Below are 105365 nucleotides of genomic sequence, written 5' to 3'. Positions count from 1 at the left end.
TCTGTGCATCAGTCCTTGAAGAGCAGCTTCGATGGATAACGTCTAGCTCGGGCGCTCTTGAGCTTAGAGGGGGCCGGGGTGCGATCAAAGGAAGGCCAGACTGGGGAGAGGGACCCGCTTTGAAGACGACTCCCTTAGGTGGCTGTTGGGAGCCATGTGGGCCGCTCCCTGGGCTTGGATGTCCCTCCCAGAGGGCATCCGGCTGCCCAGCGGAGAGAGGGCAAAGGAAGCCACGTGCCGCCTCTGACCTAGTCCACAGGAGCGCGCGGTTGCCTCAGCACCCTCGGCATTAAACGCCCTTCACGAAATCCAGCCCACGCTCCAGAGATGGGAAGTTCTGTTCCACGTCTTGAAGGGATCGTATTTTATTTATTTTGAAGATGTTATTTATTTATTTGGGATTGAGAAAGAGAGGGTGAGAGACGGAGAGAGAAAGAGTGAGACGAGCTGGGGAGCAGCGTAGAGGTGGAGGGACAGAGAGAATCCCAAGCCGACTCCAGGCCTAGTGCAGGACCCTGAGATCCTGACCTGAGCCCAGATGAAGAGTTAGATGCTTAACCGACTGAGTCACCCGGGGGGTGCCCTGAGGGGAGGATACTTTAAACTTTTAAAACTGTTTTTTTTTTTTTTTTTTTAAGTAGGCTTCAGGCTCAATGTGGGGTTTGAACGCGCGATCCTGAGATCTAGAGTTGCATGCTCTACCAACTGAGTCAGCCCGGTGCTCCCCAAGGGAGCGTATTTTAACATCACCATACTTATGTTCTCATCTGTAAAATGAGGTAAAGTCACCCACGTGCAGAAATTGCATTTTATGAAGAGGCATCATCCACATACAGCATTTTAATAGAGCACTTGGCACATAGTAAAGTATGTCCCTTAATAAGTTGAAGCTGAAAAATAAATAAATAAATAAATAAATAAATAAATAAATAAATAAATAAATAAATAAATTGAAGCTGCTATTATTGACTTAAGTATGTGTTTCATTAAACTCTAAGTTCCTGGCAGGTGTCATACCTAATTCGTCTTGGTAATTCAAGCTCTGATGGCAGCGTGGGGCATATAGGGGATCCAATGAATAAATGAACACATAACATATATTTTTTAAAGAGTTTATTTATTTATTCATGAGAGACCCAGAGAGAGAGAGGCAGAGACACAGGCAGAGGGAGAAGCAGGCTCCATGCAGGGAACTCGATGCAGGACTCGATCCTGGGACCCTGGGGTCATGACCTGGGCTGAAGGCAGATGCTCAACCGCTGAGCCACCTGGGTGCCCCCAAATAACATGTTTTTTGATAAGGCCAGTGTAAATGGAATGAGTCGAAAGAAAACCAATGCAATAGTCATAGGAATAAATTTATGTTTTATTTGTGTTAAAAACCAGATTTACATAGCTCTTTATATAATAGGGCACGTAAGGGTGGATGCCGGTGTATACTAAGTTCTGTAACTTCAGTAACATTCACTGATATAGGATTCTATGATCGCATTATACAGTATCATACTTTAATAGTATTACATGGGTATGATAATATCACTTTCTTATGTTCTTGATATCAAAATTTCTCCTGAAGCACCTGGAGCCCGACGTGGGATTCGATCCCGGGTCTCCAGGATCGCGCCCTGGGCCAAAGGCAGGCGCCAAACCGCTGCGCCACCCTGGGATCCCTCTTATGTTCTTGATATCAAAATTTCTCCCTAAAACTCGTGTTTTGTAGACATATGCCTAGCTATGCCTTTTCGATATATGGAATTTATTTTTACTTACTAAAAAAATTTCGATGATCCTAGGGTGACATATCACTAAATAACAGTAAGACCAAAGCGTGTATCTAAGGAGAAGAATTCCAGGAACTATACACCCAGAATATACATACACAGTCTAAAAATGGTGTGCTTTGTCATTAATGACATTTTCTTGCCATTTTTTTCCAAGGAAAAAATAAATACAAGCCCAAGTGTGTAGACTGTAGTTCTTAAAGGTCTTCTGATTATGACTGTTTATATTTATCATCCATCTGAGGGGAAAAAGAATTAGAAGTTTTGAGTTATAATCTCCAGTCAAGGCAAGGCTACATTTACGCAAAATGATTAGTAGGAGGAAAGTATTAGCAATCATTTATCAGGTGCCAGAGACATTTAAAATTGTACCATGATTCCTTTTATGACTCATGATATAAATAAAGCAGAGTGTTCTTTTGAAACTGTGTTTTTTCGGTGTATTATCTTTAGAAATGTGTCTGCTAATTCTGAACATATCACAGACACTCTGCTTTCTATAGCTAAGCCTCCAATTTGACTTTTCAGCGATAGAAGAGTAATTTAGACAGCATTACCCTTATTCCAAACATGGATTTTTTTTGTACGACAAGGGCTTTACTGAGAAATGTGGCCTGTCCCTCAGCACACATCAACACCTCAAGCCTCTAAAACAAGCGAAATCCTCTTCGGTGGTTATAATGTAAAAGGACACTGTAATCTTTTTTTTTTTTTTTTTTAGGACACTGTAATCTTTAATTTAAATAAAATAACACACACAGCTTTCCTTCTACATTTTTACAACACGTTGACTATTTGAAGGGAAATTCTGAAAGCCACCAGAAGTAGAGAATGCCGAGGGGCGCTTGGTTGGCTCAGTTATAAGAGCGAGAGACTCTTGCTCTTGGGGTGGTGAGTGTGAGTCCCCATTGGGTATAGAGAGTATTTAAATAAATGAACTAAAAAAAAATGCCTATCTTGAGGGCGCAGTAGTTCTTCACAACGAGATGCCGAGAACTCCAGCAACGCAGAGGACATTTCTCGTCATCCGTGATTAATTTTTATCTCCTTCATAAGCCCCAAATCCTAATCCCAAAATGCAACCGGGAATGAAAAGCAGCTACGAATCTCAGAAACACAATTCTAGATAAAGTCAAAATCCTTTTAAAATCCTTTTCTTTCCCTAGCCATGCAATGACCGTACCAGATATTCTTGGGCTTTTCTACTCGTTGAAAAGCGCACGCGTTCATTCACTTACGCAAGAATACTTACCCACTTATTACCTTCACGTGTTCAGTTTGTCAAGGCGACCGTGGCCTTTTTGCTCTCACCCTCATTTATCTCTCCTTCAGTAAATACTTCTTGGTTTCTTGCAGCTCAGTAGGAATCTGCTGGGCTCTGAACAGTTAGGGGTGCAGGTAGGATCAGCAAGCTCCCTACAGGTTTGTGGGGCATGCCTCAGTAAGGCTGAGGGGGCAGCACGCTGCGTCCCCCGCGGGATTGTACAGACAGTTCTTCAGCAAGGATCTTAGTGGTTTCTTTGAAATGCCAACATTATGGGAGGTTATATAAATTAAGAAGGCACAGCTCTTATTTTTAAGGAACTGACCATTTCACTGAGAAAAAAAATAGAGATGCCTGAAAACATCAAGAATTAATATTCAATAGGATTTCTTTCGAATGCTGTCAGAAACACCAGGAAATAAGTACAAGAATAATTAAATGTTAAGTTGTGAGTGGATTAGATTTGGAAGTACAAGTTATTTTAAAAAGAAAGTGGGGGGGGGATCGCTGGGTGGCTCAGTGGTTGAGCACCTGCCTTGGGCCCAGGGAGTGACCCCAGGGTCCCGGGTTCGAGTCCCACGTCGGGCTCCCTGCGTGGAGCCTGCTTCAACCTCTGCCTGGGTCTCTGCCTCCCTCTCTGGGTCTCTCATGAATAAATAAGTAAAATCTTTTAAAAAATAATAAATAAAAAGAAAGGAGGAACTGAAGCGATGTAAGACTTCCCAGAAGGATGAGCCTTGAGGTGAACGCAGAGGTCTGGGTGGAACTGGGGTGGGAGAGAAGGTGAAAGAAGGTATTCCAGACTGAAAAAAAAAAAAAAACAAAAATAAAAATAAAAATAAAAACCACCCCAGAACCTGAGGCACAGAGGAATGGGTGTGCATGGTGCATCCGAGGAGACCTGCCGGGTCCTTACCTTACCCAAGCTTCCTGCCCCCCAAGCTCTGCTCCCTCCGGACACAGAATTCCAAAGGGCTTGTTTTTCTGTTTCCAAGGTTTAAAGTTAACTTTGTGTGTTGGGACTTCTGATTTGGTGTTTTGAGTCTCAGTTTTCTTTCTTTTTTTTTTTTAAGATTTTATTTATCTATTTATTCATGAGAGACATAGAGAGAGAGAGAGAGGCAGAGACACAGGCAGAGGGAGAAGCAGGCTCCATGCGGGGAGCCCGATGGGGGACTCGATCCGGGGTCTCCAGGATCACGCCCTGGGCCTAAGGTGACGCTAAACCGCTGAGCCACCCGGGCTGCCCATGGCTGGATATTTATAATGTAAGTTTGACTCTAGTGGAAACAATATATTTTATGCATAATTTGTTAATCCACTTACTTTCTCTTTACATTTGAGGTTATGCAGTGATATCATTAGTAATTTTTAATATGGGTGCTTATACATATTACATTCTTAGGATTTTTAAACAAAAGCAATCAATATGGTTATTTCAGTTTTACTATTGGTAAAAGTAAACCATGGTATTAAAAGGAAGAGATGAACATATCAGGACCAGGTTAAGTGGGAAAACTAAAAGCACGTTGGAGAGAAAAGAGATAGTGAAATGTTTTCTATTCATTAAGCTAGAGACGAGACAGTGAGTATTTTCAGTCTTCAGGGGATAAAAAAATCAAAAGAAGCTTCTTGGATAGCAAATATTTCTGTTAAGCAATAAGCTATAAAGGTTAAACCATTTATTTACTTATTTATTTATTTTTTTCAAGTTAAACCATTTAAAGACAAAACCAAACACAAGACAGGAGGAGAGTCGCGTATTTGTTTTTGACACCTCGAAAGATTCGTCACCTTTGTCTTGCTCTTTCAACAGGAGAACTAAGATATTTCCACATTTTCCCCACCATTTATCTGAACCCGAAGTTTGTGGCTAACTTTTGCTAGTATAGGGAAGGGAGGTCTGATCTGAAGGCAACAGATGATTGATTCCTGCTGATATGAAAATGTTATGGGGAGGATTAGACCCGTAAATGAGGACCGGGACCATTTTCCCCTTTTCATTTCCAATGTTCATGGATATGAGCCAGTGCATCCTCAGGGGGCATCTTCATTCTGCCTCGCAGCGGGAAAGATACCTGAATGAGGCCCAGGTGACTTCATTTCCTGGGGCTATGAACTCCCACGCCAGGTGGCCTGAGGAGGTCCCAGACGCCCCAGGTTCTCAAGCACGGGGAAGGCCTTGGCGACCATCACTAATTCCCTTCCTTGTCCACAAGGATTCGTGATGTTGAAAAAATCATTCCATCTCCTAGAGAATCAGTTTCTTTGTCTTTCCACTTGGGCTACTACTAATAGAACCTATCTGATAGGATTTTATGACTAAGGAGTGATTTAGTACGTATCAAAATGCTTAGCACAGTGTCCAGCATATGAGTAAACTTGATGCAATTGTTAAGTCTCTGGACAGTAGGATTAATGCCATTAAGTCCAGGGTTGAATGCTAAGGATACAAAAACAGCAAAGCATGGTTCTTAATGGGCTTCCTGGGGGACCTGAGGACACCTGACACACATCTAGAAAGAAAAGTAGGAAATAGCTCGATGGAGGACCTGGTGTAGGTTTGCATGTGGCGGTCGGAAGAAGGCTGGGGAAGTGGTCCAAGAGGAGGGCCAGTGTTTTCTAGGAAGCTAGAGCGCTGTGAACAAGATGTCAATCTCGGGGAAACTTCCAGTTTCCCCGCAGCTGGCTGGGAATCTTTTCTTATCTTTTCAGATAGGATAATGCAGCACACGGGGTGGGCGGGGGAGTGGGGATGGAAGCCGGAGAAGCCAAGTAAATGTCCCTCATTAATAGCTGGGGGAGGAGAGGCAGGAGAGAGTCAGCCAACAAAGGCAGGGGGGACCCTCCCCAGTTGAGTTCAGTGGGTTCGAGCCTCTGGGGAGATGGAGAGTAGGAAGCCGGGATTGCAGACGGGCTTCCCGAGTCATGAACCGAGTCCCCCTTGGTGCTGGGAGATAAACATTTGAAATTCCTCTTAACATTATTTTGGAGTAACGGGAGTGTGCTTTGGGGTGCACAGAGACAAAGCCCCGGGGGGGCCAGCTGGGCTGTGGTTGGTGAAGGAACTGCTGGGTAGGTCCTAGGCCTCCAAGAGCAAGAATACAGGCCTAGTGTCCTGCACATTCACTATCACGGCCCTACTAAGTCCTAGGGGTATGGATGGCAACGAGTAGCCGAGTAGCGCTCAATCCCAGGGGTAGGTGCCATCATCCGTCCCATTTTAGAGACAAGGCCACCGAGGCTCACAGAGCTAGTACTGAACGAACCCAGGAATTGAATTCAGGCATTTGCATTTACAGAAACGAAGGGAATCGAGCTTCTAAGTAAAGGACGGCATTGGTAGGGGGTAAAACCCCAAGTCAGGATCCTTTTCTACTGATATTTTATTGGGTCTGTAAGAAAGTGATTACACTGAAGGTAGCAGATGTATTGTTATCCGGGTCTGGTAAGTGGGGAAAGTGTGACAAAGCAGTTAAGGGGTGTCACCGGATGGAGGGAGAGGCCCAGCTCCACCCCCATGGAATGCAACCCGGGTTTCCCTGTCTCGGGCACATCCCCGCTGCCTGGGCCCACGCGGACCAGAGAAATCCCTGGTGCGAGGCCTGCCTGCCGGGGCGGTGAGGCCCCTCCTGCGCGGGCCGACTTCCAAGGGCGCTGACCCGGCTCTCAAGGACCAGAAGCCCCGCGGGGTGGTGCGTCCCGGTGCACCTGCAACGCGGTGGCGGGAAGGGGCGTCCCCATTCCCGGGTATGGGGCAGGGTCAGGGTCAGGGCGCCACGCGGCCACTCCTTTAGGGACCTGCCTGCCGGGCCCTGCTCTGTGACACGCGGCCCAGGGTTTCGCGGCACAGCTTTCAGTCGAATTCAAGGCAGTTGAATTTAATAGATCCAGTCAAATTTAATGCAATTAAGTAGTAGGAGTTCGGATTGGGCATTTCATTTCCCTTTTGGTCCTGTTCCTTCGGGGAGGAAACGAGAGCTGGGAGCGCACCGCAAGGAGCGAGCTGCACGCCCCGGCCGGGCCCTGGCCGCACCCCTGGGTGCAGGTGCCCCCCCTCGTGGAAACCCCGACGCGTACTGGGCGGCGCACACGTGGGCTCGTGCACTGGGGACTGGGGACCGGGCGGGGCGGGGCGGGGCTGCCGCCGGAGACCCCTGCTGCCACCCTATTCCTGCCACCCCTCCGGCCTCGGGGAGCTCGGGGCGGAGTGCGCGGGTGGGGGGGAGGAGAGTGCAGGGGGCGGGGGGAGTGGGGGGGGCGGGGGAGTGGAGGGGAGGGGAGCGCGGGCGGGGGCGCGGGGTCGGGCGGGAGGAGTGCTGGGGGCCCCCTCCGCCCCCTCCGCCCCCTCCGCCCCCTCCGCCCCCTCCGCCCCCTCCGCCCCCGGACCTGGCTCGGGGCCCGTCCGACCGCGCGGCCGCCGCCGGGGCTCCGGGCGCTGGGCCTTGGGCAGCCGCAGCTCCGCGCCGCCCCGACCGCCGGGCTCCCACGGGCGCCCCGCCCCCTGCACTTCCTCCCGGCCCCCTCCCCCTCCCCCTGCCCCTCCCCCTCCCGCGCTCAGGCCCCGCCCACCGCCCCCCCTCCGCCCGGGGGCCGGAGCGCTTTCCTCCTCCGCTTCCTCCCGACGGCCCTCCCCTCCCCTCCCCTCCCCTCCCCGCTCAGGCCCCGCCCCCCTCCCTGCGCCCCGGGGCCGGAGCGCCCCGTCCTTCGCGTCCTCCGCGCCGGCCCTCCCCTCCCCCCTCCCCCTGTCCCCCGCCCTCCTCCCCTCCCCCTGCCCCCCGCCCCCCTCCCCTCCCGTCCCCAGCCCTCCCCGCCCGCCGCGCTCAGGCCCCGCCCCGCCTCCCGGCGCCTCCTGGCCCGAGGGCCCGCCCCCCGCGCCGGCCCTCCCCTCCCCTCCCCTCCCCTCCCCCCAGCCCTCCCCCCCGGCCGCGCTCAGGCCCCGCCCTCCCCCCGCCCCCTCCCTGCGCCCCGTCCTTCGCGTCGCCCGGGCCGGCCCTCCCCTGCCCTCCCGGCCCGCCCCGCCCCGGCCCTCCCCGGCCCTCCCCGGCCCTCCCCGCCCGCGCCCCGAGGCCCGCCCGGCGCCCCCCGCCCCGCGCAGTCGGGAGCCGGAGCCCAGACGCCGAGCGGCCGAGCGGGAGGCCGGCGGGCCCGACGCCGCAGTCCCCGCCCGCCCCGCCGCCCGCCCCGCCGCCTGCCCCGCGCCCCGGGAGGGCGTCCGGCCCCGCGCCCCGCGCGCTCCCCTGGGGCCATGTCCCGGCCGCCGCGCCCCCGCCCGCCGCTGCCGCTGCCGCTGCCGCTGCTGCTGCTGCTGCCGCTCGGCCTCCTGCCGCGCCCGGGCCGCGCCTTCAACCTGGACGCGGACGGCGCCGCCGAGTTCGCCGGGCCCCGCGGCAGCTACTTCGGCTTCGCCGTCGACTTCTTCGTGCCCAGCGCGTCCTCGTGAGTGGCCGCCGGGGCCCGCGGTCCGTCCGTCCGTCCGTCCGTCCGCCCCCCCTCCGGCCGCGCCCCTCCGCGCCCCTCCGCGCCCACGGCTGCAGCCACCCGGGCCCGGGCCCGCGGGACCCCGCGCCGCCTCCGCTGCGGCCCGACCTGGGGTGCGGGTGCGGATCCGGGTGCGGGTGCGGGTCCAGGTGCGGGTGCGGGTGCGGGTCCAGGTGCGGCCCGGCCCGCCTCCCTCCGCCCCGCCGCTCGGGGCGCCCCGCGGCTGCACCCCTGTGCCCGCGAACGGGCCCCGCCTCCAGCCCCTTCCCGTCCCGTCCGAGCCCCCCACCTCCACTCCCGCTCCGTTCCTCCACCTCCTCCCCCTACCTCCAGCCCCTGCCCCTCCCCTCCCGTCCCAGCCCCCCACCTCCTCCCCCCCACCTCTACTCCCCTCCCGTACCCCACCTCCTCCCCTCCACCCCCCACCCCCACTCCCCTCCCGTCCCCCAGCCCCTCCCCCACCTCCATCCCCCTACGCCCTCCCATTCCCCCACCTCCCCCCACCTCCAGCCCCTACCCCCTCCCGTCCCCCCACCTCCGAGCCCCCACCCCCACTCCCCTCCCGTCCAACCCCCCACCTGGCGTAGTACCTTCTCTGCCCCGGGACCTGGGACCTTTGCACACCTGGGGGGGGGGGGGGGCTGAGCGGACGAAGGGAATGTGCCAGGTGTTCTTTATAGTGATTCGTGGTTGGGGTCGTCGCGGGGGGTCGCCCCAGGTCGCCCCAGGTCGCCGGGACCCTGCGGGGCTGAGACTTCAGCTCCGTCCTGGAGCCGCGCTGGCCCCCACCTGGCCCCCACCTGGCCCCCACCTGGCCCCCACCTGGCGGGCGCTGACGTCACGCCCCCCCCCCCCCCCCGGAGCCCGGGGAACACCGGTCCCTGCCCGTGGCCGCCCCGCGAGGTCTGCACCTCCACCCGCAAAGCTGCTGCGGCCTCGCTGGTGCCGAGTCCCGCCTCCTTCCCCGCGCCCGGTGGAGGCGGCGCTTTTCCGGGGAGGAGGGCGGATGCCTGGATGCTCAGCGCGCGCCGGGCCGACCGGCCCCCGACCCGTTCCTGCCCGATTTGAGGAGGATCTAAGCACTTTGTCGGGCCTGTTGTTGTGCATCGTCCTTCGGTTTCGGTGCCGACCCCCGCACCAGGGAGGAGGCTGGAAGCGGTTACTGGAAACCAGACCTTGTTTTCTGTAGCGAGCTCAGTTTTTTTGTTTGTTTGTCCCCATTCTCAGGGCTTTCCGTTGAGCGCACATGTTCCAGAACGGGGGGGAAAAAACAATCAACTTGGGCAGCATTTTTGAGCCTTCTCGTTCGATTTGATCATTTTTGTCAGCCTTACCTGGTACCTGAAAGCCTGTGTGTTTCCAGCTGTTTTTAGGTGTGTGCCCGCGTGGTACAGGCCCCCTTACGTGTACTTTGTGCAGGAATTCTACAGGTTTGAAAATACGCTTTGTGCTTCATCAAGAGTCGGTACTTAAATTAGCAAGAGTTAGCACTTACATGCTCTAGTGGATGGAATGTTTTGCAAATGGTGGGAGTGATCCTGGGCAGCCCTCTGGGCTCAGCAGGGTAAAGATAAGGACACGATAAAGGTCAAGTGTGGTCGCTAAGGAAAACGCAGTAGTGTTGCACTGTTGGTGAGATGTGTGCTGTTTTTTTTTGTTTTTTTTTACTTATTTATTCATGAGTGACACAGAGAGAGAGAGAGAGGCAGAGACACAGGCAGAGGGAGAAGTAGGCTCCATGCAGGGAGCCCGACGTGGGACTCGATCCTGGGTCTCTAGGAGCAGGCCCTGGGCCAAAGGCAGGCGCCAAACCGTTGAGCCACCCAGGCTGCCCTGTGCTGTTTTTGATTACAAGGCTGGATGCCTGATCTTTGACTAGTCGCTCTGGTCCTTGAATATATTAGGAACCCACAGGTTTCATGACCTCCGGGTGGCCTTCAGGGGTAAGGTGATCTTGAACTTGGTTTGATCCCATATAATATTTTGAAACGTTTACCCATGACTTTGTAACTGATGGGCAGCTGAGCTCTAGATGTAGCCTACCTTAAAAAAATACACATCAATCTTGAAGATTTTTTTTTTACATTTAAACAAAGACTTCTGCTTACTGAGCTTTTCAGATTTTAGCAAAGATTCATGTAAAATTATGCTTAATTTTGTAAAAGATACTTTTAAACTTAAGCACTGAGGATGCATCCATTTATATTAGCAGCTGCGTTTATTGTTGCTGTTATTTGGTGTGATGATAAACTTCTAAAAGAAAAAAATATCCACATCATAAAAAAAGTATTTGCTAATTAAAGGTTTTTTTCTTGGGCAGCCCGAGTGGCTCAGCGGTTTAGCGCCTGCCTTCGGCCCAGGGCGTGACCCCGGGGTCCTGGGATCGAGTCCTGCGTCGGGCTCCCTGCGCAGGGCCTGCTTCTCTCTCTGCCTGTGTCTCTGCCTCGCTCTCTCTCTGTTTCATGAATAAATAAATAAAATCTTAAGAAAAAAAAAAGATTCTTCCGAAGGAAGAATTCCTGGATTAATGAGGAGCAACAGTAACGAAGACTTCTATGGCCTCTCATTTTCCTTGGTGCCCGTTGGGGCACCTGTGTCCCGAGCGCCCTGGCTCTGGCTTCCTGCTCCTGCCGTCATCTCCGGGTTGTGAAATCCAGCTCTCTGTCGGGCCGCGTGCTCGGTGCGGGACTCTGCTTGGGATTCGCTCTCTCCCTTTCCTTTTCCCCTCCCCCTGCTTGCTTGCATGCCAACTTTTTCTAAGATAAGATAAAATCTTTAAAAAATTTAAGTTCCCACAGGTATTATTTTAGGTTCATTTTTGTTCAAAAAAATCGATATTATTTCCATATTGTTGTGAAAAGTAAAGAATCACTGTTTCTTTTTGTGTGTGTTTCTCTAAAAAATTATTTATTTATTTATTCCTGAGAGACCCAGAAAGAGAGGCAGAGACACAGGCAGAGGGAGAAGTAGGCTCCCTGCAGGGAGCCCGATGCGGGACTCGATCCCGGGACCCCAGGATCACGCCTGGGCGGGAGGCAGGTGCTGAACCACCGAGCCCCCCCCCCCCCAGGCGCCCCTGAATCACTGCTTATTAAAGAAAACAGAAAGTGAATTACTAAGGAAAAACATCAAGGGGATTCCTCAAGGAAATTCCTCCAGTAAGGAGTCCTAGGTTTAAAATGAAAAGTCACAAAAATTGCGATTTAAAAATTCTGAAAAATAAGCGTTCCATAATTTTTTTTTCTTGTATACATTGATTTCCGATGACTAGATTGCCAAACTTACATAGAATTTAAAGATCACATATAGGCCATGAAGTGAAGTCAACGTTTTTCTTATGGGGAATAATTGGAGAAATTAAAAATTGCGCCCTCGCTTTAATTGCGAGCGCCGTCTCCTTGGCGTGCCGCGCCGCGCTCTCCCGAAACTCACGGTCCCTTTTACTCACACACTTGGCTCTGGAGCGCAAAGCCCTGGGGGGAGCAGGGACGGATCAGCTCTGTATTAGGATTAAGGTCACTGAGGCCACAGGGATTTTCAGGCCTTGTTTGTTAGGGTGGATTGGTGTGGGGTGGGAGGCAGGGCGGGATCCAAGACAGGGCATGGAATTCAAGTTCCATTTAATTTTCCTATTCGAGTTTTAAATTTTTAGGAAGAAAGTACTGGGGCGATTTTCTTGTTCGTTCTTCACACGCGAGTTCTCGCGGTCTCGTTTTACATCTGCATCTTCTCCCCCCTGACCAGCAGCGCCCGGTTGGGATTCTTGCCCCCCCCGCCCCCGTCTCCCCCCCCACGGGGTTAGGTAACCCCCGGGCGCGTCCCTGGAGCACCCACTCCTGGTTCCTGCTTGGGTGGGGTCTTGGGGGCTGCAGCCCGGAGGCCAGGCGGCGGCTCTCGTCCCTCTGCCCCCCCCCCGCCCCCGCTCTCCTGCTCTAATAAATAGATGAAACTTTTATTTTTTAATTTAATTTTATTTTTTTTAAAATGAATTCTTTAGAAAAACAGGTGCTAGTGGAGCTTTATTTGCAGTTTATTTGTGCTCCCTTGAGCGGGGACAAGGGGGTGGGTGCGGCCTGGCCGCCGGGGGCCTGGCAGGACAGTCGGGGACCCCCCCCCCCCCCCCCGCTCGGCACCCGCGGGGCTCTCCATGACCCATGCCCAGCCGCCCTGGCAGCGGCTCCGCCGGAAGCTAGCGCTGCGCCTCAGGCCCGCGGCCCGCTCCTGCCCGCCCGGCCGACTGCCCGCCGCGGCTCCGGCTCCGGCACCGGCTGGGGCCCTGCGCCGCTAGCGCCTGCTCTCGGTCGCCCGGGGAGTAGTTGCGCCGTCCTCCCTCTCGTCTTCTGTTTCTCTGGGCCTCTGCTGTGCTCCCCCGATCCTCGTCAGCGATTAGTCACAGGACAGAAGGTCCCAGAAGTTTCCCTCGTCCCCGGGCCTTGCGTTCCCCTCTGCGCCCCACTTCGCCGTGGGCCCCCTTCCTTCCGCGGGGCCTCATCGGGCCTCCGAGCTGCGGGCCCTGCGGCTGCATCTCTCTGGAGCATCTCGTGGGTCTCGTCTTCTCTGATGCCTCCTGACACTGCCCGCGGCCTCCCGGGCCCACCGAGGCCCGCCGTGTCCGCCGATGCCCACTGAGGCCCACTGATGCCCACTGAGGCCCGCCGATGCCCACCGAGGCCCGCCGGGCCTGCCGATGCCCACCGAGGCCTGCCGTGTCCGCCGATGCCCACTGAGGCCCGCTGATGCCCACCGAGGCCCACTGAGGCCCACTGAGGCCCGCGAGCTCCCGGCCATTGTGCGCTGTTTCCGCCCCGGCCACCTCCAGGTCAGTGACTCCAGCTCATTCCCACGCCCCGGGGCCCTGGCCCTGTGGCCCTTGGCTCTTACCGTGAGTGACCGGCAGGTGCACGCTACGGCCTTCTCGTCCACGTGGCTTACGCCTGATGACGTCCGAGCTTTATAAGACGTTCGAAAAGAGAGAACGTGCAGAGGTCACGGTTACCGTGCCTGTTCTATATCATAGAACTGTTGACTTTGTGGCATTCATTTTTTTTTTTTTTTTTTTAATGAAAAGCGAACCTGAGACTGGAATTAGAGCCAAGGAAACCCGCTGGTGCTGCGTAAACACGCTGTGTTCTACAGATGTATGTGATAGTTTTTCAAAGGTTGACGTTGCTGGAGGCTCATTCATTGCTCAGCCCACGGTCCGCCAACTGCACAAAACCTGCTTTATGTTGGAGGAGTCGGTGCCCAAAGCAGCCAAATAACTTGGTTCATTTGGACGGTTTTAAAAAACGCCCTGGCCGTTGTTTGGTTGCGTCCCCTTGGCCGTGAGGTCACGCTCCGAAGCACCTGCCCTTCCAGAAAGCACACCTTGCTGGGACGGGCCCGCGGGCGCCCTCCGGGTCGTCTCGGTCCGTCCTCTTCCTTCCCCCATCCCCGTCTCCCCTTTCTGTCCTCTCTCCCCTCCTGCTTTTCCACCCTCCGCCCCCTCCCTCTACCTCTTTCTGCTACACCCCTCCGCCCCCAGCCCTTTAGCTTTTAGAGTTTATTGGCGTGATGTCCCTCAACAGTGCGCTCGTGTGCGTAGACCATCAGGTCGAGGGCAGGTAATGGAAATGTCTCATTTGAGGAGGATGGTGAGGATGGGGATCCTGATGCCGTTCTCGGGTCGACGGTTTGGAGGGAGAGGGACTGAGTCCGGAGAAGGCTGCAGGCTTGCGGGCCCGAGTTGCCCAGCGTCACGTGTTCACCGCTCGGCAGTGAAATAAATCTCTGCAAGTCTCCACTCCCCCCCGTACCTTCTGCAGCTCCTCACTGGTGTCAGCAAATGTTGCAAGTTCCCTGTTTGGTGCTCTTCTTCCTTTTTTTTTTTTTTTGGTCTGTTGAGATCTTGCATTTTAGTTAATTAGTGGTCTTTTGAGGAAGCGGGAAAAAGAAGGCCCTCCCCCTTTTTAAAAGATTTTATTTATTTATTCATGAAAACACAGAGAGGCAGAGACACAGGCAGAAGGAGAAGCAGGCTCCATGCAGGGAGCCCGACGTGGGACTTGATCCCGGGACCCCAGGATTACACACTGGGCTGAAGGCGGCGCTAAACCGCTGAGCCACCCGGGCTGCCCTTTACCTGTCAATTTTTATTTATTTTTTAATTTTTATTTATTTTTATTTTTTTGTCTTTTTTTTTGTCCTTTTTTTAAATTTTTTTTTAATTTTTTTTTTTTAATTTATTTATGATAGTCACAGAGAGAGAGAGAGAGAGAGGCAGAGACATAGGCAGAGGGAGAAGCAGGCTCCATGCACCGGGAGCCCGACGTGGGATTCGATCCCGGGTCTCCAGGATCGCGCCCTGGGCCAAAGGCAGGCGCCAAACCGCTGTGCCACCCAGGGATCCCATCTTTTTTTTTTTTTTTTTTTTTTTTACCTGTCAACTTAAGTGACTTTCCTTGAACGCTGCTTATGTCGGCGAAGATGAATCGAGTCGCCCTGCTTTGAAGGAAGCTGTTGGCCGCCGCGCAGGAGGGCGGGCTCCGAAAGCCCCTGCAAGCGGTCCCGTGGGGTTGCTGCGAGCCACGGCCCCAGAGGCGACCCGTCCTCACCGGGACCCCAGCTGTGATCCACAGCGCGGGGATCCCGTGTGGACCTGGGCTCCTGTTGCGCGTCTTAGGACTGTTGCAGGAACGGATCCGGGGCCTTTTCAGGTGTAGACCTTGGAGGGTGCGCCTCGGAGTCCGAGATCCTCTCTTCTCTGTCGTGCACGCAAAAATCACTTCATCCGGATGGAGGGGGAAGCGGTGTGATTTCGGGGGCCAAAGTTTTGACTTGAAGTGGAAAATTGTGTATATACACGTATGTGCCTACACACGTGCGTATGTACCTGAGGAACGCGGTGGCCGCTGCCCCGGAGGAGCTGCCAGGAGCTTCGTGCCCCTGTCCGTGGGTTGGGGCCCTCCTGCTCAGAGCCGGGGGGTTCGTCCCCCTGAAGGAAAACGAGTCGGCCTCGAGCTCGAGCAGAGGGCGCCGGCCCGGGTGTCGCGCTGATGCCGAATAGGGCCGCGGGCCGCTGGCGCAGCAGGCGGTGCTCTGCCTGGGAGCCTTGCCCGCGAGCCGGGGTCTGCCTGGGACACTTGCCCGCGAGCCGGGGTCTGCCTGGGAGCCTTGCCCGCGAGCCGGGGTCTGCCTGGGACACTTGCCCGCGAGCCGGGGTCTGCCTGGGACACTTGCCCGCGAGCCAGGGTCTTGCGATCAACCCCGGGAAGCGGGACCCGGTCAGGCGGCCGTCCGGGCGGCCGGCTCTGGAGCGACTCGGCAGGTGCCACGCAGGACGCGTGCAGCGCAGACGGGGTGCAGGAGCTCAGGGGAGCCTTCCACGCTCCAGAGCGGGGCCGCTCACGACTGTGCAGACCCGTGAAAGGCACCGAAGACTGTCCTTTGCGAGGACGTAAGCGACCAGGTGTTTAACAGGGAAACGAAATAACGGGCCGGCGTTTGCTGCAGGCCTCGTGCCTCCGACTGCGCCGGCGCCCTCAGACCTCGGTGTTTCCCTCGCTCCCGCCTGTGTTTCACGCGCCCTGTCCGACCCGAGTGCCCTGGCTCCTCGGGGCTCGCTCCTGGGCCCTCCTCTCTCCGAGGCCCCTCGGCGCCCCTCTGGACCCACCTGGGCTCAGCACCGACCTCCAGGACACCCGGGGAGCCGCGCAGGTGTCCCGGGCCAGCGTGCAGCCCCTGCTCGTCCCGTGAGCACCGCCGCCGCCTGCCTCCCCGCTCCCGGGCCCCCTCAGGTGCAGTGGCCGCTCCTCCCGCCCCGTGCGCCCCTGAATGAAAGGCCGCTGGCGTTTCTCGGTCTTCTCCCCCGCCTGTGGCGACCCGTGGTGACCTGCGGTGACCCGCCGCCCTCCCAGCCGCCCACCGTCTCTCGCTCTCCTTGTTCCACTTTGCTCCCCTCCCTCCTTGATCTGATCCCCCAAAGGCACCACATCTACTTTTCTTTATTGGATTGTGTCATTCTTCTGCTTAAAAAAAAAAAAAAAAAAAAAACTCCAAGGCTTCCCACGGACCTTATTACCGTGGCCCAGGGCCCCCCGTGGAGCGCCGCGAGCTCCCACGTTCGTCCCGTCGCGCTCAGCGGGCTTCCTGGCCTCCGCTGAGCCTCCTTCCTGGAGGCTCCTGGGGGCCGAGCTCCTGCACCTGCTCCCCCGCCCCCGGCACGCCAACCCCCGAGGTCCCCCTCCAGCCCCGTGTGTCCCTCCGTTTCCTGAGATGGAGGTGCCCGTGCTACTGTATGTAACCGAGACCGCTGCGCATTCTTTACAGGGCAAACCTCCTGCGATTTCCCCTGACCCGGGGAGGCCTTTCCCCTCCGTTCCTCACAGCTCGCTTCCTTGTGCAAAGAGGACTTCCCGTCCCTATTTCCCAACACCCTCTGCCAGCGGTCGTGGTTTCCTCCGCGGCCCGGGAAGCGAGCCTGATTTTCCGGGTCAGCAGGCGACCCCTCCGAGGCAGGAACCAGGCTGCGCTGCTCGCCTTGGGTCTCCGGTGCCCAGCGCTGCGCTCTGCGCCTCTGTGCGGGACACACTCGAGCCGCTTCTTTCTTCTGAATGAACAGGAAAAACAAAGCCTGAGGGAAAAAGTCTCTTTTGCTTAAAAACTTGATTATTTTGTCTTCTGCTCGTTTTATTCTGATGAGAGGTCGAAGACCGATGCTGGGGGTTGGGCTGGGGGTTGATGACATTAGCCCTCTGAAGAGAGAAATCTGTTAGTCGCTTAAAATGGGACGTAATAGTTCTGAAACAAGACAAGTTGCCCCAAAGGAGAAACGTTCAGGTTTAGCATCCCCGTACTTTAGAACCAGGTACGTGTGCATCTTTTGGGTTGGCATGCGAGATCTAGGAAGTCCACAGCAGGCGACAGACACAGACCAGCGAACAAAAACCTCCGCAAAACGCAAAATACGAAACCGAGCGTCACAGCGCCAGGCCCCGGACCCTGGGCAGCGTAGTTTTTACAGCCTTTTTGAGATGTGATTGACACGCGGCGAACGGTTCATATTCGGAGTGTGGCCTCTGACCCGCGCCTCAAACATCGCCGCGGATAAAGCGAGAGAGTGATGACCCGCCGCAGGTCATACGTCGTCGTTTATGCTTTTGCATCATTTAGTTTTCTTATTTTTTATGTTTTTGCTTTTGCGTCATTTTAAAGTCTCCTCTTCCGTCTTGTCTTTTAGCAGGATGTTTCTCCTGGTGGGAGCGCCCAAAGCGAACACCACCCAGCCTGGGATTGTGGAAGGAGGACAAGTCCTCAAGTGTGACTGGTCTGCTCACCGCGGGTGCCAGCCAATTGAATTTGACGCAACAGGTAAAGGTCGGAGCGCCGGTCCCGTTCCTCAATTTATATTAGTTGATATTTTCCCCCTTCTTCCCTTCTGTCCTGTTGGTCGCGGGGGTGTGGGGAGCAAGAATGCTTGTCTCCTCCGAAGATCCTTCTGGCTGGTAAGAATCAAACTGATCTGAGACCGATTAACAAGAGAGCATCAGGTTTTTTTTTTTTTAAAGATTTATTTATTTTTATTTATTTATGATAGACATAGAGAGAGAGAGAGAGAGAGAGAGAGGCAGAGACACAGGCAGAGGGAGAAGCAGGCTCCATGCACCGGGAGCCCGACGTGGGATTCGATCCCGGGTCTCCAGGATCGCGCCCTGGGCCAAAGGCAGGCGCCAAACCGCCGAGCCCCCCAGGGATCCCCCGAGCATCAGGTTTAATAGGTGTAGACACCGGGAAACCACGGAGACGTGGAGATTCCAAAGATGCTCCGTGTGAGCCAAGGAGAAAGGGGCTGAGGGTCTGGGGTTTCAGGGAAAAGGAACGCGCTTCATGGGGTCATATGACAAGCAGATGTTTGAGGTGCCGGGTGGCTCAGTCAGCTGAGGTCGTGACCCAGGGTCCTGGGGTCCGGCCCAGAGCTGGGGACTCTGCTTCTCCCTCTCTCTCTGCCCCTCCCCGCTCCTCATGCTCATGCTCTCTGTCTCTCTCAAACAAATCACACCCTAAAAAAAAAAAAAAAAAAAAAGAGCAGATGTTAGATAATTAGATGTTTGCCCTACCCTAGAGATGGGTCACTCAGCTAAAACTTATTTCTGTTAATAACTGTTATTCTGGGAAAGACCCTCAATTTAGCTGCCTCGGTGTGGTTAAGGGAAGAATAAACGTTTTTCTTCGGCCTGCAGGATCTCAAAATAATCCATATGCCAAAGTGGTAATTTGGTGGGTGGGGGGGGGCTGTCCTGAATCCCTTCATTCCCCCCATTTGATATTTTTTTGATACCATGTAATTTTTTAAAAAGATTTTATTTATTCATGAGAAACAGAGAGAGAGAGAGAGAGAGAGAGAGACACAGGCAGAGGGAGAAGCAGGCTCCATGCAGGGAGCCCGATGCGGGACTCAATCCCCTGACCCGGGGTCACGCCCTGGGCCGACCCCATGGCGGATGCTCCACCGCTGAGCCCCCCCCAGGTGCCCCGTGATCCTGTAATTTTTGAAACAACTTTTAACTCAAACAGAACTACTTAATAAACACAATGTATATGAGCAGCTCAGATCCCCGGGGAAAGTTCCATGAGAACAAAAGGCTCCTGTTCCTTTCTCCCCGCAGCTTTGTGCTGCATAAAAGCCTCAGCAGTCCATTGTGCTCTCCGTTTGGGACGGCTTCCATTTCCGCCTCCTCGTGCCAGTCCGTAGAAATCCGGGGAAAATCCGGGGAAAATCTGCCGCGGTGTTTTTGTGGTAGATCACGTCCCCGGTGGTGAATTAATCTAAGCCTTGGGCCGCGCTGCCAGCGCCTGTCGAGGGGTCTGTCCTGCCCCGGGGGCGGGGGAGGGCTGAAGGGAGGAAGCTTCTAGGCCTAGGTTTATCGAGTGAGCCCTGCGTTGTGGCTTGGGTGACCGTCGGGCCTTACCTGCGGGGAATGTTGTGTGGGTCCGAGTTGTGGGGCGCAGAGGGCTCCCGTGAGCCGGATCAGAAGACCTAAGGGGCTTGACTTTGAGTCCACGAGGGGACGCGCGTGTGGCCCCGTCCGCGGCTGCATGCGTGTCTGCCCACGTTTGTGAGAACTTAGGAGAATTCCCGAAAGAAAGAACGCAGCATTGTTCTGGCGAAAGAGTCTTTCCAAATTTTTGTGACGGATTTGGGTTCACGGGGCTTTGACGGACTATTTAGGGCAAGCCTGGAGGTCACCGGTTCCCCCCGGATCGTCGTGTCCCGCCAGCTCCCAGCGGCGTCGGTTCTGCGAGGGGTGGCCGCGGCCCAGGAGTCGCGGCGTGGACCGTGCCCGGCGTCCTGACCTGTGCCCGCCCGGCGGTCCGGCACTAACCTGACTCGTGGTAGAAAGTCGGGTCGTGCTTGGCCTTTGCCATCCGAAGCCAGCCGTGCGCAGCCCGTCACCACCGTCCCCGTGTGGCTGGTGCTCGGGAGGTGCCCAGGGCGCGCAGGCTGGCTCCGTCCCCGCACCGAGGAGGCCCGGGGCCTCGCCACGCTGACCACCGTCAGGACTTTTAGGTTTTTCTCACAAACTAGAAACGACAGTGACGTGGAACCGTAGGTCAGTGTTGGTGGGTCGTCCCGCTCAGGAACGTTCCCGGGCTCGGCGCCCAGGTCTGCATGCAGCATGAGGTGGTCCGCTGCTGTCCTTGAGCTCGACCTTCAGGTGCTATTTTGTTTGTTGAGGAGATACCACGTGTGCTTGGTCGGAAAGTCTCCAGCGGTCCACAGAGGGTCTGTACGCACATCAGGAGTCTGTGACCTCAGGCTGCGCAGAGGCACTCGCTGCGAGCAGTTGTGCAGATGTTTCTAGAATTTTCTTATCCCTACACACGTGTATATCCTTTTTTTTTTTTTTAAGATTTTATTTATTTATTCATGATAGACATAGAGAGGCAGAGACACAGGCAGGGGGAGAAGCAGGCTCCACGCAGGGAGCCCGACGGGGGCCTCGACCCCGGGTCTCCAGGATCACACCCCGGGCTGAAGGCAGGCGCTAACCGCTGAGCCACCTGGGGATCCCCTCGCGTGTTATTTTAAATATCATGTGTCATATATGTCGCATCGTGGTATGTGGTCGTATTAATTTGCGTTCCTTTAACGGTAAGAGCCTGCACCTTTGCCTGTGTTTGCAAGCCACGGTATCCCTTTCCTTGCGTGCCACTTTTAATGCATTTGTGCACATTTTCCGTTGATTTGTGATTTTTTAAGAAATCAGTCTTCCTTGATGGCCTCCCACCCCTTGGGTTCTTGGGCCCACATCTGGATTTATGCCTGAGCTCGTATCTGTCAGCAAATGGACACCTGACTGCTGCTTGTCGCCCTGGTCCACGCCACCGTTGCTCCCCCTGGACTGTTGCCTGGACTCCTGGGCTCGCAGGGCGCTGCCAGGGAACAGGTGACACAGCTTACATCGGGGCAGCGCCAGGGGCTTTTAGGAAAGGGACCGTTCACGAAGAGATGTGTGCGAGGCCTCGTGGGGCCTGAGGGGGTTGGAGAGGGAGCGCTTAGTGGGGCCGGGTGGAGGGCTCGGTGGGGAGAGCCGCAGGCCAGGAGCCGTCGCCCCGCCGGGGACAGCTGGCCCGGGAGGGCACCACAGCCCCAGGGCGCCCCGCGCGGAGGGCAGGGCCGCGGGAGGCTGGGGTGCTGGAAGGCCACGCATGGACCCCGGTGGCCGCTGGGACCCTGCTCCCGGCCCGCTGGTAGCTTCTGTCTCCCGCGCTGTGGCCTCACGTTGGGGCGCCCGCGGGGCACATGCTTCGCCGCCGCCTGGCCAGTCTCTTATCTCCTCCTGCCCGTCTGGCTGGTGGTCGCCGTTGCCGTTTGCCCTGTGCCCTGTCCCCTCGTTGCTTTACTGCTCCCCCAGAGTAGGCGCGTCGCCGCGTGGGGTCCCCTGTGCGGTCAACGCCTGCCCGTGAGGGTGCGCGCTCCGTGCAGTGCGGTGAGCGGGCCCCTGCCGAGCCCAGGCCTGGAGCAGGCCCGCAGCCGGCCACCGAGGGGACCGGGGCCTGGAGCAGCCCGTTCCAGTTAGGGACCAAGGTCTTCGGGGACGTGTCCACAGGGACGTGTTCTCGGTCCGATTCCTTTGTCTCGCTGTGATATTTCTGTGATCGTTCATGAAAGTTCCAAGACTTGTAGTGCCAAGAGCACAGGAACGAAGACGTCAGTGTAGAGTCCCGTCCACGCAGGAGGGAGGCCGGGGTCATCTGCAGAGCCCGTCAAGGTGCCGCGTGTCCAGGAGGAGCACGTGAGGCCGCGTGTTGACCGAGGAAGCGATGCCTGTGATGGAGGCCCCTCCCTCCCGGCCTACACGGCTTCCCCGAGGCCGCCCCGCTGTCCCGGCCTCGCCGAGGCCTCCCTGCCCCACAGGCGTCTGTATCTTTCCTGGCCTCTCAAGGGACACGGTGGCCTTTCTGGCCGCCCTGTGCCGTCTGGGGACCTGCCCACGGAGACCGTAGCCCTGGGGGTGAGGGCGTCCTCAGGAGGCCCCGGCTGGGCTCGGCATTTGCGCAGGTTCCTGCCTTGTCCCTGGGGCCGCGTCCCCTCAAACCTGAGTGTGTGTCACACGGGGGGAGTTCAGACATGGGAGGTGCTGGGTGCTGGGTGCCTGCTGCTGGGTGCTCGGTCCTGGGTGCTCTTTGCTGGGTGCTGGGTACTTAGTGCTGGGTGCCTGCTGCTGGGTGCTCGGTGCTGGGTGCTTGGTGCTGAGTACTGAGTGCTGGGTTCCCGCTGCTGGGTGCTTGGTGCTGGGTACAGGGCAGCGGCTCCGGACATAAGAGCTGCTTTGCATCAGCACCTGCTCCCTCCACTTCCCCTGACCCTCCTGTCTCTCTGGCTCTGCTTTACATTTGTCCCCCGCCCTTTTTTTTTCACTTTCAAACAAATTTGACTTGTTTCTACCTGAGAAACGAACCAGAGCAGCCTCCCCTTGGACACGATCTCCTCTTGGTCATTATCATTCCCTTTGCCTTCGCATCCAGGGCCTCGTGCCCGGGTCCAGCCACCTCGTCTGGCGGTGGCTGCTGCTCGGTGGATCCTGTGGGCCCCTCGCATCACTGGACCTTCCACGCTTCGCCCCAGTGACCGTTCCTCCCTGGTTTTAAAGTCTCTGCCTTGGGGACGCCTGGGGGGCTCAGCGGTTTAGCGCCTGCCCTCGGCCCAGGGTGTTACCCCGGGGTCCCAGGATCGAGTCCCGCATCGGGCTCCCTGCATGGAGCCTGCTTCTCTCTCTGCCTTTTTGCGTCTCTCATGAATAAATAAAATCTTTAGAATAAACAGTGTCAGCCCCCTGAGCCGTCACATTTGCTCCTCTCCCTGACCTTCCTGATGCTCCCGTGGCTCTTTTCTCATCCTTTATATTTGCTGTGATGGTCCTGAGAGGAGGACGGGCCCTCGGGCGCTGCTGGGGGAGTCCCCTGCGCCCTCGCCCTCCTGGGGTGCGTTCCCGGGAGGGCCTCAAGCACCGCAGTCAGGCGGCCGGTGGGCTACTTTGTTGTTTGTGGCTGCACAAGAGACTTCGGGCGTGAAAGGGCTCTCGCCTTGTGCTTTTAATAACATTATCCCTAAAGTCATTTTATTTGACTTAGTGCTGGTTCATGCGAGGCCGTAGACATTACAGTTCTTCAGTGTCCCGTTTCTAGAACTGGGAAACCTTCAAAGGTAGGTCCGCTCCTGTGCCTTCTGTGCCGGTAACACGCGAGAGGAAGGCTGGGGTGGGTGGCACCGCCCGCTCCGTACCGGGGCCATGCGCGAGGTGACGGCCTCCACGAGCCCGGGCCCCCGAGCCAGGACAGAGCGTGGACGCTGACCTGCGGGAGACGGACAGACCAGCTCTTGGTTTGTCCTGAGCAATCCATTTAGGACGTTGTTCCATCCCTCCCTCCCTCCTTCCTCCATCCCTCCTTCCTCCCTCCCCCCTCACTCCTTCCATCCTCCCTCTCCCCTCCCTCCCTTCTTCCCTCCCTCCATCCCTCCTCCCTCCATCCCCCCTCCCCTCCCTCCCTCCTCCCTCCCCCCTCCTCCCTCCCTCTCCCCTCCCTCCCCCCTCCCTCCCTCCTCCATCCCTCCCCCCCTCCCTCCATCCCTCCATCCTCCATCCCTCCTCCCTCCCTCCATCCTCCATCCCTCCTTCCTCCCTCCTCCCTCCCTTCTGGTGTCATGATAGGCTTGTTTTCCAGCTAACCCAGCTCTCCAAGCCGGGGGCTGAATGTGTTCCTGCTTCCCGTTGCCTGCTAGTGCGTGGACAGGCACCTGCCATAGGCGTGTATTTTCCACGTAGGTGTTGGGTTCTTTGTGAAAAGTGATAAAAACGGACTTCGGCTAACGTTAGCTGAACAGGAATTTACTAGGAGGGTATCGGCGACTCCCTGGTGTTCTGAGAACTGGGCCAGAGAAGGCCGCAGAGGAACCCTGGCCCGTGTCCCACCGCGGCTGGCGTTGCCGACCATCCGCGGGGCACCGGGCGCAGGGTTGCGTGCCTGCTGGCCTCGGCGTCCCCCGCAGGGATCCGGGGCCATGTGGCGGTTTCCGATGGGCTGAGTCTGAGTGTCGTGCCTGTGCCCGTGCCCGTTGGGAGAAGCCCGGCTTACGTCGCCCAATGGAAGAACGAGAGATCGCCAGCTTGTGTCCGGAAATAAAACTTGGAGTGCCCTTCAGAAGAAGGAAGCGTAGGGGAGCAAGAGGGTGCATCTTTCTCTTTTTGGGCCAGAAAATGAGGTAACAGGGAGAAAGCAGTCTACAGGTACGCGGTGCGCCCATTACTGATCCGTACGTGATCGGGGCTGATTGCGCCGCTGGTGTTGGCCAGTGACGGCCGGCGTCAGGCTGTGTAGACCCTGGAGGCCGAGTTCCCGGCGCTGGCTCCGGGCGTGGACGCTGCCAGTAGCTAAGCAAGAAGTCGGCACTGACTTCAAGGCGGCCTAACGTGGAGTTTGAGAAGCTAAGGAAGCTCTTGAGGAAGCCGAGCATGCTTAGCACTGCTCCTTCCTCCCGGAGGCACGACTTGGGGTCCTGGGGGAGGAGGGAAGATTTCGAGAATGTCTGGGAAACGCCTGAGTCTGCGTCACTGTACCTCCACGTAGGGGACACAGATGCGCCGGTGCGGCCCCCAGAAGGCTGAATGCGTGGCTTTGGGAGTCAGGCGGTGCCCGTGGGGAAGGCCGTGCAGGCAGGTGGCAGCTGCCCGAGCCCCCGGAAGGCCGCGCGGAGGGGGCCCAGGTGGACACGCAGCACGCGCCCAGGTCGGCCAGTGACAGGTCACTCCGTGTGACCCGTGGGCACGGACTGTGTGAGCACCACGCGTCCACACAGTGTGAGCGAGGAGGGCACCGCGGGCCTGGCGTGATGTGGCGGGGCGCCTGGGGGCCAGGCCGAGACCCGGGCCCGGGATCGAGTCCCGCATCGGGCTCCCCGCGGGCAGCCTGCGTCTCCCTCGGCCTGTGGCTCTGCCTCTCTGTGTGTCTCTCGTGAATAAATAACATCTTTAAAGAAAGAAAGAAACGAAGGTGGAAATAAGCAGAAGAAACATCTTAAGTGAATTTGAGAAAGGTACCGTACACTAGCAGCCTACCCAAACCCGGGTCACTGACCCCAACCCCCAGGGAGCACTGCGTTGAGATAAACGAGTCTAGGGCTCCGTGGATGCACCTCGGTCCTTTCCGTACCACGTAGATTCGACATGAACGTCACAGAGAAAATGACGCTTTCAGCTCCGAATTAATCAATTTTACTGGTCGTTACTTTGAGCGGGAGCGTGTACATGCGATGAAATACTGGAGATCATCACGGATTCAGCTTCAAAATACTGTACGATAAGGGAAAATAGAGGGTTCTGTGATTAAAAGTTTAATGGGGTAGGAAGTTCGGTGTGAGATGGAAGCTTAATTGCTGTGATTTCTGAAGGGTGTTTCCCGCTAAGCCTGCAGGAGCAGAAGGACACCTCAGTCTAAAATTTCTGGTCTTCTGCAGTCGTGAAACTCCGCTCTCAAGCACGTGTTATTTTTCTTTCAGGCGACTGACTCCTGTTTTCCATCTTTTTTTTTTTTTTTGTCGTTACTAACTTCTAAACACGACCTTTATTGCATTTCTACTTGTGTCCCTTTGTGCGACTTCTCCATTCTTCCTTTCCCTGCAGATTTCCGTGATGTTAGATGTAAGCAGAGCCAGAGCTGGGATGTCGAAGGGAAAGCCTAGTGACTTAGTTTACATATTTGGAAAATGACTCTAATAGGTCAACGTGCTTTGAAATCGTAGCTGTCCTCTTGGATTTTAAAACCCCTTGATCTAATGACCGCACAGCATTGGTAGGTTGTAACCAAGGCCCACATAATGGCCGAAATGGATTTTTCCGTCAATTGACAGGATAATAGGAACTTAAGCAACTATGGACTCAGTGGGAATGAAAACATTATCTTGGCGTGTAATTTGTTTGCCAGACGTGACGATGATCGGCATGAAAAAAGCATAGTTAACTTATCTGAATGTGGAGGTGGGAAAGTAGGACTTAAGATTAACAGGTGCTTTAACTGAAGACGAGTGTATTTTAGGACGTAAAAATATTCTAAAATGTATTGGGATGGAAAACAGTATCGAGAATATTCGAGTAGCCCAGTGCATGTCGTATGTTGCTTGGTTTTGTCTCCATTCCCGGGTTAGTTTCTTCTTGTTATAGCAGGTTACTTTGAACTTGGAGGCTTAGAAGTGGCACAGATTGATTATCTTCAGTTTGGAGGGCAGATGTCCAGAATGTGATTTGGGCTCGAATCAGGGTTTTGGCAGTGCTGCCTTCCTTCTGGAGGCTCCACGGAAGAACCCGTTTTCAGCCCTTTTCCAGCTGCTGGGGGCCACCCACTTCCTGGGCTCGCGGCTCCTCCTTCCATCCTAGAAGCCGGCGGTGGCTTCGCTGGTTTTTGTCACCCTGCATCATCCGACGCGAAGTCGTCTGCTCCCTCCTGTGACTACTGCTCAGATAACCCAGAGTAACCTTCCACCTCAAGATCCTTCATCTGGTCACAGCTGGAAGCTTCCTTCTGCCGTGGAGGGGCCCGGTCACAGGTTCTGGGGGTGAGGCCGTGGTACTCTGTGCACAGGGACGTTTCTCCGTTACCCTTCTCTGTATCTGTTGTCGGGCGGGGGCGACACTGCGAGCGACTCTACGGCGACAGCGAGCTGTTCCCTCCCCCGCTCCCGTGTTGGTCCTGTGAGCGTGAGGGGTGCAGAGCCACGGAGACGACATGGCTCACCTGGCTGCGTAGGACCCTGGCCAGTGGCTGGTTTGCCAGCGTCCGGTTTTCCCATTTGTTAGATCAACAGGGCCCATTCCCCTGAGGCAGACTTTCTGTGGGGCTCACATGGGATGACGCCCTGAGGTATTTCGTGGAGGAGGCGGCGGCGGCGCTGGAGGCCAGGGCACAGCTGCAGCGTGGCGAGTGGCTCCGGAGCGAAAGAAACGGAGCTGATCGTACACGTTGTCAAGTGGCTCACATCTGCGTTCGCGCTGTAACCCTGGCGGTGACCAGTGGTGACCTTCGGGAGCATTCTGTCCTTGCAGTGTGGTCTCGCCGCCCGTAGAGCAGGTGTGGCGACACCCTGACGGCTGCCCACTCTTCTCAGGGATGAGTCTTTCCCAAAAAGATTGGACTGGGGACCTGCCCCGAGGGCGGGGAACTCGGAGCCCCTGCCTGAAGCTTGTGGGGCGACACGGGCTTTCTGGCGTGATTTGCAGGTCTGTGGGACAGCTGGTCGGTCTGTGACCGAGGCCGCGGCCCGAGAAGCGGGCCCCTCCGGGCCTGCCCCCAGCAGGCGCTCACTGCTGCCCCCCGCTGCCCACGGGCTCGGCTGGGCTGGGGGCCGCCCTCTGGGCCCCGGAGGCACCGCGGGGTGTTCGCCCGACCCTCCGCATCTTGTATTCGTGGATGTGGAAGACTCCTGGCCGCTCTGCCTCCGCGCTGCCCAGCGCCTACCTCACTGCGCTTAGGCGCTGGCCCGGCTGCCCCGAAGCCCGTGTCCGACCTGGCCCTCCCCCGGCTCTTCCACAGTTGTGCCCGGGTGTGTCTACCGCTCTGACACGACTGCCGATCGGGAAGTGAAAATGACAAAAACAGTCTCTCTTCCCCGGTTAATACAAAATAAATGTATTTTAAGGTGGTTTTTTTTTTTCTTCTCTTTTTTTTTAAGTAACTCTAGGCCTATTGTGGGGCTTAAGGTGATGACCTTGAGTTGCGTGCTCTGACTACTGAGCCAGCCTGATGCCCTCCCCCACCCCCACCCCCAGAATTTTTTTTAATTTTTGACATTTACTTTTTTATTTTGAGAGAGAAATCACACATGTGTGGGTGCAAGAGGGGGTGCAGGTAGGGGGGCAGAGGCAGAGGGAGAGAGAGAATCCTAAGGAGGCTCGACACCCGGCACAGAGCCCCAAATGGGGCTTGATTTCATGACCCTGATTGTGACCTGAGCTGAAATCAAGTCGGTTGTTGGATGCTTTTAACCATCTAAGCTACCCAGGTGCCCCAGGAATTTTTGTTTTTTAAATGAAATTGTTTCTTTTGCTATAACCCATCATTCCTTGGTGCATTGCTTTCTTTTATTTATTTATTTATTTATTTATTATTTTTTAAAAAATTTTTTGGTTTATTGCTTTCTATAGCTGGAGAGCTAGGAGGCAACCTAGAAATTAGTAAATCCAATTAATCCAGTTTCTCTATGACTAGCCAATTAATCCACATGCAGGTAGTTGTTATCTTAACACTTTAAATGTTTCATCAGAACTGCATGTATATGTTCCTTTAAAACCCATCTTTTTCCTGGCCCGTTTTGACCGGATTCATACCCAGTATTTTAAGGCTTAACTTTGACTTGGCTTTTTTTTCTTTTTTTTTTTTTTTTCCCACCCCTCTTTGAATCTTCAGTAAAGAGTTCTTGTCTGAAACTGTGAGATGCGTTCAGGGTCATTTCCTTCTCATTGCTAGGAGGAAACAAACCAGCGTTGATAAAGCGGTGGATGTTTTCACTGGGCCTGTGTTCTTTGTGCGGCTCCCGCAGAACCACCAGACTTGCTCATGGAGGAAGGAGGAGGTTTCCATTCTCTGTTCCCTGTGGCAGTCGGAACTCAGTAAATAAATTTAAAAAATCACAGTGGAACAAGCTTCATCGTATTTCTTTCTGGCTCTGCTTTTGACCCTTGTTTACTTCTGGAAAACAATCTAATCTTACATGAGAGATGTTTCTCAACACCCCGTGTGGTTTGGTGACACTTTCTCATGTTCATAGATTGTGATTTCAGAACTCACTTTTACAGTCACAAATAATTAGTTTTTCGTGTCTCTGCAACTCCAGACGCTCTGAGCTTAGGGATTTTTATCTTGTGTCATTTCAAGTCTATGCACCTCATGCTTCTAGAGACTTTTAAAGGCATTTTGAAGTTTATAGAGCAAATCAGCCTTTAATATGGATACCTAACCTTTCCATATTATCTATCAGAATTTCTTGAATTAACAGCCTGGAGCCTCTTGCTTCCTGTCCCTCTGCCCCTACCCAGCCTGGGTTCTCCCTCTCTAAAAAAAAAAGGAGGAGGATATATAGAAGCTTCTAACCAAAACCTTTATATGTAAAGGCTGATAACGTATCCACACTAGGTTTTTTTCCTCATCTTTTAAAATATACAAATATTCATTGATTGAACAAATGAGAAAACCTCAAGAAGCAAAAAGAAAGAAAGAAAGAGAAAGAAAGAAAGAAAGAAAGAAAGAAAAGAAAGAAAAGAAAAGCAAAGAAAAGCAAAGAAAAGCAAAGAAAAGAAAAGAAAAGAAAAGAAAAGAAAAGAAATCTTCTGAATCCCAACCACTGGGAAAACTAGTGGCCATAGGATATATTTGTATGCGTGGGTAATATTATGTTTTCGTATGTACCTGGTGTATATACTTCTCTGTGTGCGTGTGTATGTGGAGAATCATAATTCACTCAGTCCATCTCCTATTCTGCTGGGCATTTTGCTGCTTTTTTTTTTTTTTAAAGCTATTGTAACAAAGGTTGGAGCATGCTTATTCAATCATTGTTCATATTTTTATTTATTTAGGATTCCTAAAAATGCAATTTAGAAGCCAACAAGATGTATTTTTTGACATACTTCTAATATACATTTGCTAACTGGGAAAAAAAATGATATAACCTGTCCCTGAACCAAACTCACCTTAGTCTTGCTTCGTCCTGCGGGTGAAGTATTTATCTTGTTTTAATTTGTACTTCTGATTTTCTCATATGTTTACTCTGCTCTTTTGGTATTATTTGTTCTTATACTTGATCTGTTACCCTACTAATGCATCTGTTTTTTTCTGTTTTTGTTTTTTAAAGATTTTATTTATTTATCTATGAGAGACACAGAGAGAGGCAGAGACACAGGCAGAGGGAGAAGCAGGCTCCATGCTGAGAGCCCGATGTGGGACTCGATCCCGGGACTCCAGGATCACGCCCTGAGTTGAAGGCAGACTCTCAACCGCCGAGCCACCCCGGCGTCCTGTCATTTTTTTTTTAAAACAGCTTTCTTGAGACATAATTTGCCATAAAATTCACCTGTGTGCAACTTTTGAGTGTGCAATTCAGTGAATTTTACCATAATAAGTATGGTTTTACAGATACTATCATAATGTAATTCCAGAGCATTTCCCTCACCTTAAAAAGAAAACCCTCTTGTTCATGGTCACTCTCCCATTTGTCCGCCTAACCCTCAACGACCACAAATCCACTCTCCGCGTCTCTGAGCTCCCCTTCTCTGGATATCGCGCAGAAATAGAATTGCACACCGTGTCGCCCTCTGCGCCTGGCGGTTCGCCGCGCTGTACGTGTGCCCGTGCTCCGTTCCTCTCGTCCAGCAGCATCCCTTGAGCCCTTGTTGATTCCTTCGCCGGCACACGTACTTTCGGCTGGTTTCTAGTTTGGGGTCATTGTATATAACGTTGCTGTGAGCGTTCACGGGCACGTCTTTGTCTATCGCATGCACGTCTTTGTCTAGACGTACGTTCTCGTGTCTCTTGGAGGGGTACCTAGGAGGGGAGTTGCTCTGTGTTTAGCTTCTTAAGGAGCTGCAAGACCGTCTTAAAACCTGGCCGCACCATTACATTCCTACCAGCAAGTAACGGGAGGATTCCAGTTCTTCACACCCTAGTGGACATGCGTTTTTTTATCTTCTTTTATCCTAGTGCGTGATTCTTCATTGTGGTTTCGATTTGTGTAGACGTCGTGGCCGGTGATGTTGAGCATCTTTGCATGTACTTACTGGCCATGTGTGTATCCCCAGAATGAGATCTATTCAAATTCTCTGCCTGGTTTTTATTGGGTGTCTTCATTCTTGAGTTGCAAGGAGGGAGGGCTGTGTGTGTGTGTGTGTGTGTGTGTGTGTGTTCATTGTGGATACAGATCTCTTACTGAATATGAGCTTTGCAAATATTTTCTCCTATTCTGTGGGTTTTCTTTTCACTTTTCTTTATGATGCTTTTTGAAGCTCAAAAGTTTTAAATTTTGATTAAGTCCAGTTTATCAATCTTTTATCTTGGGCTTTGGTTTCATGAATCTTGTCTAATCTAGAGTTGAAGGTTTACTGCTATTTTCTTACAAGCATTTTTATAGTTTTGTAGCTCTTACATTTAAGTCTGTGATCTTTTTTATTCTGTATGGTTTGAGATAGGGTTCCTCATTGGTCTTTTTGCCCGTGTAACGATATCCAATTGTCCCAGCACCATTTGTTGAAAACACTATTTCTTTCCCGTTGGATTTTCTTGGCACCTTTTCCAAAACTCAATTGGCTGTGAACGTAATTGTGCCATTGATGTTGAAATGTACTCTATGTATTACTGAAACATGCTGATTTTAAGTAACCATTGACTGTAATACTCAGATTTCAAAGATGTTAACAGCATCTTAATACTTGCAGCTCCGAATCAGTGAAATGCGTCATTTCACAATAGCATTAGGTTACAAATACCAGCACTTTGACCGCGTCTTCATTGTTTTCGCTCAAGTGTAGCATTTTATAGCATTCGTGACTCTCTGAAAATATCTTCTATAATTATTTGCTTATTATTTCTCTCTCTTCAAAGCCAGGGACCTTATCTGCCTCATTTACTGCAATATGCTCCCTGCGTTTAGATATGGGAAGTACCCATGATTTATTTATTTAACCGAATGATCAAAGAAATCTCTTCCTCTGGACTGTTAATTTTCACATAAATAAATAAGCGCTATTGGGAGATTTTTCTTTGAGGCAAATTCGTTGTATGAAGTGTGACCGAGCAAAAGTTATGTTTCACGTAAAAAGCTGCTCACAGACGCTCGTGAATGGTCTGCTTTATTAAAGAATGACCCTGGAGTTGGTTTTGTTTTGTTTTTTTTTGTTGTTTTTTTAAAAATCTTTTTTTTTTTAAAGATTTTATTTATTTATTTCTGAGAATACACAGAGAGGAGAGAGAGAAGCAGAGACACAGGCAGAGGGAGAAGCAGGCGCCATGCAAGGAGCCTGACATGGAACTCGATCCCGGGTCTCCAGGATCAGGCCCTGGGCCGAAGGCGGCGCTAAACCGCTTGAGCCACCCGGGCTGCTCTGTTTTGTTTGGTTTTTATCGAGGTACAGTTGACATACGACGTTTGCCTCAGATGCACAACATAACAATTTTGGTATTTGTTTATGTCGCACAATGATCACAACAGGATTAGTTGGCGTCTGTCACTATACGTGGTTCCAGAACTTTTTTTTCTTGTTATGAGAACTTTGAAGAGCCACCGTCTTAGCAGCTTGGATATACACAGTCCAGTATCATGAACTGTAGCCACCCCGATGCCGTAGGTCACACCGTTTAAGTCATCACTTACTTGAACGAGGGGTAAGCGCTCTGCGGACCTCATGTCTTTATCCACAGCATCATATAATCATGAATAGGAACCAAGTGAGTAAAAACACAGGTATCCTCCAAATAGAGGTTTCCTGCCTTGGTTTTCTCGTGCTTCGGCATTCTTCATGACTTTGGCGTTTCCAAAACAGATAACATAGCCTTGCTGCTCCAAAGGCTATGAAAAAGAAGAAACAAAAATATAGCTTTAGGGTAATAAGGTAACTTGTCTTTAAAAAAAAAAAAAAATCTCCCATAGAGCAAGTTGAATATTTGACGGTGTCTTTGGAAACGCTCCGAGGAAATGAGAAGAAACGAGAAGAGTGGCTGTTCGTCGGGGGCAGAGTCTAAGGCTGTGGCACTTTGCTCCGTTCCGTAGGCTTCGGGCCTGAAGTCTTCAGTCGTGGGAGGGCGATCGCATGTCACTGGCAGCTTACAAATTAAAAGCAAAGGCAAAAAAAAAAAAAAAAAAAAAAAACAGACATTAAATTTTCGACCCTCCAGTGACTTGCTTGCTAACCAACATCAACTTTCTCTAGCAACATTTTCCTCTAGGAATTTGTCAAAGTGACAGTACAGAGTTTTATGTTCCTTTATGGGACGCGGGGCAGTGTCTTCTCGTTTTTTACAATTGTGAGACCCTTTGATTCACGTTGAAGATGAGAGCGAGTCTTCCAGAGTGTTTTACGGAACGACCGGTAGAAACCTTTGTGGTGTGATGAGCATGAGGTGTTAAGCTACATGTAGACGAATTGAACTTAAATTAAAAAGGAAAAAGAAGTCTTTGTTGTTGGGGCGCCTGGGTGGCTCAGTGGGTTAGGCATCTGGCTCTTGGTTCCAACTCAGATCATGACGTCGGGGCCCTGGGATCGAGCCCTGTGTCAGGCTCCACGCTCAGCCGGGACTCGGCTTCAGGACTCTTCTTCCCTCTGCCCCTCTGCAGCCTTTAAAATAAACAAATCTTTAAAAAAAAAAAAGAAAGAAAGAAAAAATGAAATTGTTGCTCCTTCTTGACTGTTGCCCGAGGAGGCCTTTCTCTGGGCTACAATTCCTGCCGTTGCCTGGGTCTAATTCTCAAGGTTGGGAGCATGGCGTGAGCAGCCCGTTGGTAAAGGAAAACTTCCTGTTGAGGAAACTTCTTGAAAATTCGGTAATCTGAGGTTGTGACCTTGTGGAAACTGACGGCGTTCAAAGCAACGGGCAGTAGGTGTTTCCTTGAAGACTCTTGCCTCAGTCGTGGATGCCGGTGTGTGGCAATGCCTTGTAGGCCCAATAGAGTTTACTTTTGTTTGGCGACGTAATTGAAAACACATTTAATCACGTGCTACTTAAGACATGACTGTGTTTTTGGGGGGGGGGGGGGCATGTCAAAGTTTTTGTAAAGCTCCAGGTTTTTCAAATGTACTTGCTTTAATCCAAAAGAACCACACAGCTTGATTTTTTTTTTCACATTTGACTGGTCGTCCGTCCTTCCTTCTTATTAAATACTATCGGAAGTCGCTTGCCACGTGGAAGCAACTGTGGATTTTTGCACTCCGTGATACTTGACGGTGAAAATAAAATTTAAAAAATTGTGAAATTTGTAATTCGTTTCCATGACATTTTCTAGCTTAGGCTGAGCCTGTTATCTGCAAAGGCAGGTGTCATAATCACTGTGGCAGCGAATGTTCTTGATGCCTGCTGAAAGCAGGAACTAGAACGTGGTAGTGACGGAGACGCAGATGCCACCTGGCAGCGCAGAGCAGTGTCCTGTTGCTACGACGTGCGGATTTAGAGAAAAGTCTATTTCTTCAGGAAAAAAAAAAAAAGGTCATGGAGATAGTTTTTCAGTGGAGACCTGGATAATACTACAGAAAAGAGGAAACCCCGTCTTCCACCTTCCGGGAATAGAATTAAAGAAAAATTGCTTCGCATAGAGAGCAATTCAAAGACTCCACCAGACGCAGTCTTGGCGAAGTTTAGCAGCAAAGCTCTTGGCGACCACGCTCCTCGTGACCCATCTCTCTAGTCATGGCCAACGACTCAGGCTTCTAAAAGAATTCAAGCATATCTGCTCTTGCATTTCTTGCCTCAGGATGTTCCCCTTGGCCTAGAAAGCTTCCCTTTCTTGTCCTCTGCCCCCCACTTCCCAGACCATTTCACACATCCTCTGCCATGGGTCCGCCATGGTTCCTTGTTGGGTATTTCCTTCAGGGTCAAACTCCGGGTTCGTCTTGCGTTAGGGTCTTGAATGGACAACTGCGACTTAAGGGTTTGAATCAAGAACGGAAGGAATGAGGTTTTCCCGGCCAGAAGGATGTGGTTACAAAGGGCTGCAGGTGGGAGTGGGTGTGACTTGTTTCAGGAACTGGTGGTTGAGGGTCAGGAAAGTCTTACGTATAAAAGTAAGTATAAAAAAATAAAAAATAAAAGTAAGTATATCTTGGGACCTTGAAAAAAAATTTCATCCATTAGGATGATATTACACGTTACATACCATTTTCTGGAGGGTTTATCGGGTTAATCTAGCACTTAGTCCATGTCTCTGACCCCAACAATAGTGCCATGCTGTGCTGCTTATGTATATTGGAAGAGAGAGGAGAGAGGACTTGGAGGGAATGTGTAGGTCTTTTAAATCAAAATAGAAATATTCCTAAATCTGAACCTGAGGGAGATAAAATCGGTTAAATAAGCCGCCGTATGGCTACATCGTGATGTTCTACACAATGGCTATGATGCTGTAGTCAAACTTTATTTGATGTATTGTTAAGGGGGAAATGGTTCGTACATTTATATATAGTCACAATTTTAACGTTTTATAAATATTTATAAAATATATATCTATATAGAATATATCTATTCTACAAATAAAAGGATACGCACGTATTCATGAGACAAGTCTTTAGGATCGGCTCCAAAATGTTAGCAGACATCATTTCTTTGTGGGGGATTGTAGAATTTAGATTCATCTTCACGTGCGGCTTTATTATATGTTTTATGTCTTAATTTGTAATGTTTTATCATCAAAGTAAATACCATAAAGAGTTCAAATAACGAGAAATAGAAGATACCCCCGTAGGGGCCTTGTGCCACATAGAGTGTGTAACTTGTCCGTTGCTATACATTTTTTTTTTTTTAGACATTTGTAAACTTACAGAAAATTTGGAACTGTAATACAATGAACGTTATACCCTTAGATTCAGCCAGTGTGGCAGGTGCGGTACCCCGTTACCCCCAAGTACCAGAGCACGTACCTCCCAAGAACCAGGCTCTTCCCTTACATCACCACGACACTATTATCACGGTCGAGAAGCATGTCATTATGACAACACTATTGGTGACCATAGGGTCTAGAGTTGAATGTCCACAATTATCCTAACAAAGTCCTTTATAACTTTTGGAAGAATTTTAGACACAAGATTCAAAGATCGTATCTTGCGTCGGGTTCCTGCGTCTCCTTCTCTTTCAACCTCGAGTCTTCCCTACTGTGTTGTCTTTCTCGACATTGCCATTCTTGCAGAATGTGTATCAGGTCTTGTAGGGCAGGAATAATTGGCGAAAAAAAAAAAAAAAAAAAAGGAATAATTGGCGAGAATATAGTGATTTTTTGACTCTGTGCCATTTTGTTTGCCACATGGTCAGTTTTAGAGCTTAGGAGGAAATACATGGAGGCTTAATTTGAACCTTTCTGATGCGGAACAGCCAAATATTTCCCCTAATAGAGAAGAGCTTCGGTTCTGCTTGGACATCTTCAGAGTTGCTGAAAAGGCTTCTTTTTAAATGAAAGCAGTTCGAGTGTGGCGGTTCTTGATCACATGCAGTATTAGCTCGTACGCTCGGTTCCGGGGGCTGAGATTACCTGGGTTTATCTGTGGGTGTCGGCGACGGCGAGCGGGAGCGAGTCCTCCCGGGCACCAGCCGCTTCACGGTCCTACTGTGTTCAACGTAAGGAGCGGAGGCCTTCGCTTCCTTTGTAGGAAGGAACAGGTTGGAAACCCTGTCGCTCCGCGGGAGCCTCGTTCGCTTGCAGTGAAATACAAAGATTCTATTCAGTCCCTTGTAACCATGAAGTTTTATGGTTTAAATCATTGAAGAGTCATCATTTGAACCCGGTCGGCCCAGAAGCTACGCTGCTTTGCTGGTCGGGCCCCTCTGGAAAAAGCAGAGTGTGTTAGGCTGTGCGGGGCCGAGGCCGTAGTGGGTAACGCTCTATTTACAAACAAAACCCCAAATCTCACTTAGAGAAAAAAGAAAAAGGCCATTTCTTGCTCATTGTCGTTTAGTGTGGGTCGTTCTGCTGTTTCTGTAGACTCAAAGCTTGGGCTGAGCTGCTTGATTCATGCGATTCCCCATCCGTTCGGCCTCACGGATGGGGGGAAATAATCACACGGAGGATTCACGTCTACTTTTTTTTGTTGTTTTATTTTTTAACAAGTAGGTTATTTTAGAGTCCATATATGAGGGATAGAATGAAGTGTTTGTGTCTGACTTCTTTCACTTAATAGAATATTCTCTAGATCCATCAGTGTCCTCTCCGCTGGCAGGATTTTCTTCTTTTCGGGGCTAATACTCTTCTGTTGGATGTAAAACCGCATTTCCTGTTCACCTGTCAGCAGACCTTTCGGTTGCTCTCTTGGCCCTCGGGAGGAGCGCTGCAGGGAGACGGGACTACAGATGCCCCTCGGAGGGTAGTGACTGCCTTCCCCTTGGAATGTAGGTTTATAGGGGATGATCATCATAAATAGGTTGAGAGGAACGGACTAGACTTTAAAAATAGTCTATTTCTCTCAAAAAATAGTCTCTCTTTCCCCAAATGCTTTATGGTTATGTTTCCATAATTTTTTCCTTGACCAATTTAATAGCTTTCAATGGAAAGGATTCCTTCTTTCCTGCCCTCCTTCCTTCCTTCTTTTTGTTCTCTTCTCTTCCCTTTTTTCTTTATTTTTCTTTTTCTTCTTTCTTTCCTTCCTTCCTTCCTTCCTTCCTTCCTTCCTTCCTTCCTTTTCTTCCTTTTCTTCCTTTCCTCTCTCTCTTCTTTCTTTCTTCCTTCCTCTTTTCTTTTTTCTTTCCTTTTCTATTTTCTTTTCTATTCTCTTTTCTATTCTCTTTTCTATTCTCTTTCCTTTCCGTTTCTTTTTTCTTTTTTTTCTTTTCTTTTCTTTTCCTTTTTCTTTTTCTTTTCCTTTTTCTTTTCCTTTCTCTTTTCCTTTCTCCTTTCCTTTCCTTTCCTTCTTTTCTTTTCTTTTCTTTTCTTTTCTTTTCTTTTCTTTTCCTTTTCTTTCTTCTTTTCTTTTCTTTCTTCTTTTCTTCCTTTCCAGTACTTTTCCTGAGCGGCTGGCATATTGGGAATGATTTTCTTAATGATGTAAACTGAAAACAAATATTTGCACGTAGTGTGCTAAATCTGATTCTTTTTCCCTCCGGCTAGATTCCAACTCCTGTTTTATGTCGTTCGCCCTGTGTTGGTGTGTTTTACTTTGGTCTCTTACTACTGGTGTTTTATGAAGGCAGTGGCCTTTTGTTTTCATAAATATCTTTATATCCTGGAACTTCTGGGAGTACAGTAGGTAATTATAAGTATTTGTTTGATAGTTAACGATCTTTACAGTTTAGCAGTTGGGAAACTTAGTACTTTTTCACATCTGCATTATTATAGTTAACAGGGCTTCACAACAACCCTGAGACACTTCTCGTCATCCTGTGTGTTTTTTTTCTTTTTTTTTTTTGTTGTTGGTTGAAAGTTCCTGACGTTTATAAAGTACACGAGGTAAATAGCTAATGTGGTATTTGATTAATTAACAGCACGCTGTTTTTAGACCTTGGCTGGATTGTAATAAACTCTGTTATATGAAGAATATATATCTTGTTTCTCACCCCTCACAATATTTTTCTTAGGCAATAGAGATTATGCCAAGGATGATCCATTGGAGTTCAAGTCTCACCAGTGGTTTGGAGCATCTGTGAGATCGAAACAGGATAAGATCTTGGTAAGTCTTCTGGATATTTCCTCTCGTAGGTGAGTTGAGGTGCTTTATGTGGCACCGGGAGATGCTGTGTTGGAGAGCCGGCCGCGGGGCGCCTCCCGTACCCCGTGGGTGGGCCTGGGCCCGCGGTGCCCCCCGTCGGGCAGGGAGTCTGGGCCCAGGGACTGCGGTTGTTGCGGGGAACCGGCCCTCTGGTCTGGCCCGTCCTGTGCCCCGCGAGCCCACCTGGGAGCCCATGTAGGGGGGCTGCCAGCCGGGCGACCACAGTGGCCTCCCCGTCCCCCGCTCCTACCCCGACGGCAACCCGTGTCCGTGGGGGGCCAGCCCGAAGCGAGCGTCCCGTTCCCTGGGGTGTCCCTCTGCCTTGGGGACAGCCCTGCTGCCGCCGGCTCCTCGGCGTCGTGGTGAGCGGGCCGCTGGCCTGGTCCCCTTGGCACCCGTCACCCCGCCCCCCCCCCTTAGCGACGGATCCTTCCTCCCCCTGTGACCGGCCACCGCGGTCGGCACCTCCGCGTCCCTGGCCCCTCTGCCTCCACCATGCTCGGGGTCACTTGGTCAGCTCCTTGTCACCCTGACTGTGGCTCTGATTTCATGTCCTCGGGGACCCTTCCCTATCTGCTGCTGTCGTCTGATGATCCGACGGGGCCGTCCGGGAAGAATCTGTGGGGGAGCTGGAATTTCAGAGGAGCTTCCACTCCGACTGGAAGTGGAGGACGAGGTTGAGAGTGGGGGACATGGGAGGTGGGAGGTGGGGACACGAACCTGCGGAAGAGTGAGGGACCCTTGTGCCTGGAGCACCCAGCGGCTGCGGACAAGTGGCCATCATCCTCTCCTTCCACTTTTTTCAGGGAAAATGTAAAATAACCTTCCGTTGATGTCTGCGGGGTTTGTGTCCATGTGTTTTGCTTCAAAAAAAACCTGACAGAAAATGCACTGAACTGTTTTGCAGCAAATTAAATTGTCACATTTTGCTAAATTACTGTGTCACTAAAATATGCCTCCCTCTGCTGCTTATACCTGGTGTTGAAATCTAGAATTCTGAAAACAAAAAGGTCATCAACTTACCTGGAAAGTAGATAAAAACAAGCCCTGCCAAGTCTTTTAGTAGTAAATTATATGCTTAATAGTAAATATGAATCTGTTTATATTTATTTTTTTTTTTAAATTTTTTTTTTATTTATTCATGATAGTCACAGAGAGAGAGAGAGAGAGGCAGAGACACAGGCAGAGGGAGAAGCAGGCTCCATGCACTGGGAGCCCGACGTGGGACTCGATCCTGGGTCTCCAGGATCGCGCCCTGGGCCAAAGGCAGGTGCCAAACCGCTGCGCCACCCAGGGATCCCGAATCTGTTTATATTTAAATAAACATTTATGATACGCTTAATAATAAATGATGGATCATAGTAGCCTGTATCCTATACGCAGGAGAATGTTACTTTGTTAAAAGGCCGATTCCATCTCTGACGGTCGCAACATCAAGAAGAGTGAAAATGGGATCCCTGGGTGGCGCAGCGGTTTAGCGCCTGCCTTTGGCCCAGGGCACGATCCTGGAGACCCGGGATCGAATCCCGCGTCGGGCTCCCGGTGCATGGAGCCTGTTTCTCCCTCTGCCTGTGTCTCTGCCTCTCTCTCTCTCCTCTCTCTCTCTCTCTGTGACTATCATAAATAAATAAAAAAAATTTAAAAAAAAAAAAAAAAGAAGAGTGAAAATAATTTTCACAGTAATTTTCAGAATTAGTGGAACGTGTGAGACCTTTGCCGTGTGAAATAATTTTGCTATTTTGGGGGGAAAAAAGGATGTGAGAAAAGTACTCTTTATCTGTATCCACTGTCGTCATGGGGAATTCTTGGTATAAGACGGGTTTAATCTTTATTCATGCTCACGACGTGTTTTTGGATTCTGGAGTCGTATGGATGATCCGAAACGCTGCGTTTCACGGGGATTTTCACGCTGTGGGCCGCCCCCTCTGGTTGCAGGCCTGCGCCCCGCTGTACCACTGGAGGACTGAAATGAAACAGGAGAGAGAGCCCGTGGGAACCTGCTTTCTTCAGGACGGAGCGAAGACTGTGGAGTACGCTCCGTGCAGATCAAGTATGTGCAGGGAGTTGTGCCAGCTTTTATTTTATTATTATTATTATTATTATTATTTTTGTGCCAGCTTTTAAAAGATGGCTGGGGAGCCTACTTTGTTCAGAATTTTTTTTTTTTTTTTGTGTGTGTGTGTGTGTGTGTGTGTAGGCACAACTGTGTGTCAGTCAAAAGATGCTCAAGGGAGCATCTCTCACATAAATGTGGGAACTTCCTAAAACAGAAGCCTCTGACGCAGTAGGTCCATGTCAGGCCTGGGCACCTGCGTTTTTAGGAAACTCTACAAGGCGATTTAACGGAAACCAGAGCGTAAGAACCAGAGCTTTGTATTAATAGTGATGCTGAATGTAAAAGGAGAAAAAAATGTGTCTTAAAGAGCCAGAGTTTACCTAAGAAGGTGAAACATTGAGCTCAGGACTCTGAGTCAGAATGTTCCTCCTTTAATTTTTTTAAAATAAAAAATAAACTTTTTTTTTTTTTTAAATTTTAAAGATACTCTTAAGTAACGTCTATACCCAGCCTGAGGCTTGAACTCATAACCCCAAGATCAAGAGTTGCACGCTCTACCGACCGAGCCAGCCAGCTTCTCCTGAATTTTCCTTCTTGTAGATCAGAGTTTCCCTGTGAGTCTGTTACCAAGCTCCCCCCTCTTCTGATGGTCCAGAGGCTCTCACTCGGTTGACTTCATATTATCTGAAATTTCAGATGAAATTCATATTGTGGCCAAAGGTGATTTTCAGCCCTTTTACTTGGGATGATGCTTTTCCAAAGGCGATTCCAGTTCTGTTTTGCTTTGTGTTTTGAAGATTTTATTTATTTGAGAGACAGAGAGGGACAGAGAGAGCGGGAGCGGCAGGGGAATCGACAGGGAGTCGGATGCGGGGCTCGATCCCAGGACCCTGAGATCCCGGACCCTAAAGCAGACTCGTAGCCGACAGAGCCACCCGGGTGCCCCAGGAGACACCAGTGCTTTTGCCCTCCTTTGTGGTTAAATGGCCACCACTCGAGATTCTCTTTATACAAGAAACCTCGCTTATTGAAACGTGTTGTGGTATTTATATCTAAAGCACCTTTCAGGGGCAGCCCGGGTGGCTCAGTGGTGGAGCATCTGCCTTCAGCCCAGGGCGTGACTCCGGGGTCCCGGGATCGGGTCCTGCATCGGGTCCCTGCAGGGAGCCTGCTTCTCCCTCTGCCTGTGTCTCTGCCTCTCTCATGAATAAAAAAATACAATTATAAAAATAAAAGAATAAAGCATTTTTCAGACTATTACTTTTTTTTTTTTTAAGATTTTATTTATTTGAGAGCAAGAGGGGGCGGGGGGCAGAGGGAGAAGCAGACGCCCTGCTGACACGGGGCTCGACCGCGGGACCCTGAGATCACGGCCTGAGCTGAAGGCAGGTGCTCCCCCGCTGAGGCCCCAGCGCCCCTCGGGTGGTTGCTTTTCATCTTCCTTCGCTAGCCAGTTAGCTTGGGGGAGGGAGCTAGTAGCAGGAGTGGAGCGTGGGGACCTTTGCCGCTGGGGTCTCCTCCGCGCCAGGCGACTTGACACCAGGCCGGAGGAAGTGTTGGGTCTTCCAGACTCGCAGCGGTTGAGCCACCAAGACATCCCGAATGGTTGCCCTGACCCTTACTTCTGAAGCCACCAGCTCGGCGCTCTGCACCGTGCGAGGGAGGGGCGGCGTCCACGGGTGGGTCAGGCCGCCTGGCGCTGTCCTGGGTGGCCGGGGGTGCGTGCAGGAGGGTGGAGGCGGGAGCTGGCTCCCCGGGGCCGCTGCCACCGACGCCTGCGGGACGGACAGCAGAGCCCGAGGGTTTCTTCCCTCTCAGAGCAGTGAGCGTCGAAGGAGGATTTGAACCCAGGCCTCCCTCCTCGCAGGACCTTGCGCCTCGGTCGCCTCGGTGTTCCCCACGGCTTCTCCGTCAGCCACACGTCGTCCCTTCGCAAATCCGAGTCTGGGCGGGCCCGGAGGCGTAGGGGCCCTTGGGGACCTCGCGCAGCACGCGGGCCACCACCGGGCACCCTCCGGCGGCCGCGGGGCACCGTGTCCGGTTTGCCGCACCCGGGCCGGCCCACCTGTCGCGTGCTGCTCGTGTCCTTGCTTAGGCACAGAAGCCCTACGGTCCCTTCAGACCTGGCCTTCTGGGGTAGTGGCCTCCGAGCAGGTGCCCACGCCGCTGGCGCCGCTTCTTGTAACTGAGGTCTCGGTAGAACGCAGCCCTCCCCCCCACCCCTTCGACGTGTTGCTTCCTCGGGGAGGCCGAGTGGTCGCCACCGGGACACGGCCCCGAGGCCTAAAGTATTGACCGTCTGGTCCTTGACGGAAACCGTGCGCTGACCCCTGATCAGGTCCAGAGCCTCAAGCCTCAGAAGAAGCCGAGCACTTGGCCGCAGGAACCGACGCGGTCGCCCTTCTCCGTCTGGGTCACGGCCCTTGATCGAGGGACGGGCTCCTCGGCTCGGCCTTTGCCCGAAGGCCAGGGCGACGTGGCCGGGGAGCGCGAGCGTGGGGCAGGACGCGTGTGGGCCCCGTGTTGCCCGCCCGGGCTCTGCTCCGCTGTTGGTGACACGCTGACTTGCATGAAAGCAGCCGAGGCCGGGGGTCGTGCTCTGCGTCCCCGGCAGCCAGCGACGCATCGTGCACGGGGTGCAGGCTCCGAAGCGCCGCTCGCTCGGTCCCCGGGCTCGTGGGCTCGTGGCGGTTCGTGGGGATCCGTCACTTAGTTGCTTTTGCTCTCGGCGTGGCCCGTGGGGCCACCCTGGGCCTGAACCCTCGCCGTCGGTTAGTTTGCTTTTGGCGTTTGCATAACCCTCTGCCACCTGATGGCTTTCCACAGGGGCAGGTGTCCTGTTCTTTCTTTTTCTTTTTCTTTCTTTTTTTTTTTAAGATTTCATTTATTCATGAGACACGGGCAGAGGGAGAAGCAGGCTCCCGGCGGGAAGCCCGATGCGGGACTCGCTCCCGGGACCCCGGGGTCACGCCCTGGGCCGAAGGCGGACGCTAACCGCTGGGCCTCCAGGGATCCCCCGGGCGTCCTGTTCTAAAAGTGCCGGAGCCGCACATCCCAGAGCTCGCACACTCCCAGGTCCTCGCTCAGGCTGAGTCCTTTGCTCCACCTGCCTCCTGACGGGCCTTCCTCGCGCTGAGATCCTTCTCAGTTGTGCAAGCTCGTTGCCTTCCCTTTCCCCTTGACCGGTGCTCAGACGCTAAGGTGCGGCGTCCTTGTGCCCGCGCGGCGTGATGCTGTGGACACGCGGCTCAGATCCGCGCTCTCCTCTTCGCCAGCTGCTTGGCTCGTTGCTTAATTCCTCTGAGCCTGAGCTCCTTACCTGTAAATTGTGAGTACCAGTAGTGTCTCTGGTAGGATCGCGTCTAAGATTTAAAAAGACAGAGCAGCCCCGGCGGCTGCAGCCCGGGGTGTGACCCCGGGGTCCCGGGATCGAGTCCCGCGTCTGGCTCCCTGCATGGAGCCTGCTTCTCCCTCTGCCTGTGTCTCTGCCTCTCTCTGTGTCTCTGTGAATAAATAAATAAAATCTTAAAAAAAAAAGATTTAGAAAGATAACCAACGTTTCCGTGCAGGACGCGGCTCACGGAGGAGGGGCTTGGTGGTTTGCCGGTGGCTGTAATCGGCAACATCACTGATAACGCTGTCGCTTGGCCAGTGGGAGGAATGGTATTCATCTGTAGCAATAAAGACCAAAGCCTTCACCAAAATAGCCTGTCGTTAGCGTACAGTTCTTGACGTCGGCATAAACGTAGAGTTTAATTCGGCTTACTTCGTGCCTGTTGAGAGAATTTTACAGGAAGATCGTGTTTTCTGGCTGGACATTCTGGGAAACCTGATAAAGCAGATAGAGTATGATGATCGAAAAGGGGATGTCTTTATAAATAGCCTGAAAGAGTTCCCCTGAATGCCACTGGAATGCAGGAAAAAACCAGCTGACTTGAGGTCAGAGCGGATTTGCTCAGTATGATGCACGAGGCGCTGGAAACCCCAGCCCACGTTTTCCCATTCCCTCTTGGTCAAAGAGAATTTACATTGGGGTAGCAATACGCTCTTGAGGCTGTTTTCTAAAATTCTAAATTTAGTTATTAAGTGTGTCATCTTGGGGCAGTTCCCAGGTTTTTAAAATATGTTCCAAAAAAAAAATTTTTTTTTTTGAAATTTTTGATGGGAAAAAAAAAAAAAAAAGACATTTTTGATGGGAGTATTTGACAAAATTTTTTGGAAGTTGTCCTTTCAGTTGTACTGAAAATAGGTATTTTTGGTTGCTGTGTGTAGAGTATTTGACAAAATTTTTTGGAAGTTGTCCTTTCAGTTGTACTGAAAATAGGTATTTTTGGTTGCTGTGTGTAGAGTATTTGACAAAATTTTTTGGAAATTGTTCTTTCAATTGTACTGAAAATAGGTATTTTTGGTTGCTGTGTGTAGGTGGCCGGTTCAGTAATACTGCAGCATAATTATTTATATATTGTAATATCGGCTACAAGAATTCCTTGGTAACTGAAGAGGAGCGTTTCATTATTCCTTGTTACCCTGGAGATAAATAAATCAAGGGAGAGTCTTCAGGTTCATCCTTAACCTGTGTTCTAGGTCCAGGATCACTCATGATTAGAGTTAATTTAAGTTAATTGGCTGGTTGTCCAGAAATTGTCCCCTTTTGTGAGAACAACAAAATAAGAGGGGACTAAAGAGAGTCTGAGTCTGTGATCATTTGGAAAATAATTGAAAGGGTCCAGTTTGAAGATGTTCATGTTCATTAGACTGTGTGAGGTTCTAAATATATCATGAAGATGGTTTCATATTTTGCTCTTTGCTAAACATCAAGTCAGGGTTTTTAGCTCTCTCTCCAGATTTTGAAGTACGTTTTTATTTTTTTTATTCATTTATTTTTTTCTTTATTTTATTTTATTTTATTTTTTTGAAGTACGTTTTTAATAGACGTTTTATAGTTGTTGGCTACAGAATGTATGTGTAGTAAATACGTATTAGGAATATATATTTCTCTTTACTAGTATTCGTAATAAATTCGTGAAGACCATAGGCTGGCAACTGTGCAGCAATAATAGTAATTTGATATTGGAATTTTTTTTTTTTTTTAAGATTTTGTTTATTTATTCGTGAGAGACAGAGAGAGAGGCAGAGACACAGGCAGAGGGAGAAGCAGGCTCCCTGCAGGGAGCCCGATGTGGGACTCGATCCCGGGTCTCCAGGATCATATCCTGGACCGAAGGCAGACACTTAACTGCTGAGCCACCGAAGCATCTCTGATATTGGAATTTTTGACTTGTAGATCACAACTCATCTTCGTTTTATAAAATCAGGATAGTGGCTCGTAACCAGTCATTTTTTAAAAATGGAACGAAATAAAATGGAAAATATCAGAATATACCGGACACGGTAATAGTGATACTGTTTTGTGACATTTTCTCTTACTTACCTATCTGTGATATACACACATATACTATGTACGTGTTGGGTGGTGTGGGTTATGACATATAATAATCTTGCCTGTGGGTTGTGGTTAAAAATAAGTTTTGAATCTACTGTTTCAGGTGATGTTTCTGTTTCCTGGTGACCATCCCAGGAACTTTGATCTCTCTTGCCATATCTGAGAAAATGGTGCTGATAAAAATGCATACTCGTTTTTTTTTAGAATATGGTAATAACTCATTAAGTGCCTGAGTGAATGAACATTCCCAATTCGTAGTACGTTGCCTTATGATTATAGTGATACAGATTTTTCTCATGTTTTGTTTTATGTTATTTGTTTATGTTTGGGTTTGTGTATATTTCCAATCTTTTTATTTTAGAAAATATTGATGCTGATGGACAGGGATTTTGTCAAGGAGGATTCAGCATTGATTTTACCAAAGTAAGTCCTTGTTTAAGACTGAATGAGATTCAGATCTACCTCATTATCTAAACCATTGTTAAAAGTTAATTGCTTCTCTGTAACTATTACCTGTTTTATGAAAACAGCTAATAAAAATGACCCATGCATTTTGATATTCTTTGCCTTGTATTCTCTCCCTAGCAGGTGTTGCTTATCTCACATAGACATCAGAATGGGAAGGGAGGACAGTGGACAGTCTCCTGTAGATGTAGATAGCCATTATGACTTAAGTAAAATTTCCAGCTAGATAGATTGATACAGCATTAAAATTTTCTCTTTTTGACTAAAAGTGATTTTTCACAAAACTCTGTCAATGGGAGCTTTGTTACAAAATCATAGTTCAGTTACATAAAAGCTGAGAAACATGCATGTTGCCACCTGTATGTGCCTACAGGCACCAAGTAAAGCTGAAGCAACTTAATTATTGTAAAAAATCTCAAAAAAAAAAAAAAGGAAAAAAGAAAAGAACCTCATATCTACGGCTCTGTGTAGTTTTAATAGAGCTAATATGCCCTCCAGAGTGGATAGTTTTTAATCTGTTTTTCTAAAATAACAATTCGGTGTTTTCAAAGGAGAATTTTCTAAAGTACTTTTCTTTGTATTATTTTTGTGTGTGTGTGTGCATTTTTTTGGATAGCATCTGTGAACATTTTGAATTCAAATTGAGAATATTAATTACTCCTAGAGAAATCTTATATATATTGATTAAAAGTGGAGCTTCCTTAGAAAGCTTATTATGACTTTCTTAGAAAATGCCTTAAATTTATTAAAACAATAGAATCTGTATAATTATGTAATTCAAAAAAATCAGTAAAGCCTTTTCTTATTAAAAATTTGTATTTTATCTTTATTTTACTAAAAAACTTTTTCTAGGACTATGGTTCTCGTTAACTTTCCTACATCATTGATTTAAATCACTCAGTTTGAAATTGATAATTCAGAATTTACTCATAATTTCTCATAATTCAGACCTTGAGGCAAAACAGGTAAAGTATATTAATAAATATTGGCTTTACACTTTCATGTCATATTTTCAAATAGGAGTTTGAAAATATGAAATAAGTTTTGAAATAAGGTTTTTGTCCCTATGCCTGTGCGCTGTGGCCCCAGAAATACTCTCATACGATGAATACTCATTGCTAAATTAACTGTTTACTTTCTTCAACTCATTTCTGAAAAAAAAGGTCTCCCTTTAAAGCAGACAGCTTAGAAGTGTCTTTTACATGGTCAGGGCAGGACATTGTTGAAAGCTGGAAAGGGCTATCTGTATGTTTGAAGGGGGAAAACAATTTTTTTTTTTTTCCATCCAGAAGGAAGAAATTTCCAAAATGTGCTCAAACACTAAATACAGTTACCTCGAATTAGATACTTAGTTTGTCACAGATACAAGAAGAGCTAGTCAAGTGTAATTTGTGCATCTAACTTACCCTGAAATTTCATTTTACCCACTAATTTCATTTGTTTAGATCTGCAAGACACTAAAAAAATAATTTTTCATTAGCCAAATAATTTTTAATGATTATTAGAAAGTTGCCTATGTAGTCACAAAGGGAATACACAAAATCAATGACTTTTTGTCTTCATTGTGCCTCAAAAATATTTCGCAGTTTTGCTTCGTAACAAGCATGCGCAGCAGCCGCATCTGTAAAATCAATGTGTGCATTTTCATATATTACATGCATTATAACTCTTTTTTAATTTTTGTTGTGGTTTTTTTTTTTTTTGCCTTTTAGAAAAGGATGCAATGAAAATTTACTGAAAATAAGTTAGTGTTTGAGATTTAAGACTTCGATGTGTATATATATGTGTGTGTGTGTGTATAGCTTTCATGTGTATTGAATGTTAGCTGTCTGTGTATTGCATTGCTTTCAGTTTCTAAACCACCTGTTTTTAAATACGTACCTTTTTGTTTGATTTAATCTAGGCTGACAGAGTACTTCTTGGTGGTCCTGGTAGTTTTTATTGGCAAGGTAGGTTAATAGAGTTTTTAAATCACTCAGTAATGATTGTGTTTCATGTTCACTTAGCTTCTGTGCCTGTGAGATTTTTCAAACTATTGTAAAGAAATACATCAAAAAATACAATTTCGATGTATAATCACTGTCTGTTACACAGTATTCTTTTTTAAAAAGGACTGTAGTGTCCTATATGTAATATGTATAGAACATAAAATAGGTGGCGTGTTGAAATACATCTAATATATATTCCTAGTAGAAAAATAAACAATGCTTTTAGTAATTTATAAAGTAAATGTATAAAGTAATTGAAGACGATTTCTTTTTATGTAAGCATTCGGAAGTGACAGGAATACCACAAATTGTGGTATTCTGAAAGCTCGGGGTTTTAAAGTTTTTCAGATTTACACATTAGAATAGCTAAATGGTTATTTTCTTGTTAATCACTGCCATCAAGAATGATTTCTTTGTGTTTGGGGAGTTTTAAAAACAGAGGATACATTCAGAAAAGAATGTAGTTAAACTGGCATCAATCTAAAAATAAAACCTGTTCCTGGGTCATCCTGGGAGGCCCAACAAAATAACCATTTGTACAAATGCGTAACATCGTTATTTGGTTATTTGCGGACAGTTGGAAACAGGAGAATCAATGTGCTTACTTGCTCTATGCTTCATTTATCACTTGGTAGACACATTTTCTTTAGTCGGTATATTCACCTGTTAGATTCCTGCTAAAAACGTGCTGTTTACAAGGTCAGAACTTTTGCTCCTTGTTATTCTGATATTTAAGCATTACCAGTATCTGGAGGAGCTGGAAAAACCTATGACCCTGTTGATGTGCAAGTACTTTCTAATTCCGAATTTTACTTCTGAATTCTACACTATGCTTTCCCTTACTTGCTTTTTTTGTAGGAAAGCCCATGCTTGCTTTTTCTTTGTAGAAAGGGAAACTAAAGAAAGATGTATGGAAGGAAAATAGTAAAGAAAATAAGAAAGGATGAGAAATGGGAATAAATGGAAACGTGAAAGGGACGACAAAGGAGAGAGTAAAGAAAAGGGAAAACTAAGGGAAAGGTGGATCAGCATAGTAACCGAAACAGAAGAATTTGAATTTCTACAAATTATATACATCTATTGGAAAATGGAATGATCTAGGAAAAGTGTGTTGGGTTTCACAGTTTTAAAATGAAAGCAGAAATAGCGGTTCTAATTGCATCCAGGATTAAAATAGAAGATACTAATATTTTCTAGTAAGATAGAAAACACAAATTTATTTATTTTTTTCCTTTGGTGCTAGTTATGTCATTCAGTGGGGGGGTGGGGGGGGTGGGCGATGTCTGCTGGGAATGCCTGGGAGCCCGAGGTGGATTCTGTGACCTCAGTCAGGACCACTCGGTACCTCTGCCTTTTTCAGAGACTCAGCTGTGAACATGTTTAGAGGACTAGTTCCTCTCCTTCCTCTTTTTTTATTTTTATTTTTTTAAGATTTTATTTATTTGTGAGAGAGAAAAGAGAGAGAGCGAGATCACAAGCAGGGGGAGCAGCAGAGGGAGAGGGAGAAGCACACTCCGTGCTGAGCGGGAGCCCAAGACGGGTTCGATCCAGGACCCCGGGGATCATGACCCGACCTGAAGGCAGACGCTTGATGGACTGAGCCACCCAGGCGCCCCTAGATCACTAGTTCTTTTAACACCTGGAGTATTACACAGTGTCTGTTCATTTCTCTTTAAAAGTTAGGACAGATGCAGACAATCGATACGGTGTTGATTGGAATTTTCCTAAAAATAGTCTAGGGTATGGAACTGAAAGACTCACTGGTTGGGCAGAGAATATTTTGTTCTAATAATATTAAAATCAGCAGATTTTTACCCTGAATGAGTAAGTATGTCAGAGTCAATCTTTTCCATAGATCTCAGAGTTATCTCTGTACAAATAGTTAAAGTTATATTTTATTCAAAAGAGGTGACGGGATTTTCCCATGTTCTTTGATTCAAGAAGTATTTCTTGGATTCCTGCTGCGTGTTAGGTACTGTTTAGGCCCAGGGGATGAAGCAGTGGCCCCAGCAGAGCGTGTTCCTACCCTGCGGACTCAACCTTTGTGACTGGACCATTGGGACAGACTGAGAAACATTAGCTATGAGCTTGTCTCTGAAACGGCAGAAATGAAGAGATTATTTTCTTCATGTAGGGAGGTGATGTTTGATAAATTAGCCAGCCTTTCTCGGGGTAGGAAGCACAATCTGATTTTTGTGTACTGCTCAGGATTTCTTGTCTACCTGATAACTTTAAGGTTCTGAAAAAAAAAAAAAAAAAAAAAAAGGAATTGAACTCACCCATTCAGGCCTTTCCATAAAGGTATCCAAATGATTTGTGGGGGAAAAGAATTAGTAAAAGTAAAAAAGATATTTAGTCATTTCAGTAGGTTTTTCAAATTCTAATGGATTTATTTGGGAAACAGCTCTTGATTTTATTACTCTAGTTATTTAGCATCAATTTCTTTTGTGCATTAAGACAGATCTTGCATTTATAAAACTTTTGTCTCCTCGCTGTGACTAATTGTAAGAACTAGCTTGAAGAGAAGTAATTGTGACTATAAAAATATCAAATTTCAGATTTACTATTATGGAGAGTTGTTTAAGGCTAATAATTACAAACACTAATCTCTAGTGCTATCCTTATGTGTGTGTGCAGGTGCCGTCTATCCTCTGCATCATAAATTCCCATTAAAAAGTGATTTTATATATATTTTTCAGGTCAGCTCATTTCAGATCAAGTGGCAGAAATCGTATCTAAATATGACCCCAAAGTTTACAGCATCAAGTATAATAACCAGTTAGCAACTCGGACGGCTCAAGCTATTTTTGATGACAGTTATTTGGGTGAGTTAAACCAAAATATGGATTCATTTTATGGAGTTGCAGTGTTATTTGTCCTGTATTTGTGTATGCTACTTTGAGCAGGAAAATAATTTATGTTGAAAGAGATTAAAAAGAATTTTTTTTTTAATCTAAAGAATAGGCACATAATTTCAGGTTATTATTGGGTACTTAGGTTACATTTCAGTGGTTGAAATTTAAGAGTGGTTATTTATACAATGATTAATAATAACTTTTTAAACTAATTTTTAAGTCTTTAATTTTTTTTTTTTGAAAGTGCATGACAAAGGTGGGGCGGGTTGAGGCGGAGGGCGGGAGCGACACACATTTTGCGTGTCGTGTGTATCATGTGCTGTACTCTTACAATGCAGCAAGCTGGAGGAAAGAAAATATCAAGAAACCATCAAGAACATGCATTTACAGTGCGATACTGTATTTATTGAAAAAAAAACCCGCCTGTGCAGTTCGAACCCCTGTTCAAGAGTCTGTTCTACTTGAAAGTACGCTCGAGGGAAGCCTGCTCGGCAGGTGCGCGCCAGGGGACTGACTGTGCCCTGATGGCGGTTCCCGTTTTGTTCCCCCTTTAGGTTATTCCGTGGCTGTCGGAGATTTTAACGGCGATGGCGTAGATGGTATGATGCGCGTAAACTGTATTTAATCCTTCTTCTTCTTCTTCTTTTTTTCCAAGAGTTTTTCCTTTTTTTTAGAGACAGAGCGAGAGGTAGCCTCAGGAGGGCCCCGCCGGGAGGAGAGGGAGGAGCAGGGCTGGGGGGGGGGGACCTTGCTGCCGGCCCCGGGGTGGCGAGCTGGGCCCTGGCAGCCGCTTGGCCGGAGCCCCCGGCACCCCCCTGTGTGATCGTCCTGAAAAGATACAGCCTAAGGGTTTGAGACAGGCGACACTGCGAAGCCCGAGCAGGTACGGGGTCTGGGCCGGCGGCGTGGAGCGTGGCGGGGACGGGCCGAGGGGTCGGTGCCGCCCGGGCTGGGGCCCCGCGTCTTCCCGTGCGCCCCCCTCCAGCCCATGACGTTTTAGTTTTTCTTCAGTTTCTTCTTCTTGCTCTGGTGGAGCGGGTCCTGTCGGAGGGCTCGTAGGCACCGCCTGTGACTTCTGGGCCCTCACCCTGCGATTCTCTCCGTCCTCTGCCCGCTCCCCCCCGCCCACCGAGCTCAGTCTAGGAACCAGACACTCCCCTGATCTTGACCCCATTCCTGTGTCCCTGCCGCCTCCACCCCATCTCACTCTGTATTATTTTTCATCACCGTAGATACAACTTAGTTTTGTTCTGGGGTCACTTTATCCTGACCCTTCTCTTTTTAATAAGATGACAAAAGCCTAAGGGCGCACGTGCATTTATCTGAAGGTTCTCAAGAATCTTTCTCTATTTTGTGGACATTTGATATTTGTGGTTAAAAAAAAAAAATGTTCTGGCCCTTTATTGTGGAGTACCATTTTCAAAGATTTTTTTTTTTTTTTTACCTTCTTTTTCTGCTGAAATAACAAAACAGGACCTAACGCTCCTCCTGTAAATCCATTTCTTCTTGCAGTTCTCAATACTTGGTCTTGAAAATGAGTCATTATGGGGATCCCTGGGTGGCTCAGCGGTTTAGCACCTGCCTTTGGCCCAGGGCGCGATCCTGGAGTCCCGGGATCGAGTCCCACGTCGGGCTCCTGGCATGGAGCCTGCTTCTCCCTCTCCTCTGCCTGTGTCTCTGCCTCCCTCTCTCTCTCTCTCTCTCTCTCTCTCTGTGTCTATCATAAATAAATAATGAAATAAGTCTTAAAAAAAAATGAGTCATTATGTTTTTCCTTTCAGACTTTGTTTCAGGTGTCCCGAGAGCGGCGAGGACTTTGGGAATGGTAGGAAAATTAAAAGGAATCTTTAAAAAAAAAAAAAAAAATTCTGGGTTATCTTCTGTTTTACGACCGTATTTCATATGCTTTTGTCTTTCCTCCACAGGTTTATATTTATGATGGGAAAAACATGTCGTCCTTGCACAACTTCACCGGTGACCAGGTACGCTCTTAGACTGCTTTGTTCGTTTGGTATTGTAGCATCTGCATTCCTAACGTCGTAGACTTACGGATGATCTAATGGTTTGCGTTGACTGTGAGATGCATATATTGGTTTGATAGTCACTGTGGTGAATGTAAAGCAGGCTTCAGAGGGTTCACCTCCGGCCAAAGTCCTCTGTGTAAGGAAGGGCTTCTGTAATTGCACGTTTTTCACGCTCATTTTTCGCTGCACGTGGCTCATTTTTTAAGGAAATACAGAAATTGCAGACACACACGCCATACACGCCAAAGCACAGAAACTTCCTCTTTCTTTGCTGATGACACTGAACTCCCCGTAAAGGCGTCCTCCGTGCCTTGTAGTCCTACCGGATGCAAAACGGAGCGTGGCGCCGATGCCTACGATACGGGTGTCGTGAGCGCACTTCGCCCGAGGACGTGAGAGAAAGCGTTCTTCAGGTGGGAGGTAGTGCTCTCAGGTACCAGACGTTCTCTGCAGGTGCAGGCGTTTCACGGCCATTCCTACTCTTTGCATCAGAGAATTTAGGGACGACAAAGGGGAAGTTTGGCGGCCCGGGAAAAAGAAGCGTCTCGCGGTTTGCGGGCCGGGGACTCGAGCCCACGTCCTGCTCCGGAGACGCCGTGCATGGCTTTGCAGGAGGATCAGCAGGCTCGCAGCATAGACTCCCCAAGCGTGAGAGTCGGGGCAGGTGCGCGGCATGGAGCGGCCTGCAGCCGACAGGCAGTCAGAGCGGCGGCGGGGGGTGCGCATCCCTCCGGGCACCCGTGACCCCCCGGCCTCACGCAGCCTGTCCTGGGGGATGCCCAGTGTGTCCCTGGATCTTGTCGCACACAGTGCATGATGCTGTCTTTCTTCTTCCTCCGCCGCCGTTTTTTTGGGTGCCGGGGGGTGCCGGGCGGTCTTCGCTTGAGGACAGACCTAGGCTCTGGGTTCACGGTCCTACTGCGTAACACAAGGTACGTGCCACCGTGAATGTGGTGGGTCACTCATAAAGAATAGGGACAGAGGTGGCTTCCTTATGGGGTCGTAGCAACAACCACAGGAAGGCACTTCCGTCCTGGTGCCCAGGATAAAACTTGTCTCCGTAAATGCCCGGCTTCTCTCTGCACGTCGGGGCAGAGGGCCCGCGAGACCAGGCCCGAAGGCTGCGCTTGCACGGCGGACGCCCGCTCGGACCCGGCCACGGCGTGCAGGGGCCCCTCTCGCTGTCTTCCCTCACGCTCATTCACCCCAAACCAGATGGCGCAGGCCTCCCCGTAACTCCCTCCTGGCGGCTCCACTGCTCGCATTGTGGAAGCTTTGCAGACGTTCTCCTTTCCGGTGTGTTGACCCATTCCTCACCTCGGTCCATCCTTAAACTGTCCCCTCTCTCAGTTTCGCTTCTGCATGCTCATTTTTCGTTGCACGTGGCTCGTTTTTTAAGGAAATACAGAAATTGCAGACACACACGCCGTACACGCCACCTGTAGAACTTTCCTTTTCACGCTCATTTCCAGCCAGACTGCTCGGTCCGGGGCGGTCCCGTGTCCTGGAGGAAAGGACCGTCTCTCTCCTTCCACGTAATCCTGTAACACGTCCAGAAACATTTGTCCTGTGTATGATCCAAAAGCAACGCCCCTGGGCAACCAACCAGCTGAGACGTGAGACAAGAACAGAGTCATTCCGAGGTCTTTCTAAGCAGTGATTTCTTGAGAGTAGCAGCGTGTTCACTTAGGGAGGGCCGGTGAGGACCTATTAACAGTCGTCCCGTTGTCTTCGGGAGAGCCAGCTATCACCTGGTAATGATCATCGTCTGTTATCTTCACTACACAGACCCCCACTGATGGCTTCTTGGGCTCGTGGAAAACTGTCTGTGACTCTGTCCTTCTGGTGGTGTGTCTGCGTCTGCCGCATGCTGGGCGGTGGAGAGGAAGGGCGGTGATAGGTTAGGCCTGGGAAGGAGTATTGATCACACTTGGGCCCGAGTGGGATGCGTGCGAGACACTGACCTGATATGCAGGGACGTATTTTGCCCTTAAATCCAGGAAAATATAAAAGCATCATCACCGGATTGTGTTGGGAGAAGAAACCTAAGAGAAGAAATCAAGATTGAAACACTGATGGAGAGAGAGAGAGAGAGAAAAAAAAAAAGACCCTTCTGTGTGATGAATACACCAAGAATATTAACTGTCCACACTAGTTGAATGAAAAGTAAATATTTCATTTTCTTCTTTTTTATCCAGATGGCTGCATATTTTGGATTTTCTGTTGCTGCCACTGACATTAATGGGGATGAGTAAGTCTAAAACGATGTTTCCGGGAACGGTTTATAAATGCGTTGCTAAAACTAAACAGTCTTTCTTTTGTTTCTTTGTCCCCTTCCTGCTGATCTTTCTGTTCAAAGAAACCATTTGAACCAACCTTATCACAAATACGAGAAAAGTTCATGATTCCAGTAGCTTTTGCGATAAGAAGGGATAAGGTCATGTTTGTGAACCACTCGTGGTTTCTTAAAGGAGTTGGAGGAAGGTTTCAGTCTGAAATGACTTTATGCTTCAATCTGGTCATGACAGAGAGAGAGAGAGAGAGGCTGAGTTTTCATAAGAAAAGTCATTGCTCATAGATGGAACGTGATCTTGCCGTAGTGACGAGCGTCCGGTTCTTGCAGTTACGCAGATGTGTTCATCGGAGCGCCTCTCTTCATGGATCGTGGTTCTGACGGCAAACTCCAAGAGGTGGGGCAGGTTTCCGTGTCTCTGCAGAGAGCTTCGGGAGACTTCCAGACGACCAAGCTGAACGGGTTTGAGGTCTTTGCCAGGTTCGGCAGTGCCATCGCCCCTCTGGGCGACCTGGACCAGGATGGCTTCAATGGTAAGATCCGGGTTCGACAGCAGTGGGTTCCTGATTTCGTGTCCACCCTCCTCGACGACGGGAGGTCGTAGTAGCAGATCTTCCTGGAAGGAAGCATTTGACTGGCAGCGACACACCGGGTCAAACGACAGTTGCTCTTTTTCCTTAAAAGTCAGAACAAGTTTTTTTTTTTTTTTTTTAAAGTCAGAACAAATTTAAAAAGAAAAAGGGATTCTGATGAATCGTTATTCATATAGCCTCATCTTAAGAGTCTTGCAGTGAGTGGTTAATTTCTACAGGGAAATCTGCTTTCCCAGGGAGCCTGGGGTCAGGTGGGGATTTTTCTCTCCATCCTGTGTAGCAGCAGCACCCTCTACTGTCCCATTTGGATGCAAATGTAAAAAAATGCACCCAGGCACCCCCTGGAGGCCATGTGACCCTAACTGCATCCCTTACAGGTACGATTTGCCGATTTGCTGATTTGTCGATTTGTTGATTTGTTGTTCCTACTTTTAAAGCCCTGACTTTGTTGTGGCATCTAAGAAATTCAGAAGGAGGCCATAACTTCCCTTCTGGGGGGCAAGTAAAAAATACGAGCTCATTGTTTTATAATAGCCCTATTTAACAACTTATTTTTATTATTTTTTAAAGATATTTATTTACGAGAGAGAGAGAGAGAGAGAGAGAGGCAGAGACACAGGCAGAGGGAGAAGCAGGCTCCATGCAGGGAGCCCGACGTGGGACTCGATTCCGGGTCTCCAGGATCACACCCTGGGCCAAAGGCAGGCGCTAAACCACTGAGCCACCCGGCTGTCCCTAGCAGTTTATTTTTATTTTATGTTTTAAAGATTTTACTTATTTATTCATGAGAGACAGAGCAGGAGAGGCACCCTTATAAGACTTTTTAGAAGAAATACCTGTTACAAAACCCGCTGGAGATCAGAGTAGAGAGCTGGACTGTTGGGTTTTCAGATAATCGATAATACATAGGGGCGCCCCTTAGGATATTAAAAAAGCTATAAATTAAAGAGAAAACTTCAAAACTATGGCTGACTCGTGAGCCTTCCAAGCAGCAGTAGAGAAGGAAAACATGTTTTAGGCTTCAAGACCGCTGCACTCCCGCCTGCGGGGTCGTTTTATGTCATGCGCCGGAAGGGTCATTTCTGAGACTGACCCCAGGTGCGTCCAGGGTGAAAACCACCTACAGGGACATTGTGGCCCCTCAAGTAGAGCCCTGAGGACTTTTACCTCCAAGAGAACATGAATCAGATGTAAAGTTTAAAATAGAACTTGAAAACAACAGTATGGGGGCACCTGGGTGGCTCAGGGGTCGAGCGTCTGCCTTTGGCCCAGGTCATGACCCTGGGGTCCTGGGATCGAGTCCCACACATCGGGCTCCCTGCAGGGAGCCTGCTTCTCCCCCTGCCTCTGTCCCTGCCTCTCTCTCTGTGTCTCTCATGAATAAATAAATAAAGTCTTCAAAAAAAAAAAGAAAGAAAGAAAGGAAGGAAGGAAGAAAGGAAAGAAAGAAAGAAAGAAAGAAAGAAAGAAAGAAAGAAAGAAAGGAAGGAAGGAAGGAAGAAAGGAAAGAAAGAAAGAAAGAAAGGAAGAAAGGAAAGAAAGAAAGGAAAGGAAGAAAGAAAGAAAAAGAAAGAAAGAGAAAGAAAGAAAGAAAGAAAAGAAGGAAGGAGGGAAGAAAGAAAAAGAAAGAAAGAAAAAGAAAGAAAGAAAGAAAGAAAGAAAAGAAAGAAAGAAAGAAAGAAAGAAAGAAAGAAAGAAAGAAAGAAAAAGAAAAGAAAAGAAAAGAAAGGAAAACAGCCGAGAACAGGCTGAGCTGTTACTTGTTGGTCACAAGACCATGCAGAAAACGTAGGGCCAAGTTTCAGGTTCTGTCTTGAGTAAACACACCGAATTCCTCGCGTCCGTCCGTCTGTGGGTTTTCTGGGAGATGCTGGGCGTGTTTGCCGTTGCTTTGTCTTAAGGGTGTTTCAGCCACTTATTTAAAGGAAGTCTCCTTAGTGTCATGATCCGGCCCGTGTCCCTCTCTGCTCCCTGTATTTCCATCAAAACGTGCGATCTGTGAACGCAGCGATTATGTCACCAGCAGATTAAAAAATACCAAAATCTTACAAAGATTTTTACGAGCAGATTCTACTTCTAGAAATGGAGAGCAGAGAGGATGATTTTTTTTCTTCCTTCCCGAGTTTCTCCTGGAGTCTTACTGGCCCAGATGCTGGTTGTGAACGATCTGAGCCGTCTTTAAGGAACTATTCATACGCACTTGCAGGTTACACGTACGTACAGTTCACACACGTAGAGCGGACTGTTCATTACAGTCCAGACCACGACGTTTGTTGAAACCGGCTGACGTTCGCCCTTTGGATTGCCATCCGTCCTCTAGGCCCCCCTTCCTACCCACACCCACTAGGAAGCCCTGGGGGTCACCACGAGGACACCGAAAACAGTCACGCTATGTCCTACAATCACGTGCAGTTTTTGTCAGCACCCCTCTCCCCACAACCCAGAAAGAGGGAAGAAACACCGAAAATAAAACCTGAAATAATCAAAGGAAGCAATCGGTTGAGCGAAAAGGTAGGACTTTCCGGACTGGACACATGCCAGCCGAGAGAGAAGGTGATTAGAATGTGTAAAATAATGAGAAGTCTAGAAAAGTCAAAATGATTTTTGTTAGACGGTTTCTCAGCACGGGGGTTGCCTTCTCTTAGGAAATTACATCGTATAAATAGATTCTTCATGCCTATGTCAAGCTAGAAGTCATGCTTACCTTTGACACTTAAAAGAACTCTTACATGATGACATGATTTAAATATTTTTTTTTTAAAGAGTAGCACGTTGTTCGTTGGTGCTTGCTGTAGGCCATTCTGAGGGCTACAGATGGGAGGATACGTTAGAGCCCATCCACGTCCCGTGGGAGTTCAGCATCACTAGGGGCCACGTTCACGTAAGCAAGTGCATGTTAGAATGCAGTCCTCGCAGTGCTTGAGAGGCTCCAGGGCATGATGGACAATCGTCCCACTAAGAGGTGATCCAGGTGTCGCCGACGGCCCAGGGGACACAGCACGGAGGAGGCTAGATGAGTGTAACCGAGGCAGTTTGGAACGGCTGCGCACATAGGGACTGTCCCAGGATGCCACACTTCCCTGCTCTTGGGAAAGCTACGCTCCGTGGAGAAGTCAGAGAGTAAGCATTTAATGGGGGAACTGAGACGGCGATAAAAGCTGTGGGTTAAAACAAAGCCCCTCCAAAAAAAACAAAAAACAAAAAACAAAACAAAACAAAAAAAAGGGCAGGTGAGTGTGAGAGTGTGGAGAGTGGAGACCCCGTAAGTGAGAACGCCTGGGGTCACCATCAAGGGAAAGGCCCCTCCCATTAGGTGACATTTCATCTCCGGTTTGGATGGCCCGGAGCAAAGCTTGTTGAGAAGCCCTGGGGCAAGGGCTGCTACGGCAGAGGGAGCAGCAAGTAGGAACCCGGAGATGGGAGGTAGCTTGGCCTGGTCACGGAGCGGAGACGGAGGCTGGGACTGATGGTAGGAAGGGGGATTGAGGCTAGAAGGAGGGGGCGGCGGGGAGCAGCCGAGTCAGGTAGTAACGGGCGGGTCTGCAGAAAGCAGGTGACACGACCCTAACCGTCAGCCGCTGAGAGCAGAGTGGATTTTAGGGGCAAGAACAGAAGTGGGAGCCACTTAGGTGGCTTTAGGGGCCCAGAGGAAGGAGGACACTGGCCTGGCTAGGACGGCGTCCACAGACAGGCGAGGGGACATATTTATCATATACTTCGGAATTAGGAAAGGTCATAGTGATCTTTTCCTTTTTTTTTTTTTTTTTTTAAGAATTTCAAACTTCTTATTTGTTTGTGTTATTTTAATACAAAGTGGAGCAAGATCGAGATGAAGTCATAACTTCCAGGTTTCCAAGCCAGGCTGGCTTCTGCTTCAAGAAACAAAAAACCATGCACCTCTAAATGAACTAGAATTCTGAGAGCTGGAGTGAACCTGGGGTGAATCTTGGGACTCGTCCCCGTCTTTCCACTTCAAGGATGAGGCATTTTGAGGTGTCCTGAAAGGTTAAGTGATTTGCCCAGAGTCAGACCCAGAATACCTGTCTGCCTTCCAGGTTCATGTCCTCTCCACACAGTTTTGTTTGGATCTCCTTGAATTACGTTGTTGCTTTTGTTTTTTTGTTTTTGTTTTTTTTTTTTAAATAAAGATTTTATTTATTTATTCATGAGAGAGAGAGAGAGGCAGAGACACAGGCAGAGGGAGAAGCAGGCTCCATGCACCGGGAGCCCGACGTGGGATTCGATCCCGGGTCTCCAGGATCGCTCCCCGGGCCAAAGGCAGGCGCCAAACCGCTGCGCCACCCAGGGATCCCAAGGTTGTTGCTTTTGAATAAAGAATATGCTACTACGCTTTAAACCAGTATTTATTGCGGTGAGCGGGCTGTACGAATATAGGTTTCCCCCTGCTAACCGGACATAGAGCCTTCCTGGGAAAACTCCCAAGCTGGGGATCCCCCGGGGGATGGAGCCCGCATCATGGGGCCCCCTGCTCCGCGGGGAGCCTGCTTCCCCCTCGCCCCGGCCCCTCCGCCTCGCACATGCATTCTCTCTCTCTCTCTCTTTCAAATAAATAGATAAAAACTTAAAAAAAAAAAAAAAAGGAAACCGAAAACGTTCATAAGCAGAAGTGATGTAAGGTGAAGAAGCAACTCTCAGGCTCTCGTGATACCTCGGGACACGTCTTGCACGAAATAAGTTGAGATACGGCGCAGATGCTCACGCCGCCCGTGCTGTGCCGGTTTGGGCTGAGATGCTGGGTGCAGTTCCGGGGACGGAGCCTGTGGGCGCCACTCTTGCCCTTCCGGGCGCGCACAGCCTCCACCGGGGTTCATTTTTTGCAAAAACAGATGCTGAGCGCTGATTCTGCTTTTCTTGGTAAAAGCGGATCCTCTTCAGATTTCTTTCAGGCAGCAAGGACAGGTCCTAATGCAGGACTTACCTAACCGCGGCTGGGTGTAGGGGGGAGACCTTTGGAAAGCAGAAGATCCCTGCATTTAGGCCTTTGCCGTGTAGATAATAAGTACTAACACCACTTTCTCTCTGTTCTTGCCCCCCCCCCTTACTTTTCCTCCTCCTTCCCCTTCTCCTCCTCATTTCTCTCCAAACCCCCCTCTCCTCCTTTTCTTCCCCCCACAGATATTGCGATTGCTGCACCGTATGGGGGTGAAGATCAGAAGGGACTTGTTTATATTTTCAATGGAAGACTAACAGGCTTGAACGCGGTCCCATCTCAAATCCTGGAAGGGAAGTGGGCTGCTCGGAGCATGCCGCCCAGCTTCGGCTACTCAATGAAAGGAGCCACGGACATAGACAGAAATGGATATCCAGGTGCTTTGCTAGGAACACATAAGCGTTCCTTAGGTTTTCCGGGCCTGATAGCACGGGTTGTAGTTACCGCTCTCCTGATGGAGGTTATGAGTCATTTCGGGGACATAGTTCAGGTGTTGTTTGTACCTGCTGTGCTGAAGGCCCAGCTCTTATCGCTGAAGCCAAGAGCAGTCTACTTGCTGGGAGTTTCCAGTGTGACCCACGCCCTCTACGTTTCCTTTCGCCTTTTGTCCTCAAGTCTGTAACCTGAGGTCTGTATCGCGCCGTCAGAGAACAATGTCGCAGGAGCTCGAAACGAAACGCTGAATAGTCATTCTAACTTTTTAAAGTGTCTTTTTGGTTGGTTTGTTTTTAATGGTCTAGGATTTTCACGGGCTTGACGAATCATTGTGATTTAAAAAAAAAAAAATGCATTATCGCATGTGATTCTCCCGGGAAGGCAGGTGAGGACTCTAGGCCAGCCCAGCTCCGTATCGCACCCTGTGATGGGTGAGAAAAGAAACCGAAGAAGGGGATTTGTCCGAGGTGGTTGCCGGTTGGTTTGAACCAGCACAGGAAGGGGGAGGCCTTTTTCTAGCGCTTATATACTTTGGCGCATTATGATGGATCTGGATCAGAACGGGTCCATTCTTTCAACGAAATATAATGCAGAAGATTTGGGTTACGTTTATTGTTGAAACCGCTCATTTGAGCCCAATATACAAATGTGTGGGAATGCTTTGGGAAATAGGGCAGAAAGTTGATTCTTACCTGTTAGTGTTATTTCAAGAGATTTTTTTGGTTATTAATGCAGTATAGATGTCTTAGAAATTTTAGAAAATACAACAAAGTATATCTTCCAATCATTTTTCCAATGCATTCACACAATATTTTTTTTTTTTTTAGCAAAATAGAGGTATGCTTTAGGCACCGATAATAGCATATTTTATTCACTTAAAGTCAAGAATCTTCCCCTGTATTATTCATGATTCTTCTAAACATGAGTTTTATATTTCCCCTTCCATCAAATGTCCGTATCGTGTCTTATTTAACTTTATTTTGGGGCATTTATGTCCTTGCATGTAATTCCAGTGCATACCTCTGATTATTTCCTTAGGACAGAGTTCTAGAATCCTGAGTCAAAAATAGGCACTTTTTAAAAAAGTCTGTTGAAATGTATCGTCAAGTTACAATCCCGCTACTTCCAAAAGATTTTGCAACTTTTTAAAGCACTCACCAGAGTGATCATCACCCAGACATTTGTGTCTATACTGAGGGTCATCTGTTGTTTCTTTTAAAATAACTTTAAATTATATGATAGGTGGAAAATGTTACTTTGTTCTACTTCATAGTTTTAATCAGGGAGGGTAAGCATTTTTATTTTATATGTATATAAAAGCATTTTTATATAGATATTACGTGAATTTCTTTTTACTTTTTTTTTTGCTTATTTCTAATTTCTTTTTTTTTAATTTTTATTTTTTATTCTTATTTATGTTTTATTTTATGATAGTCACAGAGAGAGAGAGAGAGAGGCAGAGACACAGGCAGAGGGAGAAGCAGGCTCCATGCACCGGGAGCCCAATGTGGGATTCGATCCTGGGTCTCCAGGATCGTGCCCTGGGCCAAAGGCAGGCGCCAAACTGCTGCGCCACCCAGGGATCCCTTCTAATTTCTTATATATATTCCGTGAATATATATTCCGTGAATTTCTTTTTACTTTTTTTTTTTTTTTTTGCTTATTTCTATTGGAATGTTATTTTTCTTTTTTTTTTTTCTTTAAACTTGTGGCAGTGCCTTAAATATTGAAGATTCTAACTCCTTAACATATATATATATATAATATATATAAATATACATTTCTGTTATGTTTGCTTTTTGTGCATAAAGGAGTTCTTAATTTTTATGGAACCCAATCTATGGATCTTTATGATTTCTCATGTACTTTTCTGCTTAGAAAGGGTTTCCTCAGACTTACCCTGTGTATGCTACGAGATGGAGCTCTTTCGTTTTTTTCTTGATCGCATACCCGTTGTACCAGCTACATATAAAAATTAATGCATTGTGTTCTTGTTCATTTGAATGCCGCCAGCTATTATTCTAAGTATTGTGCATTTATGTAATGTGCTTTTTTGGTTCTGTTTTGTTTTTGAAACAAAGTGAAAAAAATTTATAACGAAATTTAAATTTATAAAGAATTTTACAATGAGACTGTAAAGTCCACAGGCACCTCTATAAAACTTTTCCCTTTGAGGGGCATACGTATTTGAGTTCTATGCACTTCCGTATTGTTGCTGATGTTTATAAAGTTTTCGTTAAAAAGGTACTTGTCTACCAGATGAACGATTATCTTTATGATGAGTGTTTGCCATTTGATGACCCCTTATTTAGAGTTTTCATAGGTTTTTGCCTTATAGAAATAATCTTACAACCACTTAATGAAGAATAGTTTTGAAACTATGTCTAAGTCTTTCTTGCATACACTGAAAGTTTTATAGAATGGTGTGTGAATTTAAAAAAGCATTGTTGATTATTACTAACATGTTTTTCTCCTCTCTTTTAAGACTTAATTGTAGGCGCTTTTGGTGTAGATAGAGCTGTGTTATACAGGTGAGCATGATTCTATACCCTGTAATATAGGAATATTCTGAATTGACAGGGAAATCTCAAAGGAGAGAGATGGAGAGATTTTTTTTTTTTTTTTTCAATTTGGAAAAGCATTCAGATTTTTCCCTCTTGGTTCTTTAAATTATGTTCAATATATTCTCCTGTTTTAAATCTCTCTTTAAAATTTACATGAGTTTACATTCTCTTCTAAAGAGGCAAGAAATAAACTTGGTGTTCATGTCCCAGCATTCTGTGACCACAGGGGCAGTATGTAATGACTCCCCAAATCCATATTTTTATTATTAGAGCAATATGTATAAATCCGCATACCTGTATTTCTCAGCTTCATCCATGTTCCCGATTATTTATATTTAACCAATTCCTCATGCTTTAGGCTATCATCTGGAATCCCAAGTAGGTTACACTTCCATGGGCTGTGTTTATACGTGCCAGGATGACCAACATTCGTTCTGTGTAATGGAATTTGTGTTGGTCAGCTCGAGACCACCTGTGTGTCCATATAGATTCCAGGATTGATCCTGGGAAGAAAATAGTATATTTCTTATACAGGGTTTAAATCTGTGCATCTGAACTTTGGAAGACTATTTTAATTTATTATTTCGGGTTTTCAAAATGGTCATCAAAGAATTAATCATGTGTGTTGTAAATACTCAAATAGCACAGAAAGGGCATAAACAAAACAAGACGCTTTTTCTCATGCCGGTCACTGGTTTACGGGTATATACGCCACCAGAAACAGTCCATGCACTCAAAAAGTAGATGTGTGGGGTGTGCATCCTTTGTACATCGCGGTTTATATTTTCTCTCATATAAAAATTACATGTTGGATGTATCTTAGAGATGAACTGACGTCCCCACGGTGGACGTATGTCGCTCCTCTCCTCTCCCGGATTGCGTTGCGTCACGGAGAGCCCCACAACGCGTTGGGCCATCCTGCTCGGGCGGACTGACCGCAGATCCGGTGGCCGGTTGTCCGGCTTTGCCTGGAACTGAGGGATTTGCCAGGTCATGGGACTTCCAGTGCTAAGCCACAGGCCCCGGCAGATAGGAGTACTGGGCCACTCTCTGTGTAGCTGGTTTTTATTTTTGCTACGATAAAGAGTTGCTTTAGTGGACATTGCACTTGCATATGCGGTGAATGTAAACCTAAGGTGTTTAGGTCAACGGACATTTGAAATAACTTTTTTTCTTTTCTTTTCTTTTCTTTTTTTACAACAGAGCCAGACCAGTTATAACCGTCAATGCTGGCCTTGAAGTATACCCTAGCATTTTAAATCAAGACAATAAAACCTGCCCACTCCCTGGGACAGAGCTCAAAGTTTCCTGGTAAGGGCATCGGGCTAATAATAGTTATCATTGTGATTATTGTTGCAGTCATTTTGAAAACAATTGGAAATGGGGTGGGGGGGACCTGACATATTACTAAAACAGTTTCTGTGAGTGTCCTCTCTTTTCGTAGGTTGGATTATGGAAATATTATTGCAAAGTAGATAAGTAGAAGTCTCTAGAAATATGCTGCAAACTAGTATGAACTTCATTTTTAAAAATTGATGCATGCTCAGTGAACATATTCAAGAAGAAGAAAAAGCTCATAAGATCTGATAACTCATTTATATTTAATTCTAAACAGGCCTATGAACATATTAATTTTTAAAAGATATGATGTTGGGACTCCTGGGTGGCTCAGCGGTTTAGCGTCTGCCTTGGGCTCAGGGAGTGATCCCGGGGTCCTGGGATCAAGTCCCGCATCAGGCTCCCTGCAGAAAGCCTGCTTCTCCCTCTGCCTGTGTCTCTGCCTCTCTCTGTACCTCTCATGAATAAATAAATAAAACCTTTTAAAAAAAGATATGATCTTTTCCAGATTTAGTATCTGTGAATAGCTAGCTGTATGAAAAATATTATATATATTAAATATATATTATAAGTAATATATTACCAGTATAATATACTTATTCTTCCAATTATTCCTTTATTAATTTCTAAAGAAAAATATAAAGTTTTTGGTAAGTGTAATGTCTGAATTCTTTTCTAGCCCAGTATTTCTCAATTCTCCATTATTTGCATGCTATTTTTTGCTACATTATATGATTTTTAGTATATTTTCATCCTACCTATATGTATAATTTTTTAAAGTTTTTTTCTTCCTCTTCTTTTTTTTTTTAAGCCCGTCATGGGGCTTGAACTCACGACCCTAAGATCAAGACCTGAATTGAGATCGAGAGTTGGACACTTAACTGACTAAAACTACCCAGGCGCCCCTACAGTTTTTTTTTCTTTAAATTGATTCATATTTTACTTAAAAACATTTTAAAATAAGCTAGAGAAACCCAGCATCTTTCTCATACGTGTCAAAATAAGGATAAGATTAAGGAAAATCTTGACCCATTTATTACTAAAAATGCCATGAGTACCTCACTGTGGGGAACATGGTTCTTTATGTTCCTGGTTACATGGAGAAATCAGGGATCTTCTGACAAATGCACGGTGGAATGATTGGAAGCTGGGGAGATTTTACTTCAGAGGAACTAATGAAAAAATATTTTTCCTGATTTTGTTTTTGAATTACATAGTTACTAAAAACGTTTTTCACAATTTTATTTCTTTCATTGGCTTGCATTAAAAACTTACTAACATTTTATCCTAATCTATATTGATTGGCAGGGAAGTTGTTTTCAGATTTTGGCTTTAAGTTTTACTGTCTTTCTTCCCTTTACTTTGCATACCCTTGTGAAGTTGCTAATAGTTATTTAAAATTTTGCTAATAATTCAAAGGTTTCGAAGACACTGAGCAGTAGCTTTCATATGTTTTTGATTATGGCACGTAGTATGAAATATATTTTGCATCATGAGCCAATAAAAACATGTATGTAATTAAAAGTTCCATGAAATCCTACGCTTCAGTCAATTTTATTTATTTGGTTTATTTTTTAAGATAGTGGCTAACCCAACCCATTAAACTAATTTCATGACCCATTAATAAAATGTGAAAAACACTCTTCTAGAGGAGCTTTCTAATTAAAGGGAGCTTTGATGGGGCTTTTTAGTAAATGAGATGTTATTAAAGATTTTATTTATTCATGAGAGACAACAGAGCGAGGCAGAGACACAGGCTGAGGGAGAAGCAGGCTCCATGCAGGGAGCCTGACGTGGGACTCGATCCCAGGACCCCGGGGTCACGCCCTGAGCCCAAGACAGATGCTCAACCACTGAGCCACCCAGACGTCCCAATGAGATGTTATTTTGAACCTGGTCTGCCCTTTTCCTCCTTGAGATTTATCAGTAGGTTCTCTAAACATGAGAAGAGGTTAGAAGATTTCTTTTCTTTTTCTTTTTTTACCATCAAGGTACCATGAAAGGAAATGTGCTTAAATTACTGAAGCATGAGTTAGGTTATTCTGTGTAGTTTCATATTTCATGAATAATATTAAGACATGAGAGATATAGAAGGCTTCACTATGTAAACTGTGTATTAGAAATGCGAGATTTAGGGGTGATATTCAAAACTTTGTCTAAACTGGATTATAGGATTTGTTAATATATTTTTATTTTCCTACAGTTTTAACGTCAAGTTCTGTTTAAAGGCAGATGGCAAAGGAGCACTTCCCACGAAACTTAGTAAGTATTCTCTGGAAAAATCATATAATGATTCTGCACATATAGCACTCAAAGTGTTTTAAGATACCTGAATACTCAAATAGCTGTTATTGTTGTTTTTTATTTTGATATTTGTGCTTAAAGACACTTAACATTGCAACATAATTACCTTGTTGACTCTTAAGTCAATTCAGATACAATACATATTTACTGACAATGTGAACAGAACAGCCCACTGAATGGTAAATGCGGCCTTCAGAACGTTAAACAATTACAATGAGAGATAAATGAACTCTAGGGGAAATGAGTGTCATTGTTCATAAATAGATGCCCTACTGAAGAGTTGGTATTTTCTTCCTTGGAGAAGTCCCCAGCAATCTCAGGAGTAGGGAGGGGTGCTCTAGACACAGTGGAAGACGTTTGGGCCACTAAATTTAAACCACTTGGCAAACTCCTGACTTGACTCCTCCTTTCCAAAACCCGGTTTATGTGGTCCAGGGAGCAGGGTGGGAGAGCTAAGTGACTGTTGCCAAGATTTGTCATTATGTCCGTGACAAGTGCTGAGAGGTAACGGTAGAGCAAGGGAGGAGGACTGCGTCTTGTTGGGTGTTTGTGCGTGGAATATCAGAGAGAGGAGCAAGGCAAGGTGTCACTGGAAGATGACTTTTCAGGAAAGACCTGAAGGGGCTGAAGGAGCGAGGGGATGTCTGGAGGGTATTTTGCACGGAGGAAATGGCAAGTTCAGGGGGCCTGAGGCAGGCGTGTGCTTAGTGTGTTTGAGAAACACAAGGAGGGCAGAGTGGGGGCGTGGACTCCAGCTGGAAGCAAAGTCACCCTGCATTCTCACCCACGTTGACGTGAAGTCCAACATTTAGAGAAACTTGGTTTTAAGGTCTGCAGTCTTACCCACTCGGAAGAAACTACTTAGAGAAGAACTGAGTCTTAGAAGGAACTCACCCTAACAGATGTGCGTCAGCCTGTGCGTTGCACATTCCTTTTAAGATCGTTCTTGATCCAGTCAACTTTGCTTCATGAGGGACATACATATTTATCTGACCATCCGATATGGTGGCTTCATTAGAAGTAGTAGTTGCAGGTGATGCAAACTGTTTATTCATCCTTGTGTTTAATAAAATGGCATGGGTGCCTATTAGCGAGAAATTGCTGCTACTCAGATTAACCGTGGAAGTCATAATTCACGTACACTTCATGCCCCAAACTTCTTCCTCTCAGCTTCAAAGAAAAAATTTCCCTTTTATCTGGTAGTTATTTTACTACTATATTCTCTATTGTCTGCCTTAATATATGGCATTACTTTGGGGATCGTTGATTATTCTTAAATATTTATCCATAATTAATATGTTGTAGTCTTACTACATTATATAGACATTTTTAGTGAATTGCAAGGAAATTACTTCTTAAGTAATAAACATCTCTGTTTACATGAAAACTCTAGGTGTCTAGGACAGATAGGTGTCGATAAAGGTTGTTATATATCCTTTGGTTTGTATAGACTTCCAGGTGGAGCTTCTTTTGGATAAACTCAAGCAAAAAGGAGCAATTCGACGAGCACTGTTTCTCCATAACCGGTCTCCAGGTCACTCTAAGAACATGACTATTTCAAGGGGAGGACAGATGCAGTGTGAGGAACTAGTAGCTTATCTGCGGGTAAGAGATACTTTTCTGCTTCATTATCTTTTACTTTTTGCTATGTTTTAAAAAATCTGTGTGATTTTCACTTTGTATAAATATTTTGGTATCAAATCACAAAGAAAACACAGAAGAATACACTTGAGGAAATCTGGCTTTTTAAAGTATCAAACCTGAGTAATGGATTTTTGTTCCTGGCAAACTGGATTTTCCAAATGGCTGTTCTAAAATGTTGCTATAGAATAATTGTAACAAATACATTTCTTAAATATTGCTAGATTCTCAAGACATAAAAGTAATCTCCAGGGCCCAAGAAAATAAGTGATCAGTTAAAAAACTACATTGGCAAAATTTGACTTATGAGTTGTATACGAAGATGTGAGCCAGAGCAGCTGGGGAAAGGATGAGCAGTAATTGCCAACCTCAGCACAGGGATTTGGTCTCCCTCCGGGGACTTTTGCAAGCTGGGAGGTCTGACTTGATGGCTACATTAGGTCTAGACACTTGTTTGAGGCTAAAGTGGCCCCAGGAAAAAGGTGTCTCCTAACTCCAGCAAAAGCAAAATGCTACGCCTATATGGAATAATCTAGTATGGGCCCCTCATGATTTCCACTGGTTAACTTAAGTGAAATAATAATTCATTAAAAAAAAGGCATTATGAGGGAAAAATAGCACTAAACACACAAGGAAATAAGCCATTAGAAGAAACAACAAATTTTAAACCTGCAGAGGCATTAGATGTTTGAATTATCAGTTGCAAAATATGAATTTTTATAAAATGTTTAAAGAGAGAATAAACCTTTTTAAATAAAATACAGAAACATCAGTGAAGATTTAGAATACAACATAAATAACAACCTCAACTTGATAGACCTGTACAGAATACAAAAATTGGCCATATATAGATCATAAAGGAATCGTAAACAAATTTCAAAAAGTTGGAATCTTAGAAGATACATTGATCATGGTGCAATTTTTGGAAGGTAATAACAAAAAGATAAATTGGGAATTAGGAATTGTGATTTTAAATAACACGGATCTAAAAAGAGATCATAATGGAAATTTACTTAGAAATGAATCACAATGAAAATTCTGTTTACTAAAATGTGTGGGCTATCACAGAAGCAGAAAGTAAAGTAAATGTATAACCTTAAGTGCTGTTTAACTTAAATGAAAGATAGATCAAGAAAAAAAATTGTAGGAAAACAAAACAAATTTAACTCCACAAAATAAGGAATTGAAAGGGACATAGCGACATAAAGAAGAGATTACAGTAATAGAATATTCTAATAACCTTGTGCTAAGATGTAGAAAAACTTAAACAAAGCAAGGATATTCTTAGAAAATCATAACACAACTGCCATAAGAAGAAATAGAAAATGTGAATAAGCCATTTAACCGTATAAACCATTTTAAAATAAAGTTGACAGTTAAGAATCTTTACAGAAAGGAAACACAAGTCCCAGGGGGTGTTATAGGTGGTATCTACCAAACTATGAAGAATGAGATATTCCGATATTAAGCTCTTGGAAGCAGTAGAAGAATAGAAAATGTGTCCAACTTAATACTGTTCCTATGAAGCCAATGTAATTGATACCCAGACTGGTGGAGGATAGTCTAAGTGGAATTTCATTCCAGTCTTTCAGAAAGACATAGATGTAAAATTAGTAAATCAAATATAGGCAAACTAAATCTTAAGAGTTCATAAACAAAAGATAAAATAAGTAGACCCATTTCGGTTTATTCTAGGATGGGTTAACTTTAAAAATATAGAAGTATGACTTAACACATGAATACACTGAAGAAAAAGATAGGAACGTCTTAAATAAAGGAAAAGCTTTTGATTAATTTGAATTAAGTCACTCTTCATGATTTCAGCAAGCTTCAAGTTGGTAGTTTTCCAAGATGGTGGAGGAGTAGGAGAGCTTAGTTTTGTCTGGTCCCAGGAATTCAGCTAGGTAGCCGTCAAGTCATTTGGAACACCTGTGAACTTAGTGGGAGATGCAAGAGAAGAATAGTCATGTGACCACTTTCTGCAAGGCAGAGGTGCAGAGAAGGGAATCTGAGGTGATATATGGGAAGATAAACTGCAGGGGGAGGGAGCCTGTATAAGCCAGCTCCTAGAAAGTGGTAGAGCAGCGGAGCACAAAACCAGAACTTTCAGAAGTCTGCTCTATGAGGAACATTCCTGCCTGAAAGCTGCCCAGGTGGCGACGTGGGATGGAGTAGTAAGTGGGACAGTGTGGTATCCAGGATCCCTGGGGTCACAAAAAGAACAGGGGTGCCTGGGGGCAGCAGAGTTCCCAGGCATTGGAGCGGGGAAGGCAGCTGCAATCAGCAAGCCCAGGAGGGGGCCCTCAGCTCAGTGTGGCCATGAGCCATGAACTGAAGCACAGTCAGGCGACTGCTTTCTGAGCTGAGGCCCAGAAAGCATAGAACCTTGGTGAGGCCCATTCCTCCCCAGAGAGGAACGGCACAGGTGCAGGCTGCAGGAGTCTGTAGGGTTTGGAGACCTGAGACAGAAATGCTCGGTCACAGGCTGGGTGAGCGTGGAGTGCAGAGGGAGACCAAGGAGACAGGAGTGATTGACTGCTTTTCCCCGAGGGTGCACTGAGGAGTTGGGGCTCTTGGGGCTGCAGATTGGGAGGCTGCCATTTTCACTCTCATCCTCGAAAGCCACCTAGAGCAATCTGGGGCCTCTTAGCGGAGCCTCCTGGCAAAGTTGGTGCAGTTCTGCCCCAGGGCAAAGACGTCTGAGAACCAGCGCAGTGGGCCCCTCCCCAGGAGATCACCAAGGGCATCTGGCTAAGCCTCACTGTACTGATCCCACAGAACTGCAAAACTCCAGCCCTAGGGGAAGATTGTATGTAAAAGCCACGGGTTTTACTCTCATGAATCTGTAGACTCTCAATTTCTTTTTTTTTTCTCTTTCCTTTACAACCAATTTCTTATTTTACTAACTCTTTTTTAAGTCTTTTTTAATTTTCATGTTTACACTTACATTCTATCCTTTCATTGTATTTGATTTTATTTTCATACGTATATTAAGTTTTTCTTTCTTTACAGTTTTGGGATCTAGTTTTCTAGATACTCACAGGATCCAGTGTATTGCTCTGTTCCATTCCCCTATCTATATTTTCTCTTTCTCTTTTTTTTTTTAATATTTATTTATTTATTCATTTATTTTTGATTTCAGGTTTTTTCTCATTTGTTTAGGGTATATTTCTCTAGGGTCTTTGTTGCCATTTTAGTATTTTGTTCTCATTCACCTGTTCTTTGAACAGAATGACAAGATAGGAAAACTTAACCTCAGAAAAGACAGCAAAAGGCAGTACTGACTGCCAGGGACCTAATCAGTATGGACATAAGTAAGAGGTAGGAACTAGAGTTCAGAATAACAGTTATAAGATACTAGCTGGGCTTGAAAAAAACATAGAAGAACTAGAGAATCCTTTTCTGGAGAAATGAACTAAAATCCAATTAAGTTGAAATCAAAAGGCTATTATTGAGATGCAATAATATATAATCTAGCTGTTAGGATAAATGAGGCAGAAGAGAGAATAATGATCTAGAAGACAAAATGATGGAGAATAAAGAAGCTGAGAAAAAGACAGATAAACAACTACTGGATCACAAGGGGAGAATTTGAGAGATAAGTGATACCATAAAGCAAAATAATTGGGATCCCAGAAGAGCAAGGAGAGAGAGAGAGAGAGGCAGATTATACTGGAGAACTTCCCTAATCTGGGGAAGGAAACAGGCTTCCAAGTCTAGGAGACACAGAGAATTCCCCTCAAAAATCAGTAAAAATAGGACAATGCACCAACACAGAATAGTGAAACTTACAAATCTCAAGAGACAAAGAGAAAATCTTGAAAGCAGCTCAGGGGAAAAAGAGGCCTGTAACGTAAAAGGGTAAAAACATTAGACTGGCAACAGCCCTGTCCACTCAGACCAGGCAGGCCAGGAAACACTGTCCTGATATATTCAGGTGCTAAATGAGAAAAATACACACCCAAGAATACTTTATCCAGCCAGGCTCTTATTCCAGATAGAAGGAGAGATAAAAAGCTTCCAGGACAAACAAAACTACAAGAACTTGTGATCACTAAACCAGCCCTACAAGAAATATTAAAAGGGATCCTTTAGCGAACAGAAAGCCCAAAAGTAACAGACCCGAAAGGAACAGAGCAACATACAGAAAGTGACTTTACAGGTAATGTGATGGCACTAAATTCGTATCTTTCCATAGTTACTCTGAATATAAATGGCCTAAATGCTCCAATCAAAAGAGACAGCATGTCAGATTGGATAAAAACACCACATCCATCGATATGCTGTCTGCAAGAGATTCATTGAGACCCAGAGACACCTCCAGATTTAAAGTAGAGTGGAAAACCATTTATCATCTTAATGGACATCAAGAGAAAGCTGAGGTGGCAATGGTTCTATCAGACAAATTAGATTTTAAACCAGAGACTCAACTAAGAGATGAGGAAGGACACTATATGTCATAATTGAAGGGTCTATCCAACAAGAAGGTCTAACAATTGTAAATATTTATGCGCCTGACATGGGAGCCGCCAATTATATAACCCAATTAGTAACAAAATTAAACACGCTGATAATAATACAGGAATAGTAAGGGACTTTAACACCCCACTCACTGCAGTGGACAGATCATCAGAGCAGAACAAGGAAACAGGGGGCTTTGAATGACACACTGCACCAGATGGACTTCACAGAAAACTCAGAGCATTCCATCCTAAATCAGCAGAATGCACATTCCTCTCAAGTGCATGTGGAACTTTCTCCAGAATAGATCACATACTGGGTCACAGATCAGGTCTCACCCAGGACCAAAAGACTGGGATCGTTCCCTGAATATTTTCAGACCATGATGCTTTGAAACTGGAACTCAACTGCAAGAGGAAGTTTGGAAAGAACTCAAATACATGGAGGTTAAAGAGCATCCTACTAAAGAATGAATGGGTCAACCAGGAAATTAAAGAATAATTAAAAAAAAACCATAATGGAAACAAAAGAAAATAAAACCATTCAAAACCTTTGTGATGCAGCAGAGGTGGCCCTAAGAGGCAAGGATGTAGCAATATAAGCCTTTGTCAAGAGAAAAGAAAGATCTCAAATACATGACCTAACCTTATACTAAAGAAGCTGGAAAAAGGACAGCTAATAAAGCCTAAACCCAGCAGGAGAGGGAAGTAATAAAGATGAGAGCAGAAATCAATGAAATAGAAACCAAAAGAAAAGTAGAACAGATCGATGAAACTAGGAGCTGGTTTTTTGAAAGAATTAGTAAGATGGATAAACTCCTGGCCAAACTTCCCAAACTATTGTAAGAACATATTCTGAGCAACATAGCGAACAAATTAGGTAATCTGGAAGAAAGAGATGCATTCCTAGAGATGTATAAACCACCAAAACTGAAGCAGGAAGATAGAAAACCTGATGAACAGAGCCATAACCAGTAAGAAAATTGAAGTAATAATAAAAAAATCTACCAGCAAACAAGAGTCCAGGGTCAGACGGTTTTCCAGGGGAATTCTGCCAAACATTTAAGGAAGAATTAATACCTCTTCTTCTGAAGCTATTTCAAAAAACAGAAATGGAAGGAAAACTTCCAAACTCTTTTCTATGAGGCCAGCATTACTTTGATCCCCTAACCAGACAAAGACCTCACCAAAAGGAAGAATTACAGACCGATATCCCTGATGAACACGGATGCCAAAATTTTCATCAAGATACTAACCAGGGGCAGCCCTGGTGACTCAGTGGTTTAGCGCCGCCTTTGGCCCAGGGCGTGATCCTGGAGACTCAGGATCGAGTCCCACATCGGGTTCCCTGCATGGAGCCTGCTTCTCCCTCTGCCTCTCTCTCTGCCTCTCTGTGTCTCTCATGAATAAATAAATAAAATCTAAAAAATAAAAAAAAAAAAAAAGATACTAACCAGTAGGATCTAAGAGTACGTTCAATGGATTATTCTTCACCACAACCAAGTGGGATTTATTCCTGGGCTGCAAGGGTGGTTCAACATCTGCAAATCAATAAATGTGATACACGGACATTGATAAAAGAGAGGACAAGAACTGTATGTTCCTCTCAATAGAAGCAGAAAAAGCACTTGACAAAATACAGCAGCCATTCTTGATTAAAACTCTTCACAGTGTAGAGCAAACATACCTCAATATGATAAAAGCCATTTATGAAAAGCCCACAGTGAATATCATTTTCAATGGGGAAAAACAGAGTTTTTCCCCTAAGGTCAGGAACACGGTAGGGATGTCCACTCTCATCTCACTGCTGCTGTTCAGCCCAGTCCTAGAAGTCCTAGCCTCAGCAATCAGACAGACAACAACAAAAGCATCCCAGTATCATGCTAATTGAAATAAGTCCCATCAGAGAAAGACAGTTATCATATGATCTCACTCATATGTGGAATTTGAGAAAGCAGGACCATAGGGGAAGGGAGAAAAAAATAAAACATAATGACATCAGAGAGGGAGACAAACCATAAGAAACTCTTAATCATAGGAATCAAATGTGTGTTCCTGGCCCTCCAGTGGGGTGGGGGGATGGGGTAACTGCGTGGTGGACATTAAGGAGGGGTTGTGATGTGATGATCCCTGGGTTATGTAAGACTGATGAGTCCTCCAACTCTACCTCTGAAACTAATAATACACTAATGTTAAATTAATTGAATTTAAATTCTAAAAAAATGTTTGAAAAAATAAACAAGCTTCAAGTTGTAACTGTGAACAAACACCATCCTCTTACATTCAAACAAAGCTCGCCAATACCTGTTGGTTGGTCAGGATGTCAATCAATGGAGTTCTTCCACGTTGCTGGTGGCAGTGTACGTCGTGAAGACTGCGATCTTCCAGACCTCAGAAAGCTATTTACCAGTATGTAGAATGATCTCTCTCTTATTTTTTTAATAATAGTAAAAAGTGAAATTTTAAAAATAGTAAAATTTTCACTAATAATAGTAAAAATCAATCCCCAAGCAAGCCAAATAACCTTTGACAGGAGGATGGATAAATAAATACATTGTGGGTTCAATATATAATGAAATATTTCTCCACTGTAAAAACATCAGTTGCTTGCAACATCGCGGACGGATCTTAACAAGAGTGTTGACCAGAAAGCAAATCCCAGAAGCATACATATGACCTCACTCTGAAGGACACGGAAAAGGAAGAGCAAACTGAAAAATAAATTAAGGAAAAATATATGATGTAGTAAAACTACCGAAAACAAACAAGACACTGATGTACTTAAAATTTAGGACGGTGGTCACCGGAGAAGGAAGGCCAGGGCAAGAGACGAGAAGGGAACACGGGGAGCTTAAGCATCATGGGGAATGTTCTAGTTATTTTGAGCGCGGCGTGCCCGTCTTATTGACGTGCCTTGTGTACTTTTGTATGAATCAAGTATTTTATCATAAACCAAAATGGGTTAAGGGTTCTCCCCGAGAAACCAGCATTTCGGGATGCTCTTCTTGCTCTTTCGTAAGTGCAGCCTTTCAGGGTTCCGGTAGAATTGGACCAGGCCCGAACGCGGCTGGCTTTGTGTGGTGCGCTCACAGATTCCTCTGGGTGGTTTGACGTCATAGATTGAGGTCCTCGTTGATGGGAAGCTTCTCTGTTTCTTAGGATGAATCTGAATTCAGAGACAAACTCACCCCGATTACTGTTTTTATGGAGTACCGGTTGGATTACAGAACGGCTGCGGATGCGACAGGCTTGCAGCCCATTCTTAACCAGTTCACTCCGGCCAACGTCAGTCGACAGGTACTCTGCTACCTCCCACTTACCGCTGCTTTTATGTTTTAATTTTTGAAAGTCTTACGGTTCATCTTTTTACGTATCATCAGGGATTGCTTTTACAGTGTTGGGTTCCCGGTCAAAGACGCCCGGGGGGAGGGAATCCGAATTTTCGCGGCAGAGTTATTTGAAGCCGCTCAGTTACATGCAGAGGAAGAGAGAGTCGAATTTCACACACATGAAACAGTGACATAGTTGAAGGAGAACAAAGTGCCAGTGTGTTTACCTAGTATTTTAGTATGTTGATGAACAAGCTTTATATCTATGTTTTCTCTGATTTACATTTTAATTGTAGAGAACGCTCTATGCGTGCACATACGCAGCTGCTGAATCTGTGTCATTTAACCGATTCGTGTATGTTGTCATTTCATTCTAATTAAATTGACATTTAAGATCTGTATCCTGTAATTTTACTCAGTGTAGCTGCATATACCGTGTGATTTGGAAGAGTAAATTAAACCTTTCTTTATTTTCCCCCTTTAAATCATGTTCTCTCTTGTTGTCTGCCCCTGGCCTTGAAGCTTTTTGAATATTAACAATAGACAAACCAAGAATGGCCTCATCTTTTTTTTTTTCTTTCTTCTTCTTTTTTTTTTTAAATAAAGATTTTATTTATTTATTCACGAGGGACCCAGAGAGATGCAGAGACCCAGGCAGAGGGAGAAGCAGGCTCCATGCAGGGAGCCCGACGTGGGACTCGATCCCGGGACCCTGGGGTCATGACCTGAGCCAAAAGGAGATGCTCAACTGCTGAGCTCCCCAGGCATCCGTTTTTCTTTCTTCTTTAGAAAATTTTTAGATTCTTTCTCTAACATTCCGCCCAACATCTTCTGCTACTTCCCACTATTTCTCTTTTGGGTTTTCCATGCTGCCCCAGCCTCCAGATCTAAAGGGAGAAAATTCCGGTTTTTGCCTATTTCCCCTGCCCTGGGGTGGTTGACTGCAGTGCTTCTCGTCCCTTTTCCTTCATCGCCTTCCTCATGGCCTTGCATATGCCGGGCTCACGCCCAGTTTCCATTCCCTTTGGTCCTCCTGCACAATTGCTGCTGGGTACCCGTTGCTCCTTATTCTTTTACGCTCTGCAGCTTTATTCCCATGATGTTGGCAGAGGCATCGTATGTAACAGGAAATTCTAAAAGGGAAATTTGTTTTGCCCAAGATCACACAACTTAGCAGCAGCAGGTTCAGGCTGACTCCTCACTTCTCTTCTTTTTTCTTTTAAACCCTCATTTCTTAACTTTGTTTCCCGTCTATAGGGCACTTCATTCTAAAATCATGACGCCTTAATTTGAGGTAGAACTAAAAGGTTCCAACTAATTGCATTATAGCCTATGAATGTTTTTCTTCTTTTACATTCTTTTTTTTAATAAATTTATTTTTTATTGGTGTTCAATTTGCCAACATATAGAATAACACCCAGTGCTCATCCCATCAAGTGCCCCCCTCGGTGCCCATCACCCAGTCACCCCATCCTCCCACCCACCTCCCCTTCCCCCATCCCTAGTTCGTTTCCCAGAGTTAGGAGTCTCTAATGCTCTGTCTCCCTCTCTGATATTTCCCACTTATTTTTTCTCCTTTCCCCTTTATTCCCTTTCACTATTTTTTATATTCCCCAAATGAATGAGACCATATAATGTTTGTCCTTCTCCGATTGACTTACTTCACTCAGCATCATACCCTTCAGGTCCATCCACGTAGAAGCACGTGGTGGGTATTTGTCGTTTCTAATGGCTGAGGAATATTCCATTGTATACATAAACCACATCTTCTTTATCCATTCTTGACTAGCTGCACTGGCCTGTTCAAAAGTAAGCAGCCATGGGGCTCCTGGGTGGTTCAGTTAGTTGAGCGTCCGACTCCCGATTTTGGTTCAGGTCATGATCGCAGGGTGCAGGGTCCTGGGATGGAGCCCTGCATTGGGCTCTGTGCCTAGTGGGGAGTCTGCTGGAGGATTTTGTCCCTCCCTCCCCACACCCCCATGACCCCACACGTGCTCGCACTTTCTTTAAAATAAAATTTTTTTAAAGCAGCCATGATACTTTTTATATTCAGGGATGCAAACAAATGCTCTTCTTTTTTAGGCCCATATTCTGCTAGACTGCGGTGAGGACAACATCTGCAAACCCAAATTGGAGGTTTCCGTAGATAGGTAAGCCTTACTCCAAGCAGTAAACACTCCAACAGATTTAAATGGAGGAACACACTCTTCTATGCGAAGCAATAGTATATTTTAATGTGAACTAGTTCTATTGGAGGATGATTCATGACGTCTGTAGTAGTAAAACTATCAGTGTTGGACTTTAGAAAAATAAACGCTGTTTTCACTCGTTGCCTGGGTGGACAGATCCATTTCCATGCGGGGTGAGTAGTGTTAGCATAGTAAACGTCGTATCCTCTTAAAGGCCTATTTCATTGTAGATACCTCGTGAGCTACAGGAATCCGATTAGTATTTTATGATTTATAAATCTCCATGACCATTGTGAGAATCATGGCAGGGATTAGTTCAGCTTTTAGGAAAAAAAAAAAAATGAGAGAATTAATCAGCACCTGCCAAGAGATACAAAATCACTTGAGTCATCCTATGACTGGGGCTGCTCTATTAGTGGCGTGAGAGCTTTCTGTTACCGAGAGGAGCGTTGGATTTGCACCCAGCGTGCTGTTTCCAGTTTTCTGTTGAGCTGCGAAATGGTCTTAAAATATCTTGAACATGTCAGTGCTGCCTGTGCGTTTCTCTTGTTTCTTTGAACAACCGGGCCCTCCCCGCGCAGCCCTCTTTCATTGTGTCGATTCGTGTTCACTCGTAGTGATCAAAAGAAGATCTACATCGGGGACGACAATCCTCTGACCCTGATCGTCAAGGCCCAGAATCAAGGAGAAGGTGCCTACGAAGCTGAGCTCATCGTGTCCATCCCCCCGCAGGCTGATTTCATCGGGGTCGTCCGCAATAGCGAAGTAAGCAGGCTGCCTCTTTAAAAATCGAAATGCACTCAGGGGTCTCGTTAACGTTAATGAGTCAGCCCTAATGAGTCCGCCCGCCCCGCTGGTCTCCTCAAGGCTGAATGCTGGGCCCAGTGGCTGTCTTGCTTAATTCCTCTCAAGCCTAATACTTTGCATAATGCATTGAGAGGACATTTTTAGAATTGCCAGCTAAGTGCCTGAAACGAGGTCAGATAGATAAAGTCCCTGTGCCTCTCCATCAAATAATTTGTTAGGGGTAATAAGGTTATTTATCTAAATCCCCTAGGAATCTCTCAGAAATATCCTCCTATGTGGCCCTGTACACAGTTCAGGCTTCTCTCAGACCTGCCCCCTATTTGCCCTAATAGATGGATGAAGTTATAAAACAAGAAACTGAACTATAAAGTTGCATTATATTATCTAGGAATTTTATAGTGTGTGGCTTCTTCCTTTTTTTTTTTTTTTTTGTCATTAATTTATTTTCCTTTCAATCTTTTGTTTGTTTTTGTCTTTTTTTTTTTTTTTTTTTTTTTGTCTATCAAAGGCCTTAGCGAGACTTTCCTGCGCATTTAAGACGGAAAACCAAACCCGCCAGGTAGTATGTGACCTTGGAAACCCAATGAAGGCTGGAACTCAAGTAAGACATTTAAACTAAATGGATTTTATTTTTCTTTTAAAGAAAAAAAAAACCGCATATTTTTCTATAGGTTTGTCCAGAGAAATTATCTTTATAAATACTTCAGAACATGTCTTTGTTAAGTTGGTTTTGGTTTAGAATGTGATGATTCGCAGAGTTTGTTTGGTTTTGACTAAGATGATCCAGCGATGGCTTGTGCCGTTACACGGTCTTCAACTTGCCAAAGGGGTTGGGAACACGGGTTAAACTAAGGACAAGGATCCTGTATCCTAAATGACCTCCAGAAGCCCTGCCTTCTCTTACCCTGTTAGTTCAGTGATTTCCTTTAAGAACAGTTCTCCCCTGCTGGAGTTGGGATGGTTGTGGTCGGAAGAGTTGTGATGGGCGTGGAGAGGTTCGTTCGGGTGGTAGCCCTTCCTCTCCTGCCTTGTGTAGCCAGGTTCTCTCGCTCTTTAAACCCAATCACTTATTCCTTCCTGCTCCATTAAGTTGTTAAGTTCCTGTCACCAAATCAGTCTGCAGAATTGCTGTACTTTTCACTAAATCAAAAAATATTTACTTTGGCATTTTTTAAATAAAATTAATATGGGGTGTTATTATGGGGAGATAAAATTACAATCTGTTAATAATTGTTAAATAGGGCCCCTTTATGGATTGGCCCACGTATCTTAAAGAGATGCAGTAGAAGATCGGATTTAATTCTTTGTTGGAGTGCTTTCAGTTTTATTACAAACTCAAAAAAACCCGATTTTGGAACAAATTTTTTTTTTTTTTTTAATTTGAACATGGAATTTAGATTTCACTGATTGGACATTGTTTTAATGAACATTACTATTTCTTCCTCCCCCTGCAGCTCCTAGCTGGGCTTCGTTTCAGTGTGCACCAGCAATCAGAGATGGATACTTCCGTGAAATTCGACTTACAAATCCAAAGGTTTGAAAACGACTTTTCTTGGCTTGTAGTAACTATTGAGGAAATACTGTTTGTTCATAAATATACAATGTAATATAATCTGAATGTTATGGAAGAGAATAGGCTAAAATTTTGGTATTTGATCATACCATTTTTTATTATTTATTTATTTATTTATTTATTTATTTTTAAAAATATTTATTTATTCATGAAAGACACAGGTAGAGAGAGAGGCAGAGGGAGAAGCAGGCTCCATGCAGGGAGCCTGACGTGGGACTCGATCCCGGGTCTCCAGGACCACGCCCTGGGCTGAAGGTGGTGCCAAACCGCTGAGCCACTCGGGCTGCCCCATGATTATACCATTTTTTAAAATAAAACAATATTCATTGTTCTGTATAAATATTAACGTAGTAAATGCTTAAAATATGGAAAATCTAGAAACATACAGAAAGTAATAATTACCCATACTCTTGTGAACATTTTGTTGTTTATTATATCCATTTCTTTTACAGAATAAAATTCTTTTTTTACCTGAACACATCTCTGTATGTTTAACCATTTCCTTATTGGTGGACATTTAAGTTGCCCCTAATTTTTTTTTTTAAGACTTTATTTTGAGAGAGGGAGCGAGCAGATGAGCAGGAGGGGGTCAGAGAGAGAGGAAGAGAGAGAGACTGTCAAGCAGACAATGTGCTCAGCACAGAGCCCAACGTGGGGCTTGACCTCGTGACCATGAGATCATGACCTGAGGTGAAATCGAGTCGGACGCTTAAGCCACCGACCCACCCAGGCGCCCCTGCCTCTAATTTTTTTTTTTTCAAACTGTGATGAATATCCTTGTAGAAAATATGTTTTTCATTATACTGTTTTTAGAATCAGCATTTCTATCATAAGAAAAATTTGTTAGTTTCATGCTTGTAAAACAAAAGTAAAGAAGTAAAATTTGGTCATCTTCTTGGAATGAAGTGCTAATGAAAGTTATTTCAGAAAGTTTTTCCTTTGTCGCTTTTAATTCGTTCATTTTTAGTTTCTCTGCACTTGCCTCTGTATGTCTTTGATGATGAGGATGAGCGTGCTCCGTTCAGGCCTAAATATGTATTTCTCTTTTTCAGCTCCAATCTCTTTGACAAAGTAAGCCCAGTTGTGTCTTACAAAGTTGACCTCGCTGTCTTAGCTGCTGTTGAGATAAGAGGGTCAGTATGATTATGACTTGAGTGTCTCATTCTTGGGAGTTTTAAACTGCTTTAAAATGCAATTACTTTTTAAAAGCAGCTACTAGGCCCAGTCACTTGTTTTTGGGGAGTATCCCTTCGAGTTTCACGGTAGTTTTGCTAGGGCTATAGCTTCTGTGGAAAGAAGCTCGTAGCTGCATTCCAGAGCCCCCAGATCTTTACTTGGTAACCCTCTGGAAATGAACCAGACGTGGCAACGGCAGGCACAAAATAAGTGTGTTGATTTCTTATGCAAATTCATTTACCCCTTCACCGTGGCATGAGATTCAATAAAGAGTAGTTTGCGTGTAGGTGTATGTGCCTGTTCATGTATACAGGTGGCTTTTTCTTTTTCTTTTAAATTATATATATATATATATTAATAGTTTTGATTTTATTTATTTAGTTACAGGTACTTTTGAAAATGAACTGACCATATCATTTTGGTATTCATGGTCGATTTTCTTTGGTCATTGTTTAGAGTCTCCAGTCCTGATCATATCTTTCTTCCAATTCCAAACTGGGAGCATAAGGAGAACCCTGAGACTGAAGAAGATGTTGGGCCAGTTGTTCAGCACATCTATGAGGTTTGCAGTTGTTAGCTTAACCGATGCACGGTAGAGAGCCTCTAAAGGGGAGAACAGCAAGGCGACTTATAAAAAAACAAGTCTGATCAATGATTATGAAAACTCTGCATAGTTTCAAGACGTATCAGAGATGTCTTTGAATTTTTTCCCTATTCAAAAGTTCCTTTTTTTTTTTTTTTTTGACGAGTAGCTTCAAGTGGTTAAAGAATGCACTTTATACGAATTGTTGCCTTAAAACCACTGAGTTCTACTTGCATAAAAGCAATAGGCCATCGTTGAGTATTTTCCTAGGGACATTTTGCAGTTCTGACTGAAAATGGAACGTGCCTGTAGCAGATCTTCCCAATTTTCTGCCTCTGCCATCTTTCACTGAAAACTTTTCATATTTCCCTCCTGTTCACATTTTCATCCTGACACATGTATGGCCCTACACTAGAGACAGATGTTGAGTTTGAGCTCCTTTGCCTAGTAATGATCATGTTGTAATGTCAGAGTAACTATGGAAACTGCCGTTACTCACATCCTCTTGCTGGTGATTCCTAACGTTGATGTAGGAGGAGGATTATGGAATAGATTTTTGCTCAGAGTATTTACATTTTCTTTTCCCCCCTAGCTGAGAAACAACGGCCCAAGTTCATTCAGCAAGGCAATGCTAAATCTTCAGTGGCCTTACAAATATAACAATAACACTTTGTTATACATCCTTCAATATGATATTGATGGGCCAATGAACTGCACTTCGGATATGGAGATCAACCCTTTGAGAATTAAGGTGAGGTGCTCCACAGCAACTCTTTATTATGATGATATTTCTTTCTTTTCTTTCTAAATCTATGAGAGAAATGCATGAAGTTAAAACAATTAAGATACAAATCCACTCTACGAAATTATTTTACTTCCTAACCCACTACACTAAGGATTAAATCGTTTGTTTGTATGACGACTGAGGATTAATTCTTCACCCCGCAAAGTCCTACTGAAGCATGTATTTATGGGGTGACCCGGTTTGACGTTGGTTCTGTTGCATTGTGGCTTATCCACCTACGACGTTGTGTCAGGCGTGTTTGGTTGTTGAAATTTTTGTCCCGGGTTAAAGATCTAACATTTTACTTAACCTGGCTCTTTTGACTTCCGCGACGTAGAAAAATGTCATTTTGTGGAATTTTGTACTTTTGGACCTAAGTCCTCTCCATCCTAGCGCATGTATTTGGATAAGAAGCTATTGCCCAATGTGGGGTAAGGAAAGTTAAGAAAACAGAACAAAAAGTGTATAGTCCTGACTGACACTCGTCACAGCTGTGCACCGCGAGATTTCAGGCTGTTTCCCTGTGTTTTATCAGATTCCTCTCTGGCTGTGCGAGGGAGAAAGTCATGGCTAGGCAGACGTGACCCTTTTCCACATATTAAGGACTCGAATCTTTATTCTCTGTGCTTACTTTCCACCATGAATTAAGTGGTGAATTTGTCACAACACGCTTTCAGTCACCCTGTGTTAATCAGAGATAGCAGTCGATGCCAAAATGCCAAGGCAGGATGTTTTCCGTCACCGTTCCCCACCCGTTTCTCGGTTCCCCAGATCTCAAATTCGCAAACCGAAAAGAATGACACCGTTGCTGGGCAAGGTGACCGGAACCATGTCATCACCAAGCGGGATCTCACCCTCCGTGAAGGAGACGTTCACACTTTGGTAAGCGCCACCTCGACAACAAGCACTTTCAACATTTAAAAATATGTGATTATAGAACCGATGCCAGAGAACATTTCAAAAATAACAACAGCTGTGCCTGGGAGAGCTACATATATTTTTACACTATTTTTCACTCCTCTTACTTTCCTTGCTCTTAGTCAAATTAACACCAGATTTTCTTCAAATGGTCTATCTTTATAGATTGCTGATAAAAATATTTATGTTCCCACTCATTCTCCGGCTGGACTCTAACTGACCTCATCCTAATCCTGGAGGCCTTGGTGCACTCTTGCAAGATAAACCCAGGAGGCCACTACAAAAATATATTACAAGAATAATCAGCATTATGATCAACCTTGGTTGAGGCAGCCTGTGTAAGGACTATAGTTTTATCAAGCGGCTTATCATTTAAGTTTTTGAAATTTGGGATGCCCGGGTGGCTCAGCAGTTGGGCGCCCGCCTTCGGCCCAGGGCGTGATCCTGGAGTCCCGGGATCGAGTCCCACATCGGGGCTCCCTGCATGGAGCCTGCTTTTCCTTCTGCCTGTGTCTCTACCTCTCTCTGTGTGTCTCTTACAGATAAATAAATAAAATCTTTAAAAAAAAAATAAGTTTTTGAAATTTAAGAGATCTGCAACCCAACAGCTGGTGGAGAATCCGGCGTCGTGTTTATGCTCATTAGCAAATACCAGTTACATTCCCGTCACCAGATTCCATAGGGCTTCTTAGTTTCCATCCACCTCAACCCCCAGGGACGTCAGGCACGATTAAGCACATCCTCCTCTGTGGAACACCCCTCATTCTCTTTCTTAAAGACACTATTCTCTTGGTTTTTCACCTCCAACGACCGGCTACTTCTTAATCTCCATTCGCAGACCTTTAATTCTGTAGAGTGTTGCCGGGCTCACATCTCAGGTTTCTTAGCTGCTCCACGAACAGTCCTTCACCGGATCTGTGCTGTCCAATACTAGAGACACCGGACACATTCAAGTGTTCAGGAGCCACCCAGGGCTGGTGGCTGCTACCTGGGGCAGCAGAGCTAGCTCCGTACTCGTGAGTCGTATCCTTGTAGGAAGCTGTAATCAGACGCTGCTGCACTAGAGGACATTTTCCACTCTCCGGGCTGTAAATACTCCCTCTGTGGAGATGGCTTTGATTTATATTTCCAACCTGATCCTATGCATTGAGCTCTGGACTCCATTATCCAGCTGCCTCCTGGAACTCCTCTTAAATATTTAATAGGAGTCTTAACCTTAATCCCAAGAAGGTACCCCTGAGTTTTCCCAGCCCTGCTCCTTCTGCAGTGTTCCCCAGTTTAGCGAATAACCAGTCCCATTCTCTGTCCCAAACCTGGTAACTGTGCTGGACTCCTCTTTCTCCCTTAAACTTCACGTCCTCTATATTAGCAAATTCTGTCGATTTCCACTTTCAGAACATCCTGAATCTGGCCCCTTCTCAGCAGCTGTAGCACTGCTACAGCCTCACCCAGGCCACCTTCCTCTCTCGCTTGTTCCATACCTGCCTTTGTGCCCACTGGTTTATTTGGCACATAGGAGCCACGGTAATCCTTTCAGATAGAGAACGGGTCATGTTGCTCCAGGGCCTTCCCGTCTACGTCACAGGAAACCAGAGCATGCAAAGCCTCGAAGCCCTACAGCATCTAGGCCCTTACAGCTTACTGGCTGCATTTCCTCTCCTTACCCTGCTCCTCATGTTTTGCCCACCTTACTTTTCATTGAATGGACATTCCCAAACGTGCTTCTACATCTAGGCCTCAAAAACTGTCTGTCTGCCTGGAATGTGCTCTTTAGGTGAAATGCTGTTTGTCCGGATATCCCTGTGGCTTATGTCCCCATCTCCTGCCAGTGTCCTTAAATGGCAGATTATGACAGGACTTCCCCTAACCCACCCGTGTGAAATTGAAGTTACTTTTAGCCCTCGCCCCCCTTTTGACCCTCTTCTCTATCCTCCTACAGAACCTACATTTAAAGAACAATTGAGATAAAACTTTTACATAATATAAAATTCACCATTTTAAAGCGTGTGATTGAGTGATTTTTAGTATATTCACAACATTGTGCAACCACCACCATTCTGATTCCAAAACTTTTATTTTATTTTATTTTTTATTTTATTTTATTTATTTTATTTTATTTTTTTATTTATTTTATTTTATTTTATTTTATTATTTTATTTATTTTATTTTATTTTTTTATTTATTTTATTTTATTATTTTATTTTATTTATTTATTTATTTTATTTTATTTATTTTATTTTATTTCTTTTCTTTTATTTATTTTATTTTATTTTATTTTTTTATTTATTTTATTTTCTTATTTTATTTTATTAATTTATTTATTTTAATTTAATTTAATTTAATTTTATTTTATTTTATTTTATTTTATCTATTTTTTATATTATTTTAAAAAGAAATACTGTACCCGTTATGCAGTTGCTGCCCATCCTTCCCTGCCTCCAGTCCCTGGCCACCACCAGTCTGCTTTCTGTCTCTAAGGATTTGTCTGTCCTGGACACTTCATGTAATGAAGTTATACAATACGTGCATGGCTTTCGTGTTTGGCTTCTTTGACTCTGTGCGGTGATTTTTCAGCATCACCGTGTCATAGCACGTCGTAGTACTTCAGTCATTTTTATGGCTGAATAATATTCCATTCTATGGATATGTGATATTTTGTTTGCCTATTTATTGGTTGTCAAACATTTAGATCGTTTCTACTTTCTGTTTATTTTGAATAGTGCCGCTGGGACTCTTCACGTACATGTTTTTATGTGGACATGTTTTCAGTTCTCTTGGGAACAAACCTAGGAGTGCAATTGCCGGGTCATATGGGAACTCTGTTTAACTTTTGAGGAACTGCCAAACTTTTCCAAAGTGGTTGCATCCTTCGACATTCTCAGCCAGCCCTGGATGAGTCTTTCAGTTCCTCCAGGTTCGCCGTCACTTGCTATCGCCTTAAAGAAAATTCTCTTTGTTTTATGGTCATCCTTGTCAGTGTGAAGTGCTGCCTCATCGTAACTTTACTTGTATTTTCAACTAATGGTGTTGAGCATCTTCTGAGTTATAGCTTCTTTTGAGAAATGTCTCTTCAAATTCTCTGCCCAGTTTTATTTTATTTTATTTTATTTTAAAGATTTTTTTATTTATTTACTAGAGATACAGAGAGAGAGAGAGAGGGAGGGAGAAGCAGGCTCCATGCAGGGATCCTGACATGGGACTCAATCCCAGGTCTCCAGGATCACACTCTGGGCTGAAGGCGGCACTAAACCGCTGAGCCACTGGGTCTGCTCTATTTTTTGTTGGTTTATTTAAATGTTATTTATTTATTTGAGAAAGAGAAAGCAGGGAGAAGTGGGAAAGGGAGAAAGAGAGGGAAAGAATCCTAAGCAGACTGCACACTGAGCACTCGGCCCACCTGGGGGTTTGATGCCATGACCCTGAGATCATGACCTGAGCTGAAACCAAGAGTCAGTCACTCAACCAACTGGGCCACCCAAGGGCCCCATTTTTAAATTGGGTTGTTTGCCTTTGTCGTTAATTCCTAAGGAGTTCCTTATATATTCTGGATACTTCCCTTTTCAGAGCTGTTATTGCACATATTTTCTCTCATTCTGTAAGTTGTCTTTTCACTTTCTTGATAGTAAAAAGTTGTCAAACTTGAAGAAGTTCAGATTGTCAAGTCTTTTTTTTTCTTTTGTTGCTTCTACTTTTGCTGTCACAGTTAAGAAACCATTGCCGAACCTGAGATCCTGAAAATTTACACCTAAGTTTTTTGGTTTCCTAAATTTTATATTTTGACTCTTCTATTGATCTATACATGTATCCTTGTTCCAGTACCAAATTGTTTTATTATAGCTTGGCAGTAAGTCTTTAAATTGAGAAGTGGGAGTCCTCCAATATTTTCTTCCTTTTCAAGATTATCTTAGGTGTTTGAGGTTCTTTGCATTTCCATATGAATTTTAGGGTCAGCTTGATCATTTCTACAGAAAAGGTAGTTGGAATTTTGGTAGCAGTTTTGTTGGATCTGTAACAATTTAGGAGTATTGTCTAAACATTAAGTCTTTCAGTTCTTGAACATGAGATATCTTTCTATTTATTTAGGTCTTCTTTGATTTTGTTCAAAAATATTTTGTACTTTTAAGTGTATGCAGGTCTTGCACTTTCTTGTTTAAATTACTTCTTTTTTTTTTAAATTACTTCTATGTATTTACTTGGGATGCTCTTTTAAATAGAATTGTTTTCTTAATTTCATTATCAGAATCTTCATTACTGGTATAAAGTAATATATGTAACTTTATATATATATAAATGTGTAATATATATAGCTTTAAATATAATATGTATAACTTTAAATGTATTTAAATAATCACAAGTTATTTATATATCAATCTTGTATTCTGTACCTTTTCTGTACTTATTAGCTCTACTAGTATTCTTGTGGATTCTTTAGTGTTTTCTGTATATAAGAGCCTGTCATCTGTGAATACAGACAGTTTTAGTTCTTCCTTTCAAACTGGGATACTTTTTATTTATTTATCTTTTTCCCTGCTTAATTGTACTCCCTAGAACCTTCTAAACAATCTGAATTAAAGTGTGATGAGTGGGGCAGCCTGGGTGGCTCAGCAGTTTAGCTCTTGCCTTCGGCCCAGGGCGTGATCCTGGGGTCCCAGGATTGAGTCCCACGTTGGGCTCCCTGCATGGAGCCTGCTTCTCCCTCTGCTTGTGTCTCTGCCTCTCTCTCTCTCTCTGTCTCTCTCTCTCTCCGTCTCTCATGAGTAAATAAATAAAATCTTAAAAAAAAAAAAATAGCGTGATGAGTGGGCACTGTTGTCTTGTTTCTGATCTTAGGGGAAAGCTTTTGTCCTTTCACCATTAAGTATGATCTCCGTCACAGGCTGTTCACAGATGCCCTTCCTTAGGTCAAGAAAGCTTGGCTATTCCTTGTCATTGACTGGAAGTGCCACTTACTAGATAGCACTGACATGTTTAATACGGTTTGACCAACACATACAAGGTGGCTATTATCTCCTATCTTTACCCGCCTGCCTTCAAGTTACTGATAAAAACACAGAGTGTAGCAAAGACCATCAGCATGCCCCTCGATTTCTATAGGTCTGACCTGGATTGGCTATTCAAGATTCATCCTGGTTCTTCTTCCTTTTCGCAGGTATATTGTGATCTGATTTTTCGGTCCTACTGTAGCATCGTGCTCTGGGTTTACCTGAGAATGTCAACCTCTAGAAGAATGTTGACTTCTAGAATCCTAGAATGTTCCAAGAGAATTGACTTCTGGCCACAAAAATAACATCTTTTAATATTATAGATCTTATCCTTATCTAACAAATCACGTTAAAACCAACCCCTTTATTTTGACTTTATTTTTTTAAGTAGGCTCCTTGCCCAGCCTGGAGCCCAACATGGGGCTTGACCTCACAACCCTGAGATCAAGAATCAGGCGCCCTAACCGACTAAGCCACCCAGACGCCCCTAAAAGCAACCGCTTTTCACAGAAAGCGTTCATAGATTCCATGGTTAGCCTATTCATTATTCTTAGAAGGCAAAGGGACCTCTATCAGCTCTTCAGCCTTCCCGTAAAACAACTAAAATGCCTAATTTTCCTGCGTTCAGGAGATGATAGATCTTTTCTTATAAGCAAAAAACTTGTTTCGGCAGGGTTGTGGCATTGCTGAGTGCCTGAAGATCGTCTGCCAGGTTGGACGGCTGGACCGAGGAAAGAGTGCCATCTTGTATGTGAAGTCCCTGCTGTGGACGGAGACCTTTATGAACGTAAGTAGGTAGACGGACAGAGCATTTGCCAGTCTATCCATTTTCTCCAAGACATGAAAAAGGCCTCACATCTAGGAAATCGTTTTACTGTTATTTCCATACAGAAAGAAAACCAGAACCATTCATATTCTCTGAAGTCATCTGCTTCTTTCAATGTCATTGAATTTCCTTATAAGAACCTTCCAATTGAGGATATCTTCAACTCCACATTAGTAAGTCACCGATTTGGGGAAATGGAATAAATACACCCAGTACCATGCCGTAGATATTTTTTAAAAATTTTACTTTAAATAATGACACCTTAACTATTTTGATAATTTAGTACCTACCAGGCCTATAACCTAGTTTAATATCATTTTACTCCCTTGCCCTACAATTAGGAAAGGTAGACCTTTGCTTTAGCATCCCTGTGGAAGAGATTCCAGGGGAGGGAGCTTGGGGAATTTTTCTTCGCAAAGTTTAGAAAGTTGGAAATGAGCTATAATAGGTGAAGGCTAAAGATTTTAAAGATCTATAATTTGAGGATTAAAAAATGGGACAGACACATCGCAGTTGGATTTGATTATCTAAAAATCACCTCAGAGGTACCTTGATGTTCACCTGCCGTTGGGCAGCTGCATGCTGTCGGTACCAAGTGTATCGTCACAAATGACCACATGTAAGAAAAGAAAACGTGAATACCGTTAAAACAAAATGTAATGGGCATTCAGACATTTGCCGGGTAAGTCAGCGACCTGCTTTTAAAACTCAGAACCTCCCCCCACCAGGTTACCACTAACGTCACCTGGGGCATCCAGCCCGCACCCATGCCCGTGCCCGTGTGGGTGATCATTTTAGCGGTGCTGGCGGGATTGCTGTTGCTGGCTGTCCTGGTGTTTGTGATGCACAGGGTAAGTGGCGGGCTTGGGAGGCAGGGGAAGGTGAAGCCGAGGAAGAGGGCGAGGGAGGACGGGAAGGGAGGAGGAACAGAAAAGAAGGGAAGGAGGGGAGGGCGCGGTTTTAATAGTGCGTGATGAGCATCACGTATCTGAAGGAGAAGAGTTGCACACGGTGCACTGACGTTCCCCCGGTGGTCGGACAGGCCCTCGGTGCTTGTAATCTGCTTCAGTAATGTTGGTTTTTCTTCGACTGACAGATGGGCTTTTTTATTTTTTATTTTTTATATTTTATTTTTTTTCAGATGGGCTTTTTTAAACGTGTCCGGCCACCGCAGGAAGAGCAAGAAAGGGAACAGCTTCAACCTCATGAAAATGGCGAAGGAAACTCAGAAACTTAACGGTCATTTTTAAGTCATGCTACGCTCTGACCCGTCAGAGTTTCCGACTTCATCATAGGTTTCAGTTTCCTTTGCGAGGAATAAAAATTCCAAGACTGTACTGCTGACGGTGCCCATTGGTGTTAACCACACAACAAGGGCAATGGGTGTCAACTTTTTTGTCATTACTAAGTTCAAACGTACGTGTAATACACACCACTGACTTGCGTTTTTAGGTATTTAAATAATGAAATTTTAAGCAATAGTCGTTCTTCAATGTACATAAGACAAGGAGCACCTGAGTTACCACTTTCTATAAGATAGGACCTCCTACGATGATTATTTCTGATTTTGTGTGATTTTGTGTGTTGTTGCTTTTGTGGTTTTAAGGCAATCCATATTTGGACCTTAGGAGCCACATCTTTTGTACAGGAGCTTACTGTTAATACACATTACACTACAGTTGAGTTTTTAAGCTACTAACTTTATAACTGCATGAACTTGGATTTTAATATTACCTGTGTCGTAGAACTTTAAAAAAAAAAAAAAAGCATGATCCATCCAGGTTCTTTCCTGTAATAGCAAAGGTATAGTATTTTAATATGAAAGTTGGGTACATGCTATTGTGTTTTTATTTTTGTTTAATCCACTCCATTTCCTTACATTTAAGTTTGTATACGTTTAGGTTCTATTTCAAATCCTTTAAGCCAACCTATACTAAAAATTCTATGATCAAAAATGCCTCTTTTGTGTAATAGTTTTAATTTCCGCTACTCATCATCATGCTTAAAGCCATATGCGTTTGGAAATCATTTCTGAAGTACAGAAATTCCATTGTATTAGTCTGGCTATCTGCAATACAAAAAAAAAATATATATATATATATATATCATTTAAGTTAAAAGACTGTAGTTCTTTGATAGACTTGCTTATTAATCGTACGCTCTTAGAGCAAGAATTTTGAGTCTAGATTAATTTATTTTCTTCCTATATATGTAATCTTCCTTATTATCTCTAAAACTTTACTGAGAATGGGTTAAGATCAATGAAGAATCTTTATAATGTGCAGGAACCTGCACCCGACCTCCAACCCCATGAGAAATGCGTGGAATTGAAATTCTTAAAGTAGCTTGCTGGTTTGCTTCCGGCAATAATAGCATGATGCTCACACGGACATTACCTTAGCTTAGCAAGGGTATCATCTGTAAAACCAGTCTCAGCTACCAAAATAACGTAGAGTAGTGACTTTTATAAGCAATACAAGTTATTGGGAGCCTTTTAAAACTTTTATAGTTTTATTAACATAAATTACTTTTTTAGAATTTTTATATAACAGCTGCACAGGTAGCACATTGTAATTTTATCTGCCTGGAGGGTGATGATTCTTCTAGAGGAATAATGTGATTTAGTCACAGTTCCTCAAGGTCTGGGAACGACTATTAATTATACCTATTTTTGTGCAATTACATCATGTTGTGCTTTAGAAATTGAGAGTTTAATAGGTTTTTAACTGCTGTCCTCGTTAGGCAAGGATAAATATTTCCCTTAAATAATTGAATATTTTTCTATGATTTAAAAATAATTGAAATTTATCGTGCCATGTCTTGTGTTCGAATTCCTCACACAAGGGGCTAAGCTAGAATATATTTGTAAAACAGAGGAACATGAGTTATATACGTTAGAACGTGACAAGACCCTGTATTCAGCTTAGATGAATTTCAAAATTAATAGATTTTGTAGCATAGGTTTTGCTAGTAGCTCAAAAGATCTTAGTCATATGCAATAACTATTATTATTACCAGTAAGTCTAAAGTTTTTTAAGAAAAAATATTTTTATCCTAGGATCTTCACCAAACAGTCACTAAGTTGACGACTTTCACTTTATACCTGTTTCCCCACTGAATGGTAGTCATCCCTGAAAGTAGATGTTGGATAGAAATCCACTCTTCACAAGAAATGTTAGTTTGCTTTTGCACGGTCTGTTCCTCCTGTGGCCTGTAGCTCAAGGTATAATCGTGTGTGGGAGACTGAAGGATATTGGTGTTGGAAGCATGATGTTTTAAGTTCCCTTTTATGAAATGTAGTTTTGAGCAATAGTATTTTCTTTTAAAAAATGAAAACGTGTATCTCTACGGAACTATGGTAGAAGTATGATTTGGAAGCTTACACTTCGAGGAAAATGTTTGGGAAAAAATGTTGGGATTATTTTTACCCCAAAGCAGCATGTGAACGTATTTGGTTAAAAACGTCAAGCAACAGTTCTATGAAAACTTACAATTTTCAAACATTTTTAACATTTTTAAATACTACTGTGTTTGTGATTCATTGAGATTTAAAATGCATTTTGAGTAAAATTTGAATAACCTGATGAGTCTTAAAAAACAGTATTTAAAGCATGTAATATTGGTAAGAAATATTGATACTCTTGTCAATTTCTCACGTAGGCATTTATTCCAGAATTGATAGCTTGAGAGAGGGATACTCTTTCCCTCTTTTCCCCTTTATCTTTCTCTTGTAATGAATCATTATTATAATCGTCATATAGGTCTTCATAATTCCAAAGTGTAAAACAGTTAAAACTTGCGTCCCACAGTCTTACCTGTGTTCTGGAACTACTGCTTCGTAGCGAATTTTCACCAATACTTCATATAAAGTGAAAATGTAAGCATTTGTAGAAGAGACTGCCCTTCTACCGGCTTCCTAAGAGGGCCACGGAAGGTTTGTGACGGTTAGTGATGGCCCCGAGGGAGAGTTAAGTGGCAAAAGTAGAGCATATAAGAGATCAGCTACTTTTTATAAGGCGACCTCCGAGGTGGTTGACGGTCCGGTGTCGCGTGCCAACCTCGGAGAAGAGGAAGGCCTTCTTGAAACCCGGGTACGACCCTCGCTGATCTTAATGTCACTTTGTCTGTACCCTTGGGTGGTCTGTATGTGCGGTTAGTTTGGTCAACAACAAATGTGAAATTCAAAAATTGATTATAGGCTCAAAAAAGGCAAAAATAAATAAATAAATAAATAAATAAATAAATAAATAGATAAATAACCTAATGCTCAGTGTTTTGGAGACCAGCCCTTTTACCTTGTCGGTCGGCTAGCTTGAACAACACACCCCAGGCCTCTACGCTTGTATTTCATTGCGATTTCTGATTTGTAATGAACTTCTTGGGGGAGGCGTCAAGTCCTTGATTTCTGTTGTCATTGTTCTCAAGTGCAATATAACAATATAACCAAACCTCGTGCATTTTCAGAGTCGCTGTTAACGTAGTAAACCTAAACTAAACAGATTCATTAAAATTTTGGTTCGTAGGAAGGAGTGATTCTGCTATGGATGAACGAATGAAGTTACTTACCCCTAAGAGGTGCGTTCTACGCTTTATTCCAGGGCATGAACTATTACCTACTAGTTTTGAAACACTTTTGAAATATCTTGAAGTGGCCTGGAAGCTATATATATATATGGAATTAACTTGCTGCCTAATAACATAGAAAGTGGTTTTCTTTGTTTAGCTTCTCTTATGATCACCCACATTGGGTGAGACCTAAAGCGCGTGTCTTCTAAAACTTGTCATTTGCTGACTTGACTGGAGTTAGTGAAAACCGGTACGGCTTCGTTTCCACTGTGTAGCTTGTGTCTGTTCAATAAACTTGAGCATATGGTGCCACTCTCGTGTGCGGACCTTGTATCTTCCCCCGTGACGTCGTCTTTTTAATCACGCGAGCCCTCAGTAATGCGCCCAGAGGATGCCCTCAAAGAGGTACCTCTGGATGTCTGAGTTCTTGAAATACGAGTGATAGTTATTTGAAAAAAAAGTAATACAAAAAGAGCGAAAGGAAGCTAATGTTAAAATACACCGGTCATAAATCCCAGAATCCTAGACCTGTTAAGATTTAAAAGGGGTTTCCAGTTCCGATAATGGCAGGGCCGCTTTTATCAGGTGACAGTGGCGAGCGATGAACAAAATAAGGGGGCACAGAAAGCCTTTTTGGAAACACTGAGGTCACCCAAAGCTGGCAGAAACTGGAGGGGATGTGAGCCTTACTACGAGGGCAGCGCCCTCTCACCCGGAGTTGCTTGGTGTCGCTGGAGGGCGCGGGCCCAGGGGCCCTGGTGTCCTGGAATGACGGGCCCACCGCCCGGTGGGAACGACGAAGGGAAGGGGCCACCCTGTGGGCCGGAGGGACGCCTCCCCCGACCCTGTTCTGACCCTGGTCCTGCAGCGAGACTCCAAGGAGCCCCGGAGGAACCGGCCGTGGGAGGTGGGGGAGCCGGGCGGGCGTCCAGCTAGTGGCCGCCGGGGCACGGGCCGGGGTCAGAGGGTCACCCAGGAGGCCGCGGGGAGGCCGCACCGAGGGCAAGTGCTGGCCGCCACCGTGTCCACCCCGGGCTGGAGAGCAGGCCGTAACGCCGGGTCCTGCTGTGGGAGCCCCTTGCTCCCACGGGCGGCCACGGCCACGTACAGTGCACGTGGGTGTCGGCGCACATGGGGAGACCGGGCGACCGTACTCCTAGCTTGACGGGGAGTCAGTAGGGCCCCGCACACACCGTAGCACACGCAGCTTCACGTCACCGTGACCACTATGTTGGCGACTCTAGGAAGATGCAAAATGATGGGCACTTCAGGAGAGACTGGAAGTGAGTAAAGGACTCCGGTGGGAACCTTAGGACTCAAAAACATGCAAAGTCTGGCATCACACTCATGGGAGGGGGTTCCAAGTGCACAGAAGACAAGGAAGAGCCGGTGAGTCTCGGGGGCCCCGGATTCACTGCAGCAGGTGCGGGTCACGGGATGAACAGCCTCAACCATGGGTCAGTCTGGGCGGGAAAGAAGGAGGCAGGAGAGAGAAATGGGGGGCTGACTGCAGACCAGAAAGGGGCCGGGGGCTGTAAATGCAGCAACCGAGCCATTCTGGAGGCTCAGCGGAGCCTGGACAGGACACTCGCCCCCCCTCCCCCCAAGGGCCTCTGGAGCCAGGGTCTGCACCACCCCCGGGACCGGGGCCAGTGTCCCAAGCTCACTTCCGTCCCCCTGGCCCGGGACATGCCCTTGTAGGGGGGCCGCGGGGCCTGAGCAGCAGCCGTGGCAACAGGGGACCCCCTGAGCACCACTGGGGTCCAGCGGGAACCATGCGGTTGCCTGGGGCCCTGGCCAGGTTCCCTCAGCACCCCGGCCCGGTCCATCCCGTGCCAGCCCTGCTCCGAGAAGTGACTCGGAAATTGGGGCTGTTTATGCAAAGGAGCGTGTAGATTTTGAACACAAACTCTACACAGTGACTTACCTTCATGATATTAAAAAAAAGAAAAAAAAAACTAACTGATTTCAAAATAATCAACCTCAATATTCTCTGCCATTTCTTTCTTTTTTTTCTTCTCTGCCATTTCTGAGTGTGGAAATGGCATCTTGAGGGATTACTCTTTAGCCAGTTTCGTGCTCAGAACGTTACTTACTACAAGGTTCTTCGTCAACGGTGCTGAATGATACGTATTAGTACCGACTTCAGAGTCGGGGTCCCGCCTGAGTCACAGACATTGTTCCTGATCTTGTGGAAGGTACTTGTGGTAAATGTCCCGTGGGAGACAGGAGGGTTGGTGGCTTATAAATTTTCTCATCTCTGAACAGTGCAGTTGAAGTTGTTTTCGAGATGACGGGTGACATAGACGCCTTCAAAATTCAGGAATATCATCGCCTAGCTGGCAGGCAGGTGGATGGTTTTGAGTTTCTCAGGACACGTCAGTGAGGAAATGAAAGGGAAGAGGTTATTAAAGAATAAGCAAACGTCCTCCTTCACGGTGACATCAGCATCGGCTTCGACTTGAACCTTTACCGCTTACACCAAAGCCAAGCACTTGCCACCTGTGCTGGTACATTACTGGCACCAAGGGACCTCGGGAGCCTTTCCTCAGCTCACAGGTACTGGGTGATCCCCAGGTGACAGAGGTGACACGGTGGTAACTAATTTCACCCCATTCCCACCGGGCAGCCCTGGCCGCTCAAGGGGAGCCTGAAAGCGCCTGCACGACAAGCAGCCGTGATTCAGCCGCAGGCCTGGGAACGTGGTGGGCCCAGCCTGCAGACATGGTCTCCTCTTCTCACCCTAAATCCCTCAAATCCAGTTCTTCACTGTATCCGCTCCACACCCTCTCCTAGATCCCTTCGGGCTCGGTCACTGCATGAGCCCCATTATTTTATCGCGGCCTAGATGATACATTAGTCTTCCGTTACCGTGAGGTCCTTTTGCGGTGAAGGGTAACGTGACCTCGGGAGCCAGGGGCTGAGGTCAAGGACACCTTTCTGTGTGTGTGCAGGCGGGGGGAGGGCTGCTGCATTAGGTCCACCACAGTCCCCTCTGGCCCTCAGAGATTCACTTCAGCCTCATACAAAATTCAGGAAACCCGCGCCAAAGTCCCCAAAAGTCAAGCCATCACAGCATCGACTCAAAGTCCCCAAATCCCTCCTTGACTCATCAGGGCCAATGCCCCGAATCTCATCATCGTCTGAGTTAGGTGTGAGCGAGGCCTTCCTGGGATTCGCTCTCTGTGGGGACCCTGAAACTAAAGAAACAGGGTCCTCTGCTCCCCCATACCACCTTGGCCGGGGGGGGGGGGGGCGGGGGGGGGAGGGTGTATGATAATTTTAGATGTTCTGGTTCAAAAAAAGGAATAAAAAAGTAGAAGAAAAAAAGAAAAGAAGTCACCGGCCCCAAGCATCTTCAGAGTCCAGCTGGGGAAACTCCACCTGGTTTCAGAGACCGCGACAACTCCCTGTGGCTCGGGGTTCCGGGTTCCACCCTCTGAGTTTTCCTTACCCGCCCCCCCAGCCCCCCACCATGACACGTAGCACATGTCTGCAGTTAAGGGGTGTTTTTGACTTATTTCGGCCGGTGTGGGGGCCCGGGGTGCTTTTCCAGGTTGTGCCCCGTCCTTCTTAGACGGTGCTTCTGCTGGTAACGGACCTGCGGGAACCTTGCGGGCGTCCCGCGTGTGTCGGGCAGATTCACCCGCCACCCCGGTCGCTGCCCCGCGGACCTTGCCGCAACCATCCCGTCTCTACCTGGGGCTTCCTTTGGGATGTGTGAGGGGATCTGCGAGTCACATATTTAAGTCTCTTCAAAGAAAATTTTCTGGGCTCTCCGTGTCCCCTCCACAGCCAACTTCCTGACGGGGAACCTCTTCACTCTGGCGTCCTCTCACCCCGGAGATGCTGAGAATTTCCCAGGTCGTAAAGCCCCGGTCTCCCGAGTTCTCTCTCTCTCTCTCTCTTTCTCTTAAAATTTATACTTATTTAATGAATGTATGCAATTTAGGCCCAGAAACACAGGAGTGGCTCTGGCGGGCCTGCACGCACAGGGCCACCCGCGATGCCGTGGAGACGGCGCCCGCTCTCCCGTGCACAGCAGGTCACCCAGGCGCGGGCGGCCACCCGGGGACTTGCCGGCCCGGTCCCTGACGAGGCCTCTACACCTCAGATTCAGTAATTGCTCCAATCACACGATCCCCTTCGGCTAATAATCCTAAACCGTCCCTGTGTCCAGGACGTGGATGGTCCTAACTGGGCAAGCAACCAACCACCTTGGTCGATGCTCGCCAGCGGTCGGTCCGTCGGTTCTCGAACTCGGATGGGCTGGCTCTCGGTCAGATGAGCGGCCGCAGCAGAGCAGAGACAGCCAGAGTTTCAGGGACGGCTGATTACCAGCGTCGTTGGTTTAACGCCCCCCTCCCCGGGGCGTCTGGCAGCCCCCGAGCCCAGGCGACTGTGGCACTGGGTCACTGGGTGCGCTATCCCGTCTCATCACGTCTGTGTGGTGCTCGTGGTGCTTGGGGTGCTCGTGGAGCTTGGGGTGCTTGGGGTGCTCGTGGAGCTCATGGTGCTCATGGTGCTCGGGGTGCTCAGGGTGCTCATGGAGCTCAGGGTGCTTGTGGAGCTCATGGTACTCGGGTGCTCAGGGTGCTTGTGGTACTCATGGAGCTTAGGGTGCTCGTGGAGCTCGTGGAGCTCGTGGTGCTTGTGGTGCTCAGGGTGCATGGGGTGCTGGTGGTGCTCATGGTGCCCGGGATGCTTGGGGTGCTTGTGGGGCTTGGGGTGCTCGTGGTGCTCAGGATGCTGAGGGTGCTGGTGGTGCTCAGGGTACTCGTGGTGTTCATGGTGCTTGGGGTGCTCGTGGAGCTCGGGGTGCTCGTGGAGCTCATGGTGCTCATGGTGCTCGGGGTGCTCAGGGTGCTCGTGGAGCTCAGGGTGCTTGTGGAGCTCATGGAGCTTAGGGTGCTTGTGGTGCTCGTGGAGATTGTGGTGCTTGTGGTGCTCAGGGTGCATGGGGTGCTGGTGGTGCTCATGGTGCTCGGGGTGCTCGTGGTGCTTGGGGTGCTTGTGGGGCTTGGGGTGCTTGTGGTGCTCAGGGTGCTGAGGGTGCTGGTGGTGCTTAGGGTGCTCGTGGTACTCATGGAGCTCGTGGTGCTCAGGGTGCTCATGGGTGCTTGTGGTATGCGTGGAGCTCGTGGGGCTCGGGGTGCTGAGGGTGCTAGTGGTGCTCATGGTGCTCGGGGTGCTCGGGGTGCTTGGAGTGCTCTGTGAGCCACCGTAGCTGCTGTAGCTGGTGCCCCAGGGGGTTGTAGCACACCTGCTCATGTGCCGTGCCCCCTCTCCCCGCTCACTGCCACACTCAGAGCACTGCTGGGGACCCCGTCCCACTGCTCCCGGGCGTTGCCTCGGGCTTGGCTGCTCTTCACCCATCCGTGAATTCCATACACCCCAACCCTGAAAGGCACCCGCCAGATCCCAAAGCCGGAGTGAGGCTCCCGGCAGGCAGGGGCTGCGCTGCCCATCGCCCGCTCAGGCCTCTCAGGGCCCCCCAGCCTTGCCCTGCTCCTCTCTCCTAGGCGCGCACCCTCGGGTCAGACGTCCTGCGGGGCTGGTCCTGGAAGACACGTCTCCTCGGTTCAGGCAAACGCTTTGCAGCCGGGCCCATCTGGGCCTTCTGCGGGCAGCAGGGACGCCGGCGAGCCCAGCCGCTGCTTGTCGTCGCGGCTGTAACGGGGTCCCCTGCAATCTCCCGGGAACTTTAGAATCGGCTTGCCGGTCTCTCCAGAGAAGTCATCTTGGGTTCTGATAAGGATGGCGTTGATTCTGTGGATCAGTCTGGAGAGTTCTGTGTTTTCTTTTTTTTTTTTTTTTAATTAAGGTATACTTGACATTTAGCATTATGTTTATTAGCTGCAGATGTATGACATAATGATTGGATATTTGCATATATTGCAAAATGATCATCGCACTCGGCCTAGGTAACGGCCGTCAGCATGAGCAGTCGCTGTATACGCTTCATGTACACGCGTGCATGTGAAGATCGGCTCCCTTAGCAACCTTCAGGGACGCAACGCAGCATTGCGCTACGGGCACCACGCTACAGCACGTTCCCACAGCTTATTTATGCTGTAACTGGAGGTTTGGAACTTTTGGCACCTTCACCTGTTCTTCCCACCTCCATCCCCTGCCTCAGGCGACCACCAACCCACTCCCTGTACCGAGAGCTCGCCCTGTTGTTGTTCCTGCTGAATTCCCCATAAACACGCGTTCTTCCTTCTGACTTCTTTCGTTTAGCATGACACCCTCAGGGTCCATCCGTGTTGTCACTAACGGCAAGATTTCATTCTTTTTTATGGTTAAAAAGTATTGTACTTCGTGTGTGTGTGTGTGTGTGTGTGTGTAACACATTTTCTTTGTCCATCCATCCACCGGAGGACACTCACGTTGTTCCCGTATCTTAGCTACCGAAACAGGGCTGCGAAGAACCTGGAGGTGCGGTCGTCTTTTCGAATTCGTGTTTTCATTTTCTTTGGGTAAAGATCCAGAAGAAGAATTGCTAGATTGTACGGTATTTCTATTTTTGTTTTGTTTTGTTTTGTTTTTCGAGGACCCTCCACACTGTTTTCCAGAGGGGCTGCACCAATTTACATTCCCACCAACGGTGCCCGAGGGGTCCCTTTTCTCCACATCCTGCCAACACGTATTATTTCTTGTCTTTTTGGGAAGAGCCATTCTAGCAGGTGTGAAGTGAAGGCTCGCCGTGGTTTTGGCTCCCGTCTCCCTGAGGATCATGACGGTGAGCCTCGTCACGCGCCCGGTGGCCGTCCGCCTGTCTTCTTTGTAAAATGTCTGTTCACATCCTCTGCCCACGTTTAAATCGTACTGTTTGGATTTTTTTGCTACTGATTTCTGTGAGTTCTTTATATATTTTGGGTATTAACTCCTTATTGGATATGTTATTCATGAATATTTTCTCCTGTTCCGTAGATTGCCTTTTCATTTTGCTGATGGGTGTCCTTTGCTGTGTGGAAGCTTTATAGTTTGATGTACTTAGATTTTTGTAATTTTTGCTTTTGTTGCCTTTGCTTTTGGAGTCAGAAGCAAAACTTCACAAGACTTTTGACTTTCAGAAGTCAAAAACTCACTGTCAAGGTGCATGTCAAGGAACTTATTGCCTAGGTTTTCTTCTAGGCGTTTTAGTCTTATACTCAAGTCTTCAATCTTTTTTTTAAAAAAATATATTTTAAGTACTCTTTACACGCACCATGGGGCTCAAAATCACAACCGTAAGATCAAGAGTCGCATGCTCCACCGACTGAGCCAGCCACTTGCCCCTCCTCTCTTTAATCCATTTTGAGTTAGTTTTTGTATATAGTGTCAAATAACAGTCATTTCATTCTTTTGTATGTGGCTGTTCAGCCTTTCCAGCACCATTTATTAAAGAGACTGTCCTTTCCTTGTTGCATATTCCTGTCTCTTGTCATAAATTAATTGACAATTTTTGCATAGTCAATTTCTGGGCTATTTTATTTGCCCATTTTTAAATTGGATTGTTTTCTTGCTATTGTTTAAATTCCCCATGTATTTTGGATATTAGCCCTTTAGAAGATGTGTGGTTTGCAAATATTTTCTCCCATGCTATAGATTGTCTCTTCACTCCGGTGATTGTTTTCTTTGCCGTGCAGAAGATTTTTGGTTTGATGTAGTCTCACTTGTTTTTTGCTTCCAATGCTGGTGCTTTTGGTGTCATGTCCAATAAACCATTGACAAAAGTGATATCAAGAAGTTGTCCCCTATGTTTTCTTCCAGTAGTCTTATAGTTTCAGGTAGTGTAATTAAGTCTTTAACCCATTTTGGATATTTATTTATTTATTTATTTATTTATTTATTTGAGAGAGAGTGAGCATGAGTGGCAGGGAGGAGCAGAGGGGGAGGGAGCAGCAGACTCCCCGCTGAGCAGGAAGCCCAATGCAGGGCTCCATCCCAGGACCCCAGGATCATGACCTGAGCTGAAGGCAGATGCTTAATTGACTGAACTACCCAGGTGCCCTGTCTTTAACCCATTTGAGTTGTTTTTTTTTTTGTTTGTTTGTTTGTTTATAGACTGAGATAGGGTCTGATTTCATTATTCTGTATGTGGATAACTGGTTTTCCCATTACCATTTATTGAAGAATGTTTGGATTTATTTCTGGGCTCCTTATTCTGTTCCCTTTTCCCAGTGTGTTTTCACACCAGTACCACACTGTTTGGTCTACTATAGCTTCATAGCATATTTTGAAATCCAGTAGTGTAATGTCTCCAGGTTGGTTTTTTTTTTTTTCTTCTCAAGATTGCTTTGGCTAATTCATATTCTTTTAGGGTTCCATATGAATTATAGGATTATTTTTTCTATTTCTGTGAAAAATGCCACTAGAATTTTCATTAGGTATTGCATTGAATCTGCAGATTGCTGAAGGGAGTATGGACATTTAAACAATATTAATTTTTTTCAATCCATGAACAATGGATATCTATCCATCACTTTTGTGTCTTAATTTTTTTCACCAATGTTTTACTGTTTTCAGTGTACAGATCTTTCCTCTCCTTGGTTAAATTTATTCCTAAGGTTTTTTGTTTGTTTGTTTGCTTTTGTTTTTGAGGCTATTGTAAATGGAATTTTCTTGATTTCTTTTTTTGAATAGTGCATTATTAGTGTATAGAAGTGCAACTGATTTTTGTTATGTTAATCTTGTATCCTACAACTTTCCTAAATTTATTTAATAGTTCAAACAGTTTTGATGGAATCTTCAGGACTTTCTATATGTAAGTTCATGTCATCTGCAAATAATTTTACTCTTCCTCTCTGGCTTGGTTTTTATTTCCTTTTCTTATCTAATTGCTTTGGCTAGAACTTCCAGTACCATATTTATTTATTTTATTTTTAAATTTTTAAAAAATATTTTATTTATTTATTCATGAGACACACATACAGAGACAGAGAGAGAGAGAGAGAGAGAGAGAGAGGCAGAGACATAGGCAGAGGGAGAAGCAGGCTCCATGTAGGGAGCCTGATGCGGGACTCGATCCCGGGACTCCAGGATCACACCCTGGGCTGATCCAGGCGCTAAACCGCTGAGCCACCCAGGGATTCCCCCACAGTACTATATTTATTTAAAATGGCGAGATTGGGCATATTTGTTTTGTTCCTAATCTTGGAGGAAAAAGCTTTCAGCTTTCACTATTGAATATGATATTAGCTGTGGGCTTGTCATATATGCCTTTATCATATCGAGGTCCATTTCTTCAATATCTAATTTGTTGAGAGGTTTTTTTCTTCTTATGAAAGATGTTGAATTTTGTCAGATGCTTTTTCTAAAGCATCTACTAAGATGATTGTATGATTTTTGTTCTTCATTTTGTTAATGTGGTGTAAACTAACCCTTAAGGCTCTCTGGGAGTTCATCAATTAAAGAGGTGAGGACTGGAGTTTCAGGCGCAAAAAGCCAATATGTGAAGGTCCAGGGGCAAGTCAAATAAGTCTGCTTTAAGGTGATAAAACAAATCCCCTTTCTCTCTCTGGAGAGCTGTGTGTGTGTGTGTGTGTGTGTGTGTGTGAGCCTGGGTAGTTAGGGGACAGATTGTAAATGGCTTTCTAAGTCTATCAGGGATTATGGACTTAGTGCCAAGAGCAGTTGGGAGGTACCAGTAGATCTCAGGGAGGGCAGAATGATTACATAATATATACACGGTGGTGTGCTTTGCTGCGTGATGGTGCTGGCACCCGCCATTCCTTTGTAAAACACGCTGGCTGGCGGGTAACGCACAGGCGGTTAGCAGGACACACCTTCCTGAATGCTTGCT

General features: G+C 46.4%; 1 protein-coding gene and 1 long non-coding RNA gene across 3 annotated transcripts; one reads left to right on the top strand and one right to left on the bottom strand.

Moving 5' to 3' along the window:
* The first annotated feature begins 8278 nt into the window (after positions 1-8278).
* On the top strand, positions 8279-95890 carry ITGAV (integrin subunit alpha V). Of its 2 annotated transcripts, none has more exons than XM_077883159.1 (30): positions 8279-8484; positions 17747-17874; positions 38305-38396; positions 40371-40485; positions 46296-46357; positions 48303-48348; positions 51087-51212; positions 51797-51841; positions 53024-53067; positions 53168-53224; positions 55465-55517; positions 55890-56092; positions 61289-61480; positions 64024-64069; positions 65306-65413; positions 67644-67702; positions 69195-69349; positions 77005-77142; positions 79257-79324; positions 79981-80128; positions 80679-80771; positions 81625-81704; positions 82796-82876; positions 83376-83481; positions 84095-84253; positions 85058-85168; positions 90860-90973; positions 91078-91185; positions 91741-91863; positions 92154-95890. In XM_077883159.1, exons 1-30 carry the CDS (start codon positions 8294-8296, stop codon positions 92247-92249), a joined length of 3147 nt encoding a protein of 1048 aa, XP_077739285.1. In that variant the 5' UTR covers positions 8279-8293; the 3' UTR covers positions 92250-95890. The 2 variants fall into 2 exon arrangements, with proteins under 2 accessions (XP_077739285.1, XP_077739284.1); XM_077883158.1 differs by having other exon boundaries at positions 17744-17874.
* On the bottom strand, positions 47911-90430 carry LOC144304656 (uncharacterized). Its single transcript, XR_013371580.1, has 3 exons — positions 90306-90430; positions 64397-64605; positions 47911-48020 (listed from the first exon to the last, which is right to left on the bottom strand). It is a non-coding gene; the product is annotated as an uncharacterized LOC144304656 (long non-coding RNA).
* Positions 95891-105365: the final 9475 nt, after the last annotated feature.

The sequence above is a fragment of the Canis aureus genome, chromosome 34 (assembly GCF_053574225.1).
Source record: "Canis aureus isolate CA01 chromosome 34, VMU_Caureus_v.1.0, whole genome shotgun sequence".
Classification (NCBI taxonomy): domain Eukaryota; kingdom Metazoa; phylum Chordata; class Mammalia; order Carnivora; family Canidae; genus Canis; species Canis aureus.
Note: the sequence above shows the minus strand (reverse complement) of the source record. Positions and strands in the feature narration are given on the sequence as shown.

Excerpts from the sequence above, each read along its gene's own strand:
- ITGAV (XM_077883158.1), top strand. The coding sequence starts at position 8,294 with ATGTCCCGGCCGCCGCGCCCCCGCCCGCCGCTGCCGCTGCCGCTGCCG. Across the intron at positions 56,093-61,288 it reads GGACCAGGATGGCTTCAATG|ATATTGCGATTGCTGCACCG; the intron begins GTAAGATCCGGG and ends TTCCCCCCACAG. Across the intron at positions 65,414-67,643 it reads ACAGAGCTCAAAGTTTCCTG|TTTTAACGTCAAGTTCTGTT; the intron begins GTAAGGGCATCG and ends ATTTTCCTACAG.